A 144,179-nucleotide genomic window follows, 5' to 3' on the forward strand; every position below is an offset into this window, starting at 1 on the left:
TGAGTAACCTTTTTAACGTTGTCCCTTTTTCTCTCCTCTCCAGGTGCTTTGTTCCAGTGCGAGCGCGATGTCCTGAAGATGCTGCCAACGGGATGGAAGACCATGAGCAGCTGGGAGCGAAGGATGGAAGACTTCAGGTAAGCTGGAACTGCTAATGATGTTCTTTTGTCTCCTCTGCAGGTCTGCGATTCCAGGAACGCCAGGTGCTGATCTCTGAACACAGTGAGCTTTACGCTGCTGGCTGCAGAATAACGCAAAGCACGTTCTTTAGCTTGGGTGTGGTTTATATAGCCTACCCTGTAAAGTAGTCCAGGTAAAGTAGTCCGGGCTACCACTCCCCAAAACACTGCACCGCACAGTCTGGTTCTTAGGGACTAGTCTGTGTGAGTGTCTCCATGTTGGCTGCAGGCCTCCACATAAAAAGTAGTCCCTTCAAGTCCCATTCCAAATATGAGCCTGGTGCCAAAGGTGCCAGGTTTGACTCCAGGAGAGTCCCCGGTGAAAATGCAAGGCCCTTGGGGCCCCCAAATGAACCCCAAGCCCTAACCCTACCTGGCATGTGACCATGCCAGTGGGGTTCTGGGTCACGGGTCGTGACACCATTACCAGAGAAGAACACTCCTCATGCTGCTTTCACCCTTGATGCTCAGTAAAGAAAAAGCCATGACACAGTAAGGAAATATGTCTAAACATGCCCACCAATTTAGCCCAGTACCACGTAAGGGCACTCACCATGCCACCTTCAATCTGGGTGCCCAGTACCCAGTAAAAAATACCATGCTACGGTAAAGAAATATGTCCAGACTGGCCCAACCAATGTGGGCCAGTACCGTGGGGCCAGTACAAAGAGGAGCACTCATCATACTGCCTTCACTCTTAGTGTCCAGTAAAAAATGCAATGTCACAGCAAAGAAATATGCCCATACTGGACCTACCAATGCGGCCCAGCACCACACAGAAACACTCATTATGCTACCTCCACCCTTGGTGCTCAGTAGACAATGCCATGCTACAGAAACGAAATATATACAGAATGGTCCCACCAATGTGGGCCAGTACCACAGAGAAACACTCATCATGCTACCTTCACCCTTGGAACCCATTAAAAAAGCCATTCCACAAAAAAGAAATATGTCCAGACTGGCCACAAATATGATCCAGTACCGAGTAGGAATCTGCATCATGCTCCCTTCACTCTTTATGCCCAGTAAGAAATGCCATACCACAGTAAAGAAATATGTCCAAACCTTCCCACCAATGTGGGGCAGTACCCCATAGGAACAGCCATCATGCTGCCTTCATGCTAGATACCCATTAACAAAATGCTATGTCCAGGCTGTCTCACATAGGCGAGCCAGTACCACACATGAACACACAGTATGCTGAATTCAACGTTGATGCCCAGTACAAAATACCAGGCATATTAAGGAAATATGTCCAGACTGTTTCACCAATGTTCCAGCACTCCCACATTACTACACTTTTTTGTCTTCTTTATTTGTTCTCCATTGTGTATTATTTTGATTTAAATTCCATTCATCCAGGTATCTATGTTAAGTTATAAGATTGTAGAGGAGCAGGTAGATGCTTTCTCACTAGTCCCCGTCCCATCACCACTGACATACTGAAACAGTCGGAGAAGAGCAGTAAACGGGACCCCCGTATTGTTCCCATACCTCATCGAGTGTATGAGAAACGCTATGCACTCAGACAGCCATACAGACTGTACCATCACACTGAAAGTGTGGAAGGATGCCGCATGGAAGGCTGTAGTGGAAGGATGCCATATGGAAGGATGGCGCATGCAGGGATGCCAAAATACACCTATGGACATCGTGGATGTACCTTAAATGAAATCTGACGTGGCCAGAGTGATGTCATAAAGAAGATATATGAACCTATGTTGAAACGATATGAAAATACTCAAGAATAACGATGTAACTGAAGCACTAAGAGAAACATGTACCTAAAGCTAAAGTAATCAAGGATATAAAAAAGATGAAATATGCAACAAGGTCAACTGCAAGTGGAAGACTTTGGCTTATTGTCCTACCGATGAGAGATGATGGACTAATTGGGAAAACGGGGAATAGTCTGACGGGGTCGCAACACCTACGTTTCGTTTCACATACATGCTACTAAAGACCAAAAGTCCAAGGTCGGGATAGCATGTCAACCAATCAGTGGGGTTGAGGGACAACCTAAAGTGCAATGCAGCATAGACCAATCCACTGTTGTTTTGTCCGATATAATCAGTACTATACACATTTAAAGGTAGTACAAGGCGTGCCCTACAGATAAGGGGTAGCCAATGATGTACTAATCCTTATATGTTCTATAAGTAGATATGTTCCCTTAACCAATCCCGTCCCTCAATAGATTTTGTATTTTGTCACGTAGAATGACGGCATAGATAACACATATTGGGGTATAAGACCTTCATGTAATCAAGCTGCTATGTGAGTGTGCAAGCATCAGTACGATGTCTGTGAGTTCTCCCTACTATATTACATGATAACAAAGTAGTGCTTTGCCATATTCCTTGTGTCTGTCCAATTATTTGGTCTGAGATCGTTATTTGTAATTCCATCTAGCACAAAAGACGCTTCAAGGTGCTAGAGTACAAGACATTCAGTACTTTGTATCTATATTATTGTTGTGTTTGTTTTCTTTTCGTCTTGTACCATGTTTCACAAATATTCATGTTATATAAATGAACATTGAACATTTGAATACATTTTTATGATCAAATGAGGCCCCAGGTCTGAGTTGTTAATTGATTTACTGACTCATTATTTTGATTGACCTTAACTCAAAGTCAGAATTGTTTATGACCAGTGGGAACCCCTTTTGTGTGTTGTTCCACCAATGTGGGCCAGTACCACGTAGGAACACTCATCATGCTACCTTCACCCTTGATGCCCAGTAAATAAATACTGGGCCACAATAAAAAAATGTTCCCCTGGTTGCTATCCCTCTCTAACCCCCTTCTCAACCAGAGGCCTGCGGCCCTGCCGAGCCCACGCGTATCACACACACACACACACACACACACACACACACACACACACACACACACACACTTACTTGCAAACACAAATCCTTGCATACATGCACACACATACCTACCTTTTTAAAGGTGCTTACCTGCAGCCCCATTCCAGTCGACTCAGCCTCACGTTGCCTGCTGCAATGAAGGCTGCCTGACTCCCGTGCAGAGAGTGCTTCCTGGGCCCTGCATATGGGAAGTGGAGCGGGAACGCCTCCTTCACAGCATCCCTCGGGCCTTGGATGTGTGGGGAGGTGCAAGAGCATCTGGTCACACATTCAGCTCTGCAGTTCCCCATATGGCATATCCAGTGGGCATGGAAGGCTGGTGAAGCAACACACCCGTGGCATTACATGGTTCATTGGGCATGCACACTGGGGTACTAGTGAACTGTGAGGATCACCATCCTCCCGGCCGCCCCGAGATGCTTGTTGCTGGGGGAGCGCTCAGTGTTTTCACTGGGCTCGCTTGATTCTGTTAATAAGCGGCGGGCTGACGCCCCATTGCTCATTATGTTCCCCCCTGAGGTTAACATTGCTGTCTGGCCACTTCCACTTTCCTCATTGCGATTGCTTTTGGAACACCTCCATTGTCCAGGGTGTCAGTGTTATCCACCACATTCATGGCTTCATCAAAGTGTAGGAACCATGATGCGGTTCTCACACATTTGTGCAAACATGGCAGTTGTTAGGACTGAATTGAGGTTATGGTGTAACCTGTTCCTTTCAGCCTGAAATTGACACATGGATCCCACCGGGCATGACTATGGATGCCTTCAGGATAGGTGCTAATTACTCTAAATGCCAGGCTTGCTCTTCTTTGGTTATTACCACTATCACCAGTGTCAATCCCTCTGTGAAATAGACTCCTGAGCCTGTGGAAACAGATGCGAGAGGAGCTGTAACAGACGCTATCATACTTCACCCTCGTTATGCACCCTCCGCTTTGCCTTACACCCATAACTCACATGTGGGCTGACAACACCGGTTATTGACTTGCCCTTTGCGGAAACAACACATTGAAAAAACAAGGGCCAGGCCTAGCCCTTTGCTCCCAGTAACTACTAAAAATACAGCAACCAGAATACCGCACAGTGGTTCCTTCTGATGTGCACTATGTATGGTGAATGTTCTCTCACTTCCAAAGCTTTGATAGCCGGCCTCAGGGGCACACACAGAATGGAAGGTTCATTACATTAAACACTAATGGTGTTTGTTTGTCAATATTTTATGACAAGCACGATGGGAGTGTGTAGACGTACAATTCTGTGGAGATGTGTTATGTCTTGTGTTTTCCTGCCGTGGTCCTGCATGAATGCATGCTTGATAGAATGCCTGGTCGAATGAATGCCTGTGGAATGTCGTGGTGTGAATGCCCCTGGAGATTCTGTGTATGTCAGTTGAAGAGAGCCTGGCCCAGAGTAAGGGGGCTGGTGGATGTTCTCCCTCTATGTAACTCCCCTGTACCTGTTATACTTAAACCTAAGTAAAGGTCTTACCTGCAGAGTGGCTCCTGACTCATCTGTCCCAGAGCAGATCTTATCAAGTTGCTTTGGTTGGTGATGGCTTTTTCAGTAAAAGTCATTATCAACCTTCTCAGGTGCATGGGATATTTCATCTGATCCAAATGCATACTTATGATGGTTCAGGGTAAATTGGAGTCAGAGATGGACTATGCATTGCACTGGATTGAACTGAATTCACAGCAATGAAGAAAGACCACATTTAGCCCACTGGACGGGGAACATTCTCCCCCTTCTTCAGAAATGGGGAAGGTAGGCGTGGTCGCAATATTCTTACTTAAGTTGGGGGAGGGGTGAAAATGAGGCCACAGACCTCATTATCATAGGATTGGATACTATGTGGCAGCAGTGGGAACAGTTAGACTGGCCCGGCAGCAGAAATCTTATTGGTGATAAACTACTTGATCCCACTCTGTAGAAACACACAGTCCCCGCAAATACGACAACATAATGTCAACACTCATCAAATCAAACTTCACTGGCTACCCCTGCAAGGTTGTGAAGTGGGAGAATGGAAGAACAGGCTCCCGCCCTTCCCCTCTCGCGCTTGGCCTAGAGGATCACAGCCTAGACACCCGCCACGAGAGGAGTTTGCCTATCTACCAGACGACCAAATACCCTGGTACAGGAACATACGGATGTGCCCACCTACCTGCCCAGCATCCCGCCCTGCCCATGCCGACACCTGCGGCATGGATCAACTCGACTAAATCTACACGTCGTTAGAGATGCCATGACGACCTAGCCAACGGTCAGCATACCTGTGCAAACATGCACACCGGACACTCCCACACCAATCCACACGAAGAACATACTCAGTGCTATGACGTAGGCGACAGACATACCCACGGACGTGCATCTTTATTATTTTCCACATAGGCTCTCAAAATGCAGAAACGCAAGGCGCATAATGAACTTATCTAAAAAGCTTGCTCACGCTTCTTCTAAAAACCATGTACCATAATGAAGAATATAACGGAGACACGATACTGGGGATAGAGCAATGTGATACCACAACCTAAAGCGCTCTGCATCAAACGGTTCCACCTATGCACCAGGCCCAAGTAGGCCGCAAGCAAAAGCTTTCATGAACATTGAATGAGCAAGAGCTTGGTTGCTGACCCTGCAGAATGAGCCCGGCGAAAGCACACAGCCAAGAGCACGATGTTGCAATCTCGCACGCCACAAGCCGACGTCAAGGTCGCACCTGCAAGATAAACAAGGCACACAGTGAGAAAAACAATATTAATTGTGCTGAATTCTGCCTCAAACACGGTCCCACCTCACGTGACAAAGCCAAACCTGACAGGATGCCAGGCCCAGGAGGAAGGAGATGCCTGAATCCCACGTTTTAAGACACAGGCAGATACAATTAAAAGACTCAATGGACATCTGCAGCAGTGGGAGTAGTCGACCTCCCAACATATGAATAAATCCTCACATTGTTTACACCTACCCATAGTAAAACATTGTTGCAAATAACAGGTGCACCGCGAGCTGGGAACAGCGATAGTCCCAGATTGGGAGGCTCGCGAGCGGACCAATCAGAACATGGGGCTCTTATCACTGACGCCATTAACATTGACCAATCCTCAGAGGTCTTCATGTAACAATTTTCATGTATCAAATTGAAGGGACAGCCCAAGTATATCACCTGACTAACCCTCAACCACTAACATCGTTCTCTATATGTATGCTATACTAACCCTACCACTCGAGTAACCAATCCAGAGTGGACATAGGTTTTTTGCTAAACTTTCTAAGGTGACGCAAGTAGCGCGTCATACTAAGGTAAAAAGGGCCTGCGAGCCCCACGATTGTGTGTGTGTCAGGACGGACGCGTACGATCCTTGACCCATCCCTGCCGTTTTGTCTAATAAACAGCAGAATCACCTTGCTTCTTGCGTGTGTCTCATACTCTATCTCTTTTGGGATATACGGGAGGAGTTGGGGCCTCCCTGCCCGAAGGTCTGCGGACAGCCCGGCCGACCCCGGCAGAATTTCCCCCCGACAAGTTGGAGGCACTGCTGAGATCTGTTTAAGATCTGCTTTTTTAAATTATTTTTATTTTTCCAGGTACTCCCGTTGCGAGGAGGCCCGGTGGCGCGGCCCCCTCTGCCGCTGCCCCCTTCTGAAGACTACAGGACCATCGCGGAACTGCGAGAAGACCGGACAGCGCAATCCGGATATTGGCCTTCGGGAGCCAGCTGAGAAGTATCCCGCCCGCGGTTGGCGAGTGTCCAGACGTAGTCCAGACGAGGGGAGGTGGCGAGCCGCTTGGAGGGGTGCACGCAGTCGAGCGACCCCGCATCAAGAGAACTTGGTGAGCATGCCACGCACAACAAGCAATGTGAAATTGTGAGGGAGGGGGGAGGAATTAAATACGGGAGGTGGGAGGTGTTGCACAGGTGCGCGGCGAATGTTTGACAATTTAGTGTTGGCAATGAAATGAATGGTAGCCGAACGAGTGCGAGAGCAGTCGGCTACGTTACGCGAGAGAGGGGGGTGGAGCACGAAAACATCACGTGCGGCCGCTCGTAGACACTGATTGGCCTAAGTCGCGACTACGTGTAAGGGTGTGTGTGTGGTTTCCTACGATTTGACATTTATTGATCAATGAGTAGAGGAGGATCCCTATTGTTCGAGCAAGAAACTCGATAGGTAGATGACGTTTCCCTATAGGCGGTAGCTAGTTAGTTGCCCAATACGGAAGATAATTGACTGGTTAAGCCCTCCTGTCAAGGGGCGTATCACACGCGAGGCGACGCAGCGTGCGCAGTCCGATTATATTATTGATTACCTTGTTCCAGGAGTGACAGGAAGACAGCTGTGAGGTTAACGGGGGTAGATTACAAGTGTATTTTGGACTTAAAGAATATATGAAGAATTTACCAGTAGTTCGAAGAGATTGGTGACGTCACCAGTAGGGCTTTCATAGGATATCCCGAGCACAAGGCATCTTTCTTTCTGAGAGTGGTGGGAAAGAGAATTGTGGTAAGGGAGTGGAAACGGAGATAAACGGTAATGAGTTGATCGGGGAAAGGCGAAACGGGGGACGTGGCTGCGCACGGAGAACGCCGGCCCCGGCAAGTGTAGAAGAAGGAGGAGGAGTAAATGAAAATAGGACGACTGTATAAGAACGTCACAAGGAGTACGCAGCCGCAGGGGGCTACGTGCGCCTCGGCCGCAGGGGGCCGTAAGGGTGTTCTGTAAAGGAAGAAAGAAAGAAGAGAATATACAAATGTAAATACCATATTTTAGTAATTTTCCTTAGCGGACTATCGCAAGTCCCCAAACTTACGGGGCCAGGTAAAGGTATAAGGCTGTGTATTGTAAGTGTTAGTAAGATAATAGCTACCAAATAGGGGAAGGATAACAAGTGGAGCGCTACTATGTCATACGGGACAGGATCGGGAGGGTGGGGGAACACCCTCACTACCCCACTACAACACATATGTACAACACTGTCACCCCATAGGGAGAAACTGATCAAGTATAGCATAGAATGGACACAAGGGACGGACAACAAAATGACAACACCATGGCCGCCTAATGGTAGCTTCGATCCATATACCCAACATTCACTATTAAACCATCTGCATAATACATACAAAGGGAAGAAGTTGACACACCACGTGGAGGTGTTTAACTTATGGAGGATGTTCCAAGGGTCCCGACCAGGACCAAACGGAATGTTCACCGTGGGGGAAATACCGGAAGAAAAAGAGATTAAGAAGGAAGGAGAGAATGGGGAAAAGGGGAGTGAAGATACAAAGAACACGGGGAACGGACAAGAGGGAGGAGAAAAGAATAATAACTCAAAAGAAAATGAAATAAAAAAGGAACAGAGCAACAATATACCCCTAGCAAAGGTAGTGAAAACAGAGGGAGGGGGGTTGTACCCTTTAAGAGAATTAGGAGAAGTAGAAAGAGGACAGTTAAGGGCGGCTGAGGGGTACTCGAACCCGGCATACAGCCCGCCACCATATGTGGCCCATAGGAAGATGCCAGCAGGGGAGGGGAGGACTGGAGGAGAACCAACTGTGGAAATAGGACATGATGAGTGGGTAGCTGCACAGATACTATTAAAATTACGAGGTTCACTAACAGGAGAAGAGAAGGAGGTAGTAAGGAAAATAGACGAGGATAATACCAGGGAGAGTGAAATGAAAGGGGAAGAGCTGTTACGACAAAAGGAAGAGATTTTGGAGGAACGACTAGCAGAGTTAAGGGATGAGCAGAATGAACTGATCAACCAGCTCGAGAGGGAGGAAAGAGAGAGAGCGAGGGAAAGGAAAGCAGGTAAGAACGAATTGGAAAAAATAAGGGAACGAACTGAGGAGCAAAGGAGAGAAGCCGAAAGGGTAAAAGCAGCAGCAGAAAGGGTATCAAGAGCAGTACTACGAGAGAGGAAAAAGGAAGAAGAAGAGAAAGAAAAAGAAATGGCAATGTGGAAGAAGAGATTACTATCAGAAACGACTAGGAAATACGAAGAAGGGAGGGTGATAGAGAGTATATTAGAACGGGAGAGGGTGAAATGGGAAAGGAAGAAAGAGGATGAAAGGATATTGGAAAAGATAAGCAGTGAAGTAATGGAGGAACTAAAAAGGAAAAGGGAGGAAATTGGTAGAGAAATGGAGGAGAGAAATGAAGGGGAAAGAGAAGATAGGAGAGGGGAGAGTGAAGTAAGGGGGTATGTATATAGAGACACAGAAGTAGCAACAACATCAGCGCAAAGGGGAGCGGTTGGTGAAGGAGAAAAGGGAGAACCGGACCTAATAGACTTAAAAACAGTAACAATCAAGGGGAAAAAGACAGAGTGGGGGCTGCCATTTACAAATGACTTTTGCAGTGAGGAAGAAGAAGGAATGGAGAAGGAAGGAAGAAATAGTGCAAGGGAACACCTAGATAAACTATACACCACCCGGACCAATACAGACTCACCATGGATCTGTAGGAGAAAGGATGAACTGGAGGGAAGAGAGGAGGAAGAGCAAGGAATAGCGGAAAGACAGACACATGAAGCCACACCGTCACCATCACACCCTCTCCCAACCCACCCTACATGCTCAACCACCTCACGCTCATTACGTACAATCAAACTTGCGCCCTTCACAAACGAACTGACACCCTATGCAGGTAGGCTTAGAGACCTCCCTAGACGCAGGCAGGAAGGACGAATACACACGCCCACATTAAATACAGGAAATGATGGAAGAAGGGGAAAAGATGGAGAAGAAAGAGTTACAAGCAGGGGAAATACGGACGAAATTGACGATGTAGGAGAGAGGGAAGAAGAGGAGGGGTGTGAGGACTCGATTTTATGGAACCCAAGGAGTAAAACGAGACACAACTTAATGCCTCTTCTGGAGAGGGGAGGGGTTAGACCACAATACGTCCCTTGGAAGCATACAGACAAAGGAAATATAAAGTGCAGGCTCCCATCATTAAGTGGAGGTGCAGGTAAATGGATATATGAAATGGAAAAATACACCGCAGGACAGAAACTGGCAGTGGGAGATGTAAAGGGCCTTCTAATATCCATATTAGGGGATGCAGCGGATGACATTTGGAAGAGAGCGGGATTCACTGGGGTAACAATAGCAAACACATCGCACGATGGGGCACCATTCGCAAAGTGCAGACAGCAACTATGGCAGGCACTGAGGGTACAGTACCCAGACACATCAGACAAAGGAGCAATTACCTCACGCAAGATGCGTGAGAACGAAGATCCTGTTGATTATATCCAGGAAATCCAAGAGAAGTGGCGCATGGAAACTAGAGAACAATGGGACAAAACACCAGCAATATTCTATCATATACTAGTACAAGGGCTCCCAGAAGGAGTTCAGAAACAACTGAAGAAAGTAGTGGGGATGGAAGCAAAAGCATGGCCAGAAATACAACTGACAATAGTGCATCATTGCAGGACATGGCAAGGAAAAATGAAACAAAAGGAAGAGGACAGGAAAACGGAAGAGGCTAAACTAGTACAGAAAAAACTTACTAAATACACAATGGAAGGGGCACTAATAACTACACCTACAACAATGACCCAAAGCCCCACACAAGTAGTGGCTGCACAAGATCCCTCCCATATACCACCCTCACAGACTATAACACAACAAGTGCCGCCACTCCAACCATACACGACCAACATGGGAGGAGGATACCCAATGCCAGGAGCTGGGTATTATAATTACAACAGGGGAAGAGGAGGAATTATGAGAGGGAGATGATACGGATATAACACACAACAGCAGGTGGGAGGATTTAGAAATTCCTACCCCACCGGGCAACCAGTATACCAGGACAACACAGGAAGCTTTCCATGGCAGAGTAGGGAACCACCGGTGTGTTGGAGTTGTGGATTAGTAGTACACATGTCACGCACGTGTAGAGTAAGACCAGGAACACCATCATGGAGCGAACAGGGACAACCAAGGCCCACACAGGAACAGCAGGGCATACAGCAACAGCAGATGTTGCAACAGGGAAATGAACGGCAACAACTAATAACACAACAACAGCCACAGACATATTCATTGCCGCAACAACAGGTAGTGATAACACAACAACCCCAAGCACAACAAACACAACTGGGTAGGGTGACGGTCCTGGGACACAACCCTTACACAGGAAATGGTCAATCGTTGTACCCTCAATAGGAGAGCCCACAGACGGCCTTGGTGTGTCCCATCCTGTCAGTAACACCTAATAGTGCGGAGGAACCACGCATAGAGGTAACGATAGGTGACAAAAAATTATCATTCCTTGTTGACACCGGGGCGACCCGGTCTTGCATAAGGGAAGGTAAATTTAAGATGTCAGGCGAAGCCATGAACACCCAAGGATTCTCTGGGGCTAGAGGGTTGGTTCCCTTTACTGATAACATTCCCTTATCAATAGGGGATTATGACATGTCAGTCCCACTTTTATATTATAGTGCCTCACCAGTAAATATACTGGGGAGAGACATCATGAATAGGTTGAATATGACGATCTCCTTTACGGAGGACGGCATAATTTGCTCTACTCCAGGAATTAACATGCTCACAGCACGACAGATTATGCAAGCATACTGCGGACAGACAGCGATTAGGGCTGAGCCAGTAGATGGCGAACTATTCCAGTATGGGACAGACATGGCATTTGCATGGATGCCAGGGATAGAGGGAAAGATCTGGAGGAGGCCAGCAGCCTTTTTGTTCAGACCAGAAACACCAGCCAATGAACCAGAAGGAAAGGTGGTTTCAGTGGACATTGAGAGAATTATAGCAACAGCTGATTACATTGCGGTACATGCCCAAGACAGAGAAGGAAGAGCATGGAGGGCAGTGATAGCACTAGCAGAAGGATGTAGACTCACCCAGGTGTCAGATGAGGAGCTGTTCTCAGAAGAAAAGGAGGAAGGTGAAATGGTGTTTATGATGAGTGTGGAAATATGGCTAAGAGTGGTGTACAAACAAGTGGCACAGAAAATTGCAATGGCACTTGAGGCACCCACATCCACCCCAGTTCCCTTCTTTGAGGAGGATATGACAAAAGTACCCACATCATTATGGACTACTAGCCCCTATGACGTGGGGTGCATAAAAAGTATAGAGGGAGTAAGGATAAAATTGAAAAAAGGTGCAATACTCCCCAGAGTGAAACAGTACCCACTATCAAAAGAGGCAGATGAGGGCATATATGAAACCATAACGGCCCTTATAAATAATGGCATATTGGTCCCCTCAGAATCACCATGTAACACAGCTGTATACCCAGTGCGCAAGGCTAGAGGGGGGTCTTGGCGCTTCATACAGGATCTCAGGACCTTGAACAACATAGTAGAAGCAGAATACCCCATAGCCGCAAACCCGGCCACAATATTGTGTGGCATTCCAGCAGAAGCATCACGATTTACGGTGATCAACCTTAAAAATGCTTTTTTCTCAATACCATTGCACCCAGACTCACAAGATCTGACAAGCTTTACTTACAGAAACACAAAGTGGAAACACACCAGATTGCCACAAGGGTACTGCGAATCACCCTCAATCTTCAACAGAGTAATACAGATGGATTTGGGTAACATTGAAGTGGAAAGCACAGTGTTGCAGTATGTCGACGACATAATAATTTGCAGTACAAACGAAAGAACATGCAGAGAGGACTCATTAAAAATGCTGACAATATTGGCTGAAAAAGGTTACAAGGTAGACATGGAAAAGTTACAGTACTGTCAAAAACAGGTACTTCACATTGGTCAGCTCATATCCCAACATGGAAGAAAGATTGCACCACAAAGAGCACAGGCCATTTCAAAAACACCAGTGCCACAAACAGTGAGGGAACTGCAGCAGTTCCTGGGTCTGTGCAACTACTGTAGAGCATGGGTATTTGATTACAGCTCATACATAGGACCCCTGCTTGAGGCGTTAAAGGAAGCTAATAAAGGGGAGAAAAAGTTGGGGTGGACAATGGAAATGAAAGAGGCTTTTGATGAACTGAAAGATGCGATATAAACTGCTCCGGTACTGGCAACCCCAGACTATGAGCGACAAGCCTTTATATTTTCACATTGTGACTCAGCAGTAATGAAAGCAGTGTTGGCTCAAAAAACAAGCATGGGCTACAAACCAGTAGCATTTTACAGCGGCCACTTAGATCCTGTGATGTTAGGTAATTTCCCTTGCGAACAAGGTCTCGCCGCAGCTGCTTTTGGGGTAGAGAAAGCATCAGCAATCACCATGGGGTGCCCAACCACACTGTTTGTGGAACATGCACTATTTGCAATATTGAATAAACCTAAGTCCACCCTAACCACGCAAAGGGCATCAGGTTATGAGATCATCTTATCCAGAGCTGAACTATCAATTGCTAGATGTAGCACGGTCAACCCTGCAAGGTTCCTAGCAGAAGTAATTGAGGAAGGAGATTATGCACACGATTGTACGCAAATCACGGAAATGTACTCATGTACTAGAAAGATTGAAGAGAATGCACTAGAGGGAGGTGAGCTCCTATTCATTGATGGGTCATCAACTATCGACCAAAGGGATGGTGTAAGGAGGACTGGGGCAGCAGTGGTAAAAATGATGGAGGTACCGGTATGTGTGGCAATGAAATGTGTACAACTACCACAGCATTACTCCGCTCAAGCAGCAGAGTTAATTGCACTGATCTTGGCGTTGAAGGAAAGCTTTGACAAACGAGTGACCATATATTCTGACAGCGCATATGTTACGTCCACTGTCCACTCAGGGCTGTCGAAATGGAGAAGAAGAGGGTTTAGGGGAGCTGATGGCACTCCAGTGCAACATGCCCTCCTATTGGCTGAACTAATTGAAGTAATAAATGACCCCCAAGAATTAGCCTTGGTCAAATGCACCGCACACACTAATGGTGAAGACCACATTTCAAAAGGGAATGCAGCAGCAGACGCACATGCGAAGTATGCTGCATATTTTGGTGAGATATGGAACCCCCCAGAGTCAAAGAGAGGGAGAGGGAGGGGAATGGCTAAGGAGATGTTGATAAGAGAAGGGTACACCCATCTCCCAGCCACACAGATAATGGAGCTACAAGCGGCTGCACCAATGGCAGAAAAAGAAATATGGGTAAAAAGAGGATGCACAATGTCACCAACTGACGCATTATGGCGCCAGGGTGACACTGGAAAGATTGTAATACCACTGGCACTATTGAACACCGCCCTGAGCCAACTACACCACCCAGCCCACACAGGCAAGGAAGTAATTGCAGCACGAATTAGGGAAGACTGGTTCTGCCCCGAGTTAAATTCTCATGTGTCAAATTTTATCAGCAATTGTCTCACATGTCAACAGTTTACCGCCGGTCACACTCTGAAGGTGATAAGAGGTACTATACCCCGGCCAGAGGGACCCTTCCGACATCTCCATATTGACTATGTTGATATGATCAACGTATGTCAAGGAAATAGGTATATGATTGTAGTAGTATGCCCATTCTCGAGGTGGATTGAAGCAGGACCCTGTTCACACCCAGATGCATTCAGAGCAGCTAAATTCCTAGTAAGGGAGGTCTTCCACAGGTGGGGAGTGTGCGAGGTACTGCGGTCAGATAATGGCCCACATTTCGCAAACGAAATGTTCCAGCACATCACATCCTTAATGAACATCAAGCATAAATTTGCATGTGCATACCACCCACAGGCCAACGGTGTATGTGAACGCCTGAATGGCCTATTAAAGGAGGCAATTGCAAAAATACAGCAAACAACAAAGAAGAGTTGGTTGTACTGCCTTCCACTAGCCCTATTTGAGCTAAGGAATAGACCAGGTTCCGACCACCACCTCACCCCTCACGAGGTGGTTACCGGACGTCAAATGCGCCTTCCCCTAACGCCAACATCAAGAGCATTCACCGATCACGAGAGTACTGCAAATGTCCTTGGTGATGAAATGTACCAATATGTGTCTTCTTTGATTACTAGTGTAGTGTTTGTGTCTCAACTGCTCCAGCGCATGCGGGGCTGATCTAACAGCGATCAACAAGAAGACGCGGATAAAGAATTGGAAAAGGAAAGACTGTGCAAAGTTGCTAAAGGTGACCTCGTACTACTTCACAATTTCAACAGAAAGTGGAACAGCCCACGCTTCACTGGCCCCCATCTGGTAGAGGAGGTATCAACGAGAGCAGTAAAGCTACAGGACAAACATGCCTGGAACCACCTACACGACGTAAAGATCTATAAACCCCAGACCCGCCCCAGCGCCACCGACAGGGCCACTGGAAGAACAACAACAGCGTCACTAACGGAGGAAGAGACTTCTACCACAACTAACGGCCTAAGTGTCCCCATACCCCGCCACCCCCCAGGTTCCCCAGAGACAACTACTAGAAAAGAAAGGGCTAATCCCCATACCGCCCACCCCATGGTCACACGATTAAAGAGTAAAGAGACTTCCGCCAGTTGAGCCCCAAACCCTCTGCCCATTAACCCCCTACCTACTGCAGTAATAACTGAACTGAAGGACATTGTCTTGCACCTATACACATGTAAACACCTGAATTTTCTCTTTCTTTTCTCTCGCACATGCAGGTACAGCGTATTATTGTACTGCTAAGTAAGTAGATAACTAACTAATTCACTGCCCAGGAGTAGATGGTACCCTCAGACGATAACTACCCGGAAGAATTGTCACACCAATTTGTATATGAAATAAAAAGGCCAACGTACCTGAAAAGCAGGAGGGTACGTATCTACTACACAGCATTCCTCTTGGCCATAGAACATTCAATGCCCCACCTCCAACTATACTTGCCTGCCCTAAGAGATAGATCGCTTAGATTGGCGTGGGAACAGCTCTTCGCCTGGGCACTGAATGACTACTTAATAGGGAGAGCTTAAAAAACGACAACTAACACTAATAACAAGCATATTAAGAATTTTCAGGCGGGCAACTGTAACGTCGCAAGAATAAGCTGCCGGACTGCAGCAAGGTAAGAGCAAAATGCCGGTGAAATTAGCCTCTGTAATAAAATTGATAGGGATTTTAATGATCACCGGGTTCTTGGCTGCCTCTGTATGGCAGTACAGCTATGCTATCAATATTATTGCTGTACCCAAACCTAATACACCCCCACCCTCAGCTGCAACAGGTGTTACGTCAGGTGATACTAGTAAAATTCCATACAAGGAAAATAGAGTTAAACACAGCACATACTCAGATAATAAAGGTATTGACAACTACATACAAGATTCTGCACACATCTCAAACAACATATGGTACCAACACATGACCCACATAGGTAAGCAGACAACAGAAGACAACTGCCATGTTTGCTCATTAATCCCATACGCCATGAGCGCTTCTCGAACATTCGTTGCCACGGAGATAGATGAAAAAATAGCACGATGTATAATATACCTGGCACTGTTCCAGACGAAAGGAAGATTTCAAGGGACAGTGGTGAAACTGGTGTGGAAAACACGAGATACATATCCATATGAAAACAACTTCCTCAAGACTTATTTGAGTTACCACAAAAGCAGCTTACATGCTGAAGCATTCAGATACATAACAAGTGGTCCTGAAAAAGGAGAAACAAAGAATGTAACACTACAGTACCTACCATGTGATTGGTACGCCACTGAAGTCCCTGGTAAAAAAGGATGTTGGGAAAGACCACTGGTGACAATAACAGGGAAGGTGTACATGAACAACAAATGGGACATAGGAGTGGTTGGCAGCAACATGGTAACAAGGGAAAATATTTCAACTATTGATGAACACAACCATAGATGTTGGATGACCTGGGTCAAGTACGTACCCATGCTCACGTGGATGGAGAAGGATGAAGACCCAATAACAATACTGCCGCTAACTGCGCCTAAGGTATGCTACCAACACAAAGGGGAGGTGGACGTAGGATACAACACCAACTGTGCAAGCGTGATGGAGTTACCTGAGGGGGGAGCAGGAACAGCAGTAGTAATGGACCATTACTGGGCCTGTGGAGAAAAGGCATACCACACACTGCCCCCTCTGTGGAATGGTATATGCACAATGGTGCACGTTAATGTGCCATCACTAGTGGTACCCCAGAAACACGTCAATGTGGCGAACTTCCCCAAAATGGATGAAGGGAACAAGAGGAAGAAGAGATTTGTACAACCGCAGAAGGGGCCAGAGAACAAATCCAATGGCAATAATACTGTCCTGAATAGAAAGAAAAGACAAGGAGAACCTCTGACAGGAAATTACCTCTGGGGAAGGTCGGAAACAGCACTCACTTCAATTCCACCAGAACACAGACTATTCAGCAGAGCAGCAATGTTCTTCTCCTCAATAATACATCCAGGACTACAGGCTTACGCAAACGCAAAATGGCTCCAGATAACTCGATGGGAACTAATGATGACTATTATTTCTACGGTAAATGGATTCAACGCAATAAAAGAGGAACTGCGAGCTGTGAGGATGGTAGCACTTCAAAACAGATATGTACTAGACCTCCTCACAGCAATGGAAGGAGGAGTTTGCGCTAAGATAGGACAATCATGCTGCACATTCATCCCTGCCAACGATGCTGACAATGGTACACTGACAGAAGCAGTTTCACAATTGGCCCAGATGCACTCTAAAATGATGGATGAAAGTAAAGGTGTGAAAAAGGATGAGAGCTGGTTTTCAATATTATGGTCATGGATGCCATCTTGGCTGTCAGATGGACTGAAGATTATAGTTGGATGTACTATTTTGGCTGGAGCTACACTGATCATAATAAGATTTTGGAAGGCCCGGAAGGCACGTACCACAGACCAGATGATCGAAATGGTTGGTATGCACCTTTTGATGCCAACAGATGACGGCCAACACACAGGCACAATCATAAAAGAGAGAGAGAAGTTGCACAACCAGATCATCACCAACCACCTGGACCCACCATCTGTGAAGCTCGAAAACCCAAGAAACCCAAGGAGCTACATAGGGAAATGGGTATACTGCACTCCTGGAGGAACCTGTGCATATATGTATTGGTCATTTGAAGACCATGTTAACCACTATGGACATTTGAGAGGAATAACTAAAATATGGAGAGTGAGAGGAGATAAAGAAAAGGATATGTTTGTGGTCGACAAGTCGACCAGAGGGGGGACTGAAGTGGGAGAATGGAAGAACAGGCTCCCGCCCTTCCCCTCTCGCGCTTGGCCTAGAGGATCACGGCCTAGACACCCGCCACGAGAGGAGTTTGCCTATCTACCAGACGACCAAATACCCTGGTACAGGAACATACGGATGTGCCCACCTACCTGCCCAGCAGCCCGCCCTGCCCATGCCGACACCTGCGGCATGGATCAACTCGACTAAATCTACACGTCGTTAGAGATGCCATGACGACCTAGCCAACGGTCAGCATACCTGTGCAAACATGCACACCGGACACTCCCACACCAATCCACACGAAGAACATACTCAGTGCTATGACGTAGGCGACAGACATACCCACGGACGTGCATCTTTATTATTTTCCACATAGGCTCTCAAAATGCAGAAACGCAAGGCGCATAATGAACTTATCTAAAAAGCTTGCTCACGCTTCTTCTAAAAACCTTGTACCATAATGAAGAATATAACGGAGACACGATACTGGGGATAGAGCAATATGATACCACAACCTAAAGCGCTCTGCATCAAACGGTTCCACCTATGCACCAGGCCCAAGTAGGCCGCAAGCAAAAGTTTTCATGAACATTGAATGAGCAAGAGCTCGGTTGCTGACCCTGCAGAATGAGCCTGGCGAAAGCACACAGCCAAGGGCACGATGTTGCAATCTCGCACGCCGCAAGCCGACGCCAAGGTCGCACCTGCAAGATAAACAAGGCACACAGTGAGAAAAACAATATTAATTGTGCTGAATTCTGCCTCAAACACGGTCCCACTTCACGTGACAAAGCCAAACCTGACAGGATGCCAGGCCCAGGAGGAAGGAGACGCCGGAATCCCACGTTTTAAGACACAGGCAGATACAATTAAAAGACTCAATGGACATCTGCAGCAGTGGGAGTAGTCGACCTCCCAACATATGAATAAATCCTCACATTGTTTACACCTACCCATAGTAAAACATTGTTGCAAATAACAGGTGCACCGCGAGCTGGGAACAGCGATAGTCCCAGATTGGGAGGCTCGCGAGCGGACCAATCAGAACATGGGGCTCTTATCACTGACGCCATTAACATTGACCAATCCTCAGAGGTCTTCATGTAACAATTTTTATGTATCAAATTGAAGGGACAGCCCAAGTATATCACCTGACTAACCCTCAACCACTAACACCGTTCTCTATATGTATGCTATACTAACCCTACCACTCGAGTAACCAATCCAGAGTGGACATAGGTTTTTTGCTAAACTTTCTAAGGTGACGCAAGTAGCGCGTCATACTAAGGTAAAAAGGGCCTGCGAGCCCCACGATTGTGTGTGTGTCAGGACGGACGCGTACGATCCTTGACCCATCCCTGCCGTTTTGTCTAATAAACAGCAGAATCACCTTGCTTCTTGCATGTGTCTCATACTCTATCTCTTTTGGGATATACAGGAGGAGTTGGGCCTCCCTGCCCGGAGGTCTGCGGACAGCCCAGCCGACCCCGGCAGAATTTCCCCCCGACAGTTGCATCACCTTCAAAGCCAGAGGCATCATACCTGAAGCTGTACACATGCACGTGTAAACCTACCTAGTAGATATAGTCACCATCCTTAGTGGTCACGGCACCAGGGTAGGAAATGGTCTGTAACAAGACACAGCAGCACTCTGGTAAAGATTGCCTTGCCGGAGCGCTACTCTGTCCCTAAGCCCAGGTGCTAGAGCAGAAAACTCCCAGATGCGTTCGAAGCAGAGTTCTCGCATGCCCGCGATACAACGAGCAGACCACTTTCCGAAGACTTGGTACGTACGGGAGACTGAATACAGAAACAGCCGAAGCCTCACACACTGTGTTGTAGCTGTCCAAACTGGTATATGTGACCTGAAATGTAAAACATATTTTTGTTAATGTGGGTATTGTGACCAATGAAAACAGCAGAGTCCAACTTCCATTATTTGCTCGAAAGGGTTTGTTATTGAATCACTATAAGTGTTTCAAATTAAAAATTGTAGCCATTCTTCTGTGCCCCTAATGCTCTTTGCTTCAATACAAATCGCCAGAATTGGGTTCTTTGAAGAGATACTTTGTTCTGTGACCTGGCCTAGGACCTGGCTTGGGGCCACACCACTTGGACCCGCCCTTTCCATGTTCAGCACTGCACAGCACTCCTGGAAGACAAGCCCTAACTAAACCAGAGCATTAGAAATGCAAAAACGAAAGAACCAGGAAGCAAGCATTCTCAGTCTGTGCTCCAAGACTGTGGAACAACATAGCCATCAACATCAAACTACCCCCATCCTCAGGCAATTCAGAAAAGAGACCAAGAAACTTCTGCTCAGGTACACACTGCCTAAGGTTCTCTGCCCAATCCCAGTAAAACATCCTGACACCCCTACTCTTCAGCGCGCCCACCTCTACACTTATCCACGCCTTCTCGCAGCACTGTTACATGTTCCCCACTATTGGTAAAAGTTAACTGGTACCTGCTGTCGCAAATAGTCTGCTGGGCATAAATACTATCAGCCTCATTACGAGTTTGGTGGTAACCCTTAAATGCGGCGGTAACGCTATTACCGCTGCATTTAAGAGTCTGCCAAATCATGGGTTTGGCAGCATTTACCCCAGCTCTGAGTTGGGGGTAAATGCGCCGGGAATATGCAGATTTTCGGTGCAATTACAGCACGGTAATAGCGGCAACAGTAATTCTAATTGGGTCCACTGGGGAATGGGGATTGCCCAATGAGGAATGGGGAATTACTGTTCCACCAAACGCATGATCCGGCGCGTATGGTGCCGGGGGGTTTTGGCAGTAACGCCATTAGCCCTGGCGCTATCCCAGCAGTAATACCACTGGGATACTGCCCAACTCGTGATGCGGCCCATGTATTGGAAGCACGTATTCCCCTTTACCATCTAAAATCTGTCTGTAGCCCATAGTGCTGTACAGAACTCCGTTGCTTCCTGAATCTAGGTTCATTGTCAATAAATGCATAAGGCCTTAATTTCAAGCAATCAAATACACTAACCTTTTTGGGCCTTAGTTTAAAGTTATTTTCTATAGTGTACTTTAGCACCACCTATGTGTACCCTATGTCACCCAGCTACCTTGCAGAGAAACTCAGCATCTCCAGCGGAAAGCACACCACCAGAAGTCAGGACATGTGCAGACTCGAAAGCCCCTTCTGCAAAAAAGGAACGAACTAGAAAACAAGCCTTCTCTGCCTGCGCCCCAAGACGACGCAGCCTTGTCGCCGTCAGCATCACACTCGCCCCCGCGCTCCTACAAACAGAAAAGAACTCAAGATCCACCTCTTCCAGGAATCTCTCTACCTCAACACCTAGGCCATGACATCGCCCCTCGTGCAACCTGACTTGCTAGACGCTGCCCACCCCTCTCCTCCCCGCCACCCAGTACAGCTGTACCCTTACTCTGGGCCCCTCTGTAACCCCCCCCCCACTGTATATCTGTTCTGTTGTTACCTTACAAAAGCTCTCCGTTATGTATGTGTTCTGTTGCACACCTCTGTAAAGTCCGTTATGTATCTGTATTGTTGTACACCTCTGTAAAGCACTGTGTTGGTTCTCGAAGCTAGGTCCGCACTCAATAAATACAATAATAATAATAATAGTACCATGCATCCCCAGGCCTTCAGAGAATGGTGTGAGAGTGCAGAGCAGCACAATCAGTTTGCCAATCGAGGAGTTGCTGAGTGCACATCAGTTTCACTTTTCAGCAGAGCGGAAGCTGCGCTCCAGCCGTTCACAGCTGTACCCGCGACACTGAATTGCTAATAGCGGAGGAAACCTGTTTTTGAAAACAGGACCACACCTGAGAAGACGGCACCTGTTGAATCCACATCCTGCTGAGGGAGGTGTAGTCCGTTTGTCCAGGGGGCTTGTCGACAGGGGCGAAAATATGTGCAAATGAGTGCATGTTGAAAACAAGTACTTTCTAAAAGGTAAACTCGTGCAGTTATACAGAAATTTCAATGTACCTGCAAGCAAATAATATTGACTCCTTTGCTTATTTGAGAAAGTAAAAAGAGGACTCGGATGAGTAGAAACTGACAAAGGAAAATACACCATTTGCATTAGCTGTAATACTAGAACGTTCGCAAATGCTGGACCCAAAACCAATATGCATGAAGTCCCTGATTCTGATTGGCTCTTACATTCTATGCAAAGTGCGGGAGGTTGCTGGCTTAGGGAGCCAAAGGATGCCCAGTCCTGAACCTCATGGGGTTTGGACGAGAAATTGTTTTAATGCTGACAGTGTGGCCTTCATAGCGCAGAGGTGGCCCAGCGACCATCGTAGGACATGAAAACGCGAAACACTGAAATGTACTTCCTACCTTTGGAAAGGTCACACAAAAAACCTTTGAAATTCGGTGTACAAGCTTTGCTAATGGAAAGTTATGGTTAAGCCTATGTCAATTCAGTGAAACACTTTTCTTCAGTTGCAACGCAACGTCTACAAATCATTGAAATCTGCCAGTTATGGTAAGCTAAGCACTAATAATTATGGTAAGCTAAGCACTCATTGAGTTAACTAAGACTTTTCAGAAATGAAAACCTTCAATTTTATTTTCCACCAATGAGAGACGTTCCCGCGAGTGTTCTTGCGAGAACGGGAAATCACAATGTCCATAAAATGATGTTAGGAAAATGGCATGAGTGCTTTGAAGACGGATGTGGGGAAGGTGAAACAGTGGCAATGGAGAAGCTTGAGAGATTGGGGTGGGATAGGAATACTATTTCTTTCCATTCTTTCTTGTCTTTTCACAAGAAAGGTGAAATTCTCGTGTGAATTTGGTTTATTTTTGAAGGGCAACACAGGAATAGGGACTGATATTCGGAGGGGTCCTTCAGGGTGTACGTAGGGTGTGCGTGAAAACAGTAGCATTATAGCACATATACAGGGTAATTCATAGAATTTCGCAGAAAAGTGTCGCAAGCGGCTGGCGCAGAGTGTCCGCGTGCGATTGTCTGCGCCAGGGGCGTGCGCTAAAACCGATTTCCGCGCACAGCGTATTCATGGATTTTAGGCTCCCAAACCAGCCGTGGCGCAGAGTATCGCAGCGACCCTGCAGCAGCGCCAGCAACGCCCCCAAGAACGCCCTTGCGCAAGGAAAAGCCATCCAAATCGCTAAATCATTGCAAAGGGCTGCGCTAACCCTGGACCAGTTTACAGGGCTGGCAAACAAGGAACGCAAAGCGGGTAACGTTTATATCAGGGGTACGCGGGAAGTTTTACATGCGATTAGCCAGGGTACGTGTATTACAGGGGTATGCGGGAAGTTTTACACGCGATTGGCCAGGGTACGTGTATTACAGGGGTACGCGGGAATTATCACACGCGATTTGGCTGGGTACGTGTATTACAGGGGTGTGCGGGAATTATCACACGCGATTTGGCTGGGTACGTATATTACAGGGGTGCGCGGGAAGTTACACACGCGATTAGGCTGGGTGGGTCCTCACAGGTGTTCCCTGTACACCCTCCACGGCCCCTGCAGGCAGCCCACAAAACAGGGGACTACCCTGCACACCTGCTCATGTCCCCCAGCACCCCCACCCCCCCAGCAGTGCAGGGGCAGCCTCCACCAGGCCCCCACTCATGTCCCCTATCACCCCCACCCCCCCAGCCACCATGGGCAGCCTCCACCAGGCCCCCACTCATGTCCCCTTGCACCCCCACCCCCCAGCAGTCATGGGGCAGCCTCCACCAGGCCCCCACTCATGTCCCCTTGCACCCCCACCCCCCAGCAGTCATGGGGCACCCTCCACCAGGCCCCCACTCATGTCCCCTATCACCCCCACCCCCCAGCCACCAGGGGCAGCCTCCACCAGGCACCCACTCATGTCCCCTATCACCCCCACCCCCCAGCAGTGCAGGGGCAGCCTCCACCAGGCCCCCACCCATGTCTCCCACCACCCCACCCCCCAGCACTGTGGGGCACCCTCCACCAGGCCCCCACCCATGTCTACCACCACCCCCACCCCCCAGCAGTGCAGGGGCAGCCTCCACCAGGCCCCCACTCATGTCCCCTATCACCCCCACCCCCAGCCACCATGGGCAGCCTCCACCAGGCCCCCACTCATGTCCCCTTGCACCCCCACCCCCCAGCAGTCATGGGGCAGCCTCCACCAGGCCCCCACTCATGTCCCCTTGCACCCCCACCCCCCAGCAGTCATGGGGCACCCTCCACCAGGCCCCCACTCATGTCCCCTATCACCCCCACCCCCCAGCCACCAGGGGCAGCCTCCACCAGGCACCCACTCATGTCCCCTATCACCCCCACCCCCCAGCAGTGCAGGGGCAGCCTCCACCAGGCCCCCACCCATGTCTCCCACCACCCCACCCCCCAGCCACCATGGGCATCCCCCACCAGGCCCCCACTCATGTCTCCCACCACCCCCACCCACCAGCAGTGCAGGGGCAGCCTCCAACAGGCCCCCACTCATGTCTCCCACCCCCCACCCCCCCAGCACTGAGGGGCACCCTCCACCTGGCCCCCACTCATGTCTCCCACCCACCCCACCCCCCAACACTGAGGGCCACCCTCCACCAGGCCCCCACTCATGTCCCCTATCACCCCCACCCCCCAGCAGTGCAGGGGCAGCCTCCACCAGGCCCCCACCCATGTCTCCCACCACCCCCACATCCCAGCAGTGCAAGGGCAGCCTCCACCAGGCCCCCACTCATGTCTCCCACCACCCCCACCCCCCAGCAGTGCAGGGGCAGCCTCCACCAGGCCCCCACTCATGTCTACCACCACCTCCACCCCCCAGCAGTGCAGGGGCAGCCTCCACCAGGCCCCCACTCATGTCCCCTATCACCCCCACCCCCCAGCCACCATGGGCAGCCTCCACCAGGCCCCCACTCATGTCCCCTTGCACCCCCACCCCCCAGCAGTCATGGGGCAGCCTCCACCAGGCCCCCACTCATGTCCCCTTGCACCCCCACCCCCCAGCAGTCATGGGGCACCCTCCACCAGGCCCCCACTCATGTCCCCTGTCACCCCACCCCCCAGCCACCAGGGGCAGCCTCCACCAGGCACCCACTCATGTCCCCTATCACCCCACCCCCCAGCAGTGCAGGGGCAGCCTCCATCAGGCCCCCACTCATGTCCCCTATCACCCCCACCCCCCAGCAGTGCAGGGGCAGCCTCCACCAGGCCCCCACTCATGTCTCCCACCACCCCCACCCCCCAGCCACCATGGGCAGCCTCCACCAGGCCCCCACTCATGTCCCCTATCACCCTCACCCCCCAGCAGTGCAGGGGCAGCCTCCACCAGGCCCCCACTCATGTCTCCCACCACCCCCACCCCCCAGCAGTGCAGGGACGGCCTCCACCAGGCCCCCACTCATGTCTACCACCACCACCACCCCCCAGCAGTGCAGGGGCAGCCTCCACCAGGCCCCCACTCATGTCCCCTATCACCCCCACCCCCAGCCACCATGGGCAGCCTCCACCAGGCCCCCACTCATGTCCCCTATCACCCCCACCCCCCAGCAGTGCAGGGGCAGCCTCCACCAGGCCCCCACTCATGTCTCCCACCACCCCCACCCCCCAGCAGTGCAGGGGCAGCCTCCACCAGGCCCCCACTCATGTCTCCCACCACCCCCACCCCCCAGCAGTGCAGGGGCAGCCTCCACCAGGCCCCCACTCATGTCTACCACCACCCCCACCCCCCAGCAGTTCAGGGGCAGCCTCCACCAGGCCCCCACTCATGTCTACCACCACCCCCACCCCCCAGCAGTGCAGGGGCAGCCTCCACCAGGCCCCCACTCATGTCCCCTATCCCCCCACCCCCCAGCCACCATGGGCAGCCTCCACCAGGCCCCCACTCATGTCCCCTTGCACCCCCATCCACCAGCAGTCATGGGGCAGCCTCCACCAGGCCCCCACTCATGTCCCCTTGCACCCCCACCCCCCAGCAGTCATGGGGCACCCTCCACCAGGCCCCCACTCATGTCCCCTATCACCCCCACCCCCCAGCCACCAGGGGCAGCCTCCACCAGGCACCCACTCATGTCCCCTATCACCCCCACCCCCCAGCAGTGCAGGGGCAGCCTCCACCAGGCCCCCACTCATGTCCCCTATCACCCCCACCCCCAGCAGTGCAGGGGCAGCCTCCACCAGGCCCCCACTCATGTCTCCCACCACCCCACCCCCCAGCCACCATGGGCAGCCTCCACCAGGCCCCCACTCATGTCTCCCACCACCCCCACCCCCCAGCAGTGCAGGGGCAGCCTCCATCAGGCCCCCACTCATGTCTCCCACCTCCCACCCCTCCCAGCACTGAGGGATACCCTCCACCAGGCCCCCACTCATGTCTCCCACCCCCCCACCCCCCCAGCACTGAGGGGCACCCTCCACCAGGCCCCCCCTCATGTCCCTATCACCCCCACCCCCCAGCCACCAGGGGCAGCCTCCACCAGGCACCCACTCATGTCCCCTATCACCCCCACCCCCCAGCAGTGCAGGGGCAGCCTCCACCAGGCCCCCACCCATGTCTACCACCACCCCACCCCCCAGCCACCATGGGCATCCCCCACCAGGCCCCCACTCATGTCTCCCACCCCCCACCACCCCCAGCACTGAGCGGCACCCTCCACCAGGCCCCCACTCATGTCTCCCACCCCCCACCACCCCCAGCACTGAGGGGCACCCTCCACCAGGCCCCCACTCATGTCCCCCACCCATCCCACCCCCCAGCACTGAGGGGCACCCTCCACCAGGCCCCCACTCATGTCCCCTATCACCCCCACCCCCCAGCAGTGCAGGGGCAGCCTCCACCAAGCCCACACCCATGTCTCCCACCACCCCCCCCAGCAGTGCAGGGGCAGCCTCCACCAGGCCCCCACTCATGTCTCCCACCACCCCCACCCCCCAGCAGTGCAGGGACGGCCTCCACCAGGCCCCCACTCATGTCTACCACCACCCCCACCCCCCAGCAGTGCAGGGGCAGCCTCCACCAGGCCCCCACTCATGTCCCCTATCACCCCCACCCCCAGCCACCATGGGCAGCCTCCACCAGGCCCCCACTCATGTCCACTTGCACCCCCACCCCCCCAGCAGTCACGGGGCACCCTCCACCAGGCCCCCACTCATGTCCCCTATCACCCCCACCCCCCAGCCACCAGGGGCAGCCTCCACCAGGCACCCACTCATGTCCCCTATCACCCCCACCCCCCAGCAGTGCAGGGGCAGCCTCCACCAGGCCCCCACTCATGTCCCCTATCACCCCCATCCCCCAGCAGTGCAGGGGCAGCCTCCACCAGGCTCCCACTCATGTCTCCCACCACCCGCACCCCCCAGCCACCATGGGCAGCCTCCACCAGGCCCCCACTCATGTCCCCTATCACCCCCACCCCCCAGCAGTGCAGGGGCAGCCTCCACCAGGCCCCCACTCATGTCTCCCACCACCCCCACCCCCCAGCAGTGCAGGGGCAGCCTCCACCAGGCCCCCACTCATGTCTCCCACCACCCCCACCCCCCAGCAGTGCAGGGGCAGCCTCCACCAGGCCCCCACTCATGTCTACCACCACCCCCACCCCCCAGCAGTTCAGGGGCAGCCTCCACCAGGCCCCCACTCATGTCTACCACCACCCCCACCCCCCAGCAGTGCAGGGGCAGCCTCCACCAGGCCCCCACTCATGTCCCCTATCCCCCCACCCCCCAGCCACCATGGGCAGCCTCCACCAGGCCCCCACTCATGTCCCCTTGCACCCCCATCCACCAGCAGTCATGGGGCAGCCTCCACCAGGCCCCCACTCATGTCCCCTTGCACCCCCACCCCCCAGCAGTCATGGGGCACCCTCCACCAGGCCCCCACTCATGTCCCCTATCACCCCCACCCCCCAGCCACCAGGGGCAGCCTCCACCAGGCACCCACTCATGCCCCCTATCACCCCCACCCCCCAGCAGTGCAGGGGCAGCCTCCACCAGGCCCCCACTCATGTCCCCTATCACCCCCACCCCCAGCAGTACAGGGGCAGCCTCCACCAGGCCCCCACTCATGTCTCCCACCACCCCACCCCCCAGCCACCATGGGCAGCCTCCACCAGGCCCCCACTCATGTCCCCTATCACCCCCACCCCCCAGCAGTGCAGGGGCAGCCTCCACCAGGCCCCCACTCATGTCTCCCACCAACCCCACCCCCCAGCAGTGCAGGGGCAGCCTCCACCAGGCCCCCACTCATGTCTCCCACCACCCCCACCCCCCAGCAGTGCAGGGGCAGCCTCCACCAGGCCCCCACTCATGTCTACCACCACCCCCACCCCCCAGCAGTGCAGGGGCAGCCTCCACCAGGCCCCCACTCATGTCTACCACCCCCCCCCCCACCCCCCAGCAGTGCAGGGGCAGCCTCCACCAGGCCCCCACTCATGTCTACCACCACCCCCACCCCCCAGCAGTGCAGGGGCAGCCTCCACCAGGCCCTCACTCATGTCTACCACCACCCCCACCCCCCAGCAGTGCAGGGGCAGCCTCCACCAGGCACCCACTCATGTCCCCTATCACCCCCACCCCCCAGCCACCATGGGCAGCCTCCACCAGGCACCCACTCATGTCCCCTATCACCCCCACCCCCCAGCAGTGCAGGGGCAGCCTCCACCAGGCCCCCACTCATGTCCCCTATCACCCCCACCCCCCAGCAGTGCAGGGGCAGCCTCCACCAGGCCCCCACTCATGTCTCCCACCACCCCCACCCCAGAGCAGTGCAGGGGCAGCCTCCACCAGGCCCCCACTCATGTCTCCCACCACCCCCACCCCCCAGCAGTGCAGGGGCAGCCTCCACCAGGCCCCCACTCATGTCTACCACCACCCCCACCCCCCAGCAGTGCAGGGGCAGCCTCCACCAGGCCCCCACTCATGTCTACCACCACCCCCACCTCCCAGCAGTGCAGGGGCAGCCTCCACCAGGCCCCCACTCATGTCCCCTATCACCCCCACCCCCCAGCCACCATGGGCAGCCTCCACCAGGCCCCCACTCATGTCCCCTTGCACCCCCACCCCCCAGCAGTCATGGGGCAGCCTCCACCAGGCCCCCACTCATGTCTCCCACCACCCCCACCCCCCAGCCACCATGGGCAGCCTCCACCAGGCTCCCACCCATGTCTACCACCACCCCCACCCCCCAGCAGTGCAGGGGCACCCTCCACCAGGCACCCACCCATGTCCCCCTGCCCACAGGCCCTGACAATCCTCAAGCATGGGCCTCATGGCCAGCCACCACAGCCCAAAGACACAAACAAGTATTACATGCACCCATGATACTACTCCAATGGAAACAATGTAAATCAACACATGTGTCTCACACACACACAATGGTTGCAAGTGAACCTGAAAACCCATATCATGACATGCATGAAAACAATGAGATGAAACCACACATTGAAGAATGAAAAAATCCAAATAATGTATTAATAACAACAGTAATGGCAATCAAAATGAAACAAAATACACAAGTAAAAAAAAAAACAAAATCAAGCTGCCTGTCCCTTTTCAAATTAAAATCAATAAATGATAATCCTAAAAAATTTCTTCCAAAGTTCTAGTCCATAAAAAGGAAATGAAGGGAAAAAAGAAAATGAAAACCATTGCTCCATGGAAAAAAATATCCATAGTAAAAAAAATATCCAAATCCAAAGTCCAACTATGTACAAAGTATTCAGGGTCCATCATCCCAACAGAAGAAATGAAACCTACCAAAAAACCTATCTAAAATGGAAATATATACAAAAGGTGGAGCAGTGTCCGTCGACTCCAAATAAAAATAAACTATAAAGGAAACCTATCACTAAATAACTATATACAATGGCGGCGGGCCAGTCCAGCGGCTCACTTAGTGGTGTTCCGGGCGAGGGCATCATCGAACTCCTCGTCTATGTCCCGGAGGCGGTCCTGTTCCATGGCCCCGAGGGTCCGCAGGGAGGCCGACATGTTCACCCCCAACTCCCTGAGGATTGCCTCGAGGCACTCGGCCCGCCTCAGGGCCCTCCGCATGGAGTTCTCCGCCCTGACCATCGTGAGCCGCGCCTCTTCCGCCCGCCGCCGCTCCGCACCTCTCTGCTGGCCCAACCGCTGCCACACGGAAGACACTTCCCGTCCAGGGTCCTCCTGCCCTCCGGCCGAAGCCTGCCCCTCCGATGTTGAAGGCCCAGAGCTATCGTGGCTCCCACCTACAGCCTCCTGCTGCTGCAGCTGCTGCTGTCCATGTGCCCTGTCCGATGGTGCCTGCACATCCTCCTCCTGTTGGGGTGCAGTCGTTGATGTGGCCACCCCTGCTGGACGTCCGACTCCCGACTGTGGCAGGGATCTGTTGTCCACCAGCCTGGCCGCACGGTCGGAGGCAGCTCCACAGGGCACCCAGGTGACACATGGGTGGGAAGATGGCATGGAGGACGACTGGGGCATAGGGGGTTCCGTGGAGGAGGGGGTCGGAACAAGGTCCAGGAAACAGAGGAATCCAGCCCTGGTGAGCTGACCCAGTGGGTCAACGCAGTCAACGAGCCATGCAAGATGACGTGCAGACTCATCATGAAAAGACTGCAGGTCAGCTCGCATGGCCCGTTGACGCAACGCCACCCAACCCTGGACAGGCTCAACCTGGTGCAGGATAGCCACATCCGCAGGGAGAGGAAGGCCAGGTGTTGTAAGCCAATCCCCTCCCTGAGAACGGGTCTGGAGGTAGGCATCCCCGCTGGTGCAAGATGATGCAGTGACAGGAGCAGGGACAGGATTGCACACAGGCACCTCCGCGGTGGCCTGTGCTGCCTCCTGTCCCAGATCGTGCACTGCACCACTGTCGCTTGCACGGCCTTCTCCTCCTCCAAACCCCCCACCAACCTGGATGACTCCGTGCCATCTTCCTCCGTTGGGCCCTGTGGGGTCCCAGCTGCCCCTTCTGCTGCCGAGGAGTCCAACTCCAACCTCCACCTCTTGGACCTCCCCTCGGCAGCTGCGGCCTGGGACACGGCACTGGACTCCTTACTCCCCGACGAGATCAGAACCTGGGAGGGGATCCGGGCCTTGCGTCTCCGGCTGGTGGTGCGACCCCTGCCGCTGTGCTCCACAGCACCTTCTCTGCCCTCTTCATCAGTTGACGCTGCAGACAGGGAGAAAGAAAACACAGGCATCAGGGCACTGTCCAATGGACTCATACACACATGACAATCATACATGAGTGGCATTGGTAAACCTCAGACATGGCATCAAAATACCCAACACACATGTCATTTCAACTTGCACACATGAGCCATACCACAGGCATATTGCAACAGCCAGCATCATCCATTCACATACAACAGCATAAGCAGCCAAAGGTCATCCACACATCACATGCAACATAGGGAGTACACTACACATGCACACACCCCACCAAACTTGCATTAATGTGTACACCTCCGCCAACTGTCGCAGTGTTCCGATCGACATCCATGTCACACCTGACAATCATTCCTCCACATCCTGTGCCATGCAAGCCCACACACACAAGCACCATCCATGTGTCACACATGAGACCCCTCGCATGTGTCACCCTCACGGCCCTGTACACCCCCCCTACTTGCCCACATAAAAATACATGTTCAACCTGCACACTCCTGGCACACCACACGCACAGCTTACAATCAGTATGCATGTACACTTACCGCTCGACTCCAGACGGGTCTGCCTCTCAAGGACCTGGACGTGGAGCGCTGGGGATATGTGTTCCAGGACCCTCATCTGATCTTCCGACAAGTGGGGGTCCTGGACCTGAAGTCCTCCCAGCGCTTCCTGACACGTTCGTAGTCGCGGACTTCCACCTCCTCCGCGTTGATGGCAGTCACGATGTCCATCCAGATCCGAGTCCGTCCTTCCTTGTCGGCGCGCAACCTTCCGAAGAGGGCTTCATACTGCCCCAGGACATGCTCCACCAGGACACCAACTTCGGTGGCAGTGAAGCTGGTGCCCCTCTGCCTCCTTGGCCGGGGGTTGCCACTGGTGCCAGATGTTGCAGTGCCCGACATGGCAACCCCAGAGGCAGGAGTGGGTGGGCAACTGGGTCCTGGGGCTGGGCTGTGGGGCGATGGAAAAGCAGTCGGGAGTCTTCGGTTCCAGCAGGGGTGGTCACAGCAACAGCACCCCTGGCTGATGTGCAGGCAGCAAATGGCAGGGCACGTGGGCAGCAGGCAGTCAGGCAGCAGCAGATGGCAGTTGGGAGCGTGCTCAGGGCTCTGGGGGGCAGTAATTCGGCCTTCTGGGCAGGAGCGTGGTCATCCGTGTGTGAACGCGTGGCCAGCTTGATACGGAGTGATTTTGCACGTGAAAATCCTGCACGTCTGCGTGTAATTCGAGGAAAGGCCCTTAGCGCGTAAGCGCGTCAGCACACGTCTGTACATTCATTGGCCCACAGGCCACCAGCCTATGCGGGTCTATGAAGTCACGTGCACGTTGAATATGGCACACGTTTGAAATGTTGCGTGTTAAAAAAATGAAAGACATGTCCCAGTGTCAAAGCGTGTAATTGGTGGAAATAGCGCGTACACGCGGAAGTGACAAAGCGTGTAAATGGTGGAAAAAGCGCATACACGCGGAAGTGACAAAGCGTGTAATTGGTGGAAATAGCGCGTACCCGCGGAAGTGACAAAGCGTGTAATTGGTGGATACAGCGGGTACACGCTGAAGTGACAAAGCTGTAATTGGTGGAAATGGCCCTAGCGCGTACACGCGGAAGTGACGCTGGACGTGTGGGCCTGCATGAAAGGTACGTGTAGAACACCATTTCCTTGTACGTGCTTTTCGTGTCGAGCGAGTGGGTGAATTCTGTACTTCTTGTCATTTCACACGTGATTTACTTCACAGCGTTTCAAGTTCGTACTCCCTGTTACCTCTGACAGCTTTTTCTCTTTTTTCTCTTTTTCTGGTTTTCCTGGGCCTGTTCCCTCAAACAGTGTTCCCTTCTACTGTTGTCCTGTCTCCTCAGACAGCGTACAAATCTTCTTTTGGCGGGGGTGTTGCCAACCAAACGCGCTTCTTTTTCACGCTCTTTTTCCTGGCAGACGGTGTGTCACGCACGTATCTAACATCTGTGCTTGCCCCGTGTGTAGCCTACCCCTTCAGAGGTCATTCTAGGCTGCGTGTGACACGCATACGTTCATTCTTGTGTTACTGGGTGCCACAGCGTAGTGCAGGTTTCTTTTTCCGCACAAGTGGTCTAGGAGGGGTTGCGTGCACGTCATCTCCCTTTTTTGGGCTTCCTGTGCGTTGCGTGACCCGTCATCTTTCCCCAGGGGTCACATTCAGCCTTGCTAGAGCACTAGGGTACAATTACCATCTGGTACCCAACCCCTTTGAACCCCAATTGCCCAGGACAATAGTTTACACCCACTCCCATACGCACATTAACATCAGTGCCATGGTTGGGAGGCGAGGATTCCGTAAGGGTGGCAAAGGTGGACGAGCCACAAGTGGTGGCCATGGTGGATCCGGTAGGGGACGTGGTTGTTACTTGCAGGGTGACACTGTCCCCCCATGTGTGGAGGACCAGTCAAGGGCACCCATAACCCCCCCCCCTGGTTGAGGCTGATGTGGCTGACACCATCCATGCTCAGCCCTTGTTGGACCAGCCCATTGTGGCACCAGACCTGGCTGACTCCATGGCTGACTTCCAGGTCAGCAGGCCTATGACACGTGAGCTGGTGCACGTTGATGTCATCAGGCCACGTGGATCAGGGGCAGCAAGGTCATCTGCTGCCCCAAGTAGGCAGGGTGGAGAGGCTGCAGGGGCAGCTGCGGCTCCATCCACCCCAGCTCTCACACACCCAGCCAGGACAGTGTCGGTCCTAGTCCATCCCACTGACATTCCCCCTGACACCATTACACTTGAGCCAATGCCTGCACCAACTCCCATGCTGAGTGTGCAATCCCACACTCCTGATACAGAGTCCACCAGGGCTCCTGCCCCTAGTGTCCAGAGTGGCGCAGGACACTCAGGATCACCACCACCTTCCAAGCGGAAGAGGAAGAGTGCTCGTCCGGCACAGGCTGATGCCCCAGACACGGCTACACAGTCCGGCCCGTCGAGGAAGCCCAGCTTCACGGATGCCGAACTGAATGCACTTGTCGAGTATGTGTCCGCACATGATAACGAGATGGTCATAGTTGCAGGATCCAAGACCACACCTGCACAACGCCAGGCACACTGGCAGACCGTTGCGGACATCGTAAGTGCCCTTGGAATCGTGAGGCGCACAGCCAATGATTGCTATAAGCGCTGGAATGACCTAAAGCGCAGGGCAAAGAATAAGCTGGCCTCAAGTCATGCCGCAACTCTAGTGACTGGAGGTGGGTCTCCAGTAGAAGACATGGAACTCACTCCACATGAGTCAGTCACTGGGACCTACGTCACGGAGGAACAGATCCAAGGCGTGGGAGATCTGCCTGATTATGAGGCATTGTCCGGTGAGTGCACATGCATGTGTGTGTCATCCATGTGCATGGTGTGTGTGTGAGGGCTTCTGTTTGTGTGCCAAGTGAGGGTGTGTGCGCCTGAGTCGTTTGTGTCACCCATGTGCTTCATGCAATACATTCTGCGCAGCAGCATTTGGTCATAGCAGTATCCCTTCTGCCAACAGTAGACATCTAGCCCAACAGCACGCCAGTTGCCCTTGAAGTGTCACCTTGCCACAACATTGTTGCTTATTTTTCTCTGTTCATTCAGGCAGATTGTTTGCATTCCACCACTTTTACTAGGCATTTCTCAGTCCTCTAGTCACATGTCTGACATGGCTATGGTAAAGTGGAGTGACTTTGTTACCTGGATATCATTTGTTCACACATGTCCCTGTGCAATCGGACCATTTTGGACTGGCAGCTCCAGGTGAAAAATCAGACCTATTTGAATTAGAAAAGCTATTACATGCGGGAACTGGAGTGAATGAATAAGTGCTGCCCTCCTCTCCATCTTCACTCAATAGCAATGGTACATGCCATCTGTGTGATGGCATGTGTATTTCACCTGGCAATCACAGGCCAATGTGTGATGCCACTGCCAGGCAGCATGCAGAAAATGTGTTCATCTTCCATCTTGGTGTCATCAGTGTGTGCCATTTGCCTGCCCTTCATACGCAGTGAGGGTGCATGCATGGGAGGGTTTTAGTCATGTGGGACATGTGTCAATCAAGTACTGGTTCTCTTGCTTCTCAGCCCTCATTGTGTGCCATGGTGCTAATGCCTGTTTCCATTTGTTTGCTTTTATGTCTTTGCAGGGGAAGACGCACCTGATACTGCTGGGGTTGTGGAGATGGTGCAGACCCAGGAGGGGTCCGAGGGCCGACCGACCACCAGTGAGGGACGTGGTGTGGTGGTGGGTGAGAACCCACAACTGCTGCAGGTCGTGCTCTCAAGGGGTGTCTCTGGCTGCACCTCCCCCGAGCTGTACTCAGGTGTTGATTCGGATGATGAGACCTACGTGCCGTCGCAGGTGAGTGTTCCTTGGAGGGATTCTGTTCTGTCCCACCCACCTGCACCAGGGTCAGAACCCTCAATGGGGATGTCAGTGTTGGCAGCTACGCCTTTGGTGGTTATGGATGCAGGGTCACACTCTGCGACATCTGATCCTGTTCCTGGGCCAGCAGATCAGAGGGGGAATGCAGTCCTGCAGCCTCAGGCAGTGCCGGCACAGCAAGGCACAGTTCGCCGTGCCCCAGACAGGTGTGGTGCCCGCCGACGTGGTGGCCGTACGCACCCTGGCAATACTGCATGGGAGCAATCCATTTACGGTATGGCAACCCAACAGGCAGCATCATCAGAGATGATGGCTCAGGCGATGGATAGGGTGGCCACTTCCATTGTCCCCCCCGAAAGGCTGATGGAGCGACTACAGCAGACAACCGACTCCATCTGCCAGTCACACAGGGAGGACATGTTGGCGTCCAACAGGGACAGGTGGGCGGCACTGTCGACTCTGCAGGAAGCCATCTCCATAGAGTCCCAGGGCCACAGGGAAGCCCTGAGGCAGGAGCTCCTTCACCTCAGGACGACTCTTGATGAGCTTGAGGCTTCAACAAACCGAAGGACAGAACAGCAGCTGGAGCGTCTCACCCGTACGATCTCAGCTGAGATGCAGGCAACTAGGATGGAGGTCCGGGCATCCCGTGAGTTGTTGCATGGGGACCTCCGCACACTCATCCTCCAGAACGAGACCTACCACACCCGCATGCTTGCAGCCATGGAGGAACAGACTAGGGCCTTGCGTGGGCTGCCTCCCATAGTGCAACCACCTCCGGATGCAGCTGCACAGGGTGATAATAGCGACAGCAGTGATGCTCCCACAATAGGGTAGCCGTGTGGGCCATGAGCCCAAGGAGGTTGTTTTTTTTTTCCCAAGATCCACACAGGTGGGTTTTGGTGTGCACCCTGTCCTCGGACCTCCTGGGTGGCCTCCCCAACCCTCCCGGGCCCATTAATGGCCATTTTTGATTTTTTTTTTTTCTTTTTTTTTTTTTTGGGACAATGTGTTGCCTTCTGTGGCTCCTGTGGGCATACGCTGCATTGTGGCTGGGCACATGCAGGCTTGTCATGTATTTGGTTCAGATGCTTGGATTTTTGTCACACACACCCCTCCTGCTTCCCGTTTCCATGGGCTTGCAAAGGGTGTGCCCAAGTGACATTGACGTACATGGTGACATTGGACTCCCACTACATGTGTGGGTAGTCTAGTCAATACTGTGTATACATTCCTAGTGCATATTGCTGTTGTGTTGTACACTGCATGTTGCATTGATGTGTAACTCATCATCCGTGTCTACCTCCTAATTTGCAGGTCCTTTCCTCATGTCTACACAAGGCCCTCTACTTTGGAGATGGGGTCCATGTTGGCAGCAGTGCACCTACAACTCTACATGGCGGCAACACTGTACAGTTGGAAGTGGTGGGAGTGCAGGCATTTCCAGGTGGTCAGACTACTAATTCCTCACATTCGTAATGTCATGTTAATGGTAGTTTTGAGGGTCAGTGGCTGATAAGTGTTATTGCTAAATACCTGCTCAAGTGTGTTGTTGGTCCTGCATTACTGTGAGCATTTCAGGTGTTGCGAGTTTCAATTAGGGACACTGTACATTGTGACACTTGTGTCATGTTGTGGGGATTACTTTGTTTACCTGCACATAGCATGACATGGCACGGTGTGTCGTGTGGCGGTGCTGGGGATGGGTTGGGTGACATGGCACTGTCCTCATGTTGCATTTTGCAAGTGGGTATTCATTTTAGCTGCATGAATGTGTTTTTTCACAATACTGCATTGGTGGTGTCTGTGTAGGTAGGGATGCACACATTGTAACACTTCCAGGTGAACAATCTCAGGCTGATATGGTTTCGACGGTTGATTCTCCAGACATTCAGGATCAGTGTCAGGTTGAGTCATCATTGATTGTCAGATGGTATGTGCCAGGGCAGTGTGCACTCCACAGGGGTGTGATTTCTATGTGAAGTAATTAGCCACTAGCTGTGTACGGGCTGCCTCCCCCCGTGCCCTTTCCCCTCCCATGCGCAGTGGACGTGCATGTGGTTGGGGATGTGGGGGCACCACCATGTCCACGGCCAGGCCCCGGCGTGTTGCAACGTTGTGCAGGACACATGCTGCCACTATGATCCTGCACACTACTGGGGGAGCGTATAACAGCTGCCCGCCAGAACGGTCAAGGGAGCGAAAGCGTGACTTAAGCACTCCGAATGTGCGCTCCACTATGCCCCGGGTTGCAATGTGGGCTGTGTTATATCTTACCTCGGGTGGCGTGGTGGGGTTCCGAATTGGCGTCATCATGTGGGGGCTGAGAGGGTAGGCACTGTCCCCTGTGGAGGGGTCATTGGTGGGGTTGTGACCTTGCTCAGTATCTGACATGCATGCATGTGCAGTGGCATTCATACTCACCAAGCAGCCATGTATCGCCATGCCGCCCAGCTTCTAGGTCCCGGCTTAGGGTGGACATTCGGTAAATGAAGCTGTTGTGGGTGGACCCGGGATAGTTGGCATATACTGAGGTGATGATTCCCTTGGCATTACATACTACCTGCACGTTGATGGAATGCCAGTGCTTGCGGTTTCTATAGATGTGCTCAGATGCCCTGGGGGGACGTAGAGCCACATGGGTGCAGTCGATGGCACCTAGCACTTTGGGGAATCGTGTCACACCGTAAAAATCCAGGGCGGCAGCATGCCTTTCTGCAGGTGTTCTGGGCAGGTATATGTGCCTGCGGACTGATGGGCGTGCAGTGATGATGTTCAAGACCTGGTGTAGGCAGCGTGACTGCGTGGCCTGTGACACCCCACCCACTATGGCACTTGTCCGCTGGAATGATCCAGTGGCTAAGAAGTGCAGTACATTGAGGACCTTCTCCAGGGGGCTGAGTGCTTGGGAGCACAGGGTGGGTGATGTGAGGTCATCCTCCCACTCACTCACCAGGTCCAGTATTATGTGTGGTGGAAACCTGTACCTCCCATACACCTGGTCATCAGGCATCCCGAAAAGGCTGGTTCTGGGTGTGAATATTCTGGCCCTGACTATCCTCCTCCTCCTCCTTTGGTAGCCCATGGCCACTGCTGCTAGGAACGGTATATTCATCCTGACGTCTGAGCTTGTTATTTTGTTTGCGTGCAAATTTATGCGTCGCGGGTCGACGTATGCCTGCTTCCTACTGGCGTACGTGTTTCTTTGCGCGTGTTGTAGGCGAGCGTGTGAAACTTCCCGCGCACCCCTGAAATCCAGTACCCAGGCCAATAGCGTGTGGAAATTCCCGCGCACCCCGGTATACACGTGCGCTGATGTACTTGCGTGTGAAACTTCCCGCGCACCCCTGAAATCCAGTACCCAGGCCAATAGCGTGTGGAAATTCCTGCACACCCCGGTATACACGTGCGCTGATGTACTCGCGTGTGTAAGTGCCCGCGCACCCCTGAAATACACGTACATAGGCCAATCACGTGTACGCGCACTTTTGTCCAATTACACGCGCTGACACTCTGACGTGCAGTCTTTCCACGTGTGCTCCGTCATCACGTGCTATGAGGGAAACACCCGTGCGGGTCACGTCACAGACGCGCTTACGTGCTGAGGGCCTTTGGTCCAATAGAATCGCGTACGCGTGCTGACGAGCTTACGCGCTAAGGGCCTTTCCTCGAATTTCACGCTGACGTGCAGGATTTTCACGTGCCAAATCACTCCGTATCAAGCTGGCCACGCGAAAACACACGGAAGACCACACTCCTGCCCAGAAGGCCGAATTACTGCCCCCAGTGCCCCGAGCAGCCTCCCACGTGCCATCTGCTGCTGCTGCCTGCCTGCCTGCCTGCTGCCACCGTGCCCTGCCATTTGGTGCCTGCACATCAGCCATCTGCAGGGGTCCAGTTGCTGTGTCCACCCCTGCTGGAACAGAAGACTCCCGACTGGGATAACATCGCTCCACAGCCCAGCCCCAGGACCCAGTTGCCCACCCACTCCTGCCTCTGGGGTTGCCATGTCGGGTACTTCCACATCTGGCACCAGTGGCAACCCCAGGCCAGAGGGGCAGAGGGGCACCAGCTTCACTGCCACCGAAGTTGGTGTCCTGGTGGAGCATGTCCTGGGGCAGTATGATGCCCTCTTTGGATCGTCCCGCGCCAGCAAGGAAGGACGGGAGAGGATCTGGGCCGACTGTGTGGTTGCCATCAACGCGGAGGGGGTGGCAACCCACGACGTCCAGAAGATCAAGAAGCGCTGGGAGGACTTGAGGTCCAGGACCCTCGTGAAGGCCCGGCGCCTCGTGGAGGGGGGCCGGGGCCGCATGAGTTCCATCCAGATGAGGGTCCTGGAGCGCGTACGCCCATCGCTCCACGCCCAGATCCTTGAGAGGGAGACCCGTCTGGAGTTGAGCGGTAAGTGTCCAAGCATTGCTGTGTGAGACAGGGCATGTTGCGGTGTGCTGGTTGTCTGATACTTGCCTGTATGTGTGACATAGGCCATGTATGCATGTATGTGTGCAGGGACATCATGGTAATGCATGTGCGACCAGTGATGTGTGAACCACATGGTTGTTGCATGTGTTTAAATGCCACATGGGGAGCCCTATGCAGATTTTACACATGAGAGCATGCCAGTCTCTGTTCCTGGACATGGGTGGGGGTGAGGGATGGGTGCTGATGCTAGGTACATATATGGTAGCCATGTCTGTGTGCCTGACCTGCGTGTCTGTGACTTGTGAATGCCATGGATGCATGACACATGTGTGTGACAATGCACAGATTCACTGATGCAGCCTAGTTACCCTTGTATCCGCTGTGTTTTGGGTGTATGAGGCCAGATGGATGTGACTGATGTGAAGTGTGTGCATGTGATAGGCATGACCCATGATGCATGTGAGTTCCATATCATTGAATGTTTCAAAAGTCCATTGGACATGTATGGAAATGTCCATGGCATGCACCATGCCTGTTACTGTGTGTGTTTTGCCTGGACTGACCCATGTGTTGTGGAGGGACATGATGGAAGTGTACTTTGACAGTGGTACTCATCTGCTATTGCTTCCTGTCTAGGGGACCATTGAACAGTACCCTGATGCTTGTGTTCTATGTCTCCCTCTACGCAGCGGCTAGTGAAGAAGAGGGTGGAGACGGCGCTGTGGAGCAAGGCGGCGGGGATGCCCCGACGGCTGCAGCGGAAGGGGTGGGTGAGCCCCCACAGGGGCCTGCTACGGCGGAAGACGGTGAGGAGCCATCCAGGTTGGTGGTTTCCACAGAGGAGGAGGAGGCCGTCTTTGAGGCACACATGGGGCCTGGTGGGGGCATCCCTGCTGGTGCAAGTGGTGCAGTCCAGGGGCGGGGGCAGGAGGCAGCACAGGTCACCGTGGAGGGGCCTGTGCATGTCGCTGTCCCTGACCCTGTGAGTGCACCACCATGCACCAGCAGGGATACCCCTTCCCAGGCCCGTCCGCAGGTAGAGGGGATGTCTATGTCACCTGACTCCCCTCCACCTGCGGACGAGGCGACCCGTGTCCGTATGGAGAAGGTCCTGATTGGGGTCGCGATGCGCGCGGGTGCAATTCGTGATGACGTGCGTGCTTCCTGGGAGGAGCACGCACATCATCACGAAGAGCACCGTGCGGACGTGGCCCAATTGGGATCTTCCATGTTCGGGGGTTTCCTGCATGTGTCGGCCAATCTGGCGGCCCTCTCCTCCTCTGTGGAGGTTATACGCCGGTCGTTCTCCTTGCCGTCTTCCGGCCCAGATGCCACCAGGGCCCCCTGTGGATCTGCCCTGACCAATGCAGCCAGCTCGGTGGGGATCCCATCCCTGCCACAGTCGGGAGTCGAAAGGTCCATCAGGGGTGGACACCACAGCAACTGTACCCCAGCAGATGGAGGATGTGCCGGCATCATCAGGCAGGGCACGTGCACGACAGCGTCGGTGGATTCCATCAGCCTGGATGCCGTCGTGCTGGCAGAGGCAGTTGCGTCGGAGGCAGCAGCAGAGTCAACGTGGGAGGCATCATGGCTCGGGGCCATCAACATCGGAGGGGCAGGCATCGGCCGGAGGGCCGGAGGACCCAGGACAGGAAGTGTCTTCTGTGTGGCTGCGGTTGGGCCAGCAGATAGGTGCGGAGTGGCGGCGGGCGGAAGAGGCGCGGCTCACGATGGTCAGGGCAGAGAACTCCATGCGGAGGGCCCTGAGGCGGGCCGAGTGCCTTGAGGCAATCCGCAGGGGGTTGGAGGAGCAGATGGCGTCGTCCCTGCGGACCCTCGGGGCCATGGAACAGGACCGCCTCCGGGACATAGACGAGGAGTTTGATGATGCCCTGGCCCGGAACACCACGGAGTGAGCTGCTGGACTTGCCCGCCGCCTTTGTATATAGTTCTTTAGTTTTAGGTTTCCTTTGTTTCTTCTTATGATTTGGAGTCGACGGACACTGCTCCACTTTTTGTATATAGTTGGATTTTAGTTAGGGTTTTTTGTAGGTTTCCTTTGTTCAGTTATGCTCATGGACCCTTGGATGTTTTGTACATAGTTCTTCATTGGATTGTTTTATTTTTTTATTTTTGATTTATTCTCCATGGCGCAAAGGTCTTTGCATTTATTTTTCTCTCTCGGATTGATTTTATTTTTAATGTGACTTTGAACAACATTTTTTTGGATTTGTAGTTTTGATTTTTTTGGACGGACATGCAGCTTATCTTTTTTTCATTGCCATTGTAGTTTGTTTCATTTCATTTGCATTCAATTTTTTTTAATACAATTTTGTTTTCATACTTCACTGTGTGGTATCATCTCATTGGTTTCATGCATGTCATGTTGGGTGTTTTCCCATTCATTTGCAACCATTGTGTGTGACGGACATGGGTTCATTTGCATTATGAACATTGGGGATGTAACATGTAATTTCCATTTCCATGTGGGTGAATGGGTTACTTGGTAGGGCCTTTTGGCTGTGGAGGCTGACCATAACGCACATGATTGGGGATTGTGAGGACCTGGGTGCAGGGGGACATGAGTGGGGGCCTGGTGGAGGGTGCCCCTGGATGCTGGGGAGGGTGGGGGTGGTGGGAGACATGAGTGGGGGCCTGGTGGGGGATGTCCATGGTGGCTGGTGGGTTGGGGGTGGTGGGAGACATGAGTTGGACATGAGTGGGGGCCTGATGGTGCTGCCTCTGCACTGCTGGGGGGTGGGGGTGGTGGGAGACATGAGTGGGGGCCTGGTGGGGGCTGCCCATGGTGGCTGGGGGGGTGGGGGTGGTGGGAGACATGAGTGGGGGCCTGGTGGTGCTGCCCCTGCACTGCTGGGAGGTGGGGGTGTTGGGAGACATGGGTGGTGGCCTGGTGGGGGATGCCCATGGTGGCTGGGGGGTGGGGGTGGTGGGAGACATGAGTGGGGGCCTGGTGGGGGCTGCCCATGGTGGCTGGGGGGTGGGGGTGGTGGGAGACATGGGTGGTGGCCTGGTGGGGGATGCCCATGGTGGCTGGGGGGTGGGGGTGGTGGGAGACATGAGTGGGGGCCTGGTGGAGGGTGCCCCTGGATGCTGGGGGGTGGGGGTGGTGGGAGACATGAGTGGGGGCCTGGTGGGGGCTGCCCATGGTGGCTGGGGGGGTGGGGGTGGTGGGAGACATGAGTGGGGGCCTGGTGGGGGCTGCCCATGGTGGCTGGGGGGTGGGGGTGGTGGGAGACATGAGTGGGGGCCTGGTGGGGGCTGCCCATGGTGGCTGGGGGGTGGGGGTGGTGGGAGACATGGGTGGTGGCCTGGTGGAGGGTGTCCCACACTGCTGGGGGGGTGGGGGTGGTGGGAGACATGAGTGGGGGCCTGGTGGGGGCTGCCCATGGTGGCTGGGGGGTGGGGGTGGTGGGAGACATGAGTGGGGTCCTGGTGGGGGATGCCCATGGTGGCTGGGGGGTGGGGGTGGTGGGAGACATGAGTGGGGCCTGGTGGGGGATGCCCATGGTGGCTGGGGGGTGGGGGTGGTGGGAGACATGAGTGGGGGCCTGGTGGAAGGTGCCCCTGGATGCTGGGGGGTGGGGGTGGTGGGAGACATGAGTGGGGGCCTGGTGGGGGCGGCCCATGGTGGCTGGGGGGGTGGGGGTGGTGGGAGACATGGGTGGTGGCCTGGTGGGGGCTGCCCATGGTGGCTGGGGGGTGGGGGTGGTGGGAGACATGGGTGGTGGCCTGGTGGGGGCTGCCCATGGTGGCTGGGGGGTGGGGGTGGTGGGAGACATGAGTGGGGGCCTGGTGGGGGATGCCCATGGTGGCTGGGGGGTGGTGGGAGACATGAGTGGGGGCCTGGTGGGGGATGCCCATGGTGGCTGGGGGGTGGGGGTGCTGGGTGACATGTGCAGGTGTGCAGGGTAGTCCCCTGTGGTGTCGGCTGCCTGCAGGGGCCGTGGAGGGTGTACAGGGAATACCTGGGAGCACACAGCCAAATCGCGTGTAGAATTTCCCGCGTACCCTGAAATACACGTACCCAGCCAAATCGCGTGTGTAAATTCCCACGCACGTACCCGGCCAAATCGCGTGTGGAACTTCCCGCGCACCCCTGAAATCCATGTACCCTGCCAAATCGCGTGTGGGACTTCCCGCGCACCCCTGAGATCCACATACCCAGCCAAGTCACGTGTGTAAATTCCCGCGCACGTACCCGGCCAAATCGCGTGTGGAACTTCCCGCGCACCCCTGAATTCCACGTACCCTGCCAAATCGCGTGTGAGACTTCCCGCGCACCCCTGAGATCCACGTACCCAGCCAAGTCACGTGTGTAAATTCCCACGCACGTACCCAGCCAAATCGCGTGTGGAACTTCCCGCGCACCCCTGAAATCCACGTACCCTGCCAAATCGCGTGTGAGACTTCCCGCGCATCCCTGAGATCCCGCGCACGTACCCGGCCAAATCGCGTGTGGAACTTCCCACGCAACCCTGAAATCCACGTACCCTGCCAAATCGCGTGTGGGACTTCCCGCGCACCCCTGAGATCCACGTACCCAGCCAAATCGCGTGTGGGACTTCCCGCGCACCCCTGAGATCCACGTACCCAGCCAAATTGCGTGTGAAAGTTCCCACGCACCCCGGAATACACGCACATGTTATTTTTCAGTCAGCGGGTGTCCGTGTTTGTGGGTACCCCTTTGTACGTCATTTGTCCTGGAGGGCCACAGTATAGGACATTCATCATGGCTGTATATAGGTGCTATTTGTTGGCGCACATTTATTACAGGCGCTGAGACGCTACCGCCTGCTTTCTTGTGGCGGTCGTGTTTGTGCCTGTGCGCTGGTTTGACCGTGCGCTTTTTTGCCCTATTTGATTCCATGAATACGTGTTGTAGGCGAGCGTGTGGGCGTTCCGCGCACTTGCACCCTGTACTTCCCCCGTGACGCCCACATTTTGGCAAGTTGTTCCCCATTCCGAGTGTTACGCCCGTGTTCCGCCTTGTTGTGTGCGCCGCGCTATGTGCGATTTTCGCTGTGGCCTGTGCGATTTTCGCTGTGACCTGGCGCACGCCGTTAGATGGCCTGTGCGCCAACCTGCGCCGCGCACTTTTTTAGCGCACATCGATGGTTTTCTCGCGCACGGCCTTCCATGAATCCATATGCGCTGCTTTTCGTGCGATTTTCGCACTTGCACTGCGATTTTCGCTATTCCACTGCGAATCGCACGTTTTTGGCCACTTGCGCCGCGCTAATTATTCCATGAATCGGCCTGATAGAGTTTGTGGGTGGGCTTAAAAATATTTTGTAATGCGTTTTCATCTTCTCACCAGTATCAATTATGTATTAGTGGAAATCGTGTGCACAAGCGATGTGGCATGTGTGGAGACCAGCCAAAAGGGCAAGAGTAAAACTGCAGAACCATCGTCCACAGCAGTCGAACACCAGACTCGAGAGGCGAAACAAGGAGGTCAACAATACCAGGAAGAACCAAGAGGGCCAACCAAGGGATGGAGACTTTGTCTTTTCGAAAGGTGGAGACATGGCTAAAAGAAGAATGGCACCAGAATCCCAGGGAGAAGACAACTCCAGAGGAGGGGAACCAGCAACGAGCTCCAGGACATAGTCCTGCCAACCTGACACTTTCTTAGACGAGGGGGCAGGAAGGCCCCTCCCAAGGTGATATCAACCATTTACGGGATATTTAATTACAGCAATGGTTCGTAGATAATGACTTCGAGGCAAGTGGAGAACAGATGAGCCAGATCCCATATTCCATCAGGGCAACTGGAGGTCCAGTGGAAGAGGTAGGTCCAGATTACAGCCATCTATCTGTAGATCTCGGGGAGAAGGAGAAACAATTGACACCAAAGAAAACAGGAAAACCCCCGAAGTGGCGTTTCCAATCCCAGTTGTTATAGACCATGGGTAACTTCTTGTAGGATGACTAACGTATACAGGTGGGTGAAGGTTCAGGGAAAGACCGTCTGGGCCCTACTAGATTCTGGTAGTGCTTATAACAGTATGCACCCAGAATTCTTACACCCAAACTACTTACCTGGTGGGAATCCTAGAGCAACCTGTTGCGTCTATGAAGTCTCAGTGTCATACTTTCCAGGTAGAGCCCCCATCCAATTTTGGGCGACCTTCTGGGAAATCAAGGTCCGTCTGGACCCGAATCTCCCGACAGACCTAATCATTGAATGTAAATGTCCAGGCTTTAACCAGCGGGTGGACTCCCTATGTCACCAATTCCAAATAAGTTTAAGTCTTGTTGGGTGTCATCAGCAGGCTGCAGCTGAGGTTCCATGTCTCTCTTGGCAAGCAAGGTAAAATGCTATTGTGTACCTTACCTAGTGGATATCATTCTATGGAACAACTTATTTGGCCTTGTTCCTTCTTAGTAGGCGATGGGGGTCACCCACATGTTTGCCAAACTATACACATAGGTGTTGGTAAATACGTTATACACTTTTATTAAGCACAATTCTGAGTTTCTGGGAAGCCCTTTTTTAGAGACTAACATAAATGCAATTTATTACACAAATTTAACAAGAGCGTTCTATGTGTTTAGAAGGACCACAGTTAGTTTGTGATCTGCTAGTTCGACTCCTGTAAATCAACAATATTTTGCTTTTGTTCTTAAATGGGGGGTTCCCCCATTCCCGTCCTATCCTTCCCTCTTCTTTATCTCCTATCCCATGCTACCCCTACACACAACACACACAGACACACACACACACACACACACACACACCGTGTCACTGTGAACATGGCGAGAAGAGACATATGTGCCTATGTTACTTATGTCAGCCATACAAAGCCATTATCACGTTTAATCGTTTTAAAATGCTGCACCCTTTTACTTTGATGTCACTACAGGGGTTATGGATTTCATAATCTACGTCTGTGATGTGATGCATGGGGATAACACATTTTCTTTCTCTACCTTCCCTGGGCACCCAGAGGGAAGCTGGAAACCATCTTTACCCTGCTCACATTATTACCCAGCTCCCTGGCAGTGAGGGAGCAACATGTCTGGCAGCTTGCGAGTCTTGTGAGCCCTGCAGAGTCAAATGATCTCTGCCCGTGGCATAGCTGGGAGACATGGCTGATGTGTCAGGGAGCTGCACTCAGAGGGAGGAGGCAGTGACTGTGAAGGAGGATGGAGGCATCACACCATTGGAATGTATCTGTGCAGTTGATAGATGCATATATATAATTCTATGCATCATGCATATTCTTATCTATAGAACACATATGACCTGTATTTGATTCTCAGATGTGTGTGCTTCCAGAGTGTATATATTTGGATCTACAGTCTGCCTATTTGTTGTAACATAAAATGTGGTCTCTTTACTTGTGCATCTCAAATGCCAGTTGTGTGGTTTTCATCATATCATGCTTACCAGCACCAAACCCACACCTCAGAGGTGGTCAAAATGTCCACATGGGGATGAGCATTGGTTTGTACCAGGGAATATTTCTATACCACATGCAAGGATCTGGTTAGAGTAGGATCTCTGTGCTTATCACAAGAGAAACCTCTACCATTGAGCCCCTGGCATGGTTACTGTTAGACACCAAATGTGCTGTGGGCCTACCCCCAGAACATCTAGGAAACAATTTCGATCACCATTGTATAAGTGATGGTCATTAGATCTCATCAATAACTGCCCTAAAACGTTTTGTTAATACAACAAAAAGCCTTTACACTGGGAATGTACTGCCTTTTTATGCTCAAAAATATAAACACAAAAACTCTTTATTTAGCATGTATTTAAATGTATTCTCTTGTAGAAACAACATATGAGCATTGAAATAGTATAATCAAACAACAACAATCCCCAATATTCACAATAATGTGCTTGAATAAAGTCTTAGCATCCAACTCTTCTCTATTCACTTCTAGGAATTACAATCTACAGCCAACCCACAATGTTTGAAGCCAACTAAAATATGGCACAGTACAATTAAAGACAACCTCACATATGTGGTGTTACGATTGGTTATCCAATAGCCATGGGATGTTACCCCAACCACTCTATCTCGATTAGATTACATGGAGAAGGCTCCAAAGGGCAATGACCTGAAAACAATCTAAAGCCATAAATACATGCACAGGCATAACAAGCAATCTGCCTGTTGAATGTCTCCCTTAAATCCAAAAATGTCTATATGGGTTGACATGTCCTGGCCAGGAAGGGTTTGAGGGGATCAAATGTTTTGATCAGGTCAAACGTCTGCCACACCAGAGCACATTGAGTCTCAAACCATTAGTTGATAGTCAAGAGTTGTCAAGTGGGTGAGTGGGATTAACATAAAGTCTGAACCAATAGTCGTCATGTAACCAAACTGAAGTTTTAAATTGCTTTCTCCTTAACAGTTTAATGATCTAAAAGCTTCAGCATGTAAGTCACAATGGTTGGGGAATGTCCCCCAACTTCTCTTTCAAGATATCACTGGCCTGCAGCCAGGCATTGTTGGGTTTCCATGGCAAGCTGCAGGTAGCAGCAGAATATTCTTCTTGATTACCAGTCCTGGGCTTAAGGGATTCACACAGTCTTCTTTGATTAACATCTCAGGCTTTCCTTCTGGATAAGATGCTGATCCGAGGTTTAAGAGTTTGCTTCACCCTTTCTCTCTCTTGAGTTGAATGTATTGAAGGCCTATGTCGGCTCCTTCCCTCTGACCACCTCACTAAATATGTGCTGGGCCAGCTCCTTCGCACCTTCATGGCATGTGCCTGTTCCTACTCCTTCTGTGGGCTTGACCACTTTGCGTCAAGTTCATACCCTTCCTCCATGCCACGGGACAAGCTTGTCTCTCAAACATTCCTAATATGACTGGCTAGGTTCTCCTCCCATGTCTCCTGATTTTCTTTCATTGCCTCCTCCTCCTGATATTCCTCTACCGCCTCCTCCAAATTTCTCTCCACCTTGTCCTGATGTTCCTCTGCCACCTCTCCCAAGTGTCTCTCCACCTCCTCGTGACTTTTCTACCCATCCATTCTCTATGCCACTCCTCCAAACTCCTTCCTCTCTTTTCAACCTCCTACAAGCTCCTTCTGTGCACTCAACCCTCATCCAACAGCTTTTCACCAGCTCAACTCGAACTATCCACAGAGTTGGACTGGGAGCCTGGGTTTATACAACACTGCATCCCCTCTCAGGGGTTTTGCCTCTTGTGAGTGTCTAAACCTATGAAGTTGTAGGACTGAGGACCTGTGATTGGTAGTTCGTAAATGGTGTCTCATGTGATTTTTGGGATTTGCAGGTGGGACCACAACTTTATTAGGCTGGACATCCTTTTGGGATTTTACTTGCATGTCCTGTGTGCCGGGTTGCTCCCTACCATGCCCCTCCACTATGTATATATGCTGGGATCAGGCACATGGTTTTGGAGAGTTTAGCAGCCACACCCTTTCTCTGGGAGTGCTGTTGCTGCCAGAGAGTGAGTGCAGCATTCTCTGATCAAGTGGGCTCACTGTGTGAACACTGGCAGTGAATGCAATATAAATTTGTGTTTTGTTCCAGTTCAGGGAGTTGTATGCAAGAAAATATTTGTCCTATTTATTAGTTCTACACTGATTTTCTATGCAAGTCTTGTAGAAACTTTCAAACCATCTCTTAAGTCAGACTGGGGCCCATGTATTAGCATTGGAGATAGTGTGCCAAATGTTTATTTTGAGGCTCAGACCTGTGTGCTGTTAAAGGGACTGTGGCAATAACTGTGTCAGCTTCCTGAATAAATTGATGGTTTTCAGAAGAGGACAGGTGAAGCATTGTATCATTGTTCTCTTTCAGTATTACATTCCAGTGCAGAATCTGACTATCTTAAGGTGACAGTGCCCTTGGGTCTCATGTGACCATTCACTGCCATGAAAGGGGGACTAGGTAGGGGCGATCAGGGTATCCTCCCCATAACACCCAGGTCCATTATCCGATAGCTTAGGTGGCACCCGACCCTCTTCGTCACCCACTCTACCCAGAGCCAGACAACTGCATATTCCCAGAGCCAGACAGGATACCTTGTCACAGAGCTGATCTCACAAAAATATAATTTCCACATAGATTATATATACTGGGGAAAACAAAATATGATACTAAAAGTCAAATTTAAGCTTTAATGGTATAGAAATAAGAATACAAATTGAAATGTGCAACATTGTCAAACTGCCAATACTTTTAGAGCCAGGTTGTAGATTAAAACATCTATCTTGTCTGTCATCTTCCCAGAAGTCAGTAATCCAGTCCAGCTTTTCTATGCATGGACCGTGCTTGCCAGCAGTACAGGAAAATCTGTGCCACCATCCCCCATTTGAACTGCTTTCTATAGAGTGTAGTCAGGAATATTTACTTTGACTTTATTCAATTTATAATGCGCACCAAGGACCCTGAGGTTTACGGGCGCACCCAAAATAAAACATACAAAAACAGAAAGACATACATGGTGCATTTCCTAAGGAAAAAGAGGTATGCAATTAGATACAATCATCTGGGATCATCGATTCATAGCTGTCATCAGAAGAATAACAACGTTTTCATTTTCTTTCTCAAAACTCCTGTCGAATGCATTTCTCGAAGGTTTGGCGGAAGGGCATTCTATGCCCTGGGTGCAGCTATTGCAAACGCACAGTTCATAGTCTTGCTAGCTTTGTAGGCTGGCGTCTTCAGCTGATTGGTATTGTTAGACCTAATGAGTCTTGCACTGGGTTTCTCAAACAGCACCTCACTCAGGTAAACTGGCATAGATCTGGCACGCAATTTGTGGGTGAATAAAAGTAGACAGTTCTGAATCCTGGCCTCCAGTGGGAGCCAGTGTATACTACGTCTAGCATCAGAGATGTGGTGTTTCTGCTTGAGAACAGTGACCACTCTCACCACACTAATTTGGATAACTTGGAGATGGTTACATTCCAATTTAGGAATGCCAACTAGAAGACTGTGTTAAAGTATATTTCACATAATGCCGCTTAATAACAAACATTGGCCTAAGCGCATTCACATCACAGTGAGAAATCGCATTTGAATGAACCTGAATAAGGCTAACTACGCCGCCATTTTTTAATCATCCGCCATTTTGATTAACTCCTGTTTCTGCCTCATGTTAAACTTTGTGCTTTCAGCTCCAGCAGAAAAAAAGGAACTTTGCACTGTGTCAACACAGAAAAACATGTTGTGGCTGCTGAGAGTGGATTGTTTGTCCTGCACTAAGAAACCTTGGAGCTAAACTAGAGTTGTACTGAACAGTAATTTAGATGTTGTCTGTACCAATAGCGTCATACTTGATCAAACATGCGAACAGAATGTTGAATTGCTGAAACCATGTGCCTTTGCAGAAATCTGTGCGTACGTTCCCTGAAACTGGATTAAGTATAAGCTTGAAAACAAATGTTACCATTGTATCATATGTGCAGGGAAAACATGTCTAGTGTTTGTGGAAAACATTGAACAATGTATAGTTATTTGAATCTTTGAATCTGCATTAGTATGTGAACGGTCTGCGAACCCTAATGAATATGTAACTCGAAGATGGGTTGGACGATGTGTCCGGGATTGTGAGAGAAAAGTAAAAATATGCTTGCTTTGTAATGTCCAGCACTCTCTCATCTCACAGTGTCCGCTACCACACATTGGGAGGTGTTGAGAGACCAGACACCTGTTCTGTGAAATAAAAGTGTACTTGTACCATTGTACTCGTGACTGGCATATTTCTATTGAGTGGTATTTAGCCTCGATATTTCTTTAATCTTTCAGATGGCTCCCGAATAGGGACCTTCAGGATCGATGTCACACCGCTAAAATGAAGACGAGGCTGCCGGACCGGGATCGGAGAGTGAAGGGGGCCCCTGCAAAGTGACACGCAATTCCTCCACAGTACTGCACGCCTGATCCCTGGACGGTGAGCAGAGTTTAGTGAGACACCACAACGAGGGTCCCCGTATCAAGGCCTGTTTTGCAAAAATGCCAGCCACGACGAATTGTAATCCGATCGGACCCTTTGTATTTTGAAATCAGGTGAGTCGTACCCCGATTCCTAAGAATCCTGCTATTGATTGAAGATTTGTTTTTACAAAAAGAAACAACGCCAGGTAATACCAGTGATCTGATATGCCTGGGAAATTGTCATCCTGTTTCAGGGTATTATTCTGCAGAGATAGACAATCTTTGGAACAAGGCCAACCGGTGCCACCTAATGGGTTGCCAGCATTTTTAATGTACTGTAAGTATGGCCTAGGAACTATTGTATTTAATGAAATTTGGCACACACAGACCAGGCATGTTTCCGAACTTCAGTGGCCAGTTTATGGCAGTTTTGAAATTGCCCACCGAGAGCATTTAGAATCCGTATTGTTGAGGAAAAAAGCTAGGCCTGCAGCATTTGATGCAGTTAAAGATTGGAGAAAGGAAGCTATGCAGCAACTCAGAACTAAAGAAAAGCATGCACGTAGAGATATGACAAATGCTGAGAAAGCACTATTGCATGATCAGCAGAAACAGTCAGAATCTATTAGAGGTATGGATATGGCTTTCCAACTTGATGTGTAAAAGATATATCCATCTCAGGATTTTCATATATCAGATGAATTAATTAATAAATTGCTGAATGAACATAGAACTGTTTCTACCGCACCACTTCCTTATGTACCTCCTCCTGTTGTAGCTCCTCCTCTGCCCGTTGTTGTTCCTCTTCCTGTTGTTGTTCCTCCTCCTGCACCTCCACACTTACCGACAGGTACCGTCCCCATAATTCCGTCGGCACCGCTAGCGGTATTGCCTCCGCTACCTATTGACTCTTTACCAAGTAGTTCAGCTTCGCCTGCAGTGGTTGAAGGGGTGGGAGCTGATCCTAGAATAGTGACTCGTGGTACAGTATCTAAGGACAGAAATAGAGAATTATATGCATGTGCTAAAAAGTATATCGAAAAGGGTGATGAATCAGCTGTTCTAGTTTCCATTTCTGACCAGGGGGTATTCCTGAACAGCTTATTTTGATGGAACGGATGGGAACATATTTGTCGATATATGGAGTGATTTGACAGACATGAATGTCCCACAGGGGTTGAGGGACACTGCAGAGAAAGTATATGAGCATGTAGAGAGTGTATTTGAGTTTAAAAGGGAGCTAGATCGGTTACAGAAAGATTAAATGTAATGGATGGGAAGCTTCATATGTGCAGAAACGATTTCTTCCTCCATTGAAACCAATGCGCATTTGCACAAGAGACACTCTTAGATGGATTTCGGATGTTTCAATTTCTCCCACTGAAGTGCCTCACACGTTTGGTCAGTATGCTCCGGCAATTCAAAAGAAAGTGTTACAGGTGATTGCAGGGTATCTACAAGATGAGTTTATGAAGAGAAATGTTTGTTGTCCCACAGATTTCATGTCATTTATAAGAGAGCATTTTCGCCCGATACTGCTTTGACTACTTTGTCACTTGATTTAGCCTTACTGCTTAATAGACATTTAGATTTGCCTACTTTACAATTGCCAATGAGGGCAGTTCCTCTGACATTTGTTCTGAAAGTAGAAATTCCAGCTGATGCCGCAGCAGGAACACCTGCCACTACTATTGAAGCACATTATGTCTCACAGTTTGTTCATGTCCCGTTTTCTAGACAGGAAGTGAATACTATCAGACAAACAATTCCAGATGTTAGGAAGAATCCAACAGGATTTTATAAAGAAATTGAGTCTGTCTTGCATTCGTCAGTTTTCACGCTGGGTGATATAGATTTGTTTTTTCCCGTGATCCTTCCTGCTGATTTGTGGAAACAGATCAGAACTGTAGACGATCAGGCAGGGATCGGTGATACATGGGATGCTTTAGTACGAATAGATGAGGAATGGAATGCTGGTGAGAAACCGCCACAAGTGATACTAGTGTTGCCACGCAGAATAGTAGCTAAATTAAAAGCTCTGGTTCCTGAGAAAATAATTATATGGGATAAAACTACGTCTTGCATACAAATGAAGTCAGAGGGTGCAACAGAGTATTTTAATAGGTTCAAACAAGTGTTCTCAGATTTTAGTGGTCAAGACTTAAGTACAGAGTCAGGAAAAAGGCTGTAGACAAATTTGTGCGTGGATTGTTGCCTGAAATCCAATCACAAATTATGACTTCTGAGAGTGCTTGGCAAGCGAAATCACAGTCTGAAGTATTACATATGGCTCAGTACTATGAGAATAGGGTTAATACAGAGAAAGAGAAGGCGGAAAAGAAGAAGGGAGATTTGAAAACTAGAGTGTTATTGCAGCAAATAGCTAGTGGAGTCAGAGGTGGGAATACACAGCTTAGAGGCCAATAATTTACACCAGAGGGTAATGCACAACTTGGTCCTGTACACATGAACCAATGTGTATAGTGTAGACAGGAGGGTCATTGGCGCGCACAATGCCTGATCCTTCAGCAGAGATCGATTAGCACGTATGGTGCCATGGGTAGACGATCCAGAGGCCATCCTGGGATAGGGGGTCCTGGTAAAAGTCAGTTTGCACAGAATCAACAGCGCCTTCACAAGATAATCAGCAACAAGGTGTTAATAGTGGGAACATTTTCGATAACCCTTCGACTGTCTATTTTTCTGAGGGTCTTGCATTTGACGATATACTGTTCCGTTAGGACAGCCCGAAGCAGGGTGTGGAACCAGTACCTATTCCCGTCGATCAGAAAGGGCCCAGAGGAATGGGCACAGCCCGGCTCAGCTACAAAGAGAAATGTCACAAAGTTAAGTGGAGTCGATAGGCAGGCCTCAAGCAGGGCATTTGTGAATCTCGTTTCTATGTCACAAAGCCAAGTGGACTCAAACAGGGTGCAACACATGGGTTTGGTTTATAATGCTTTACTTGTCACCGGGCACAAAATTGGGCAACTGAAATGAGGGATCCAGAAGGCACACACAGGAAAAAAAAAAAAGTCACATTGCTTCAGAAAATGTGTGCCAAAAAAGGTCTCTCTAGGTCTCTCCCAGACGTCATTCCCACAAAAGGTCTCTCTAGGTCTCTCTCAGACGTCATTCCCACTTTCTTGTAAGCCACTTGGAGTAATGGAAAAACATCCACTCTTTACGTGTTGCAAGAGGGACAGTAGACTTCTTCAGGAGGAACCAGCACACTTGTGGAAGTTCCCATCTCTGTCTAAGGAGGTTCCACACTGCCTCCAAGAGGCGAGGTATTGCAAGGGAGTTCCCCGGTAAGGAGCAAGGTGCTACAGTGCCTCCTTGTACAATGGGCCTGATCTTACTTCTCAATCTCCTCTCACTTTTCTCCTCACCAAATGGTTGTCCACTTGTGGCTGGGGACCTGCCACTAGGCCTTAGCTCTGACCCTCGAGCAGACTGCTGGCTAACCTTCTCTGCATGCCACTACAAACTCATGCCTGCTCCCGCTACTCTGAGGCAAGTAGAAGTTTGATGTTGCGTTGCTGGTGAGGGACATTTTTGGATGCACCTTTCCAGTGGTACCTCCGCACCCTGAGTAGAAGTTGGATTGAAAAGGTATGATAGTTTATTGGTTGTGAATTGAATACGTATTTAGATCATACGTCCCATTAGGGTAAGCTGCTACGGAGACATCGAGACCCTCCACTCTGTTTGTTACAATAAGTTCTGGTTTTGGTGAGCTTACACCTGACAATGCGCCGAAAAATAACAAGATGGACAAGTAGTTTCAATTGGAGTTGTGTGTTCCTTTAATTTAATTTTAGTTCATAGCCTTTTGGTATGACACGTGTTTCGGCAGAGATTGCCTCTTTCAAATCCAGGCCTTATATTTTTTGGATTAATTAACCGCATTGTCTGGTGTAAGCTCACCAAAACCAGAACGTAGTTTGATATTGTCTTGCTGTCTGGCTAGTAATGGTTCTGTACCTCCAGGGTACCCTTCACCACCCACCTGTCCTTGCTCCTCCTCCCTTCATCAAACTTCTCTCCCAATCTTTGATGGTCCCTCCTCCACTCTCTGTGTCCCCACCTTGATCTTTTCTAACATCATTCTCTTGTTGGTGTCATCTTCTCGATCCTCTCTTATTCTACCATCTTTACTCTACCCTCTGTCACCCTGGCTGGTTTTAGACCTTCACCCCCCTTCTGCTCCCTCAGCTTCTTCCACTCCTCCACCTCCTCTGGCTCTCTCTGCACCTATGCTACACTCTACACCTTCAGCTCTCCCCCTTCCACTCCCTCTCGTCTCCTCCTCCATCACCTGACTCCTTCTTACACCCTCCACCACCCGCACCTTCAGCTGTCTCTGCGACTCCTCTTCCTGCACCTTTCCCTCTGACCTTGCCACTGCGCTACTCCAAACACCCACACTCAGTACCATCCTTCCGCTGTCATAGTCCTGCACCATGGGGCTAGGGATTGCTCTGGGCTTGGGAGTTGGCTGTGAAGCATCAGGAGTTTTCTCTCTATTATCTGCTGTTTGTCCCATCTTGCAGACCGAACCTTTGATAGGTTGGACTACCATCTTGGTTTCTTTCTTTCACACATGTGTATTAAACTGCATTTGCAGAACCGTATATGGAGCATTGGAAAGCTGGCAACTGTATCATAGTCTACTTGCAAGCTGCGGAGGCCATGGGAGTAAACACCCGATTCCCATTGACTTCCTCTTTCCTCCATGTAAATGCCAGTGGCTCTGCTGAGGAACAAGCTATACAGACTGTCTCTGGCATAGCTTTGGTGAGATTTCAAGGGCCAATATCAGGACTAGCATCACTGTGGCAATGCCTTGCCCCAGGCCCCCGTATTGTGGTGGGCCAGGGGTCTTTACCAGACCACACATCAAGAAGCAGGTAGTGATACCTGGCCACCTTATGAAATAAAATGAAGGTGGGGAATAGGGAGCATCTATTCTTGATAGATACAGGAGCACAGAAGTGTTCTATTGATCATTCACGGGTTCCAGATATTCCACTGAGAGGGCAGAACAACATTTCTGTAGGGTTCTCTGGTATGCCAGTGGTTAGTCCGGTCTCTTGGCCAGTACCGATTTCACTGGGACCATTCACTGATTCATGTCCATTTCTGTTGACGACAAATTGTGGTGGAAAATTAGTTGGGTTTAAATTTATTGAAGAAATTGAATGCTGTGATCTACTGTTCTCCGGATGGAGTGCATTTAACGATTTCACCTCAACAAACAGCCGCTCACAATTTTTGTCTAGGCCTTTACCAAATTAATTGAATAAGGTTCTGACATGTCTATGGGCAATTAATGATAATGACGTTAGCATTTACAAATTGAACCAGTTAAAATTGTGTTGAAACCGGGTGTTAAATTGCAACGTATTCCGCAGTATAAAATTTCGGTTGAAGGTGAACAGGCTTTGAAGAGTATTATTTCTGATTTTGTACACATAGGTGTGATTAAGGAAATTGCAGGGAGCATGTGTAATAGTCCGATTCTACCAGTTTATAGGAAAGGGGATAATGGGATTCCTTTTCGTTTCATTATTGACTTGCGTGCCATTAATAAGGTTGTTGCTCCACAGGTTCCAATTGTACCTGATGTTACTACAATATTGACTATGATTCCAGCTACAGCTACACATTTTAGTGTTGTGGATTTGAAAAACGCTTTTTTCAGTATTCCTGTACATGTTGAAAGCAGATATTTGTTAGTGTTCACCCTACGGGGACACTCGTTTACGTTCACTCGTGTGCCACAGGGGTACACTGATAGTCCTAGCATTTATAGTAGAGCATTGAAGGAACAGCTTGATACGCTTGAGTTGCCTTCCACCTGCACATAAGTATGTCAATGATCTACTTCTAGCTGCTGATTCTGAAGTTGCTTGCTAAGAGGGCACCGTGTTGCTGCTTATTCATTTAGCAGAACATGGGCATAAGTTTTATGTGAAAAAATTTCAGTATTGTCAACATGAGATCGCCTATTTAGGCTATCTCCTGTCGAAGGAGGGAAGAAGACTGACACCTGAACTGACACAAAGCATCTCTGGTATGTCTGTCCCAAACACACAGAAAGAGGTCAGGGCTTTAATAGGCATGGCCTCATATTGTAGACAGTGGAACCCAACTTTTTCCTTGATAATAAGACCTATGTTGGCACTGACAAAGAAGGGTATTTCTTTGCCTTTACCGTGGAACATGGATTGCCAGAATGCTTTTCATTTGCTCAAGCTACGTTGTGTTCAGCACCGGTTTTGGGCACACCAAATTACGAAAAGATCTTTGTGTTGTATGTGCATGAATGTGATGGATGTGCTTTGGCTGTTTTGACACAGGATCATGGGGTTAAGAATAGACTGTGCGGTTATTTTTCCTCCACGTTAGACCCTGTTGCATGTGCTTTGCTGAGATGTTTGAGAGCTGTAGCTGCTGCTGGTGCATCCGTGAAACAAAGTGAGGGTATGGTTTTAGGTAATTTTTTAACCGTGATGGTACCCCACTCCGTAGACGTTACATTAAACAGAACGCAAATGCAACATCTCACATCGGCTCGGCTAACAAGGTACGAGCTGATTCTATTTACTCCGCATATCCAAATTAAGAGATGTTGCTCATTAAATCCGGCGGAACTATTGCCTCTTCCGCAAGAAACAGACTGTGTGACAAGATGTCACATTATTGCCTCTATACCACAGAACAGGAAACTAAGGGCAGAATTGATTTAAGTGATACACCCTTAAAGAATCACAAGGGGAGCAGTTTTGCGATGGCTCCTGCTTTAAACTTCCAGTTGGTACATCCACTGCTGCTTATGCAATCACCACATTAAGTCCTATTGTGGAAACCAAACAAATTCTGCATAATTCTGCGCAGGCCGCAGAGATTATTGCATTAAGCAGAGCCTGTGAACTTTCTGAAGGGCTTAGTGTGAATATATACACAGATAGGCAATATGCATTCAAGGTGGTTCACAACTTTGGTCGACGTTGGGCTGAGAGAGGTTTCTTGACCTTGCAGGGAACAAAGATTCAGCATGGTACCTTAATAGTTCGGTTACTTTCAGCACTTGCACTTCCTATACAGCTAGCAATAATGAAGTGTGCCGCACACTAGAAAGTGACGAATGAAGTAGGAAAAGGAAACACTTTTGCTGACAGAGTAGCTAAACAAACTGCCACTGATTTGCATTCAAAGATGTATGTGTTAGATCCAACAAAGGGAGTCACTGACACTTGTATGAATAAAAGAAATTCAGGGTTAAGCTACTCCAGAAGAAATGAAACAGTGGACTGAGGGTTCAGCAAGTTTAGATGATGAGGGTTGTTGGGTGGATAGTGGAAAACAAAGATGAATGCCACACAATGCCTGTGTTACTGCTATGGTGACTATGGCTCATGGTCCAACACATATATGTGCTAAAAGGATTTGCAAACAGTTAGATCCTGTCTAGTATAATACCAATATTCAGAAAACAGCTGAACGTTTTGTCCAAAGTTGGATGATATGCTTGCAACATAACATTGGGAAGGGAACACCGACACCAAAGGGCAGTTTTGGTCCTCCCTCCATGCCTTTTGAGGTGATTAATTTTGATTTTATTGAGATGGAACTTTGTCAAAACTACAAATATGTTTTAGTCGTAATTTGTGCTTTCAGTAAATGGGTTGAGGCTTTTCCTCTAAAAGATGCCACAGCAATGTCAACAGCAAAAAGCATGGTGAAGGAATATTTTCCTAGGTTTGGCTTGCCGAGGGTAATGTGGTCTGATAATGGTCCATATTTCATCACTGCTGTCATCCTGAAACTCTGTGCGGAATTACAGATTGATAAACGGTTCCACTCGGCCAGACACGCTCAGAATGCCGGTCTTGTGGAACGCCATAACGGAATTCTAAAGAACAAAATCGCAAAGGTGTGTGCACATAGCAATTTAAAATGGCCTGATGCTTTGCCAATAGCCTTATTATCAATGCGGACGACCGCACAGTCTAAAACAGGGCTCTCCCCCTATGAAATTATAATGGGAAGACCAGCAAATATATGGAATGTTTCAAAACCCAAGCAGTTGAAAGAAATCTAGTATCCCCTTTTTTACCGATTATTGTGACCAGTTGACTCAAAACTTGTATTTGATTCATCAACAGGTGCGAGCAGCCCTTCCTGTAAAATATGAGGGTCCAGGTCATTGAATCCAACCTGGCCAGTGGGTCCTTATGAAGAACTTTGAGAGGGGTTCCTGTCTTGCACCTCATTGTAGGGGACCACATCAAATCCTTTTGGCCACATAAACCACTGTACGAGTGGCTGGGAAGAAGCATTGGATCCACGTGACACATGTGAAGAGGATTCCTTTTCCTCTGCCCTACTGTTACGCACACCTGGTATCCACGGGGACAGCACTCAGCCCTGGCTGGAAAACGTGCACTCTTGAACCCTCTCCCTTGGTCCCATGGTAATGTTTCAGATGAGGATTGGGCCTGCAACACAGGAGAACTGTATTCAAGCCTTAACTGTCTCTTGTAGGTTGACTCACACCTCCCTTGAACTCAAAACCTTCCCTTAGGCATTCTCCTCCCCTTAATTCTTTGTGTGGTGCGCTCTCCGTCCTGCTTCTCGGTGCAGGGGCGTGTAGCTGGTGCGGGCCTGCTGCAACCTAGTTGCTTCACTGGTGCGGGCCCTGTTTGAGTCCATACCTGCTGTGACTCCGACTCTGATAAGGTAATACAGTCTTGATATTCTGCTCTTTCTTTCTTTCCTGTCCCCCTTTGTTTGTTATTAATGTCTCTGCCTCTTTCATATAGGTGTGCAAAAAGATTAAGGCATTGCCATGCTGATTGGAGATGAGCACGAATCGGTAAGTGAATGGCGTGGTGAGTAGCGCTATTCCGTAAGTAAATGCACAGTGCGCGGCACTATCTTGTCTTTTCTTGTGCTAATCTGTGTCTTTCCCTTTTCTTGTAGGCCTCTGTGATGTTCCGGAATGGATGCTGACCGAGGGATGACTGAACCAGGTAAGAGTCTTGTGGTTTTCATTGTTCTGAGTAGAAGTGAGTAAGCGCTCACTAATGCTATCTCACGCTCCTCTTTCCAGGTTGCGGTGTTCTGGAGAAGGATGTGGAGCCAAGATGCTGGTGTTCTCTGAATCGAGTATACTCAAGTGGGTGGAACTGCAGCTTGCAATGGATCTAAGACAGGATGCTACTCACAGTTAAGTGCTGTATTAATGATGTTCTTCTTCTTTCAGGTGCACGGTTTCAGGATAAGGCAGGCAACAAGGAACTCTGGAGACCGAGCTGGACACGGTGAGCGTCACGCTGCAAACCGCAGAATAACACAAAGCGTGTTCCTCTGCTTTGTTGTGGCTTATATAGCCCCAGGTGTCTCAAGGCCCAACCACACCCAAAACTCTAGACAGCATAGCACAGTTCTTGGAACTGAGCTATGTGGGTGCCTCCATGTTGAAGAAAAGTCTATAAGAAGTCCAAACCCTAATGTTATCTTCACATTAAGTATGAGCCTGGCGCCAAAGGCACCAGGACAGACTCCAAGAGAGTCTTTGACGAGATGTCAAGACCTTTGAGGCCACAGTGGAAGGCCATACTCTGGCTCCAGTTAGGAGGCTGGCTTGCCTATGAGGGTTAGGGGTAGGGATCATGACACCTATGACCAGAGGCGTTGCTAGGGGGGGCTGAAGGGGCTATATCCCCAGGTCTTTTGGTTTTAACCCCAGATAGAAGCTCAGGGGCTACAACCAAAGGGCTATAGCTAGCCCTGAGTCCCGCCAGTCCCGACATTAGCTTAACCTCTGATCTTTTCCAGAGCTACCAACACCCCTGCCTACGAAAAAGGGGAGGTGAAGGTAATTGGTGATTTTGATGTTCACAACGAGCCTGCTCTGATCGACACCAAGGGTGTCACGGAAATACTTCCTGAGCCCGTGGGGCCTGGGGAGACTGCTATTTCTTCTATGAAAGTCGTCCTTCCTGAGCCTGTGGGGCCTGGGGAAATTGTTGCTTCTTCTTCAAATCTTTCTTCACCATCGATCGACCTTGCTTCTGCTTCTTCAATTTCTTCAGGAAACAATGACTCTTTATTCACCGACCATTCCATACGTGGAGTCTCAAGGTATGATCTGCGACCACGAAATCGGATTTAGATTTAGAGTGGCTGACATTACATTAATGTAAATAGGATAGGAAAGTGCAGCTAGGCTGTGCCCACAAGAAACACACGAGAAACCACTGTTGAGCCAGTCCCTCGTCATTCCTCTGCTGCATATCACTAGGAGGCAGGGGCCGGCAAAGTTACCTTCAATCAACATAGGCCACATGGTCAGGTGCCACCCTTGGATGAACTAAAAAAGCCTAGCAGTGAGGCTTCGTAACAAACACTGAGAAACTATGCCTATTTTACAGGCGACTCGTGCAAAAAGGGATGTTGGTCACTTTTCTGATGATAAATCTGCCTGTCAAGGGTCATGGTCCCCTAGGACCAAATGGACACTGGTCACAATAATAGCTTGTTTTATAATTATAATGACATTGGGATTTTGGGATTTGGAAAATGCACATCCGTTTGATGTCTTCTAACTGACTGCAAGTATTCCCGCTGTGTCTCCACCTTATGTGTATTTGCACTCTCTTCATCCTCGAGACCTCCGACACAGAGGTGGTTATCATAATAACACTCTTTTAATGATTATGAATGCCACCCATGCCATTCTGAATAAAACAAATTGCTGGGTGTGTTCGCATTTGCCACAACATGGGGAAAAGGGACTGGGCTGGTATATACATCCTCTGCCTTTAACTACTGCTTGCTATGCTTTACTTAGGGCATTATTCTTTGGCTGATGGAACAATAGTGTCACACAGAATTTTGATGGGACTAATCTGAACGAATTTGAAAAGGTGAGTTTTAACACCTTTAGGATGTTCTTTGTTTGCGAATAGGAGCAAGCTGAATGTTCCTTCTTATAGGCCTTCTGACAGACTCTCTAGACCTTGTCAGTCGTTGATTACCTTCAAAATGGATCCCATAGGTAATAGGGATGCCATGCCTCCTTCCTATACCATCAACCATAGTCCAAACCCTGTTCTATTCTGTATACAAAGAGAGGTTTCCCAACGAATGGGTACATTTGAGGGATATACGAATACTACAGTACTAACCAGTGAGGATAGACCTCTGTACATAGGAGATCCTGTTTACTTCATTTGCAGTGATGAGGCATATCCATGATTACCCAGAGATTGGAAGGGTACTTGTTATTTGGGCATATTGTTGCCAGGAGTATATGTCGCCACCACTGCTGAAGTCTCTAAAACTCGTCCCAGGCAGGATGAGAATGATGACACTTCTTCACAAATTCTGGGTGATGTTGCCAAATCCTTCGCGCCGTTCTGGGGACAAATAATACATTCCCAAGACATTAGAAATTGGCAAGAGTGTTAGAGAAAACCATCAATGAGACCACTGACATCCTGTATAATATGACGCTAAAGCAAATGGCTATTAGATTAGTGGCGCTCCACAATAGGATGGTGCCAGACAACAATCTAGCTGAGCGTGGTAGGGTATGCAAAATGGTGGGATCTGCATGTTGTGTCTTTGTACCTGATTCCTCCCCCACCATATTTAAGGCGATTAAGAATGTACATTTCTTAAGTACTGAAGTACATGTTCCAGAGGGAAACTGGGATATTAGTAAATGGTTCTGGGACGTGTTGCGATCTTGGGGTTGGAAAATCTTTGCAGTCTTAATGGTAATTCTTGGCATTATACTATTTTGCTGTTGTTGCATACAATGTCTGCCTGTCATGTGTTCTATGATAGGAGGAAGTTGTGCACAGGCAATAGGTAGACTAGAACCTAAGACACACATGCCCGGGAAAATTTCAAATGCCTTAGTAATGCAGGATATTACCATCAAGGAGTTAATGGCGATTGATGTTTTAGAAGACAGCGATTCAGGATGTTCTGACAATGATACATGGTTTTTCGATAATGCTGATGTTTGAGTGAATGCTCTTGGCTTAGGCCAAAAGGAGGGTTTGTTAAAGTATATTTCACATAATACCGCTTTATACCGAACATTGGCCTAAGTGCATTCGCATCGCACTGAGAAATCGCATTTGAATGAACCTGAATAAGGCTAACTACGCCGCCATTTTACAATCATCCGCCATTTTGATTAACTCCTGTCTCTCCCTCATGTTAAACCTTGTACTTTCTGCTCCAGTAGAGAAAAATTAACTTTGCACTATGTCAACGCAGAAAAACATGTTGTGGCTGCTGAAAGTGGATTGTTTGTCCTGCGCTAAGAAACCTTGGAGCTAAACTAGAGTTGAACTGAACAGTAATTTAGATGTTGTCTGTACCAATAGTGTCATCCTCGTTCAAACAGTGGAACAGAATGTTGAATAGCTGAAACCGTGTGCCTTTGCAGAAATCTGTGTGCACGTTCCTTGAAAGTGGATTAACTATAGGCTTCAAAACAAATGTTACCATTGTATCATATGTGCAGGGAAAACATGTCTAGTGTTTGTGGAAAACATTGAAGAATGTATAGTTATTTGAATCTGCATTGGTATGCGAACGGGCAGCGAACCCTAATGAATATGTAACTCCAAGATGGGCTGGACAATGCGTCCGGGATTGTGAGAGAAAAGTATAAATATGCTTGCTTTGTAATGTCCAGCACTCTCTCATCTCACGGTGTCCGCTACCACACATTGGGAGGTGTTGAGAGACCAGACAGCTGTTCTGTGAAATAAAAGTGTACTTGTACCAATGTACTCGTGACTGGGGTATTTCTATTGAGTGGTATTTAGCCTCGATATGTCTTTAATCTTTCAACTGCCGCAGTAATCTATTTTAGACCCCACGATGGCCCTTGAAATTACTTCAGAGTTCTTTTGAGAAATAAATGGCTGTAGGTGAGCTAGCAGCTTTATATAGTAAGCTTAAGGGGAGACTGGGCTGCTCACCTGAGCTTCCAAATTCAGGTTGTGCTCAAATACGATACCTAATGTTTTCACTTTCTTTTTAGTCACAATATCACACCCTGGTAGTCTGGCCCTAATCTCCTTATTTTATTTGCGGCCTCTACTACCATAAGCTCTGTTTTTTCTTAGTTCAATGCTAGCCCATTCTGTATCATCCAGGTCTGTATAAGGTCATACACCTTGTTGATGGTGCTTTCATCCTGTGAATGTATACCTGTTAGCGGGATGACACATTGAGTGTTTTGTTTTGAAAGGTTAATTTAATTAGCCAACCAAAATAAAAAAAAAATAAAAAAAAAAAAATAAAAAAAAAATATATATATATAATTGAGTGTCATCCGCGTAGTTCATAAAAACCATGGCATTTTTCTCAAGAAGGTTAAAGAAGGTACCGTAAAGACATTATGTAGAGATGGTGACAAGCACGCTCCATGTTGCACACCATATCCTAACGACACTGGTATAGCTTCAGGGTCCATACTGCACACCCTACACTGTCTATCACTCAAAAAAGAAGTGATCCAGAGAGCAGCGCTATCTGCGAAATTAGCCACTTTCTTCAACATGATGACCAATAGTGCATGTTCCACCAGGTTCAAAGCTGTGGACGGATCCAGCAGCATGTGTAAAGAGGCTTGACCTTTATCCATGGAATCTAGTAACCTGGACTTAAGGTCCAGTAACGCTGTTTCCATACCATGGCCCTGCCTAAAACCTGAATTGTCATTTGTTTAAAATCATATTTACATTCAAATTAGTGGATATCTGGATGTAAGTCATGCAATCTACATTTTTTAAAAGAAATGGTCTGTTGGTGATTGACTGATAATTGGCTAGCGTGTTCAGACACAGTCCAGGTTTCTTTAATAATGGGGTAATCCATGCATTCCTAAGCCTCACTGGCACATGGTTTTTGGCAAAGGATGCATTAACAAATGTACACAAGGCACTGATCAAGATAATGAAGCAGGACTGTATGATCATTGCCAGGTAATGATCACCCTTACAGCTAGTAGACTTAAGGTGATCAATAATGTTTGCTAGTTCGACGTCAGAAATGGAATTGACGTTAAATAAATTGACAATATGATGGTTTTTGCACAGGCATCCCCAGATCATATTGATATTTATCTTTTTAGCTTGGGCCTCATTACACGGTAGGCGGTGAGCCATGGCGCTATTAGCGCCATGGCTCATGCCGGTAAAATACCGGCACCGCCTTGGCGGAAAGGGGATTTACCGCCCCATTCCAAGGTTGGAGGGGCGGTAAATCCCCTTTCCGCCATTGCCCTTCCCCATTCCCATTTCTGCCCCATAGGGCTCTATGGAAATGGGGAAGGCGCTAATTACGCCACCGCAATTTTGCGGTGCCGTAATTAGCTCCGAGGTCCCTTAGCGGGTTGGATTTTAACGCCTGCAAGAAGCAGGCGTTAAATCCTCCAACCCGCAAAGGGGCCTCGTAGTACGGCGGTAAGGGTTAACGGTCACCGTTGCCATTAACGGTGACCGTTAACCCTTACCGCCGTCCGTGTAATGGGGCCCAATGTCTTTCTTAATCCGATCTAGCTTTCCGTGCATGGCATCTTGAATCAATGTACACCACGCGGCATCTTTCACCAGTATGTTAGTGCTCTTCTGGTAAGAGGTTTCCAGCTCTCTCAATAGTTTAAAGAGTTCCTTGGCCTCTAATTGGGATTGAATTATCCTATCATTAAACATGTGTTTCTTCGCAGCTATGACTAGCTATCTTGTACTCCTTCACTTGTTTTAAATTCCTCCTTGCTTGGAGTGTCCTGAGATAATCTCCAGGCATAAAAATATTTGGTTTTAATCGCTTTCAATTTATGAAATTTGGGGGTGAACCAGTCATTACTTTTTTTTTTAAGCTATCTGTTTGGTTTTGAGAGGTGCCAGGCTATCAGTAATTTCCTGTAGGGATTGCGTGTAGAGATTATCAACATATTCTGCCGTCTCTAGTTTAGCAATCTCAGGAACCAAAGATAGTAGCCATAGTTTCAGGGCCTCTGGGGTTAGTTTCTTTAAGTTCCTTACCAAGACATTATTTTTCTCTTTTACTTTGGCCTTTTAAGATTTATCACCAACTATTGTAAAATGAAAAAAACAAATGATCTGACCAGGGCTGGGTAGGACATCTAGATCTGTTGGTTTAATGTTGTGGGTGTTCCCCTTGCTATGAGTTGGGATTCTGACAAGTTGCTCGAATTCTATGTTACTCAGTGAGTCTTCAAGCATCGTGGCTGAAATATCAGTATTGCAGCCCGGCCAATAGTTAAAGTCACGCATTCATACTATCATAATTTTTCTAACAGCCAATCCTTTCTTGTAAATTGGACCTGAACCAGCTGCTGGGATCCCCAACCTAAACAAGTGAAAGAAAACAATATTGGTTGACATTTGTTAGCATCATTTCATCGCAAATGTATACCTCACTTGAACAGTAACCATCATCCTTTATCGTCATATGCAAATGGATTTGCAATAGTGAAAAAGCAGAAGGAATGTAATTATAATGTTTTTTTTTATAACGCGCGAAATACCATAGAGTTTTCTAAGTGTAACCCGGGATTCGAACCTGTGTTGCTGTGTTGTGCGTTGCCACTGAGCTATACATTCCATGCCTTCATAAAACGGTGTAATAATTGATCAAGCTAAATTCTGCTTTATTCCTCACTGTTTTCAATGGAAGGTTAGAACTTATCATGCTTACAAATTACCTGTATCATCATGTTTATACCACAATCTGTCCTGCACTCTCAAAAGTGAACAACATTTTTATTCATTGCAACTTTAATGCAAAATGATAGCTGACCATTGAACTTTGATGAGTTGTAATACTGAATGCTTGCAAAATGTGCACTTCTGAATGCTTTGCTGTTTAAGAAAAAAATAACATTTTAGAAGAATCTCTGCCTGATTAAGTGCTGCTAATGTAAGGGAGCTGCTTTCAGTGCTAGGCCGTGTTTCACGTTGCGGGCTGTAACAGCACTTGCCTGTGCATAACTGGACGTTCCAATGTAAAACAGAGACAGTGAAAGCAAGCTGCAGAGTCTTCTGAATGCATCTCTTGCAGAAAATGAAATAACACATTGACATCAGTGTGCCAACCTTCTCTGCTCCACTGTGTGTTTAACATGTAGCTCTTTAATTAGCTTGTAAGCAGTGGTGGACTAGCCTACAGGGAACTCTGGAGATTGCTCGGTGGGCCTCTGCGCTCTGGGCCTCCTTTGTGATGGTCCCCTGGTTTTCTACTCCTCTTTTCTCCTCTGCTATGTTCCCCGCCACCCCTTTCATCTAACCACACCCCACCCATCCCCTTGAAGTAATGCATTTGTTAAAAATGCTTCTAGTTTTCCCTAACTTTTAACTAATGTTACTAGCTTTTTCTTATGTTTGGCTAATTTTAATCTGTATATTGGTATGCAAATGTGCATTGAAATCCACTATTTGCACCATAAATTTACAAATGTTCCTGTGGGAGAACCCCTAAATCCTGTATATAGTCGTAGGGCTTTCTCAAATGGTATAATGTGGGGCCACATTGAAAAACCTTTTTAGCATCACTTTTGGTTCCTAGTCAACCCCTGTTTGTAAGCTAGTCAACACACTGGGCTTCATTATGAGTCCGGCGGTAACCGTGCCTGAAATTCCGGCAGGTTACCGCCGGACTCGTATTACCATTCCGCCTCTGTAATTCCCGGAAATACCAGGGCATTACGATCCCGGTGACCTGGGAATTCCGGAGGCGGAATTCAGTAAATCCCCATTCCCATTGAGTCCCAATAGGACTGAATGGGAATGGAGAAGTGTAAACACTGGCACCATCTCGTGATGGTGCCGGTGTTTCCACGTCCACCTGCAGGCGGGTGGTGTTAAACCTGCCAGGTCAGACCGGGCGGGAATGACACCTCCGCCTGCAGGACTCGAGATCACCCGGTATGGACACAACGGTGGCGGCGGGTTTACCGCCACCATTATTTCCATACCGGGTGACTTGTAATGAGGCCCACTGTGTTCATACAATATGTGATTCAAGAGTTTTGGTGATGCAGTTGGCATATAAATACAGAGCTGCAATAGCTTTAATGCCATCTTCTGCCCCTCAAAGGTTGCTAATGATGACACACCCTGCCACAAGGAAAGGTTTGTGGCATAACGCAAACAGTGAAAGTCAATATAAATTCATCTATGTGCCCTATTGCTGATCCCTTAAGATCACAATGGACCATCAAAGTGGGCCAACACTGATCAGAGAGGAGATCCAAACCGGGCCGAAATTGACAACCCAATTGAAATGATATACTAGCGAGGGATGGTGTGGAACTGAAGTCCCAGTAAATGGAAAAGACTGCAGACTTGCCTTTCAATTATATGTAGGGCAGATGGTGGCACTTCACTACAGTATCCAAGAACTCTCCTTGCCATGCTTAAGAAATGAACTAGCCACTCATTCCATGCGGGCTCTGCAATTTCAGACATGAGCCAGAATATTGTGCCAACGAGCCATGCTTTGTGATATCCATGTGAGTGATCCACATGACGCACACAACGGCGCCATGGCATTGTTCCATTGAGCCATTAAATAGCTGGCAAGGGAGCAATGAGGCTTTCTCGAGTAGTGATAATATTGTTGGAATTAATCATTTTTAAAACATAGATTTATATTCACTGAGCAAGAAGGTCAGTGTTTCGATTAGAAACTCTGAACCGGGGGACACTGAGAGAGCAGATCAATCCCTCTGCAGGGGGCTTTACAAGAAGTCAAAGGGCCTCATTACGACCCTGGCGGAGTGGGTTTACGCCAGCGTTATTCGCGGCGGACCCGTCCGCCCTACTACGAGTTCCCGTAGCGCCACGGAACGTTTTCCGCCTGGTTTTACCGGGCGGAGAAATCCATGGCGCTACGGGACCTTGTTGTTAAATACGCCACCGTACTTTACGGTGGCGTAATTAACGCCTTCCCCACTCCCATTATACCCTATGGGGCAAAAATGGGAATGGGGAAGGGTAAAATGGGGATTGGGGATTTACCGCCCCGCCAAGGTCGGAATGGGGCGGAAAATCCGCCAACCCCCATGGCGCTATCGGCAGCTTTCCGCCGTGCTCCGCGGTGCATTTAGCACCGCGATTTCCGCCAGGGTCGTAATGAGGGCCAAAGTGATAATTGAGAAGGTAATGATCCAGACGATGGGGTGGGGGAGATTCTAGTGCAACATAGACGAGGGACAACACAGACTGACGACACAGGTTATGTACACTGTGGGCAGGCATGGTATCAAGAGAGACACAGACTCAAAGGTGTTCATTTTAAAACCTTTATTTACTAAGGTTCCTGTGTTGGTGTAACGTGGTAGTTGCCTTAACTGATGTTTCTAAAAGCTGTCAATGTCTATTAGTACAAAATAAAAGTCTGTCTGTGTCTAAACCTATGCTTTCCCTTCCTCTTTACAAACACGTGATAGGACTTTGAGGCCCCCTCCATGCTTGTGCTGCCCTGACATCATCATCTAAAGGCACAGGAGCACTTTGAAAGACCTGCTGCACCCAGGTGGACCTTTAGACAGCATTGCCTATATAGTGCAATTTATAAGGACTTCAGATATATAGATATTTTTTATAAGGCCATTTACATTTTTTAGATGCAACTGCTTAGAAATAACCGGTATGTGTAGTGTGTTCCCCCTTCTATAGAAAAATACTAAACTGTAAGTGTACTGGGACTGATTCAAGATATGTATATGTATATTCAATGAAAAAACTTTGTTAAAGTGACGTTATGGTTAAGTTGCACTAATAAAAACCTATGAAATTCAAAGAAAAAACTTTGTTAAAGGGACTCTGTGGTTACAAGTAAAACCAAAAACCCCCAGATATTCACCAGTTATGGTAAGCTAAGCAACCATGACTTGCACCACCACCGTGCACTGCTAAGACTAACACCCATGACATCAAAGATGACATCACAAATGTTATTGATGACATCACTGATGACATCACATATCTGGCCCACTTGCCTGGTGGTTTTGTTCACTGACAGTCCGAATATTAAAATTGAAAAGGTGCCATATATATAGACGTTAACCTTGTCATATGTTCTTAAAATACTTTCCTTAGGGTTTGGTCTCAGCATGCATGTGGAAATGAGCAGGCCTCAAACACACAATTCATTTGTATACATAAAGATAAACTTTAATGTTATTAACATTTTCTGATGATGCTGTTTCTTTCTTCCTTACTTTAGTTTCCCTGTATGTGCCTCGGATTTGTATGCATTGTGGTTCTTCATTTGTATTGTTTGTACTAGCACAAGTGTTGTAAGTCTTGAATTGTTAGCTATTTATTTAATGTTTAGTATTACTCAAAACTCTGATAAGGTAGCATTCGTTATCGTACTATCCAAAATTACAAGATTATAAATATTGTACTTCTATGGTGCATGCTGCAGTCATTGGGCCTCATTACGAGGTACGCGGTAACCATGGTGCTATTAGCTATTAGCACCATGGCTACCCCCTTACCGCATTCCGGGTGCGGGTTGACGAAATAGGGACTTACCAGGTCATTCCAACCTTGGAGGACCTGGTAAATCCCCATTCTGAGAACCATTCCCCATTCCCATTCGAGCCCACATAGGGCTCAATGGGAATGGGGATAGAGCTAATAACGGGCCCGCTAACAGCGGGCCGGTTATTAGATCCCTAGTCCCTTAGCGGCTCCCGCTAAGGGACCTCAGAATAGGGCGGTAAGGGTTTACCGGCACCGGTCTCCTTACCGGTGCCCGTTAACCCTTACCGCCCACCTCGGTAATGAGGCCCATTGCCTATGTTTATATGTTATTAGGTTTCTGTATTAACAACAACTCTCCAATACAATGATTTTAGATGAGTACATTCTTTAATAGATTAAGTAGTTCATGATAGGTCTCCCGATCACCCCTGCCATCTTGTTACCAACAACAGAAACACAACCCCTTGTAGGGACTTTTAATCAAAATGTATTTCACATGTGATGTCATCAATGACATTTGTGATGTCCTTTTTGATGTCATGGGTGTTAGTCTTCGCAGTGCACGGTGGTGGCGCGAGTTATGGTTTCTTAGCTTAACATAACTGGCAAATTTCTGGCGTTTTTCAGGTTTACTTGTAACTATAATGTCCCTTTAACAAAGTTTATTCATTGAATTTCATAGGTTTTCATTAGTGCAACTTAACCATAACACCCCTTTAACAAAGTTTTTTCATTTAATTTTATTGGTTTTTATTAGTGAAACTTAACCATAATGTCCCTTCAACAAAGTTTGTTCATTGAATGTCATGGGCTTTTACCAATGCATGCTATTTTTCTTCAACTTACTAATATCATACTTACCCAATATAGCAATATTTGTGTGCAAATTACCTTTTGTCACCTTAAAACTCTGCCATTTCTCACCTTCTAGAATCATTTTTAACACTTCTATACACTTTTTGCAACTATTTCAACTGATTTTGCATCTGTAGATGTCTACGAACATCTGACTTCATTGCGGACCTTCCGGACAGTGCCACAAGACCATACGGTGGTGCACGGCATGATGATGTGTGCGAGAACCGTCCGCACGTCACAATAAGATCTGTGCTTTGTGGACAGTTTGGAACTGCATTTTCTACTCATCTAGGAACTTTCAACTTCAAAATTTCCCTTGCACAGCTTCTACACCTATTCCTACTCATTATCAATTAACAATCTAGTACACAGTACATAATTTTAGCAAAACTGCTATTTATCTTAAAATGGCATCAGCTAATGCCATCCCTCCTCCCCAAGAGCCACCACCACTGCTGTAATCAAGGAGCATGAGAAACACTTCCCCCTACGTTAGCGCAAAATGTTCCCCTGTCCATCTGCCCCTCCATATTAGTGCTTGGTGCCTCTTCCTTCATTTCCCTCCCCACCTTTCGTTCTAAGTTCTCCTGCCAAAAAAAAAAAATACATCCGAAAACAACAAAAGAAATGTTCCTTTAAGAACCACCTTTCACAGTTACAAACTAGAACTAAAATAAACATATAGACTCCATCTACTTTACATTTCTCAGTAAAGTACATAGACTCAATAAGGTTTTCCAACATTTCTATTTGCATTGTGTGTTATGGTAATAGGAATATTGTGGCGTTCATCCCCCGTTGCAGGAACTGGAACATTGGATACCGGTCCGGCAGCCCAAGGTATCGTCCCAAGCGAAGCAAGGGTGGATAACGAGGTGTCCGGACCATTATCCCCCCATTCCAGCCCCTGTAATGGGGGATGAAGGCCATTAGCACCCTAGGTTCCCAAAGCATGAACCCGGGGTGCTAAAAAAGAGGGTTTTTCATCCTAAACCGGGACGCCTGGGACGTCCCGGTGTAGGAAGGAAAATCCTTTTCTAAGATGGCCACCATGGAAAGGGAAGGTGGGGTTGCATACAGGGCCCCTCTTTGCTTTCCATAGCAGCTTGCAGAAGGCGAAAAGAGAATCCTATCACCATATTACCATGAGCACATTTTTCTTCCCTTTTAAACCTATCCCAATTTCGAATAACTTTACCACAAAGCCAGTCCCAGGTAGACGTGGCAACTTTAACCCCATGTGCTGTCCCTCATGGTCATGGCCAGTAGCCAGGTTTTCTGGATCATGACCTTATTCCATGACCCGGACAATCTGGCCACTGCCTATGGCCACAGGCTACACCTCAGTCACCAAAGGTATATCACTAATTTTTGTACCTACTTTATGACACTTGTCAAAAAATAAAACACAGGCACATTTGCAAAACCATGCTTTCAGGTCCTTGCCAATGCTCCTTACACATGTTTGCTGGAAATCCACCCATGTTTTAGTTTTTCAAAAGTGTCAAATGTATGCACATGCAATAATCATATAACCTAGCCCCCACTTGACAAAATCCATTCAGACTTTACAAAAACATTTACATCTAGATCTGTAATCTTTTTGTAAACCTTTGTGTAGATTCGTCAAATGGCACCACATTTATAAGCCTTTGCAATATTTCGGGAACCTCCTCTGATTTTGCCCCCTCTTGACAAAATCCCACCATACTTCGCAAAGACATTTATATCTAGATCTATTATCATTTTGCAAACTTAAGTGTAGAGTTGTCCAATGGCAACTATTTATAAGCCTTTACATTATTTTGGGACCCCCTCTCTAATTGTGGCCCCTCTTGACCGACTTCCACCAAACCTTGCAAACTCATTTGGAATCGGGTCAAGAATATAATTGCAAAATTCCATGCATTATCATTAAGTGGTGCCAAAGTTATGAGCCATCCAAGAACTGCTTTTCACCAACCCTGTAATGCAGAGGTATCCACGAACTTCAGAGGACTGTTCGTGAACGTCCGGACTGTTTGCAGACTTTTGCGGTGAAAAACACCCACCATTTTGCTTCTTGCAGGCATATCCCATCCCATCCTCATCACCCCTCACCTCCCCAGAGATTATTTGATAAGTTTGACAAGTGCAACGTTGTGTTTTTTAATATGTTTTTACTGCAATGACCGCAGACAACAGCCGCTGTCTGAGAATCCAAGATGGCGGGTGTTTCCAAAAATTTTACTCACTTCATTCTTTTCACCATCCAATCAGTGGGCGTGTCCGATGTACACGGACCCCACGTTGCCTTCTAAGCCAATCGGAGTCTTGTCCGCGGACTGGACCCAGATATCACTCATTATTTTGGACCTACATTTTGGTCGTTTAAAAAAAAAACTACTGGACAGATTTCCACTAAGTTTAGAAAAGCGCGCTTTTGGGACCAAGCCACTGCTCCTGCCCCAAATTTGTTGAAATTCCGTCCAGCGGTTTGGGCTGTAGGCGTGAGCAAAGTTTTTCTCCATTCAGTCTATGGAAAATAAGAAATTTTGGGACCCCCCTATAATTTTGCCCCCCCTTGACGAAACCTCACCAAACTTTGCCAAAAAATTCAGAGCGGCCATATATTACATTGAAAAGTTTGGTGATGATTCGTCCAGGGGGAGTAAAGTTATAAGCTGCCCAAAAAGTGCTCTTCCTATGGTTTTAGTAACTTAACCATAACTACACGGTCGTTACCGCAGGCCGTATCAAATATATATATATATATATATATATATATATATATATATATATATATATATATATATATATATATATATATATATTCACTGAGAAAACATTGTTAAAGGGACGTTATGGTTAAGTTGCACTAAAAAAAACCATGAAATTCAATGAAAAAACTTTGTTAAAAAGGCATTATGGTTACAAATAAAACCCAAAAACCCTTGAAATTCGCCAGTTATGGTAAGCTAAGCAACCACAAATCGCACCACCTCTGTCCACTGCTAAGACTAACACCCAGGACATCTAGGATGACATCACAAACATCATTGATGACATCAACGATGACATCACATATCTGGGCCAATTCTTTTTGTTCACCTAGGGACTTTAATTCCATCTATAATGCCCATAATGAAACTAGACAGGGGCCTTGCTTCAATTTTGCCAAACAAGAATGGCTAAGTCTACAAGAACCCAACCAAGATCCAGCTACTGTGATTAACAAGCTGATAAGGGGGGCGGCGTAGTAGTATTGGACTCAGACCAATATAATGATGAAGTTATGCGCCGAATTAACAACTCAGAATTTTACTGTAAATTGAGAGGTGATCCCACTGACAGCATAAGAAATGAAATGTTGTCAGTTGCACTATGTGCTTGTGATGCGGGGGCTATCAATGAGAAGGAGTTCCTATTTTTGACGGCAAAGGGTACTAGAACTCCACTCATGTATATCCTACCCAAAATCCATAAAGATCTACTAAATCCACCTGGATGCCCCATTGTGTCCCTCTGTAGTTCTGTGTTGGAACCCATCGGCCAATTATGGGATTTTCTCCTCAAACCCTTGGCAGCATCCACAGATACATATCTTTCTGATAATACGGATGCCATTACGCACCTAGAAGGTCTACCCTTTGACTCTAATACAGATATTCTATTTACACTTGATGCTGAATCTCTTTATTCGGATATACCTCAGCTTGAATCTCTCCATGTCATCAAAGAATTCTTAGATCTTAGACCTGGGGTTCAGCATATTCCAAGTGAATTGTTAATAGAACTTTTGGAAATAGCTCTATCTAAGAACCATTTCTGGTTCAAATCCCCTTGTTATCTACAGGTTAAGGGGACGGCGATGGGGGCTGCCTTTGCTCCTAACTATGCCCTCTCTACATGTGGCATTTTGAAAAGATGTTCATCCTGACTGATAACAACCCTTTTAGACCTGCCATCAGACTCTACAAGTGATACATTGATGACATCATCATTGTATGGGATTTATCTAAAGGTGATCACCTTATGTTCCTTACATGGTTGAATACTTTGAATACTAACACGGTACGGAGACAGCTCTTATCGACCAAAAAACCCAGATCAATGAAATCAATGAAATCAATGACAAAGGTAAAACCGCCATGTTACTCCTCCTCGACCTGTCGGCAGCTTTCGACCTGGTGGATCACACAGTCCTGTGTGAACACCTGGCCTCAGCAGCCCACTTCTCGAAAGAGGCCATAAACTGGATACAATAATTCCTAGACGACAGCACTATGAGAGTCTTCTCCTCAATACCCTCAGCAGACCCCATCAGCATATCTTGCGGTGTGCCTCAGGGATCCTGCGTCTCCCCTACCCTCTTCAACATCTTTACCAAGCCCCTATTTGACTAGTTGAACAGGCTGGGTGTCTCATACACTAACTAAACAGACGACACCCAGATCCTCATAACCCTTTCGGGCAACTTTGACTCGGACACGGCCTTGGTAAACAAAATATATCTCATCATTCAGGCATTAATGGCCACACACGGCCTATGCCTGAACGATGAGAAAACTGAAATCCTGCTCCTTGTCTCCAACGCTATCCTAAAAAAACTCTGCCCCAGCTACAAAGTGTTCAACATCGATGGTAATTTCATTCCAGCCGCCAAAACAGTGAAAACCCTAGCCTTTCACCTAGACTCAGCCTTGTCACTAAATAAACAAGTAAATTAACTAGCTTCCTCCACCGTTTACACCTGTAAGTTAATCAGAGCATGTAGAGCATTCCGTTCCCAAGCCAGTTGCATCATCATAGCTAATGCCCTAATACTCTCCAAACTTGATTATTGTAACGCCATGTATCTAGGAGCCAACAAACACACAATTAACAAACTCTAAACACTGCAAAATAATGCACTTAGAACAGCCCTCAACCTACCCTCCAAAAAACACATCTCCAACAAAAGAAGAGAACACAAATGGCTCAAAACAGCATCACTTACCTTCAAATGCTTAAACAATGCAGCCACCTCCTACCTCGCTGCCAGAATTATAAAAAAGACCTCCACCCGCCCCACCAGAACGATGAACTCCTTCCACCTCCAGGTCCGCAAATTCAGACAAAACAAAACGGGCGGCAGTAGCTTCCCTATCATGGCAGCACTACATTGGAACGCCCTCGCCCTCAACACCAGAGCCGACCAATCCTACCACAGCTACAGGTGTAACATTCTCACCTGGTTACGCTCCAATGATCCCCTCAGACTAAAGCCTATCTGAATGTATATATGCATATGCTGACTTGTAATCACTGTATGTTAAGCTGTAAATATGTGCCTATCCTGTAACCAAGTTTTTATGTTACCTTATCTTCCTGCCCTCTGTTGCGCCCTGTTACCTCTGGGTTTTGCGCACCAAAGCAAATAAACAAACAAACAAACAAACAAACAAACAAACTAACCTTAAATTCACCATGTCTGCCAGTAACTCATCTTTACCATTCTTAGATCTTCTGATTAAAGATGGAGGCGGCCACATCATTGTGGATTTGTACTGTAAAGAAACTGACCTTAATACTATTCTGAGGTTTGATAGCTTCCACCCTCAATCGTTGCGTGAAAGCATCCCTTATGGTCAGTTCCTTAGAGTTAGGCGTAATTTTTCAAGGATTGAAGATTACACGACACAGTCAGATATCATCCAAGATAGGCTTCATGGACATGGTTATCCCTCCCATTTACTTAGACAATCACGTAAAAGGGCTAAGTATCAACACCGGGATACCCTTTTGACTAACCGTGACAACATTACCAAGGAGCGAATAGTATGTGCCATGACCTTCAACACTTACCACCATAACATCAAGAAGATAATTTGCGAAACATTGGCACCTCCTCCAAATAAATATTCCCAATTTGCAGTGGCCACTGTATGCATTCAAAAAGGGTAAACATTTGAAAAATCGGCTCACTAAATCAGATAGCGCACTACCTGTCACTAAACAGAATACTCTCACGAGCCTATGGGGGGCCAAGGCCATTACTGACCATTTTCCTTGTGGTTTCTGCAACCAATGTACATATACCACTGCCTGTTCAGCAGTTACGATTAATGGCAAAATTTGGCTTATCAAGCAACATACGACATGTAACACTAAAAATGTCATTTATGTGATATTTTGCCCATGCCTCAAAACATATATTGGGAAACATCCAGACCTATTAAGCTGAGGATTGGAGAACATAAATCTAAAATATGTACTAAGACTCTTACAGCTCCCTTAGTGTCTTATTTCTTGGACAATAATCATAGATGTAACGATCTGAAATGGTGGGTTCTCGAGAAAGTATTAGGTGTAGATGCCAATAACATAGTATCCAGATTGGCACAACGTGAACAATGGTTGATGTATAAAACACATAACTATGATTTAGGCCTTAATCGTCAAGAAGAGTGGCTACATTGTATTCCATGAGACATTCCCTGGCTATTCCCAGACAAGCTAGGATGTCAGGCTAGTTAATCTGCCCTTTTTGGGTTACTTAACCTTAGCAGCTATTTTTTCTTATTTCCTTCATCTTTACCTGTTTTATATAATTTTTTTCATTTGCTGTGTTATTGACTCCTTGGTCCAATTAAATGTTTTGGTTGTTCCATGTAGTCTTCCCATTTGATGGACATTAACACAAGCATTTTTGTTTATTTTTTATATATATTAATCTTTGCACCTTTTACTTTTTTATTAGTGTGTAGTTCCTATTTCTTTCGCATTCTGTGCAAGCAGCGATTAAACATCCACATGCTACGAGCTTTGGCTTACTGCTGGATGCCCTGCAGTTCCTTGTTTACCTTTACTTTTCCGAACTGACGTCTTGTCCTCTTTCTTTTTCCATTATCTTGTGTCTATCGGGACAGAGCACATTCACATTGCGAGTTCCAGTCCCTGTAACACACGATTGAGGATGGGAGAGCGTTACTTACCTGAATTCTTAAAAAACTCTTCCTTTGGGCTTCCCGCTATCGATCTTGATAGTGCATCTGCCCTTCAACACGGTAAGCATTTGCGGTTGTGTCTCGGTGCTCTTCCTATTCAGGATGACTCACCGCTCTAACTTGCCTTGTATTACTTTGTTTTTACGGGCTAGCCTTTGCGAGTTACATTAGTCGTGCTGATTGGCTCTAGTAACCTAGCTTTGGCATAAGGGAGTTATATTTATGCGGTGGGTCCTCAGCTAATTTATTTACTACAGCTAGGTACTTTTCTCCCTTCCTATACTATCTAGCCCTATCAATATAGCAGTGCTTTACTGCAGCGATTTGTGCATGATTTGAGTAGTGCTCTCTCGCCTTATAGCATTCAGACCCATTGTCTTGATAGTGCATAATTGGTACACCGATTTCACTTGCTAAAAATATTAGACGTGGCTATTTTTTGGCATGAGATGGCTGCTATTTGCTATACTAACTGTTTAGCTTTTCTTAGCTTTTATCTGCCTTATATTCTGGTCATGTTTACACACACCCTTCTTTCGGCTTAGGGGTGTTATCTATTGGCGTATTTCAACACTCTACTTTGGTCAAGTGCCTCACTGGTGCGCTGCAGTGTTTTCTAATTTGGCACATCCTGAATACCAGATGGCCTTGTCTCTCACCGGTTGATTTATGGATATGCTTTTACTGGTTGACTTTGTAAGGTCAGTATGCTTTCACACATGCAGTCCACTACACGTTTCCAGTCGGTCTCTTTGTACAATTAGGTCAGAACTTGCGATTATGGTTAAAATCCCATCTGTTCTTTTTCTGTCTCCACAGATGAATAATTATTATCATCTGTGTTTCAATGGGCGGCGTGAATGAAGCAATCGTTTTCTGTGCCCTTTATGGACCCATCAAGGTGAACTTGGTCCACTTGATTTTAGCAGTCCTCTAAATTGAATTCAAATTGGTGTTGGGTGTTTTTGATTCACAGTCAGGTTCAATTTCAGTTTTTTAACAGTTTCTTTTCTGTTCTTTGCTTATTTTTATTGTGTGTTGGCGTTCTACTAGAGGTCCAGATCTCTAATCAAGTTTGGAATACAGTATATGCTCTACTATGGGACCTACTGGTGTATTCATATTTTGTATGCCAAAAATGTTGCAGGCTTCCTAATATTAGTTGTCACGTTATTTGTGTGCCCTGACGAAGTTGAACATCAGTTTCTATGACTGAACTAGATCTATTTTGTCGTGGAAACTACGTTCATAATGATACCTTGCAATGATGTACTCGTAGTAGGCACTAAGCTCTTTTTGACACCACCTTTATATTGACTACTGTACACTGCTTTAGATATACAGATGGATATGAATTACATCTAGCAGTGTTTTACAGGTTGCTTTTAGATTTTTTTCTAGATTTTTTCTATGATTATATACATTTATATACATTTTATGATGTTATTGTGTGAATGATATTTTTTATTCTATTGTGAGTTTGTTCAAATAATAAAATATGTTGATTCAATTGTTTACCTGACTGAGCCTCTCATCCCCCTTACACCTACTAGAGTCAATTATTAATTGAATAATTGTTGTATTGATCTGTGTGACCCCTTGCCTTGTTCACTGACAAATCTAATGGCTTTGTTCAATGATAGAGACTATTTTAAAAATTAAAAGATGTTACATATATAGACATTAACCTTGTTGTATGTTGTTAAGACACTTTCCTTGGCCTCAGTTCATGGTGCACATATATAGGAAAATAACCAAGCCTCAAACACACAATTCATTTGTGTACTTCATTATAAAGTCTAATGTCACCATACATTTTTGCTGGTGTTGTTTCTTTCCTCCTTACTGAAGTTTCCCTGTATGTGCCTCAGATTTGTATGCATTGTGGGTCTTCATATGTATTGTTTGTACTAACACATGTATTTAGTAAGTCTTGAATTATTAGCTATTAGCTATTCATTCTATGTTTATCATTACTCCAAACTCTGATAAGGGACCATTCATTACTTTACTATCCCAAATTACAAGATGAAAAATATTCTACTTTTATAGTGCATTTTTATTTAATTGTTTTTTTTTAAACAAGCCTAATATAGTCTTTGAGTTCGGTTTCTAAGCGCAGCTCTGGGATTCAAACTTCTGTTGCTCTGCGTGGTCTTGCTTCCAAGAACACTGCATTGCCCCTGTGCTATCCTCCATTCATGCTGCAGCCATTGCCTATGTATGTATAATTAGGTTCCTGTATTAACAACAACACTCCAATATCATGTTTTGTTCAGATGAGTACATTCATTAATACATTAAGTAGTTCATGATAGGTCTCCCGATCACCCCTGACATCTTGTTACTAACATTATAAACACAATCCCTTTTAGAGACTTTTTATCAAAATTAATTTCTTTTGTGATGTCATCGGTGATGTCATCAATGACATCTGTGATGTAATCTTTGATGTCCTGGGTGTTAGTCTTAGCAATGCACAGAGGTGGCGCGAGTTATGGTTGCTTAGCTTACCATATAACCGGCGAACTTCAAGGGTTTTTTTCAGTTTTACTTGTAACAATAACGTCCCTTTAACAATGTTTTTTTCATTGAATTTCATAGGTTTTTGTTGGTGCAACTGAACCATAGCATCCCTTTAACAAAGTTTCTTCAGTGAATTTCATAGGTTTTTATTTGTACTACTTAACCATAACGTTCCTTTAACAATGTTTTTCTGTGAATGTTATAGGTTTTAACTAGTGCATCCTTAATCTCCTACAAGTTCTTTATATTATACTCACCCCCAAAGTGGCAGATATGGAGTCTGCAGACAGTGCGGTAGTCCAAGGACGTCGGACCGCATTCACAAAGCGCAGAATGAAAGGGGAGACCAATAAGTTGTACCCATCAACCAATAAACAGAGGTACATAACATCATTACTAATGTTTATGGCACGCAAATGTACCTTTTTGTACAAACAATTACTTAAAAAAATATTCATTATTTTTTCATTTAGCACACATTATAATGGAATGCACCACTCAAAAATCATAATGGAACACTTCATATAATCTGCTCAGTAGAACTCTGCATACTGTGAGAAACCAGAAGGTGTCTCACCCACTGGTCCTCAGGGATTTGTCATCCAGGTGGCCATCGCCATCGCTTTTGGATCCAATTCCTGGGGTGGAGCAGTGCAGAAGGATCAAGTGAGTGAAGGGTCTTCGGGAAGTGGGAGTGGGACACCGGACAGTGAGACGCGGTATCCCCTTCTTTATAATACCTTTTCCCCATCCTACCAAGTAGGATATTTAGGAACTCCAACCCACCCTTTACAACATAAACACTTTCTCATAGACAGCCCACTATGAGAGACAACGAACTAACAACCGAGCCGTATACCTGACGTGTCCCAATACAATGGTCGGGCAAGGTCAGGCAATTACTGACCATCAAACCCACCTGGCTTCCATTACATGTCGCACACGGATAAAAGGCAGAGCATGAGAGCACAATCTGAGTGAGGCAAAGCACACAAGGAAACAGCAGTTCCAAGATGGCAGTTTAACAAGAGGAGAAAAAATGCAAAACAGAAGGTTATTGCAGGGAGGTTAGTTCCCTTGACCTTTTTGACAAGGTGCTGTTGCTTTCATGAGCCCTCGAGATTGGAACACTTAAGACCAGGCAAACAGGCTGAAAAATCCTGCATTCTGTGTCAGAGATTCCTGGGGACCTACCGCATCAAGCATCAAGGCAGGGAGAATCATCTGCCGTGGTACTGTCCTTGGCTCCAAGAACAAAGCAGCATCAGTGAAATTAACACAGCCGGTGAGTTGGAGAGACTGATACAAGACCAGTATGTGTTGAAACCAAGATTGCAAGCAGCAACATTGCATGGCGAGCGCTGGATCGAACATTGTTTGAAATACGTGTGCTAAAAAGATGCAAGTAAAGTTGAACTGGTCATGAGTGATTGAACTTTGAAAGGAAGATCCAATACCTTAGACAGAGTGGTCCGGCACCATGTAGGTGCTCAATCGAAGGTCTCTGTAAGGTATCCAGCTGAAAAGTGAAAGTAGAGAATTGTGAATCGAAGTGGTCCTGCGCACAATCGAAAGTCTTTGATGTTGATACATTAAAGAACATTTGTGGTAACGTTGATAAAGTGGGTCTGATCCTGACATAGGGGCATCCGGGGTGAAGCAAAAATCACCAGAGAATTTTTATGTGTGAAATCCTAGGAAAGTGGGTCTGAGCACAATGGAGGGGGATCCGGGGTGAAATGAAAATAACCTGAGAATTTGTACGTATGAAACACTAAGGAGAAAGGAACTTTGTTGTTTGTCACATTGCATCAGGCCCTCTGGAAAAGAGAATTTGAATGGCACAGAGACTTTGCAACAGAAGGACATGATGTTGAAGTTTTGAACTCCACCCTCGTTCTAGAGAAGCCAGAGACTGTGCTAAACTCGAGTGTGCCACCTTGTCCTGTGCTGAAAACGTGGGAAAGGGAAGCCAATGGCTTGAATATCCTGACATTTAATTTCTTGGACACTTTTCTTTTGCATAACATTGTTTCCCACACTATTTGTAGTAAGGGTGGGCAATAGGTTTATTAGTATAGGACCTTTTATTTGACAAGACACCACTAATATTGTTTTATTTTTATTTGATGGTCGTATCTTGTTCCCATCTTTGGATTTAGGTTTAGATAGGCGTTTTTCAAACCCAATTGAAGTTAAATAAACACCCTTGAACTGCAATCACTTGTGTCTGTCTTACTATTTGATACCATGACTTCTTTACATATGGTGTCAGAGTGGGATGCAACTCAATTGAGACAAATTGGGTAACCCTACAATTTCAGAAGCTTAGTCATAGAACCTCAGATCCCCCTATCACCATGAAAGAATCCATAGGCTTTGATATTTGTAGCAGCAGAGAAGCTACTATTCCAGCAGGGAAAAGAGGAATGATTCCCACAGACTTAGTCTTGATACCCCCTCCTGGGTGTTATATGAGATTGGCTCCAAAATCTGGCCTGGCTTGGAAGCTCGGTCTGGATGTCCTAGCGGGCATCATAGATCTCGACTTCCTTGGAGACATAAAGGTTCTCCTACAGAACCAGGGTGAAATTCCATTTGAAGTACATAGTGGGGAAAAAATTGCACAGGGAATTCATGAAAGGGCTCTATTTCCCCTTTTACAGAGAGTGAACCTGAAGATACTGAGAAAGGGGCCTTAGGCTTTGGGGAAGCTGATGAACCATCTACCACTGAGGCAAAAAGGGAAGAAGAACCTATCATCCTTCCTGACCTAGCCTTCGCCCAGCAAAATGATCCAGCATTTGCAGATGCTTTCTTGCAGGTGATTCTTGAAGAGGAAGGATTAGAGAAGAGAAGTCCCTTTTTCTTCCTAGGGCAAGGATTACTGTACAGAAAAGAAACGTCCACAGAAGGCCTAAGTAAAATTCAGTTAGTAATCCCCAAAACCCAATGGAAGATCGTGCTAGAGATTGCATATTCACATTTCACAGGGGTACACTTAGGACAATCTAAGAACCAGGAGCACATCAGTGGGTAGTTTTACTGGCCATGTATCCATGCTGTTATGAAGAACTTAATTCAGGCATGTGAAATATGTCAGAAAACCAGCATGCATATTCCCTTGCCTGCCCCTCTGAACCCTTTATCAATAATAGTAGTCTCTTTCTCTCAGATTGTGATGGATATCATTGGACAATCGGATGCCTCTAGACTGGGTAACAAATATGTCCTCGTAATCATTGATTATGCTACTAGATATCCTGAGGCATTCCCCATGTGGAACAAAACAACCAAGCAGATTTTAAAACATCTGTTGCCATATTTTTCCAGGGTTGGTTTTCCCAAGGAAATACACCTGACGTGTCCCAATACACAGGTCAGGCAAGGACAGGCAATTACTGACCATCTCACACACCTGACTTCCATTAAAAATCCCCACGCGGATATAAGGCAGAGCACATTCTGAGCGAGGCAAAGCACACGAGGAAACATCAGTTCCAAGATGGCAGTTTAACAAGAGGAGAAAAACGGCAAAACAGACGAGGATTGCAAGGAGAGAAGTTTCCTTGACCTTTTCGACTAGGCACCATTGCTTTCATGAGCTCTTAAGATTGTAAAGCATAATACCAGGAAAAAAGGTTGAAGAATCCTGCATTGTGGTTTGGAAATACCCAGGGCCCTCGTGTCCAGAATGAAGGCAGAGAGAATTATCCGCTGTGGTACTGTCCTTGGCTCCAAGAACAAAGCAGCATCAGTGAAATCAACACAGCCGGTGAGTTGAGGAGACCGATACAAGACCAGTCCGTGTTGAGACCAAGGTTGTTTGAAATACGCTTAATAAAAAGACGCAAGTAAAGTTAAACTGCTGATCCCTCGATGTACACACCTAACTAAAATAATTTTCTTTTTCTTACAGTATATAGTTTTCATGCAGTTTTCATGCAGAAACCACACCCCAATTGAATCATACACAAAGAGAAGCCCTATCCCCAACTGTACATAATCAATTTATGATCTTGTCTACAAAATTGGATGAACTAAGTAATGATTTTACAGAACTTTTACAATATGTAAAAAATCATGTCATTAAACATTTTCCCTATCACTGTCCTTCTTGCACCTGTCACCCTTGTCCCCAGCAATCATCCCCATCAAAGTTTTAAAATTTAAATGAAAGACACTTTGATGAAACCTCACTCCCTTCCCCCCCTCATGATTATTGTACAGAAATTCGTAATTCTCCCATTTATGTTTCCCATTCTGATACCCCATCTCTTTCTTAAATAAATGTATGTTTAATACTGTAAATATCTGTGTATACTGCTCGGTCACCCTTTTTTAAAAATAAAAAATGTTTGGGTCCACGGACACTACATCTGTCTGGGGTGGCCACACACAAAATGGAGATGCCCCTGGACAGGCACAATGTTCGGACATGTCCATTTTCGTGTGACACACTTTCAATTAGTCAGCGGACACTGCACCTGTTCTAAAGACACCCAAACCCATTTGCGCTGTGACTCCTGCCCAATGGGTGTCTGTGGAAGACATCTCTGGATGTTATCATGTGACCAAACCCATGCAGAGTGATGGGGGTGTCTGCAAACGGCGTCCGTGACAGTGGACGGTTTAAAACTGAATTTTCCGCCAATCTAGGATGTTTCAAGCTGAACGTTTACCGTTCTAGAGCTTCTAGACCCATTGTTAGTTGATCTGGCAACCTTTCCAATGCCTATTTTTGACTCGGTAGTCTGCGGACAGTCACGCGGACAGATCCTCTGCAGGATACACCCATTACTTTTCAGCATTCTCAATCTGGCTATTCAGGAGAGAGCACCTGCTTGCAGTTCCTGAGTTCTTGCTTTGCAGATCTGTTTTGTGGAGAACATCATGGCATCTGCTATGGCCACTTCTCCCCAAACAGTATGTACTGCGATGCACTGATCTGTAGGGTGGAGCGGTTTTAGAGTGCTTTCGAGGCTGAGGTCAAGGAGCACAAAAAACACTGCAACCTACCCGATTAAGGCCCGCCCAACTTCTTTCTCTCTCCATCTGCCCATTCGTCGCTGTGGTTGGTGCCCCTTCCCTTTCCTTCCTTCCCTCCCCTACCCTAACGTGACTCTCCTGCAACAAGAAAAAAATAATTTACAAAACCAAAAAACACAAAAAAAGGTTCTTAGGATCCACCTTTCACATTTGAAAAATAGAACTGAGAAAAAAAGTCAGTAGCCCCTGTGCAGCTAGCATAGCCTGCAGACAGCACGGTGGTCTGCCGATATCAGAAAAATTCCAGGCATGGGGTGGGGGCATGAAAATCATTTTAATTGTTTTGAATTAAAAAATAAACAAACTTTTTTTGTGTTTTTGGTATTAATATTTTTTTAAAATTTTTGGTGTTTATAAACTGAACTAAGAAACGTTTTACTGAACTTAATTATTTATTCTAACTTTCGCAAAAACTGCTTCAAAGCATGAATGTTCTCCAGAAAAATCTGGTTACCCACATCAGTTAGATAGACTCTATCTCTCAAAAATGTTTTGCCAATATCCAATTTAATGTTCTCATTATGAAAAGATGTCATGCCAACATATCACAGAAAAGCACACACAGCTGTATTGACGTTGCGCCTAGCTTTTTCCATTTGTGGACCAAATAAACTCAAACACATCCACATCTGTCTCTGAGAAATGCGAGAAAAAATAACTTTAAAATTTGGGAACATTTCTTTCAAATTTACCAATGTCTCCTTCATTGCAAACACATACCCAAACTGTTCCCTCCACAAAGAAGAAGAATAATATCCAGATTTTTCAATTCAACCACATTTGCACAAAATTAGAGCAAGTCCACCCACTTCATCTCTCGCACTCCATACCATGACACTTCAAATTCATGTAATCCAAGATTTCCCACCAATCCACACTGCTCAGCATAGACCTTCAACCAGTACACCCGAGCGTCCCCCACAAGCCACACACTCTTCCTTCTCAAAGACATAGCCATAGCAATTGTAACTGCTCTCACAACTCCTGCTAACAAAACTCCTGCTGCCCTTTCTTCCTTTACACCAAACCTGATTAGCTGATCCCCCGATGTCCACAGACATTCGTGACTGTCCGTTGTCTCCCCAGTCCCCTTTCCATGACAGGTATCCTTGAAAGGCACGGATGTAGCACATGCTGTCTGCGGACTACCGCCGTGTCCACGTATGTTGTGGCAAATCAAATGGGTGGGTGGGAGTGTAAACTCAATGGCCCTCATTACAACCTTGGCGGAGGACCATGGTGCTACTAGCACCATGGTCCATGCCGCTAAGGTTGCAATTCCGCCATGGTGGATGGCGGAATTACCGCCCCATTCCAAGGTGAGTGGGGCGGTAATTCCCCATTCACCAATGGCCCCTTCCCCATTCCCATTTTTGCCCCATAGGGCATAATGGGAATGGGGAAAGGCGATAATTACGGCACCGTAAATTACGGTGCCGTAATTATCGCCAAGGTCCCTTTGCGGCATGGCTTTTAACGGCTGCAAAAAGCAGCCGTTAGACAGCCATCCCGCAAAGGGAACCTTGTAATCAGGCGTTAAGGGTCGGCGCCATTTACGGCGCCATTAACCCCTTAACGCCTGACTCATAATGAGGCCCAATTTCAGTTATTTATTATTTAGTGGTGGCTCTGAAAAGAACCTTTTGTTTTCTTTTTGGAACTTTTTCAATGCATTCCGAACACTGTAGAGAGAAATTGCATTTCCAAAATGTTTTAAATGAACTCCATCTTCACAAAAACAATTCACACCATCAGACCTTATATTGTCATTCTCAAAAGATGACATGCCTGCAGCATATACAAAAGCAGGTATAGCTTTATTGACAAGCTGCCTTGATGCTTCCATTTGTGGACTGAAATTGTCTGTTGTACATCTCCATGGCTGCCTCTGATTTATTTCAGAAAAAAATATCTTTGCAGCAAGAAACAGTTCCATTAGTCTTTTAAAGAAATCCTTCAGGGCAACCTGCAAATACAGTCACATACCCCAAATGGTCCCCTCCACAATGCACAATTACAGTGTCTGGACATTTAAAGTGAGGCATGCTCTCACAGAATGAAAACAAGTTTGCCTAGTTTAAGCCACAAACTACATGCCACAAAACGTCCCCTTCTGCCAATCCAATACTTCCAAAAATGCCATGATTTTCAGCATACACCTTCAGTGAGTGAATTGAAGAGTCTCCCAAAATCTACACACTGCCCTCTCAAACACATAGCCATAGCCATATTCAGTGCTCTCACAACTCCTGCAAACACAACTCCTGCTACCCTCTCTTCCTGTACACCACACCCAGCAAACGTAACTGGCTGATCCCCACAGTCCCCTTTCCATGCCAGGCATCCTCAAAAGGTCCAGATGTGGCACGTGCCATCTGCGGACTACCACGGTGTCCATGGACCTCGTAATACAGGGACAGTCTTTATACTCTTTCCACTTTCATGTTATCAACACTGCCCCATTGGCTGCTTTCAAAAAGCCACCCATCCATCCACCAATCACATCCAAAACCTTTACAGCTTACTGTGACATCTCAGTTAAAAACTTCAGATGTACACTTATACTCTGAAAATACATATCTCCTGTTAATCAAAGGCATCTGCATCAAAATCTACTGTGAAACTGTCCAATATTTCTATTTCCAGATTCAACAAGATCTCCATCTAACAAGACATAGTACAGGTATGCTTATATTTTAAAAAATATTTTCTTCAACTCTTTCACAAATATATATATATATATATATATATATATATATATATATATATATATATATATATATATTCAGTGAAAAAACTGTGTTAAAGGGACGTTATGGTTAAGTTGTGCTGCTAAAAACCTTTCAAATTCAGTGAAAAAACTTTGTTAAAGGAACGTTATGGTTCCAAGTAAAACCGAAACACCATTGAAATTCGCCAGTTATGGTAAGCTAAGCAACCATAACTCGCGGCACCACTGTGCACTGCTAAGCCTAACACCCAGGACATCAAAGATGACATCACAAATGTCATTGATGACATCACTGATGACATCACATGTCTGACTCCCCCTTTTTTCCTTTCCTGACATAACTAGGCCACATGATTTTCTTCAGTAACAGTCAGGAACTAAACATTGTAAATGTACTATATTCGTAGACTTATCCTTCAAGTATGTTCTTACAATAATTCCCTTATGGTCCAGTCATATCATATGAAACATATACATAGGGGAAGACACAACCTTGAAAGACAGCAATCCTTTTTGTGCATTAAAATTAGCAGTAGATTTATCAGCACTTTCTGCTAGTTTTGATGTTTTTTATTACTGTACTTTCCCTGTATATACTCATATTTTTAAATGTTGTACTCACACTATTTTCCTTAGGGTCCAGACACATCATGTGATATATATAGATAGGGTAAGTAACAGCTTTGAAACAGAGCAATCATTTCTCTGCATAAAGGTAATCAGTTAGGTTATGAACACTTTCTGCTACTATTGCTGTTTTTTTCTTACTTCAATTCCCTTGTATATATTCATATTTGTATGTGGTGTTGTCTCTTTGTGATTTGTCTATAATAATGCAATTATGTAGTAAGTGGGTTTTATTACCTACTTATCACAAGTTTCACTGTACGCAAAACTGTAATATCAAAACAGTTATCATTTCACTATTCAACATGGCAAGCTTATGAATATTGCACCTCCATCGTGTATGCTGCACACAATGCCTATGTTTCTACATGAGTACCTTAGTATACTGGATGGAACTTCATAATAGAATGCTATTTATATCAATGCATTGCTTAATACACTAATTAGCACTTGATATTTATTCCAATAATCTTTGACACTTTTTTATTAACATTACACTAAGAATCCCTTGTACAGACTTTTCATGAAAGGTAAATGAACATGTGATGTCATCAGTGATGTCATCAATGACATTTGTGATGTCATCTTTGATGTCCTGGGTGTTAGGCTTAGCAGTGCACGGTGGTGGCGCGAGTTATGGTTGCTTAGCTTACCATAACTGGCGAATTTCAATGGTTTTTCGGTTTTACTTGGAACCATAACGTTCCTTTAACAAAGTTTTCTCACTGAATTTGTAAGGTTTTTAGCAGCGCAACTTAACCATAACGTCCCTTTAACAAAGTTTTTTCACTGAATTTGAAAGGTTTTTAGCAGCGCAACTTAATCATAACGTCCCTTTAACAAAGTTTTTTCACTGAATTTCATAGGTTTTTAGCAGCGCAACTTAACCATAACGTCCCTTTAACAAAGTTTTTTCACTGAATTTCTTAGGTTTTTAGTAGTGCAACTTAACCATAACGTCCCTTTAACAAAGTTTTTTCACTGAATTTCATACGTTTTTAGTAGTGCAACTTAACAATAATGACTTTGACTTTATATACATGTCATATGGAACTGACTGAATTTCTTCTACTGTACTTGATGTCCGCAAACTCATTTAATGTTCGCGGACATGTTCGAAGAACAGTACCACTACCTAAAAACTCTGGGGGGGTATGTTTGATTGTTATATCATAACATAGGAACATTTAACAAATTCAAAAAGGAGCACACAAACACATTATATGTACTAATACATAAGAAATGTAACCCATATATACAACACACTAACCAGTCATTTAAATGCACTATGTTCTAAAATGGAATATACCACAAGAAGATAAATTGGCTTCCAACATAATTACCTCACAAACACAACAGAACTGAGAACAAGAGCAGACCCACTGAGTACATAGGCCATATCTTACCTGAAATTGTAAGTGTACTTAATTGTATTCATATATTTATAAACTTTCTGTATTAGATAAAAAAATATATTATCTTTTTTTTCTCATAGAAATGTCTAGTACTCTGGAATGGCTAGAGAAACATTTCCCACATGAAGAAATGTCACAAGATAGTGAAACTAATGGTAAACACTTTATAATATAAACCATTTAATTATTATAATTTTGTATACATTTAACATATATATATATTTTTTTGTACAGAGCATACCAAAATAGAAAATACTTCAGAAAAACCTGTTATGGATAACACTTTTCACAGTATAGAAGAAAAAATTGATTTATTGTTGACTCATTTTAATAATTTGAAAACTTTTGTGGAAGATCATTTTAAACCAAAAACCTCGTACCATTGCCCCACATGTACTTGTCCCTCCTCACCATATCCCAGTCAATTATCCCCAAACCCTCTCCATAACCCAAAACGTTTTGATCAGACTTCCATCCCTTCTTCACCTAATAACAATCATGCTGAAACCCCTAATTCTCCTGTTTTTGTTTCTGTTTCTGCCTCATATTCTCTGTCATAAATTATTAATATATGTTAAATAAAGTATAATTTTTATATTGTGTTGTAAATAGTTTTTTTTTTTTTTTTAAAACAATGTAGGTGTCCGCAGACAGTGCAGGTGTTCTGAAATGTTCGTAAATAAACGAAAATGGAAGTGTCCTGAAGAACACTATACCTGTTTGTACTGTTCGCTAGCAAGTTCAAACTGTTCTAAGAACACACGCAGTGTCCTGAAATGCTCGTAAAAAAAAAAATTAAAGTGTCCTAAAGAACACTATATCTGTCCGTATTGTTCGCTATCAAGTTTAAACTCTTCTAAGAACACAATTGGTGTCCTGAAATGTTCGTACGTAAATGAAAACGGAGTTGTCCTGAAGAACACTATACCTGTTCGTAGTGTTCGCTAGCAAGTTCAAACTGTTCTAAGAACACACGCGGTGTCCTGAATTGTTTGTAATTAAACGAAAATGGAGGTGTCTTAAAGAACACTATACCTGTCCTTACTGTTCACTAGCAAGTTTAAACTGTTCTAAGAACACACGCAATGTCCTGAAATGTTCGTTTCACGTGTGACGCATTTTTAATTACTTCAGGACCCGAACAGTGTCCGTAGAACATCAACGCGCATGCGCTAACCAATCTCTGTGCATTTGGTGTCCTGCGGACATGCGCTTCCTTTGCGGACTTGTTCGTGAACGGATCATATGACCGCGCCCATGCTGATCGTGTGTTCTGAATGCGGACGCTGTTCGTGTCCCGCACAATTTAAAAGTACATTTTCAATTAATCCATAATATTTTTCAATAAAATCTCACCATGGCACAAGTCCCACATAGTAATCCTGAGTTTCTACATACCTTTTGAAACTTTTTGAACTTTTTTTGTGTTCGATCTGTCCGCGGACAGCGCGCATGTCCGCGGACCGCGCACAAGCACCCCTATAAAAGACCACGCCCTAGAGCTTATTCTCATTGTGTTTCTGGCTATTCTTCAGAACACAGCGATTTTTGCTGCCCCCTGCAAATTACACCATCATCGAGATGGCATCCATGGCTGAACTACTGCCACTTGGTGCTGCACCTGCTTCAGCACCGCCCCACCCCCTCCACCACCACCACCTTCCCAAAGGCCTGAAGAGGGGAACAGGAGTGAGGATGCAGAGGAGGACGAAGAGGATGATGAGAATGAGGTATAGGAAATCCCTACTACCCGCACTAGGCGTGAGTCTTGGGTTTGGCGGTTATTTACCATTCATGGGAATGGTCCTAAGGCTCGTGCGAACCGTGTTACCTGCAATGAGTGCAAAATGATACTCAGTCACGGGAAGCACAGTAAGTACAGCTTTGGGACCACTACTATGAAGCGACACCTGAGGTCATTTCACTCTGGGGCTATTCGCAGGGTTGTACCTTGCGAAGAAAGTAGCAGGTTGATTTCCTCTACTTCATCCTCTGTTTCTGATCCTGTCACCACAAGGACCACCTCTGTGGGACAGCGTCTTCCTCACGCTGCCTCACAGGCCATACAGAATGCTGATGACCCTTACCTTTCGAGGGTCACAGTTGTATGTATGTACTGTGACACAGTACTCTGTAGGGGGGAGCGACTTCATAGTGCTTTTGAGACTATCGTCTCAGAGCACGAGAAGATCTGCTCACTACCCAAATAAAACCCCCTCTACATCTTCCTCTCTCAGCTCGCCCTTTCTTATCCCTGTGGTTGGTGTCCCCCCCTTTACCTTCCTTTCCTCTCCTCTCCTAGTGTGTCGTGTATAAAAAAACCTAAAAAAATACAAAATATCAAAAATAAAAAAAAATAAGGCTTTTTTCAGAGCCGCCTTTCACAGTTAAAAAATAGAAGTGAAAATAAATGAAGCAGGGCCCTTTGTATTTTTTAGAAGTCCACGGACAGTTCGCGAACATTTAAAAAATTGGGTTGCTACCCTATCACAAACATTGAAATTTTCTCTGGGAGGAAGTGGTGGCTCTGAAAAGAGCCTTGGGGAGGTGTTTGTAAGTCAAAAATTATAAATGCTTAACACCTACTTCAAAATGGATGTTGTAATTCCAAAAAAGGTTGCAATGCATTTTGTACATTTCTCAGAAAAATCTGATTGCCACCATAAGTAAGATGGACTCCATCTCTGCGAAAAATGTTTGTACTACGAAACAGAATATTTTAATTGTGAAAAGAAGACATGCCAAAATCTTTTAGAAAGGCACAAACAGCTTTATTAACATTGCGTCTTGCTTTTTCCATTTGTGGACCAAATGAAGAAGAATTAAGCCACATTTGTCTCTGCACAATCCGTGAAAATATCACTTGAGAATTAGGAAACATGTCCATAACCTTCCCAAGTCTTTATTTCATAGCAAATTGCAAAAAAATTCCAGTCACATGTCCTAAACTGTTCCCTCCACAATGAATTACAATTATGTCTGGATGTTGCTCTGTCTCCAAAGTAGCACAGAGAGGTAGCAAGTCCAACCACTTCATTCCACGTACTCCATGCCAGTGTACTTCCACATGTGGAAATCCAAGATCTACAGCTACTCCACAGCTTTCTGCATGCACCTTCAACCAATATATCCAAGAATCTCCCAAAATCCATACAATCTTTTTCCTAAAACACACAGACATAGCTATCTGTTGTTCTCTCAGCAAAAACAATATATGAGAAACTCTCTTCTGGCACAAACACCCACTAAACTTTCCTGACCAATCCCTTTCAGTACTCATTCTCATTTGCATGAATTCTGAACCCAAAAATCCCCGGATGTAACTCCCGATGTCCGCGAACTACTGCCATGTCCGCGGACATATCGTAACATGAACAGCCCTTCTACCATTTCCACTTCACTCTCTCTGCCATTCCCTCATTGGATGTAGCTAAGAAGTCACATGACCATGCACCAATCACATTCAAGACCTCTACATCTAACTGCATCATCATAGATCAGCACTGCAAATGTACTGTGAATCTCTCTGAGTACAAGTGTCATATCATTGGCAAGCACCATCTACCAGAAATACTGTACAAGTCTCCAAGATTTCTACTTGCAGCTCCATGCATATCCATATGCATGAACACAATCTTCAGGTATGCATATTTTCTGTACAGTAGATGAACACATTTTCAAACAGACTTTTAGCTTGTGTAATCTGTAAAATGAATTTACTGTATTTTTTTCAATTTCCTAAAATCAACTATCACTTATAAACCTTTATAGTATTTACTTTCTTTATACACACACACTCAAATCATGTTAAACTAACATTTTTTAAATTAAATATATAGACTACATATATTCAAACAAAATTGCATGCAAGCACAATCTATGTTTAAATCTTTAAAAAAATACTTATACAATTTCATATTTTTTTGTTTTTATTTATTTATTTATTTAATTACTTTAATTTAGACATGACATTGAGGCGCTATTACCTAGAACAGCTTAGTTGCAGAAATAGTGGTATTCACTGGTATATTATAAATTTCACAAGACATAGTAAAGATATTTTTTTGCTACAGTTAGTCATTCAATACAATTTGTTCATTAAGAACATATCATATGTACTGAACTGATGCAATGTATCTTATGTAAATAAATTAGTTTAATGGTTTTGAAGAAGGCGCTGAGGATTTCAATTAAAAAAATCAATATCTAAATTAAAACCAGCGCTATATACAAACAAAGTTACTAATTTGAATCTTTTACAATTGCAGTGAAGACCAGTCTCCTGAAAAGAAGCGGCCGAATTCGAAGAACAAAGAAGAACTAAGAAGTTACCTGTTAATTTAAGAAATAAAGTAAGTAGAATATCACCATATTATTTGTATTATTACTCAAACATACTGTAAAGTTAATACAGGCTATTTCTGTGCCTATAAATAGAGGTTGTGTCCCATTTTGTCCAAAAATCTCCATGTCTTAAACAGCGATTTACAGCCAGAATGGCCCACAAATTCCTATTTTTGGACACACAAATTACCCAACTGAATCACTACAATTTTCATATTATAGAACAAACAACTGTTTTAATTGTATACATTAGATTTACTATTTGTACTTTTCCACACCACTAGCTTACTTTTTTTTGTCATCTGAACCCCAGTTTAGTAACACATAAATTCAAGAATACCTATCCCTACTAGTTGTAGTTCCCAATGCACAATCACACACCATTACAACATCTTTATTATCTTACTCAAACACTCATGCACACAGCACACAAACATTGCAGAACACCCCACCCCATACCTTCTTTATTTTTTTCAACAGACCCTAAAGAATGCCTACCAAAAGTCAAGTCCGTAGAAAGCAACGCAGAAGTAGAGCAAATGAAAATAAAAGTGTCCAACATAAGCATCCATCTCTAGCAGAATTTGTAAAAAAAAGTTGAAACAAAACAGCTAATACAGTCATTTAGTGAAACACAAGAAGTTTCAAGTACAAAAACGTTGCCTCCTCTATCAAAATGTAAAACAAACCAAAAAACAATTAACAGAAAGTCAGCTATCACTACAGATAAAACTACTTCTTTAAATTTTAATATAGTGCAAAGTAAGCATATCAAGAAAAGTATTTTAGCCAAAATGTACCGTCACAAAGTCCTTCAAAATCTTATAAAAACAGGAGAGAAATCAGGTTCAATACTTAAAACCTATCGTAGGAAATTAATCTTAGAAGCGTTGATGGACAGTGCAATTCTTCTCAAAAGAAAGTTATTTATTTTACGGTTAAACAAAATGAAACCACTAACAAAACTAATAACTAAATTACAAAAAAGAATTCTCAATAAGCGAAATGTCAACAGAAAGAACTTCTTAAGTATCTGCGGAGGTGAATGAAATCACACTACGAGCACAGAACCATATTTTAATGAAGACGCGTACAAACAAAAGCAAACAAATACAATTTCCATACATAGCAGTGGTCGAGGTTATGAAAAAGTGAATAATACCATAATGGAACAAGAAGTACTCCTTACAAAAATATGCCCTGAAAACTTAAAATTACCCTGCCATTCAACTGAATCAGAACGTCTAGTGTACAAATGGCCATGCACGTCAATGTGTAACATTCCCAAACAATGTTTCAAATCTTTATGCCAATTCCTCAATAAATATGTAAAAAGCAAAGACAAAATCAAAATTAAATTACTGCAAAATATGGATACCTGTCCAGTGCGCAAGTACACAGGACTACAAGGACATTCATTGGCCTGCATTACAGGACCTACTTGTAAAACCACTTTCCATGATATCAAAAGAATATCAACACATCATTCAACTATAAGAAATCTAGTCTATAAACTGTACTATGCTAAAAGTCCTGCTTTAGCACTAGCAAATTTAAATAACATCCTTCTACATGGTACAGCAAAAGACCTACTTGAAGAAATTGACTATATCCAGAAAAAATATTTTGGAAGTGAAAGCCATTTACAGACTGAAATAGCTTTAAACCAATTAAGCAACAATTCTACACATGGCAACCTTTTGCTAAACACATACAAAAAAGAAATACTAACATTTAAAAGTACATCGGCTGAAGTACCAAACCATGTATGTGTATGTTGCCGTAGAACCTTTTATAAAAGGAACACAAAAACTGTAGACCTATCATACAAAATAGAAGACAATGAAGATTCTAAATGGTTTGAATTAGCTCTCTACCTTGTAGCAGAAAACAAATACGAACTAACTGAGCCCTTAATACTTTGCAGTTACTGCACTACAAAACTTGACAACAACCAAACTCCTTCACGTGCTATCACAAATAATTTGGAATTATACCCAGTACCAAAACCCCTACAACAACTTAATTTATATGAGAGCATCTTAATTCAAACAGTACACCCATTTCAAGCAATAATACGCCTTCAACCAAAAACAGCAAAATTACCTCCCTCTGAATTGTTAAAAGGCATTTGTGGAAAAGTAGTTTAGTTACCATTAGATCTAAAAGAAAATGTGCATACTCTAGGAGTGCAACGTCCAATGCAGCAATCTTTAATTATCTTAGTAAATGGAGTACCTACAAAAGACAAAAAAATATGGCAACAGCTGGTAGATTTACATAAAGTTAGACAAGCCTTCCAATATCTTAAAGAGAATAATGAATATTACAAAGAAATTAATATTGAAGAAAACTTGAAAGATACAACTGAAATAATTCAAGAAACACAAGAAGCTGGTCAATTTGATCTACTAGATCCTGCTACAATATCAAATACTTTAGACCATTATACAATTCATCCTTTGCACTCTAATGACACCATAGAAGATGTTCTGGAAACGTACCAAATGCGTCATACAAAAGGATCGCCAATCAGCATATGGGAAAAAGGATAGAAGCACATGCTTTTCCTCTACTCTTTCCTACTGGCAAAGGAGGAAGGTATGATGATAGACCTATTCAAATATCAGCTTCAGAATACCGCTCATTACGGATGTATTCTGAAGATCCCAGATTTAGACAAAATGTGGAATACATATTCCACCTACTCTTTGAAAGTGAACTAGCAATTTTATGTTACGGAGTTGCACACATATTAAAATCAGGATCACACTTTCAAAATATGACAGCTACACAATTATTAGAAAAAGTGCAACAAAAGGATGAGGTTTTACAATCAAATATTACAAATCTATTAGCAAATATGCGTGGTACTAAAGAGTACTGGTTTCAACGTCATGGAGATGTACGTTGTATGATCAGAAACCTTGGCCCACCCACTTGGTTTGTTACATTAAGTTGTGCAGAATATTCATGGGAAGATTTACATGATTTCCTACGCATATCAAATAAAAACAAAACAAACATAGATATACTAACACCTGGAGAACTTCGTTCTTTGGATCCTGTTAATGTTTCAAGATATTTTCACCATCGCTTCATTGCTATGCTACATTTTATTTGTAATAAAACTGTTCCTCCCCTTGGAGAAGTGCAACACTTCTTTTTGAGAAAAGAATACCGAGCCAGAGGAGCACCACATATCCACATGCTTTTATGGATTAAAGATGCTCCTAAATTTGTCACTTGTGAAATTCCATCAGAAGCCACAAATAGTGATCTTCATGCACACATTTTACAATTTCAAAGACACAAATGTGGAAAATATTGTCGTCGCAAATACAAAAGCAAAGGGAAATACTACACCAAATGCTGATTTGGTTTCCCTAGACCAGTTACAAATACAGGTCAAGTGAACAACCTCATGTTTTCAGTTAGACATAGTGTTAAAGGTAAGTCACCTAAAAATACATATTGCATAAAAAGAAAAGAAGAAGAAAAATATCTCAATGATTATAATGCAATCATTGCCCACTTATGGAATGCAAACATAGATGTGCAGTACATTGCAGACAATTCTACTGCAGTTGTACGATATGTCACAGCATACTTAACTAAAGCAGAACAGACAGAGCTCCAAGACCTCTGGAATGACCTGTCATCAGATAAAACAGTGTCTCAGAAATTATACAGCTTGGGCATAAAAATGCTCACCCATAGAGAATGTGGATCATATGAAGCAGCTGATCGTTTAACTGGTACTGCATTGTATGGTAAATCTGAAAATATAGTATGGCTAAGTCTTGGTCCAGCTAAATCTAGAAAAAGAGTTCTAAAATCATATGAAGATATAGAAACAATAGCCAAATGTGATCCCAACAGCCAAGACATTTTAAAAAACAATTTATTGGACACATACTACCCAAACAGAAGTAATACTTTGGAAAACATGTGTCTATACCACATAGCCCAAAACTACACATACAAAAATAATATGAAACCTGATGAAAAAAAAGGTAAATATAGAGTGATAAACTGTGAAGGCAGCTTAGTTAAACTCACTAAACGAAATTTAATTAATCATATCAAATTGTCATTAAAGACTCCTCAACATAAAGAAGTATATTACATCTCCCTGCTACAACTTTTCAAACCATGGAGAAAAGAAAAACAAATACTAGATAACTATGACTCATATGAGGATGCTTTCAAAGCAAATGAAAGCACTATAACTGATGTAAACTTTACACAGTACAAAACAATGTTGCACAATGAACAGCAACACGAAGAAGAACTCCAAGCCCAATTAGATAAGGAAACTCCTGACAGTAGTCAACCTTCTGTAACAGGAAGCCAAGAACCACTGGGAGAACCACTAATAATAGATGAGGCAGAATTAGCTATGATATAAGTAGAAAACACCATGTGTCAGTATGAAGATAAAGAAGACTTAACTATACTACAATCAAAACTAAACAATGAGCAACGTAGCATTTTTCAAGAAGTAACAAAACAAATTGCACATGGTGTAAAACACGAAAATAAAGAATGTTCCTGCCATAATTATAAACCTATACTACTGTACGTCAGTGGTGAAGCTGGTTCTGGCAAAACATTCCTAATCAAAATCATTAGTAAGTTCCTTCAACAATTGACAAACAACAAACTGTCAGCTGTCGTCACTGCCCCCACAGGTTTAGCTGCCTACAACATAGGTGGTGTTACATTACACCAATTACTACTATTACCAGTGGAACACCAGAACTAATTAGACTATTACAAATTTCCTGCAGAAGCTGCAATGGAACTAGGCAGAGTATTGAAAGAAATGAAAATGCTACTAATAGATGAAGTGAGCATGGTCTGCAACCTGATGTTAGCTTTGATTCACCTCAGATTACAAGAAGTACTCAAAACAGACTATGAAGAGCTCTTTGCAGGAAAACACATTATTGTTTTTGGAGATCTGCTTCAATTAACACTAGTAAAAGGTAAGCCTATTTTTAAAACATTAGGACACAAACTCTGCCGTAAAACTGTTGGCAGCATTGGAAATGTCAACCTTTGGCAACATTTCCAATACAGAGAATTAACAGAAAACATGCGGCAATCTGCAGATCTCACTTATGCCAACATTTTAAAAAGTATCAGAGTTGGTATACTTTCTAAAGAAGCAGAAGCAATATTGAAAACCCGGCACATTAATGCACTTTATGGCCATAATGCATGTGCTACAGATGTTATGGAACAATTAGCCCACAAAAATGTCAATTGTATGGCCTTAATGCCAACTCTTGCAAGCTGTTTCAAATTCAATGAAATCATGCTAAGTAAAGAAATGCAACCAATCATGGAAATTAGCGCCACAGACAAACTAGATGTACATGGTATGACACTACCCATGTGTGACCAAGCCACAACAAGACTAAATAGTTTAGAAAAATCAATCTCAAACACAGCAGGCTTAGAAAAGATATTAAAATTATCCTTAAATTGCAGAGTAATGCTTAAACGTAACCTTGACGTGAACCAAGGACTAGTTAATGGAGCACTGGGTACAGTTGTTGGCTTTCAAACATAACCACGCGACAACAAAATTCAGTTTGTCAATATACTCTTTGACAAACTTTCAGAAGTAAAAAGGATAGGACGCTCAACAGCTAGATTCCTTCTCTTCAAAGATATGTATGTACGCAGAGAACAATTTTCTCTAATTCTTGCATACGCAGTCACGATTCATAAATCACAAGGTCTTACCCTAGACAAAGCAATGATAGATATTGGTAACACAGTCTTTAAAGAAGGCATGAGCTACATAGCACTATCACGCTTACGTACACTTGACGGTCTATTTCTAATCAACTTTGATGCAAGTGAAATAAACGCTGATATTCCTTGCATTTTAGAATACAATAGACTTCGCTCAGTATACACCCCCCACCTAAACACATATTCTGTTCCACAAAAAGTAAAACGTTATAAACGAAAAATAAATCAAACAGAAATGCAACAGGATGTCACTGCAAATCCTCCAAAGAGAGTAAAAGAAAGTAATACTTCATCAAGTACCACAAGCAAAAAAGAAGAACCAGGTACTTCTTTAAAGAAGGAAGACAAACTCCAAAAAAAGCAGTTAGATACAGAACTACCTGGACCATTTAAATTCTCAAATATAGTTGGTGTAAATTGCTATGCAAATGTAGCAATGAATATTCTATTTCAATTACCACCAATTGTTCACAACATTTACTTACACAGTACAGACCCATTGTGTTTGCAAATGTTAGTACTTCACAAAAATGCAGCAAACAATCCGGACAACACGTATAGTGTTCATGGAATAAGACAACAACTGGACAAATGTGCTGGAATGGTGAAATTCACTATAAACTCACAGGAAGATCCACAAGAATTTCTAATGTACTTACTACAAGTACTGGAAAACAAAACATACCTATAAATGAAATCTTTCAGATTTCATACATGTGGAAACAGACATGCACTCTCTGCAACAATGTGACACAAAAAGAAATCCCCAATGAACGCTTCATATATATATCAATACCAAATTGTGAATCCATTCCATTTCAGCGACTTGTACAAAATGCAAACCATGGTAGATTATGCTCTACGTGCAATTCAGATAATCGCTCCACGTTAGTAATACAAACACATAGTAAATACATAATACTAATGCTTCTACGTTACAATGCAGATGGTACCAAAAACAACTGCAAGCTGACTGGATTCACACATGGTCAAATATCACTTGGTAAGAAAACCTTCACAACAATAGGTATAATCTACCACGCAGGAGCCACAACCAATTCAGGGCACTACACTGCATATATAAAAAAGAAATGTGGATGGTTTGAATTTAATGATAGTACCATTACTCTAAAGCAGAGATTACCAGCAAATCTTACAAATGCTTATTTGATGTTCTTAAAACCAAAATTTGATAACTAGACTGTTTTTAAACCCTAAGTAAACTTGTGTTAAAAAAATATAAACTGTTAGAATACTCCAAAAGCTATCTAACTGCTCAAAGATTATACAACAACTAATCAGATAAATGAATACCACTAAATTAGACCAGAAAATACACAGTTAGAATACGCCAATTGGTATCTAACTGTCCCAAAATGTAACAATATCCATATAGATAAATCAATACCACTAAAATATATCAAAAAAATAGACAGAATACACCAATTGGTATCTAACTGCTCCAAAATGTTATAATATCCAAACAAATAAATAATATGTTACTGCTCCAAAAAAATGCAACAAGCCAAAGTATAAAGCATTAGCCAGAAACAACAAGTGAACACTGAATACAAACAAACAAATAAACTGTAGCATAACAGAAAAAGGTTTTTTTTAATCCAACATGGATTTTTTTTTCTCCCACAGACCCAATGATTTTAGCAACAAATACAGAAACTGAGCAAATTGCACAGTACTCTGATTTGTAATCTACTAAATATGAGGGTCCAAAAAAAAAGTATGTTGATTATACAATGTAATAAGTCATTACAAAATACTAATACTAACATGCTATTTTCTTTTATCACAGAAATTAACAAGAAATACATGTACTTCAGTTACTAGACCAAACAGTAAATATACAATAATAAGGAGAACCATTGCAGCATATCACATCCATAGTATCTAATACCTTTGTTCCTTATACATTTGTTTTTCACCCAAAGTTATAAGCAAATATGAATGTGATATGCTGCGGTGGTTGTGGCCAGGGCATAGAGTCTTGGGTGCATGGCCAAATGGCCATGCACCCAAGACTCTATGCCCTGGCCACAACCACCGCAGCATATCACATCCATAGAGTCAAACATTTCAACTATGGTCTATGGAAACTTTTAATGTCCGCGGACATTATGAGTGTTCTTAGAACACTTTCAACTTGCCAGTGAACAATACGGACAGCATTTTTAGGACACCCCCTACGAACATTTCAGAACAACGCGATAGTTCTTAGAACACTTTCAACTTGACAACGAACAATATGGACAGTGTCGTCAGAACACCTCCATTTCATTTATTTGCGAACATTTCAGGACACCACGAGTGTTCTAAGAACACATCCAACTTGCCATCAAACAATACGAACAGCATCTTCAGGACACCCCCTACGAACATTTCAGAACAACTCGAGAGTTCTTAGAACACATTCAACTTGACAAAGAACAATACAGACAGCGTCCTCAGGACACCCCCATTTTGTTTATTTGTGAACATTTCAGGGCACCGCAAGTGTTCTTAGAACACATTCAACTTGCCAGTGAACAATACGGATTACGCCTACGCCTTCAGGACACACCCTACGAACATTCCAGGACATTGCAAGTGTTTTTAGAAACGTCTTCAGAACACCCCCATTTTGTTTATTTGCGAACATTTCAGGACACCGCGAGTGTTCTTAGAAGGCATTCAACTTGACAGAGAACAATACGGACAGCGTCCTCAGGACACCCCCATTTTGTTTATTTCCGAACATTTCAGGACACCGCGAGTGTTCTTATAAGCGTCTTCAGAACACCACCATCTTGTTTATTTGCAAACATTTCAGGACACCGCGAGTGTTCTTAGAACACATTCAACTTGACAGAGAACAATACGGACAGCGTCCTCAGGACACCCCCATTTTGTTTATTTGCGAACATTTCAAGACACCGCGAGTGTTCTTAGAACACATTCAACTTGCCTGCCACAACCCCCATTCATATTTGCGAACATTTCAGGACACAGCGAGTGTTCGACAACGTCTTCAGAACACCCCCATTTTGTGTATTTGCGAACATTTCAGGACACCGCGAGTGTTCTTAGAACACATTCAACTTGACAGAGAACAATATGGACAGCGTCCTCAGGACACCCCCTACGAACATTCCCCGGACACCGTGAGTGTTCTCAGAAACGTCTTCAGAACACCCCCATTTTGTTTATTTGCAAACATTTCAGGACACTGCGAGTGTTCTTAGAACAGTTTCAGCTTGCTTGCGAACAAAATGGACACATATTGAGTCCTCAGAACACCCCCCATTCAGTTTATTTAGAACATTTCAGAACACCCGTGATGTCCGCAGACAAATCGAACACAAAAAGAACATCTAACACATAAAAAAACACAACTTTCATCCTATCTCATACACTCCCACCCTCCCCAAACACTCCTACACACCAACACACTCTACTAAATACAAATTTTGAACAAAGTTTCACCGCGCTGTCTGCGGACATCCGCGAATCCAAGATGGTGGGCGCTACCAAAAATCAGACGCGCTTCACGCACCACGCCGTCCAATCAGCGAACACGTTGCATGTCCGTGGACATCACGCAAGCCGATTGGCCAATCAGGACACTGTCCGCGGAGCGAACAGGAAGTGTGTCCGCGGACCGAACACAGATATCACAAATTTTTTTTGACCTACTTTTTGGTCATTTTAAAAAAAACTACTGGACGGATTTTCAGATTTGCAAAAGCACGCTTTCGGGACCAAGCCGCTGCTCCTGGTCCAACTTTGGTGAAAATCCGTCCAGCGGTTTGGGCTGTTGACGCGAGCAAAATCTTTTTCCCATTCAGTCTATGGGAAAAAAAAAGTTTTGGGACCCCCCCTATAACTTTGCCCCCTCTAGACGAATCCTCACCAAACTTCGCAAAAAAATTCAGAGTGACCCAAATGCTTTTTTTTGCAAAGTTTGGTGAGGATTCGTCCAGGGAGAGCGAAGTTATAAGCCACCCAAAAAGTGCTCTTCCTATGGAAACACCAACTTAACCATAACTACATGGCCACTATCGTGGCCATGTAATATATACATATATATTTATATAGAGGGTTCCTGCTACTTACCTACCTTGTAATAAGCTTCTCAATAAGCATATACTTTTTTTTTACCACTCTAGCAAATGCCTTGCATTGCAGCATTCATCACCTGCTCACATGAAGCAGCAAACAATTAGAATGCTCTGCGTTTCAAAATGTTTCTTTTTAGAAGTATTTTGATGAAAGTTTAAAAATGCATATGTGCATTTGTAGCAGCACTGTGTCGCTTTTTTCATAAAAGAAAGGAAAAGAAGATAAAATAGATGTGTAGATCATTTTTAAGTGGCACTTTGTGTGTGACAGTTTAATATGTTGACAGTACATGCATACATCTCAACATCACCCATTCCAATCCATAGGTGCTTATGTATGCAGTCCTAATTTTTTCTCACAATCTGGGACTTGTACTCCAACCTTTATAATGGGAAAAGTGGAACTAAAAGTCCCAGAACGCAAACAAAAAATATAGGACTAAATAAACAACTAAAGATTAGAAAGCATCATTTTGGCAAGTATGCATATACTCCTAACATATTAAACGTCCACACACCAACTGCCATTTAAAAGTGTACTACAAAACTTTTCCATCAACTTTTCTTCTCTTTTTCAAAATGATACACAGAGAGCTTCTATAAATGCACATACACATTTCTTAACTTTCATGAAAATGCTTCTAAAAACAAACATTTTTAAACATCCAGCAATTTCATTAACTGTTTTCCCAACAACTCCTCCTTCCTTCATAAATAACAACCTTGCTTACTAAAAGTACTTTACCATTACCACATATCCCCACAAACGTTCTTTTACAATTGCAGGAAAGAAGCACATTGCCGAAGACAAGAACCGAAAAAAGAATACCCTTCACATCCTACAAAATAAGCACATTAATGTACAATGTATTTGTATTTAATTACAACAGCACAGTTGCACCATATATTACCCTAGACTACTCTTTTTTTTCGGAAACAACATTTCTTTCACTCTAACTCATTATATTGCACCATTCATACTCTTCCTATTCCCATATAAACAGCACCATTGCAACACCCACTTTTGTCCTGAAAACAGCACAATGTCCCTGCTGATTCAATCACACCACCACTCCTTTACTCACTAACCCAACGCCATCACACCTCTACAGACTCTTACTCTCACAACCTTCCCAACCACTCCTGATATGCCACCTCACAAACAGCACTGTATTAAGCTCTCCAATCACACCCATACACCCATTAACAATACATGCATATACATTGCGCAACTTTCAAACCCAAGCCTTCTCTTTTCCCAATAGACCAAACAAAATGCCTACAAAAAAGCAACTCTGTAGTAAAGAAAGGAAAAATAGAGCAGATACAAATAAAACCAACCCATATTGTCATCCACCTCTAAAACAATGTATAGAAATCATTAAAACAAAAGACCTAGTAACCTCACCCAACAAAAATAAACCAGCCACAACTAAAAAAGGTAAGGGTCCTCTTGCAAAACTAAAAGTAAAAAAATATGTACAAAAAAAGCAGACCTACTAATGAACCTAACACTGTATCTACCAGTGTTAATATAGTCACAGTAAAGCAATCCCAAAAATGTATGTTACAAAAAACGTTCCACAATAGAGTGTTCACAATCTTATAAAAACAGCTGAAAAGTCACAATCTACCCTTAACAACAACCGCAGGAGACTAATCCTCAAAGCTCTAATTGACTGCACTTTTCTACTAAAGAGAAAACATTTTATATTGATTTTAAACAGAATGAAACCACTAACTAAATGAATCAATAAATTACCAAAAGTACTTCTAAACATGCTCAATGTCAATATGGAGAGCTTTTCAAACTTCTGTGATGGTGAATGGATTCACACAAGCAGCACAAAACCATATTTCAAAGAAGAAGCTTATAAACAAGAACAACAAAAAAACAATTGCCATAGACAATAATGGTTAAGGGTATGAAATAGTAGAAGACACCATTATGGCAAAAGAAACCCTTATAGAAAAAACCTCCCCGACAAACTTTCAACCAAATGCTCCTTTGACCCAAACAAATCGGCCAGTGTACAAATGCACATGCAGCTCAATGTGTAACATACGCTAACAATACTTTAAATCTTTAAAACAAGGTCTCAATCACTATTGCGAAACTAACAGACACAAGTAAAATTAAAACTTTACAAACCAGGGAGTCTTGTCCAGTGCGTAGCCACACTGGACTTCGAGGACATTCATTAGCCTGCATTTTTAGAACTGCTTTCAAAAGCACCTTCCACCACATCAAAATGTTAGCAACACACCATTCTGCTACAGGGAATGCTATGCAAAAAGTCCTGATCTAGAACTGCACAATTTAAATAACATTCTCCTGGAACAGCCAAAGAACTGCTTCAAGAAATAGAGCATATCTAAAATAACTACTTTGGAACTGAAGTTGATTTAGAACATTCTGTAACTTCAGAAAACATTACCAAAAACCTCATAAACACCAACGTTCTAACAAAGACATAAAAAATAGCTAAGTTTCAAAACACATCTGCTGAGATACCAGACCAAGTAGTTGTCTGTTACAGCAGATCTTTTTTTAAATAAAAAAAAAGAAGCACGAAAATAGTAGATGTAGCCTACAAAATAGAGTTCAATGAGGAAACCCAATGGTTCCAATTAGCTTGATATCTAACAGCAGAAACTAAATACAAAATAACGGACCACTCAATAGTTTGCACGTACTGCAACACAAAGCTTGACAATAACCAAATGCCATCACGTGCTGTCACTAATAACTTAGAAATATTCCCACTTCCAAAAGCTTTCCAACAACCTAACTTGTATGAGAGCATTATGATCCAAACAGTACACCCATTAAAAGCTATAATGCACCTTCAACCAAAATCAGCCAAATTACCTTCATCCGAGTTACTAAGGGCATCCATGACAAAGTAGTATATTTGGCATTAGAGCTCAAAGAACATGGTGAAACTCTTGGAGTACAGCGACCAATAGATTAATCTTTGATTGTACTAGTTAATGGTGTACCAACAAAAGACAAACACATTTGGCAACAACTAGTCGACTTAAACAAAGATAGATAAGCCCTACAATATCTAAAAGAAAACAATGATTATTACAAAATACGAAGATATAAACATAGAGGAAAACTGAAGTGAAACCACACAAATAATTCAAGACTCACCAGAAACTAACCAATTTGAACGTGTAGCTCCTGTTACTGCAGCCAACATTTTAGACCAGTATAAAATTCACTCACTACACTCCAAAGATACCATTGATGATGCATTAGAAACATATCAAAAGCATTAAGCCAAAGGATCCCCAATGAGCATATGAGAAAAAAATGTAGAAGCACGTTCCTTTCCTCTACTCTTTCCTACAGGAAAGGAGGAAGATATGATGAAAGGCCCACACAAATGAATGCATCAGAATATTTAATAATGCATTCTGAATCTCCCAGAACATTTTCCACATCTTCTTCAAAAGTAAACTATCAACTCTATGTTATGGAGTTGCACACACATAGAAAACCGACTCTAACTTTTTAAGCATGTCCTCTACCCAACTGCTTCAAAAGATAAAAGACAAAGATGAAGTTTTGCAGTCAAGTATCACAAATCTCTTGGCAAACATGCATGGTACAAAAGAATACTGACTCTGACGTCACGCTCATGTACGTTGCATGCTAGGGAACCTAGGCCCACCCACATGGTTTGTTACTTTAAGTTGTACAGAGTAAGCATGGGATGACTTGGATTACTTCTTACGCACTGCAAACCAAGATAAAGATGGAATCGATATAAAAACACCAGGAGAACTCTGTTCTCTTGACCCTGTCAATATATCAAGGTACTTTTTACCATTGCTTCATTGCCAAACTGCACTTTATCTGCAATAAAACTACCCCTCCGCTTGGAGAAGTGCAAAACTTCTTTTGGGGTAAAGAATATCAATCCAGAGGAGCACCACACATGCACATGCTTTTTTTTGTGGACAAATGATGCTCCTAAATTTGACCATGATAGTGATGCCACTGTTTTAGAGCTTATTGGAAAAACCATTACTTTTGACATCCCTTCAGAAACCACAGATAGTAACCTACATACACAAATCTTACACTTCCAAAAACATAAGTGTGGCAACTACTGTCGTTGTAACTATAAAAACAAAGGCAACTACTATACCAAATGTTGCAGTAAATAGCTTGATGTCTTCAGTTAAACACTGTGTAAAAAACAAATCCCCTAAAAAAACATACTATATTAAAAGGGACGAAGCATCAAAGTACATCAATGATTACAATGCAATCATTGCCCTCTTGTGGAATGCAAAAATATACATACAATACATTGTAGACCATTCCACTGCAATTGTAAGCTATGCCACAGCCTATCCCATCAAAGATGAGAAAACAGAGCTAAAAGTCTTCTGGGATGACATATCTGACAAAACACTATCACAAAAATTGCACAGCTTCAGTATAAAAATGCTCTCCCATAGAGAATGGGTGCTACAAAGCTGCAGACCTTTTAACAGGTACAGCCTTATATGGCAAATCTGAACACATTGTCTGGCTGAACCTTGGTCCAGCTTCATCCCGAAAAAAAGTATTAAAATCCTACCAAGAGATAGAAACCATAGCCACAAATGATCTCAACAGCCAGGACATTTTAAAAACAATTCAATTGACACACACTACCCAAACAGAAGTACTGCTTTGGAAAACATCTGTCTGTGCGACAATTCCCAAAACTACACCTTCAAAAACAATGTCACACCAAATGAGACAAATGGCAAATATTCAGTCTCAACTTGTGAAGGAAGCCTAGTGAAACTCACCAAACCCTTTCTCATGAATCATATAAAGTTATCATTTACATCTCCACAACATAGAGAACTGTATTATATGGCCCTACTCAAACCTTTTAAACCTTGGAGAAAATAAGAAGAATTTTTAGCTGACTAATACTCATTGGAAGCTGCATTCAAAGCAAATGACAATTTAAAACAATACAAAGAAATGTTGGACAATGAACGCCAACAAAAGGAAGAAATTGAAGCTCAACTAGATAAAGACACTCCAGAGGGCAGTCAATCTTCCCTTACAAGAAGCCAAGAACCACTTGGAGAACAACCCATTTTAAATGAAGCAGAAATAGCTATGACTGAAGTACAAAATACCATGTATACCAAAACAGTCTGAGGAAGACTTGTCAGTGCTCTAATCACAGCTAAATGATGAACAACTCACCATTTATCTAGAAGTCACTCAAGAAGTTGGACATGGTTTTAAACATGAAACTAACAAGTGTATCTGTAAACATGATGAACCTCTGCTCCTGTATGTAAGCGATGAAGCTGGTTCTTGTAAAACATTCTTAATTAAAATAATCAGCACATTTCTACAAAATTTAACAAACAACAATCTTTCGGCTGTAGTAACAGCGCACACAGGTTTAGCTACTTACAACATAGGAGTTGTAACTTTACACCGACTAGTGCTCCTACCCATAGAACACCAAAACAAATTAGACTACTACAAAGTATCAGCAGAAGCTGCTACTGAAGTATGCAGAATTCTGAAACAAATGAAAGTGCTCCTGATAGATGAAGTAAGCATGGCTTCCAACCTCATGTTGGCTTTAATTCATCTCAGAATGCAAGAAGTCCAAAAAACCAACTATGAAGAATCGTTTGTAAAACATGTTATTGTTTTTGGAGACCTCCTACAATTAACATCAGTAAAAGGTCAACCTATTTTCAAAACATTAGGACACAAACAATACAGCAATACGCACAGGAGAATTGGAAATGTAAATGTCTAGCAACATTTTCACCACAGAGAGCTAACTCAAAACATGCTACTGTTTGCAGACCTCACCTATGCTAACATTGCTTTTGTTGTAAATTGCTTTTTATTAATTTTGAGGTAACAAGGAAAGATACAAACCAACCGAGGGGTGATTGCCCTCGGCACATGCTTCGTTCTTATTCCCCCCAAGTACTCTCCCCCGCAACACCTTCCAAACATATCCCATGTGCGTGAGGTTTCCAGACAAAAATAAACAACTTCAACATAGAGAGGTTGAGTAAACATAACTATCATATGGTGTACACCCTACACCTACACCTGCATTGGCCGGCACCGAGCGAGACCATAAAATACATGCCCCTTGCTGTGTCGGACCATTCCTCTAAGCTCAGGAGTTCCCTTCTTTTCCAATGTCTTTCAATGCATGCCATTGCGGCCAATAGCAGAAAATGAGTCATATGACGCAAGGTGTGGCATTGTCCCTCTTGTTTGTCCAGACTAAAAAGTACCAATATGGGTTCTGATGCACATTCCCTCCCTTCCATTTCCTTGATCCATCCCAGGACCTCAGCCCAATAGACCTGAACCTTCGGGCATCTCCACCACATGTGCCAGTAATCTGCTCTGTCCCCCAGCCATGCCAGTAACAGGGGGTTCACTGTAGGGAACATCATAAAAAGCTGCATCGGGTCATATTGCCACTGGTGCAGTAACTTTAGACCACAGAGTTTGTACAGACAAGCTATTGACATTGTAAAAACACTCCTACACACTAGCTGCCAGAGGTGTTCATTTAGGACCAGACCCAGGTCCCTTTCCCACCTTTGCCGGAGTCTCTCAACTGAGTCCCTTGAGGTTTCTAGCAACACCCCATAAAGTAGCGAAATGAGACAATTCATCTCAGTGCATCTATCAAGCACCTTCTCTACGGGAATGAGGTCCCTTTGAATCCAATCCCTCCACTTCTCTGCAGTGAAAAAGCCTTTCAGCCTGAGGTAAAGAAATAGAGGTAACCTTACAGTGTCCAAGCTGGTCTTGAGCTCCTGTATCCCCATGAATCACTGCTGCACCCACAATTGGCCAATTTTGGATAACCCTGCCTCAAGCTGTTCCTTATTTCTCTCCAGCTCGGGTATCTCATCCCGCACTGAGGGGGGGGGGGCAAATATGACTCATGGGTGAGGGCCATCTAATGACTCCTCGCATTCCAGGTCCCTTTCTCCACACCTCCCAGTAAACCACAAGGAATGTGTGTTCTCTAATTCTCCTCGAGGGTCACCTCCTTGGAACCGAGAGCCACTTCCCAACTGTTGCCAAGTGCATGTGGTAGTTTTCAAGGTAGACCCATTGTTTGTTAAGGTCCTCCCACAGGTGTGGTACTATTGCTCTCAACTGTGTGGCTTTGTAGTATAACATCAAGTCCAGGAGCCCTACACACACCCCATCTTTGGGCAGTATCAATGTATCATATCCCACCCTCAGTTTATGGTTTTGCCAAAGGAACCGTATCATCCAGGTCTTGGCATCCCGCAGCAGGTACTCCAGAGCCCCTACAGGTAGCATCTGGAACATGTACAGTACCCTCAGAGAAAGTTCATTTTCAGGGCGTTCAACCTCCTTATCCATGAAATATGCCCTTTACCCCAGCTCGCCATGTCACTAAACAGTTTGTTGAACAACAAAGGGTAATTGGTCCTGCCCAGGTCCCCCCGGTCTAACAATGGTGACTCCCAGGTACTGTGTGCTCTCTAATTGGATTTCCAACCCCAGGAACCAGAGAGTCTCCATATCCCTCTGGCCACTCCCTGCATAGGGAAATATGACAGACCTTCCCTTGTTCACCTTGAAACCTGAGTAAGTCCCAGAATCCTCAATTATTTCTAGGGCTGCGAGGGTCGAACTCGATGGGTTCACCAAATGCAGCAAGATATCATCTGCGTAAAGTCCCACCATGAATTCCCTCTCCCCAATAATCCCCTCTACTCGAGGAGCCCTCCTCAGCCTCTGAGCGAGCAGCTGCATTGATAGCGTGAACAGGAGTGGCGAGAGGGGGCATCCCTGTCTCGTGTTCCTCCTCAGGTTGATGGGCTGTGACAGTCTCCCATTAGCTGCCACCCGTGCCACCCGGGATGAGTATAAAGCCTGTATTCCCTTCAAAAACCGTTCCCCGAACCCATATTTACGCAAGACCCCATAGAGAAAACCCCAGTCCACCCGATTGAACGCTTTTTCAGCGTCGAGGGCAACCAGCAATGGGTTGCCTTCTCTAGTCACTGCGGCTTCCATCAGATGTCTAGCATCTTACGCAACATATCAGCCCCCTGCCTCCACCGAATAAAAACCACCTGGTCAGAGTGAAGTAGCCTTGGCATGACCCTCTCCATTCTCATGACAAGCACCCTGGTGAAAATCTTGGCATCCACATTTAGGAGGGATATGGGGTGATATGACTTACAGGTCTTAGGGTCCCTCCCCGCCTTGGGTATAACCATTATCAGCGCTTGACCAAATGACAGGGGTGCCCTTCCTGTGGCCAAGATGTCATTGAACAACTGTGCCATGTGCCAGGCTAGGCAGCCCGAGAACGCCTTGTAAAACCCAGCCGTATACCCATCATCCCCAGGAACCTTCCCCACCTTCAACTCCCGAATCACCATCAATACCTCCTCCTGAGTGATCGGCATCTCTAGGTCTTGCATCTCACTCTCACGCAGGGTTGGTAGGGGTACCCCAATCATGTACTTTTCCAACTACCCCTCCTCGACGACCCTTCCTTCCCCATACAGCCGCTCATAGAATGTGTCGAATTTTTGCAGGACTTCCCTCATGGTCGAGCGTAAGGAGCCCTCTGAGTCCTCAACTGCGGTTAACCAATGGTCCGCTCTCTGCCCCCGCAGCCTCCATGCCAGCAGGATGTCTGATTTGTCCCCTTTCTCATAGTATCACTGTCTGAGGAACTGTAGGCCAGAGACCACCTTCACTACCTCCAGTTCCTTCAACTCCCATTGTTTTTCCCTTGACAACTGCAGTTTATCCTCACCCATCTCCCCCTTATCCAACCCCTCATCCTCCAGCCCCTGGATCTCGCTCCTCAGCCTCTCTATCAGGAGGGTCCTAATCCTCTTCTTAGCAGAACCCCCTTGGTGGCCTTCCAGAGCGTTCCACATTCCACCGCCCCAATATCGTTGAGAGTAAAGTACTCATCTATCGCTGCCCTCATTTTCCCGGCAAACATCACATCCTTTAAAAGCATGTTATTGTAGCGCCATAGGGATTCCCCGGTTCTAAGGCCCGTTATTGAAATGTTCATGTCCACCATGTCGTGCTCTGACCAACTCATGGGGACAATTTCACTAGCTTAGACCCTCTGAACATGATGTTGTTGTGTGAACCAGTAGTCAATCTGCGTACTGGACCATTGGGCTGGGGAAAAGAAGGTATAGCCCCTATCAGCCAGATAGTTTTCCCTCCATACATCAACCAGGCCCTGCTCAATCATATAACCAAGGAAGTCCCCTCTCCTGTGGTCCCCTGCCTACCAGTTGGCTGTTGACCCCAGTATAGTCCATGCACCTGTCTGCACAGTATTTCCCCCATGACTTCCCGAAGGAACTGGTCACCTGTACTCCCTCCTGGGTGCCGGACACTATCAGGGCCCTCCCATCTGCCTTCTTCCACACCAGCGGTTCTCCTAGGCATATTCTCTGCTTAAGGAGGATGTCCACTCCACCCTTCTTGGTTGGTCCTGATGCCCAGAAGATCTGCCCAATTTGAGACCCCGGGATGCGCCTTTCCTCCCCCCACACCAACTTTGTCTCCTGCACCACCAGCACATCCAGCCCCTTGTTGCGAAATTCTCTACCCATCAGCGATCGCTTGGTGGGTGAATTCAGCCCCTTGACATTTAAGGTCCCTACCTTGAGTGCATCGGCCCAGCCCCCTCCATCAGTGTGTGCCATTCAGAGTATCAAACCAATATCCCAAGCCCTCTATTCTAAAGAAAGGACAGAAAGTGAACTGCTCATGAACTTTCCCCAACAACCCTGAACCACCATGCCTCCAACTCACCCCCTACCCCCTGAGGCTCCTCCCCTCCCTTGTGAGCCCAAATAACCTGCACAACTGCTTAGAACTCCCCCCTGTCCCCTTCCCTCAGTCTTGACCCCACCCTCCTTCCCTCAACGCCCTGCTCGCCCTGGGACCACCTCATCCCTTCCGAGGCATCCACCTAGTGATGGGCCACCAAGGGCGACTAGTGCCTCGCCACCCATCTCACCTAACCCCTCCCTTCACCGGGTACACCCATACCCATTACAAGCCACGTGTGCCCACACTTGCATCAGCAGTAATGTTTGCCCTCGCAGCCTCTTTATTTAGCTGGTGAGGGAGTGCTGAGCTTCTATTTTCTGCCCCCTGGCATTGTTTTCTTCGTATGGAAGCCACCCTTCTGACTTGATCCCAACACTTCCCAACCAGCATCTTCACTGGGGTCTGAGTTTGGGATCTCCCCCTTCAAGACGTGTAAAACCTGTTGCGCCTCCTGGCCACTGGTAACCCGGTAATACACTTCACCTCTCTCAAATGACAGTGCAAACAGAAAGGACCAATGGTACCTGATGTTCTTCTCTGTCAACCATTGGGTCAGGGGGTGACAGTCTCTATGCCGGGACAAAGTGAGGCCGACAGATCCTGAAAAACCTTGACTGTGTCCCCCTTCTGCCTGTATCTGAGGGAGCGGACCAATATCGACCTCGAGTCTCTACCCCTTCCTCTTCTACATTTGTGGGCTCTTTCCAGTTGAACTTCCTCTCCACCATGCACTAGGAAGAGGGTGTTTATCAGGCTTTGCACCGTCCTCCCCACGTCTTCCGCAGTCTCACCTTTTTGCCCTCTTACACCCAGAATGCGCAGGTTGTTCCGGCGATCTCTGTTTTTGAGATTGTACAGTTTCAATAGAGTGTCCTCCTCCCGGGAGTGCAGATCTGTTACCCAAGCCTCGTACTTCATGTCCAAGACGTAAACCTGTAGATCAGGCCTGTCCAACCTTTTTGAATGTGGGGCCGAAGTATTAACTTTTTGTCACCCGGTGGGCCGGCGAGCCAAAAGTGAACACCCTCACCCAAAGCAGTATATTCAAAAGCGATGGTGTGTGACCTTTGACACAATAGCAGCACAGGCATAGCCATGCAGTCCCAAAGATAGTTTTTGGTGTCGGGGCAGTGATCAAAGGTTAATTTCTTGTGATTTCTTCCAGTGTGTGTGTGTGTTGATATTTCTCTGAAATAGTGGGGGCGACCGAGCGTAGTGAGGGAGCTGTAACGATCTAGGGAGAGTTTGGCGTGGTCACCCCCCTCCCCCCAAAGATCTTTTTTCCAAATATGGGGCCGAAATTGTGCATTTTACAGGAGGAAAAGTGACCAAAAAGCCATAAATTTACAATCAGTTCTAAAGGGGAACATGTACATTCCATGTCACCAACAGCATACAAGAACATTGTAGAACACAACACATTTTAATGATCAATGTGTCCACAGTGTAAGACAGCACTGTCACTGATGTAACAAATTGGCATGCTGGTTGTGCCCAAAATATGCCTCTGTAGCAACATGTCTATGCTGGCTGTTCCCAATTTAGGCCAGCATTGTCCTAATCTGCTAATCTGCAAGGAACTGGCCAATCCAGCCGCAGTCTCTACCTCTCCTGTTCCTTCCCAGGCCCACTGTGGGGCACTGGCCTCTCATTTCGTCTCAAAAACTCAGGACATCCTGTCCGCACTCTCCTCCTATCCTCTCCCTCCCCCTACTCCCTGCTCCTCCTCTGGCCCTTCTGCAGCTACCCCTCCTCCCCCCTTCTCTTCCTTTCCCCTTTTCTCCACAGACAAGGTTTCTAGACAAGTCCGATCTATGAAAGTCTCATCGAAACAGGTTTACCCCTGTTCTTCCAAAACTATCAAGGACCACATTGACTCCCTGGCTCCAGCCCTGGCTGATTTCTGCAACCACTCCTTCGCCACTGGAGTCTTCCCATCCCTGCTGAAGCACTCCCTTGGGCACCTCCTTCTTAAGAAACCCTTTGCTGACCCCACTTGCCCGGCTAACAACCCAAAATGGCAGAGGCAGTAACAGTCCTCCACCACGGACCAGTTTATTTATTTATTTGTTCAATGTTTGCCGGGTCCGTGGACCTGATTAATTTATTTATTTCTGCAATGTTGTTTCGACCACCATTGCAGAAATAAATAAATTAATCGGGTCCACGGACACGACAAACATTGGGCAAATAAATAAATAAACCGGGCCGTGGCATGTTACTGCCTCTGGTGCCCCCCCCCCTTATAGGGGGCACCAGAGGCAGTAACAGTCCTCCGCAACAGCCCGGTTTATTCCTTTATTTGTTCAATGTTCAATGTACAGCCTCGCAGGCCACATGAAATGGCTTGGAGGGCCGCATTGTGACCCACGGGCCGTATGTTGGACAACCTTGCTGTAGATGATTATTTTCCATCCCTTCCATTTTATCCTCCAATTTGTCCACACGTCCCTTAAGGTCACAGATGGACGCCTGAATATCAGTTCGAATGACCTTGATCTCTTGTAGGATCTCTTTCATATCATCTCTGGTCAGGGAAGGCGTGCCCCGCCTTTAGCCATTATGTCCTTCTTGCTCTGTGTGCCGCTTAGGTCCTTGTCTGACTTCCTCCTAAAGTGCTGTATGGACACGATCCCTGACCGCACACCCCCTGCAGCCGAACTGGGCTCAGGGCCCTCTCCGAGGTGCCTAAGTGCCACAGGACTACTTCAAATCAGCTCCAAAAACTGCCACAAACAAACCTTTCCTGTCTATTCACCATACTCCATGTCTCCTCCGTGCCTCCCTTTATTCCACGCCACTCAGTTTTGGCCGTATCTCATGGTACCAGGCACTTGACCCCCTCTCCGGTCAGTGTTACCAGCTAGCCCCACGGGCCTCATCAGCACGGGCTACTCGTGCTTCCTTGCCCCTGTCACCGTCAAGGAACTGCCCCATGCTTCTCCCTCGGGGGGAACACAGCCCTCCAGGACCACTGCTTACCTCCCCGCCAGCTTCATAGCAGTGCTGGCTGCAATGTACAGCCTGCTCCATCTGGGGGGGACGGCCCTCCTCGTTATGCCCCTCTGTGTGCCGAAGTCCAGCCTCCTCACCTGGAGCTCACCACTGCTGCTCCCGGGTCAGTCCTGGAGCGGTCTGTTGTTCTGTTGGCCTAACACCGCCAGATCGGAGCGCTGGAGGCACTCGGCCCCAGCTTCTTCTCAGCCCCCACCCCGAGGGTCTGCTCACTTCGAAGGGCCCACAGCAAGGCCTGGGTTGTCTTCGGCATGGGAGGGCGCTACCAACCGGCTTCAGTCTTTCACCGGTCCTGGACCAATCACATGCAAGCCAACTGTGCTCTTATCAGGCCGCCACACTTTCCAGGCACAGGTGGCACCCAACTCCAGGTCCTCCTCTCACTCTTTGGCCCGGGGCCACTCAGTGCACCTGGTGGTCAGCCCAACCCGGGCCGCCCTAGCACAAATGGGGGGCAGTGGCCATCCCTGATTTTTAGCCACTCCCAGGCAACTTACCTGCAAGTGCATTGGATCCAGCCCAGGCGGTCACATGATCAGGGCACAGGCGGCACGTGGCTCTCATACCAACTTCATCCCATGCACCTTCTCCGACCTGGGGTCCCCTGCCGCACTGTTTGCTCAGCGTGGGCCAGCCCACCTCCACTCCTGCGGGGGACGCCAATCCGCCCTGTCACCTACCTCCCGCTATGCACCACTGCTTCACTCACCAAAACTGCTCCCACAGCAACCGGGTGGAAGCAAAAGCCACTACTTGAGGACGGTGTGGCCATGATATGATAATAATATATGATATGGCATTTGTAACGCGTTTATACACAAGTGTTTCAAGGCGCGACGAGACAAGGAAGGTGGAACAGAGGGAGGACAGAGACAACAATCTTACTAGGCCAAGTGACATTGAGATTGTACAAGTGCTGGTTAGGGGGGAGGGGATAAGTGCCAGGGGAAATTGGAGTAGGCAGTACTGTACATGGGATCTAAACAATAACAAGAAGTGGCAGGTGCAAGTGTAAGTGCAGACAGCTGGTGTCCAAAAGTGCAGGGACTGTAGGGTTACTGATACAGACCCAAGTGCAAGGGTTGCGGGAGCAGTGCTGGTGTGCAACTGGGTGGGTAGGGGCCTGGGCCAGAAATCAGAGGGTAGCCGGTGATTAGTGCAGTATCAGGCAGGAAATCAGCAGGGGAGAGGAAGAGAGAAGGCAGAAGCAAAGAGGAAGGTCTTGAGGTGCTTCGGGAACTGGAGATGGTTCTCCTCGAGTTTCACAGAGGCAGGGAGGCTGTTCCAGAGGGAGACCTCAGTCGACAAAAGAGGTCTACCACCATTTTGTTGCTTGGAGAAGCGACTGACCCTGAGGGAGTTGGAGGTGGAGGAGTGAAGAGCTTGAGTAGGAAGGTATTTACGAAGAGAGAGTTGGAGGTATTGAGGTCCCAGGCCCCAGAAGGCCTTGTGGACAATGCAGAGGGTCTTGAACTTAATCCTTGCAGCCACTGGGAGCCAATGCAGAGATGTCAGTGCTGGAGAGATATGATTGCTAGGCTTGAGGCCAAGGACAAGTCTTGCAGTCCTGTTCTTGATGAGTTGCAGAGGGCAGAGGGCAGAGAGTAGAAGCAGGAAGATTTAGAAAGAGGCTGTTGCAGTAGTCCAGCTTAGAGAGAACCAGACCTCTGGAGACAGTGGGCTTCTGGGGGAAGGAGAGGAAAGGAAGAATACCTCTGAGGAGATGCATTTGGTAGTTTGACTTCTTAGAGACGTCAGAGTTGTGAGGAGACCCCCTGGTGGTCTCTGTATGTTAACATTTTAAAAAGCATTAGTACTGGTCTGCTTACTAAAGATGCAAAATCCATCTTAAATAGTAGACTAATCTATGGGATATATGGACGAAACACATCTGCTCCTGACGTCATGGAACAATTAACTCAACAAAATATAAAATGCATGTTCTTCATGCCAACCCTAGCAAGCTGTAGTCAATTCAACAGGACAATGTTGAAAAAAGAAATGAAACCCATACTGCATATCAGCTCCACAGATGAACTACAAGTGCAAGGCATGACACTTCTTATGTGTCAACAAGCAACAGCACGACTAAATAGCTTTGAAAATGTATCTCCAACACAGCTGGATTGGAGAAAATATTGACTTTGGGCCTGATCACGAGTTAGGCGGTAGCCCTTAAATGCATCAGTAACAGTGTTACTAGCGCATTTACTGCACCGCCCAATCTCGAGTCTGGTGCGTTTACCCCCAGCTGGGGGTAAACACGCTGGAAAAATGCCAATTTTGGTGCAACTACCGCTGGTGGTATTACCGTGCTGTAATTGTGCCAAAAAATCCCCCATTGGGTCCAGTGGATCCATCGGGGAATGGGTAATAACATTTAGCACCCAACCTGGTAATACCACCAGATGGGTGGGTGCTAACGCAAATAAAGTTGGGCGGTATCCCATTTGGGATACTGTCCAACTCGCGATGAGGCCCTTTTTGTCAAAACTGCAGAGTAAATCTAAAATGTAACCTTGACGTAGAACACGGTTTAGCCAATGGAGCAATTGGTACAGTTTTTGCCTTCCAAACATATCCACAAGATAACAACATTCAGTTTGTCAACATCCACTTGCAGAAGTATTAAAAAATTGGCAGCACAATAGCAGAGTTCCTTCTTTTCAAAGACATGTATGTACACAGAGAACAAATGCCTCTATCTCTTGTATATGCTGTCACTATTCGCAAATCACAAGGTCTAACCCTAGATCGAGCATTGATTGACATTGGCAGCACAGTCTTCAAAGAAGGTATGAATTACGTAGCACTTTCACGTCTGCGTCTGCGTACACTCAATGGTCTATTCCTAGTTAACTTTGATGCAAAGTCAACACTGACATTCTTTGCATCCTGGAATACAATAGGCTACGTGTACTACACCCCCCATCTAGCTATGTACCCTGCACCTCAAAAAAGGAAACCTTTAAAAAGAAAATGAATTCAAACAGAATTCATAAAAGATCTCCCAACAATACAACTAAAGAAACAACAACCAACTCCTTCTGCATCAAAGAATACAAAGGCAAAGCTGTCTAGTACAAAGTCAACTGCATGTTCATAAGAAAACAAAGACACAAAAGTATCTTATCCATAAAAATCTGCAGGCCCATGAAACGATACACAAACATAACTGATCCATTTAAATTCAGCAACCCAACTGCTAAAGTAACAATCAATCACCTCTTCCTATTGTCACCAATTGTTCACAACATTTTTTAAACAGCTTAAACCAGTTGTGTTTGCAAATGCTCATCCTTCATAAAAATGCCACAAATAATCCTGACAACACTCACAGTGTCTCTGGTATAAGGCAAGAATTGGAAACTGTGCTGGAATCGTAAAATGTATCATAAACACACAGGAAGATCCACAAGAATTCCTAATGTACGTACTACAAGTACTGGAAACCAAAAACATGTTTATAAATGAAATCTTCTAGATTTCATACACGTGGAAACATACATGCACTCTCTGAAAACATGTTTCACAAGAGTACATCCCTAATGAACGAGTTGTATGAGTATTCATACCAAATTCTGAATCCATTGAATTTTACCAGCTTCTGCAGAATGCAGATCATTGCATATTATGCCCATTTTGCAATTCAGGAAATCGTTCCACCATACAAATGAACTCACTTAGCCAATATGTCATACTAATGTTTCTAAGGTACAATGCAGATGGTACCAAAAAGAACTGTAAGCTTACAGGGTTCACACATGGCCGAGTATCTCTTGGAAAAAAAACTTCACAACAGTAGGTATAATATACCACACTGGGGCCACAACCACTTGAGGGCACTACACTGCATATGTCAAAACAATAAGTGGTTGGTTTGAATGTAACCACATCTCTGTTACTCCAGCACATCGAACAAATGCCTATTTAATATTCCTTCAACTCAAATTTAGTCCCTAAACTAACACAATTAACAATTAGAATACACCAACAGGTATCTAGCTACATTGATAATACTACAATAGTACTTTTAAAAGTCAATATAGTTAGAATACACCAATAGATATCTAACTACTTCAAAAATACCCTTCATTGCAAAACACTTCAAATACACCATCACACTTCTTACACGACAAAACATCTTCTAAACTCTAATGTAGTTAGAATACGCAAACAGGTATCTAACTACTTCAAACATTCCCTTAATCACAGCATACTTCAAACAAACATACTATCATACTTACGCTCACATGATTGTAATCAGGTTTTTTTAAATCCAGTATGGATTTTTTTCCCAATGATTCAATGATTATTTAATGTCGATACAACAGCAGTGCGTCATACACTAATGTTGTACCAAACATAGTACTTAGAATGTACTGCTCATGAGAGTCTACAAAATGAATCAAAATCAAAGTAAAACCAGGCGTCCTGAGCGGGTCCCACGAGCGGACCTCGTATGAGGCGGTATGGGGTTAATGGCACCGGCAGCTCTACCGGCACCGTTAACCTCATACCGCCAGGGTCGTAATGAGGCCCAAAGTCTCACCTCATGGAGTGCGGGGCTACGCCAGGTGTTCAGGATGTCATGGAAACACAACATTATAGTAATGCATAACCTGGTACTCACCTCATGGTGCGGGGGGCTATGTCAGGTGTGCAGGATGACATGGAAAAACAACATTAGAGTGATGCGCAAACTGGCACTCACCTCATGGTGTGGGGTTTACATCAGGTGTGTAGGTGCCTGGTGCACAGCAGGAAGCCTGACACCCATACAGAGAAGCAGCATTAAGGAGACCTGCTCCGATGACTAAGCAACCATGTTGCGCTTCATAGTGGCTAGATTGGGAGGTGTAGGAGTCAGCAACTTGTACATGAATTTGCTGGGGGGCACTGCAGAAGAGGAGTCCTAAAGATGTGCTGCCCTTTCTCTAGGAAAGAGCTGTGCTTTGGCTTCACCGAAGGGTTAGCGACAGTAGGGCGGGTGGTGATGTCCTTGATGAGCAGGTAGTGAGGTGTTCCCAGGAGAAGCAGGATGGTACAGTCCATGAAGAGACTCGGAATTCACCTAAGGGATACGGTCCATTTACCTGGCTGCTTCCTGTTATGATGAGAGGCATGAGGGGTCAGGTGAGACAAGCAATCATATGTCTGTTTGAGGAACACTGCAATAAAAGAAGGACCGGAAAAGCACCTCCCAAATCACTCTCTGCATTTGAGGAACTACTTAGTAGCAGCAGGAAAGGGACCAGAGCATGAACTATTGAGGATTATTGCCTCAGTGTAATAACCCCGCACCAAGATGCCTTCACTGTCCCCAGCTCACACTTGCTTTGTACGTGTAATTGCTTTTATGTGCCTGAACAAATTATAATTGTTTAATTTTATCTTAGCACTCTTCCGTTGGTTCGTTTTTCCATTCCAGTAGTTAGGGACTATGACAGAAAATGTAGTTTAGTACGTCAATGCCACTTTTGTGAGAGGTTGGCAGTTGTGTTTTGAGTAATTATATTGTTAGCAACTCAAAGGGCATTTTTTATCGTGGTCTTAAGACCACAATGACGAACATCACTATCGTTTGCTGTAAGTGAGGGAGCTTTGGCACTAGAGAAGCATCGAACAACCTGTTATTTTCATGGGCAATTAATCAGCCCTCCCATGCTTCCAAGGTCAAATCAGCGATTGCCGTTAAATTTGGTGCTAGCTGCAGCACTTGGAAATGGGAGAAGAGTTCATTCCATGCAGATGGAGAAAATACACACACTAAACGCGTTTCTAATTCACCTAAAATACCCATATATTTTTAAAAGGCACCATTTTATAATCAAACACATTGATGAAAAAAAAACATCTCCTTCAGAAAGCATGTCAATGAAGCACACATTATCAAAGTTCATTGCCCATAATGCACAAACACACAGACACCACACTGCCATTTCACATGTATACAAAAGGCAGAACTCCTAGCTTGACAATGCTTGCTTTCCATGGCACTGAAATTAGAAATCGTCCATGCATGTTTGCTTGAGACAGATGTGTACTTGTAAGAACTGTTACATGGCCCAGTAATGCCGGCTGGTGGTCTCAATTCTCTAGCTTATTACCCCCCCCCCCCCCACACACACACACACACACACACAAATCCACTGAATGTGGCACGGAGGGAGATAATATTTTGGAAACTGTAAGAAAGTAAATCGTCCTCCTTCTATAAGAAACATAGCAACGGTGGTCAATGACAGCAACAGTAAATACATCTAGCAACAGCAAACTGCCAGGACCACCAGGGGAAGGGGGGCATTGCATCTTCTACTCTGGATACACCAATAGTTAGGGGAGCAGGAGGAGCCGTAGCAAAAATGTCTTTTTGTAGTTTCAATCTTGGTCTCCGTTAGTTTCTTGCCCCAGCTGCCGAAGATCCCCCACCCTCAGAAACCAATTCTGGTTGAATATTGTTGACCATGTGGGCTCCATACTATAAGCCCAAGCACAGCATTTAAGCTCTTGCCATTGGAGTTGGGGTATCCTCTGTAGATGTCTTTGGTAGGAAAGCAAAAAAAGAAAGAAAAATATGTAAATGTTTAGGAGCATGTTTCATCATTTTAAATCGATATATTTGTTGCAGAATCTATGAAATGTATGCAAAGCAGGCACTGAGAAGCTGGGGAATGCTTTAATAGCTAAAACATGAAAACATGAGCTATAGCTCTTGTGGGATCTGAAATTGGCTTGTAATGAATAAGATACTGGGGAGCTGCTTGGGCAGAATTTCTTCTGCTAGTCAGCAGCCGATTTTCTTTTCCTGAGAGGGAGGGAGGGGGGGAGTATTGAGCATGGGGATGAGATGAAGAGCAGCCCTCCGAGTAACATGTTCACAGGTTATTTGAGCAGCAAAAATACCGAGCAAAACCGGCTTTGTCCAGACACATTTATTAAGATGCTGTTCTCAAAACTGCTTGTTCAGCCCCCCCAGGCACATATTTTCACTTTTTTTCTGATGACCTTTGCTTATTGATGCTGTCTGCAGTAAGCGAGAAGGCAGAATGATTGTAAGCGCAGACACTCTTATGATTTACAGCTCGCTGCTTTGTTGAGTCCATGATGCCCTAGGGCTGCTGTGCACTTTAAAAATATGAATAAATAAATAAATAAATAAATACACACATACATAAAATGAGCTTGTGATATAGCTCTGTGGGATATTTACGTTTTTTAGGGACCAGAGCTTCCCTCAATTCGGGAGCTCCTACTGGATATACTTGCGGATGATTCTCTCTACCCCCCAATCATTGGAATTCAGACACCTTTGAGCAAGTCGGGTGTACTTATGATTTCTTAAAAACCTCCCCGATGCCCATCCAACTCGTACGAATGGTATTTTTCGAAGACCACTGGCAGTGCCAAGAAGCCACACACATGGCAAAGTTTGCACTATATAAAATGGCCCAGCATAAGATCAGTGTGCCTGAAGCAGTGGAGAAATGTAAGTGGAAATAGAAGCAAGGTAGCTCACCGAGTTAAGCAGTGGCCCCAAGACATCTGGTCTGAGCCTTCCAAGCTGGATACGTCAAGCACTGTTAAATTGGGAAATAATAACATGTATTTTTAAAGAGCTTAGAAGTGGGAGGCATGTGGCATCAACAAACAAGCTCATTGGCCCTCGACGGGTTGTTACTAGCTGGACAACAAGGCCTTTGTCAGGCCAGTCGCAGCCTCATACTGGCCTGGCCACCATGGAAAGGGAGAAGGGACTACATGTAGTCCCGTCTCCTCATTTCCTGACGGCCATCTTTTATTTTTTTTCAAATTTCAATGGCTGCCATGGAAAGGGAGAAGGGCCTATGTATCCTTCTCGCCATTCCATGCTGGCCATCTTCTTTTTTTTTTGTTTTTTTCTTTTTGAATGGTGGCCATGGAAAGGGAGAAAGGACTACATATAGTCCCTTCATCCCGTTCCATGGCCGCCATCTTTATTTTTTCTTTTTTTCAGTCGGCGTCTCGCAACTTAAAAAAGGCAATATTAGTACTTGAGTCTTACGGACCAGGTTACTAATAGCAATAAGCCCCCGCTGGGGGGGGGATATTACCTCTTTAGGTAATGCCTCAGGCCCTGCGTTAAGGCCTGAGCAAAGAGAGGGCCTGTATCTTTACTTTACTTTACTTTTACTTTATTTTATTTCTAACGTGCATCGGGGCACCCAAAGGCTTAGGGGCGCACATAAAACAGAAAGGACAGGACAGTAACAGTACTACATTGTCCACGATATTACAATGGTGTCACCTGACGTTCGGCCTCTTCATTATTTTGGAGACTAATAGAATAGCAGAGTTTTTCCTTTCTTTTTGCAGGTATCCGTGGACTCTGTTTCTCTTAAGTGATGTGGCATAGAATTCCATGCTATGGGTGCTGCAAAGATAAAAGCTCCCCTAAGTGTTTTACTAGATTTGCATCACTGCGTTTTCAATAGATGAGTATTGCTGGATCTCAGAGTCCTCTGGCTCTGTTTCTCTACCACACATTCCAACAGGTAGGTTGGCATTCGGCCTATCCGACATTTATGAACAATCAGAATCAATCTGAATTGGATTCTTGCCTTAACAGGTAGCCAGTGCAGGCTTCTCCTATCGTCAGATACATGGTCTCTCCATTGAGACCTTTGACTATCCTCACTGCACTATTTTTGGATAACTTGTAGCCGATTAATTTCTGTTTGTGTGGCCCCTATAAGTAGGCTGCAGAAATAATCGATCTTAGCACCGATTATAGCTCTGGCAATTGCTTTAGCATTATTTTGTTATATTAGAGGCCGAAGGTGCGTCAATAACTTCAGATAGTAAGTGGATGACGATATGAGATTGCTTACTTGGATAGAGCAATGCTGGATAGAGTTTGATCCAGCGTTATGCCCAGGGTTTTAACCTTCATTCTCGATATGACAATCTGCGATTTTAAAGTTGTTAAACGATGTTCCCAGTTTGGCAAGCTTGCTATTTGTTCCCACCACCATTAGCTCAGTCTTATCGTTGTTTAAAGCTAAGCCATTGATTACCATCCATAGCTGGATGGTATCATGAATCTTATTGATTTCCAATTCATAAATATTGTGTACTCCTGTGAGTGGAATACCACATTGTGTATAATCAGCATAGTTAGAAAATATGATGTCGTTGTGTTCCAACATATCGAAGAATGGTACCATAAAAATGTTGTACATGTATGGAGATAAACATGAATCTTGAGGTACTCCATAGACTAAGCTTACTGGATCTGACTCTGCCTCCCCACTGGCTACCCTACCCTGCCAGTCGCTTAGAAATGATACAATCCACTGATCTGCTTTCTCTCTCGGAGGTGCTGTGTCCCTCAAGCTGGTGACCAGAATGGAACGGTCCACCAGGTTAAACGCTGCTGAGCGATCAAGAATCATCAGCAACAAAGTTTGTCCTAAGTCCATTGCTTCCAGTAGTTTGGATTTCAGGTTGAGAAGGACTGTCCCTGTGCCATGGTATTTTCTGAAACCCAATTGGTGTTTATTTAGTATGTGATGGTTATTAAGGTATGTTGAAATTTTATTTTAGCCAACCCTGTCTCGAATCTTTAGGAGGAATGGTGTTTTTGTGATTAGTCAGTAATTAGTTGGAGAGAATGGGCATAGAGTTGGTTTTTATAAGGAGTGGTGTTATCCATGTTTCCCGTAGATCTTTTGGCACATAGTTTTGAGCGAGCAAAGTGTTTACAAATTTAGTCAATGCTGGTAATAAGGTAGCTGCACATTCTTTAATGATCAGTGCCGAGCAGGGATCCCCTTTACAGCTGGTCGTTTTTAGTTGTCTGATAACTCCTGCTAATTCTAACTGTGTGATTGGTAGGAAGTTATATTCCTGTTGTGTATTACATTGACTAGCAACCTCCTTGATATTTAGTTCAGGTAAGTTGTTGAGCGTGGTTTTTTCCTCATCAATGCCTTTTTGATGTTTTGTGATTTGTTTGTCATGGCTTCCTGAGTTAGTGAGCACTATGCCTTATCTTTCACGAGTGGTATTTTGTTGGGTCCATTAGGGCATTCCTGCTCTTTTAGAACCTCAAGCAATTCTCTGCTCGCCAAGGTAGCCTTTGTTATTCTGTCATTGAATGTATCTTTTTCAGCCTGAATAATTGTGCTTTTATAAGTTCTGACCACATCTTAATATAATTCCAAGCTTGAAGCATCTAGTCTCTTTCTCCAGTCAAGAAAGTGTTTAGTTTTTTTTGTTTTGAAATTCTTGTATGTCTGCATTGGACCATTTGTTATTTTTTCATTCTATGGGACAATAGTTTTTCTTTAGTGGTGCTTTTGTTTCTGTAATTTCATTAACAGAGGCGATGAATAATGTAGTAATTTCCTGTTGGGTGTCTGCCGCCATAATTTCTGAGTTGATTATGGAAGCCCAATGTTGTAATTTATCAGCTGTCAGGTTCTTCAGGTTTCATTCCAAAACGGGGGCCTTTGTGTACATGGTTTTTTAGGCAAAGCTTTCTATTTTAATCTGGAAGTAGATGCAGTGGTGGTACGACCACGGGCATGATTTGACTCCACTGACCTCAATGTTACCATTGTGGGCAGCAACCCAATCCGAGGTGTGCCCTTTGTCATGAGCAGGGGTTAGAACAGCTTGGTGGAAACCCAGAGTGTTGAGTGCAGCCTCTAAGGCACTTGCTGCCGTTGGTATTAGGTTTAAGCAGTGGAAGAATGCAATTGCATAATTGATCAGGAAAAGTGGGTGCTGTTGTTGCAGCTCTATAAATCAATATGATGTTAAGGGTGGTTTCAGCGCTCATTGCTATTTTTACTAGCAAGATTTTGGAGTCTGGTATATCCTCTATCCTTAGTTCTATGATTTTTAGTACTGATTTAAACATAAGTGCCAACTCTCGTCCTCGGCTCTCTTTCCTATCGCTGCGCAAAATGGAGTAGCCCCTGGGAATAGCCAGCCCTAAAGAGGGGACAGCTGCGGCATGACTCCATGTTTCTGTTAAAGCGCATACATCCAGGTTTAATTCCTGGATATGTGCTGCAACCTTTATTCCATGTTTGATGAGAGATCTAGTATTCAATAACATGATTTTAATTGTACATGTAAGTTGTTTACCTTTGTCCTCTTGAATGTCCCTTGGCATGATCCCTCCGGTCAGTTTAATCTTACTATCGGATATACCGCTTGTGTTGCCCCTTATGCTATGAAAGGTTAAGTGCTGAGGTCTGATATATCTATGGGCTCGGGGGCATTACCTGAAGGGGTAATGCCCCCTCAGCTCAGGGTTTATTGCTTAAGAGTCCAACAATATTCCTTATTGTGTTTAATGCATGCAAGGCAGTGAGTGACTGATCATCAATGTTAAGAGGCAACATTGCATTTCTTTTTTAAAATATTATTTATTTATTTTATTAAGGGATGCCACTACAAAAGGTGGTCTTATACATTGGTCTTTGCCACATGTTTTCATGGCTGGCACATGCAAGCATAAAGTGTGGCTGGTAGACTGGGACTGTTTTGGAGAGTAATGTATTCTTCACGTTTAGTGCTGTATCTAGAATAATTACCACTGTAGTAGAGAGCATTTACTTGACCCCTCACAAGGAGGGTGTGAATTTTTTTTTCTTCCAGCCGCCAGTCCTGTACATTTGGCTAGCTTCTACTTTTTACCATGGTCTAGAAACAATTTGATTTCCAGTGACCAGAAAAGGAATGTCAAGTCCTCCAAAAGATAAACTAGGATCTTCTTGCTACTGAGATAAATCAGTGGGTTACCAGAACCAGTCCCCCAAAAGAGGAAATGGAATAATTTTACTGCTAGGAAGATCAGTGGGTCCATGCACACAATCCTTCAAAAGTGAAAATAGCATCTTTTTACTGCTGACATAGATCAGTTGGTTAATGCATTCAACACCACAGAAGAGAAAACAGGGCCTACTTACTGCAGAGGTAGGTCAGTGGGTTAATGTATCCCGTCCTCCAAAAGTGAAAATGGGATCTTCTTATTGCTGAGAGAGATCAGAAGGTTAATGCAACCAGTCCTCCAAAAGAGAAAATGGGATCTTCTCACTGCTGAAAAAGATCAGTGGGTTAATGCAGAAAATCCTCCAACAGAGAAAATAGCATATTTTTTACTGATGCCATAGATCAGTGGGTCAATGCGTTCAATGCCACAAAAGAGAAAACAAGGTCTACTTGCTGCTGAGATAGATCAATGGGTTAATGTATCGAGTTATTCAAAAGAGAAAATTAGGTCTTCAAACTGTTGAGCTAGATCAGTCGGTAAATGCATTGCGTTCCCCAAAAAAGAAAAAAAAGTCTTCTTACTGCTGAAATTGATCAGTTCCATTGCAATGCCGGAGAAAATGGGGTCCTCTTACTGTTCACATAGATCAGTGGGTTAATGTACCCAGTCCAAAACAGAAAAAGGGGTCTTCTTCCTGCTAAAAAAGATCAGGATATTGATTAATGCACCCAACATAGAAATACGCTGTCACCCAAAGTTCACAGGTCCAAGTGCCTTTCATACAATTTCAGGTCAGCTTTCATGACATGGGTGCGTAGTAGGTCAAGCAGTCAAGCAAATGTTGGAGACTGTTGCATTGAGGAATTTGAATCACGACTATTAAAAAGAAACAGACATTTGATGAGATGCCAGAGAATTGGCTTGATCATCAAGACTGGGTAACAGTGGCACGATGAAGATCTCTTGCATTGGCAAACTAAGATGGATCAGGGGTGGGGGAATGCCAGGTTCTTGAGATTATATAACCACCAACCTCTTGACCATGTTCACTAAAGCAAACCCGAAGGTGCTGCCTAGCTGCAGGCACTATACATGGAAAATGGAGGACAATGGAGCGCTCACTTGTATTTGTGATGTGAAACACTTTGGTGATCTGATATATAAGGATATGAAAGCACAACGAGGTGTAAACCTATACGGAATGTGAACACATCAAGGATTTTCCAAGAGACACAGGCCCTACATTAAAAGTGTGGAGGTAACAGTAAACCATGATGTCTGTACATATTTCTCCTTTTTTCACTGCTCTGCCTGACTATGGGCCTCATTACGTCTTTGGAGGTAGCCATGGCGCTATTGGCGCCATGGCTGCCTCCAAAATCGGGTCCAGGTTCCCTGAATGGGGAATTACCGGGTCATTCCGAGTTCGGAGGGCCCGGTAATTCCTCCTTCAGGGAACTCGGGCCTGGACCTTCCCCATTCCCATTCGAGCGCCCATAGGGCTCAATGGGAATTGGTGCGGGAGCTAACAATGGGCCGATTACGACCGGCCCGTTGTTAGCTCTCTGGTCCCCTCGTGGGACCCGCTCTGGACGTCTGGTAAAACCGGTTAAACGGCATCGGCACCATTACCGGCGCTGTTAAACCCATTCCGCACATCTTGTAATGAGGCCCCATGGGTTTTGGAATCCATGGACAAAAAAGCCTGCTTGTGAGTAGAGGTCTGCGAAGACTCAAAATGGCAGTAATTGTGCAGGTAGTGTTATCTCACATAGAAATAGAGCCACTTCCCAATGAGTGTCTACAGGCAGCCAGAGAAATCAAAACCCATAACAAGATGGTGAATTCCCATTGCGAATGATGGTGAATGATGGTGACTGCAATTCCGTCTGGTATTAGCACTGGTAATGCCGCCAAACTCCTAATGAGGATCATGGTGTTATCTACTGCAGTGTAAGGGGAAGCAGCTCTCTATTCATAACCAGGTTGCATTAGGGAAGCTTTGCATTGTTACAGGGAAAAGAACAGGAAAATTTCAAATCAAATGAAATGTGTTTGCGTTCATACGACAAGGTATGCAGCAGCGAGACCCATTTTGTGTAAAAATAATGTAGTACATTTTTTAAGGCTGGTGAAATAGCTTAGTGGACAAACACATTCACTGCATCGATCTGTGCTTACCTTGAAGATCTTCAGTCCAAATTGCAACCGGTGCACCCAGTCTCCCATTCTTCCTAGATCTAAAAAACGAGTACCTTTGAGTTGGGCAATAATAGCACTTACTCTTAGCACCTGGAGATGAGTAAAATCATACAATGTGTTATAAAATACAGCCTTATAGACAGAGGGAGGGGTCATTATCGTGGTACAATGACTTAACACCAAGTTATGGGCCATACGTTGGGGGAAAGGTCATTATCCCAAGCAATAATGACCCCACCAAGGTCTAGAAGGCTATTAGCACATGGTGATAGTAGTAATACATGTTTTGGAGTTTTGGTGGTAAAGTACCAAGTGTTATTTTAAGAGTGAGTAAAGTAAACAGACGCACTGGGCCTCATTACAAGTCTGGCGGTAGCTGTGCCGGAAAAACCGGCAGGCTGCCGCCGGACCCGTAATACCATTCCGCCTCTGTGATTCCTGGAATCACTGGGGCATTACAACCCTGGTGACCCGGCAATTCCAGAGGCGGAATTCTGTAAATCCCCATTCCCATGAAGTCCCATAGGACTCCATGGGGATGGGGACCATGGAAAACCAGTTCTGTCTATGACAGAGACAGTGTTTCCTTGTCCGCCTGCAGGCAGGTGGTGTTACTTCCGCTAGGTCAGACCTGGCAGGAGAGACACCTCCTGCTTGCAGGACTCTGAATCAGCCGGTCCGAAAACAACGGTGGCAGCGGTTTTACCACCACCATTGTTTCCGGACCGACAGAGTCGTAATGACACCCACTGTGTTTGTAAATTAAATGTGTTTTTTATTTTGTAATATTTAAATAACAGTTGTCTTCATAAGATAAGCATTTTCATTTCAACTTGCTTGAACTGGCACAGGTTTAACATGGGCATGCATTAGGTGCCATGCAAAGGTAACCGGTTTCTCTACAAGAAAGTGAAAGCAGTTTGACTGTTTAAGCTTTCTTTTTCGTGTGTTATATAGCATGATGCAGACCAAAAAAATGTCCTCCCAAAGAAGAGTGTCTTGTTGAAAAAGTATTGCCCGGAAATGACATTGCTGTTTCCTTGTCTGCTTCTCAAGATAGATGTATTCAATACCAGTAGTTATTGACTGCAATCTAAATATTCTGATTGGCTGAGAAGAAGTCAATAACGATCACCATGTGCTAATAGTAGTCATTACTTATAGTGAAGAAATAGGAAACAAACTGTTCATTGTTTGTGGACTTTGTCATTTATGTATGCAGGGCAAACATCCTACAAAGGTTTTTTTAAAAAATATTGTATTTAGAGCACTAGATGCACCTTTGATCATAAATGCAGATTTTTATTTAACTGGTCTGTGAGACAGTAAATTGAGCCATCCCAGTGTTTTGGACTGCAATTGCTATCCAGGAAGATCTTCAAGAGAACTCATGCTTCTCACCAGGGCAGGTTAACGAGAACAGTTCAATGAACCCACAGTGCTTTGTCTGTTGCAAAATTCACCAAGCAGCAGAACTTTGCGAGATGTCATGGGCATCACCCTGGCACCCAGCTCTTCTGGCGATGGATGATTTAGGAACCCTGTCTTCAAACTCCTCAAGGCTCTGATGCCTCGATAGAAACTCACACCCTCCTTCAAGATCAGAAAGCTGGGCGTAGTCTGTATCCATGCCAGGTATTCTGTCAAACAATTCTGTGAAAGAAAATCAAACGATTCTTCTGGGAAAATGCATTTTCAGGAACAGGTTCATTCATATTACATACTATTATTATTTTTTTTTTATTTACTTGTTTGTAGCCAAGTTTTGGCTTTTACAAGAAACGTTGAAAGATGAACATGAAGAGAAGGCAAAAAGAAAGTGCTGTGCCTGGTGTTTGTCCTTCCTATTTACATTTATATTTATAGTGCTTCGATTTTCTCAAATGCTAAGTTTAAAATCTTTGTCGTCGCAATAGTCCATCTAGTGTTTTCTCTGCTAATTAAGCGGGCCCACCATGTTTCCTCTTCACACAAGTCTTGCTCAGGCAACAATGGGGACAGGTATGCGGCTCTTGCGTCACGTGTTGCTGAACAAGACATCAATTAGTGCCGTATAGTTTCCAGGTGATGTTTCTCGGGACATAGCCGGCATTCGTTTGAGGCCGACAAAGATCTTATTTTCAGTATTTCATCAGTTGGATGAAGATTTAATCAAGCTCTCATGAAAGTCCCTCTAATTTTTGGTCTGGGAATTTAGTAATGTAGGCCACAGTTTCTTTGGCTTTTCTGGTCGTCGGAGGTAGGTGGCGCAGGAGTTTGTTGGTTGCTATCTGAACTTGGGTGGTGATCCAGTCCTGATCTTCCATTTCTTGTTTCACTCTTTGCGGGTTTCGAATAAGGTCGTCTTCTGTGCAGGTTACAAGTTGGAGTGTCTGCTTTTTTGAGTCTGCCCAGGTGTTCAGCATGCTGCAACTTCCATTTTTGATTTCCTCGTTGATCAGTTTGTAAACTGAAAGGGTCTCTGGTAATATGGTCTTTCGGTAAAGTTGCATGCTGTTAAGATCGACCATTGCTTTTAAGGAAAGCAAGCCAAGTTCATGACAGATCGTGGCTGTAGATGTTGATTTTGGTATGTTCAGCACAGATCTCCACAAGGGACCCTTTAATTTCGTCCAGATGGTTGCCGGGATGGCAGGGCATGCATCCATTCCATAAACTATAGCTGGTATCACTTTTGTTTTATAGAATTGGATAGCCGGCAGTAGAGAGATCTTCCAAATTTCTTGTCGATTGCTCTTGTTTGAGCTGTTAAGTTGTGCGTTTTGGCTCAAAGGGCTTGTTGCATTCGCACATCCGCTTTAGAGCAATCGAGCGCAATTCGCTAGTACTTGAAATAGTCGACCGACTAATCTTGGACCCACTTAGAAACCAACTTTGGTTTGCACATTTTTTTGGAAATGTTTCCAGTGTCAAGATTTTCATTTTGATCTTATTAATCTCCAAGTTGTTTTCTTCAGTGTAGGTCACCAAATTGTCCAGTTGCCTTTGCAGGCCGATCGTGTTTGATCTAGCAGGATCAGGTCTTCGGCATAGAGGAGACGGGGGACACTGGAGTTTCTGATTTTTGGTAGAAATGAATGCATAGTGGTTGTTGAGTTTTTATAGTCTCCAAGAAACGCTATAAACAGGGCAGGTGCAAAGGGCAGCCATTATTCTTTTAGCCATTGGTTTGCCTACTTTTTGAATGATTAATCATTGATACAAAAATATATATTAATATGTGTTCTATTTGGCATTGGCTGGAGAACAAACTAGATTGGGACTACGTTGCCCATGAACCCTTACATCATTGGATTTGTCTGTGTGGTGTTTTAGATTTCTATGAAGACCACTCTCTCTTGCTCTTGCGTGCCTGCAAAAAGAGGTGTGCTGCTCAGCCACATCACATGCGTGTACCTTCATTTACAGAACATTTGAAGAGAGTTGGTGACCCAAAACGTTTAATTTCTGTGTCTTGTGGCATCCTGGGATGCCACCATGCCATCTACCTTGTTCTACTCCACTATTTAGAACATGCAGTACCCACCTGGCGTTGCCCAGGTCTGTAGCTGACATGCATGTGGGGGTTCTGCTATAGCCTTGTGTATGTTATATTGTGTTCTACGTTCCTATTTTTGAATAAGTCGCAAAATCGTCAATCTCCAAATATGTCCTATGTTGATAGCACAGTGCGCGACCCCACCCTGTGCAGGACGAATGGGTGGGGTTGGCCTGATTTCACTATCCCGAGAACACCCCAGATTGGTATCCCAACCTCGGGCCAAAACTTCAGCCCACCAACTGTTGTGAGGCTGGAACCAACAATCGCAAAATCGTCATTCTCTCAAAATCGCCCATGCTGGTAGCACAGGACCGAACCCCGGCCTGTGCATGGTGAATGGGTGGTGTTGGTTACATTTCACTGTCCCCAGTCTCTCCAGATTGGTATGCTGACCTCGGGCCAAAACTTCAGTACACCAACTGTTGTGGGGCTGGAGCCAACAATCGCAAACTCGTCAATCTCCCGAAATCGCCCATACTGATAGCACAGTCCGGCTGTGTCTGCAGGGCGTATAGGTGGGGTTGGTCACATTTCACTATTGCCAGTACACCCCAGACTTATACGCTGACCGTGGGTCAAAACATCAGACCACCAACTGTTATAGGGCTGGAGCAACCCTGAACATAGAAACAAGCTTTCACAAATTACACAGCCTGCGGTAGCGTCCGTGTAGTTGTGGTTAAGTTGCTCAACTCATAGGAAGAGCACTTTTTGGGCGGCTTTTAACTTTGCCCCCCGCCTTATATGGGCCGCTCTGAATTGGTTTGGTAAGTTTAGTGAGGTCAAAGGGGGGCAAAGTTATAGGGGGGTCCCAAAATGTTTTTTTTTCCATAGACGCAATGGGAAAAGAATTTTGCTCATGCTTACAGCCCAAACCACTTGACAGATTTTTCACCAAATTTGCAGCAGGAGCAGCGGCTTGATCCCGAAAGCGTGCTATTATAAATCTGGTGTAAATCCATTCAGTAGTTTTCTTTAAAACAGGCAAAATGTAGGTCCCAAAAAATGTGTGATATCTGGGTCTGCTCTGCAGACCTACTTCCCAGTTCGCTCTACGGACGGAACTCTAATTGGTCGGGAGGGCGGCGTATTGTCCGTGGACACCCAACGCGCCCGCTGATTGGCTGGTGAAAAGTGTGATGTGCGTCATATTTTTCAGTAACGCCTGACATGTTGTATCCGTGGACAGCTACTGCTGTCCGCAGATAGCGTTGTGGGGAACAGGGCTGGGAAACATGGTTTGGGGCATCTGCTGTTGGGAAGAGGGACAGTAGTCTGTGGACAGGGCCTTGGGTGGGCAACTTATCTGGTGACTGTAGGCAGGCTTCATTAGGGTAGGGGAGTGGAATGTAGATGATATGTGGATGTTTGAATAGGTCAAAAATAGGGCATGCACCAAAGAATATAGGTCCTGCCACAACTACTTCAGTATCATGCGGCCATGCAACCAAGCATTTGCCTACAACTATTGCAGTAGGTAGTATTTGGTGACTGCATGAGGGCTTCTTACAGTAGGGGAGTGGAGTCTGGATGATACGGTGATATTGCCATTGGGGACAAATAGGGTTGGCAGTCTACTTTAATATGTGCAGATGGTGTTCAAATTGGTACGGTAAGGGCAAATTGTGTGTGGGTTGTGGCCACTGGCCAGAGATTTTTGGGTGCATGGCCATAGGCCATGGTCCATGCACCCTAGAATCTAGGGACTGGCCACAACCACCACAGCATAATACGGCCATGCACCCAAGAATGTGCCCACTGTCCAGGCACTGTATACATTTTGGAACACAGTGGCACAATACCATTGAAGTGGAAATGGTACTTTTGATTGATGTGCCATTGCGGGCACACATTCTGTTTCTTGCACATGGTAATGCAGGAGAAATCTTTTCTTCTTTGTCTGTGAAAGAAACAACATAATATGTTAGGTAAGGTACTTCATAATGTATGGTACACAATGTCACATATTCATGTACTTTGTAGACCCTCCTAATTAGTACACTACAAGGACTATGCTTCAGACAACATTACTGTGCAATGTGCACAGTTGCTGTGTTCGGTTGCATAATCATTGGGTCTGTGGGAAAAGAAATCCATGCAGAATAAAAGAAAATCTAATACATTTATTTGACTTTACGTGTCACACTATGTTTCCTTGAAGTGTGCAGTACTTACAGGAATGTTTAAGGTGCAAAAATACGTGCTTTTGCAGTTACAAGCACTGTTGCAGTAGGAGGAATTGAAATGGTGTATGTGTTTTGCTTTTTGGAAGTGGTGCTGCTATGATTGTACTCAAATACCACTTGGCGTATTCTAACTGTTGATGCAGCGTGATTCCTGTTAGTGCATACCAAGTACTTTACTATTGAAAACTAATATTGCAGTATTGTCAGGGCAGTTAGATACCAGTTGGCGTATTATAACTGTTCACAGTTTCACAGTTTTACAGGGTATGTGTCGAAGCGCTGTCATTCCTGTTGGTGAATTTCAGGTTTTTCACTATTGCCAAGTGATATTGCAGTATTATGGGTGCAGTTAGATGACAGTTGCTGTATTTATTGCAGTGGTATGGGCACAGTTAGACAGCAGTTGCCATATTCTAACAGTTGCTCGTGTTACAGGTTAGTGACTAGAGTTTGTAGACCGTCATAATCAGTACATTTTAAGTACCATATGTGAAACTATATCAGTGCGTGTTTTCCACAGTTGCTGTTTCTGTGTGTATAATCATTGGGGAAAAAACTGTATAGCATTAGAAAAAAATTACAACATGCACATTTGTTGTCATATTGAAACTGTTTTCTATTTCAGAAACTGCAGTGTAGCACTATGGATGTACTCACATACTTGTTGGTGTATGCTAAATTGTTATACTTTTACAGGTCATAAGGGTATTTTTCTTTTGCACTTACATACCTGTTGGTGTCTATCGGGCAGTAGCTTATGCTACTTTTACTGGTCAGTGAGTACATTTAGGTTTCAAAAATATTAAGAAAACATTTGTTAAATTTGCTTGTAATCTCTGTTTTAGAGTAACAGAAGTATCATTGCATTCAAACCACCCACATTTATTTTTAATGTTTGCAGTATAGTGACCTGCACTGGTTGTGGCACCCGTGTGGTAGATTATGCCTACTGTTGTGAAGGTTTTCTTGCCAAGTGATACTTGCTTATGTGTGAAGCTAGTAAGCTTGCAGTTGTTTTTGGTACCATCTGTGTTGTATCTTAAAAGCATTAGTATTACGTATTGGCTATGTGAGTTTATGTGTAAGGTGGAACGATTGTCTGAATTGCAAACAGTACATAATATGCCATGATTTGCATTTTGCACCAGCTGCTGAAATGGAATGAATTCACAATTAGGTATAGATACATACACAAAGCGCTTATTAGGGACTTGCTCCTGCGCAACATGGTTACAGAGAGTGCATGTATGTTTCCACAGATATGAAATCTAGAAAATGATTTCATTTATAGATATATTTTTGCTTTCTAGCACTTGCAGTAAGTACATTACAAATTCTTGTGGATCTTCCTGTTTGTTTATTGTGAATCTCAGCATTACCACATAGTATTCCAAGTCCTGCCTTATTCCTAAGACACTGTAAGTGTTGTCAGGATTGTTTGTTGCATTTCTATGCAGGAGGAGCATTTGCAAACACAACTGGTCTGCGCTGTTCAAGTAAATGTTTTGAAAAATTGGTGGCAATTGCAACAGAACATTGATTGCTACATTTGCATAGCAATTTACACCAGTTGTGTTGGAAAATGTAAATGGACCTGAGCGGTCTGTGTCTGTTTTATTTGCTGGAGCTCCACTTGTTTTTTTTAAGACATATTTCCCTTTGTTTGTGCTGTTGGATGTTTCTTGCGTTTGCACTACACACTTTTGTGGTTGTGCTACTTGATGGAGTAGCAGCTGCTTTCACTTTCTTTGGTGGTACCGTTAGGAGAGCTCTTATAAGTTCTGTTTGCATTACTTTTCTTTAAACAAGTTTTCCTTTTTGAGGAACTGGGTAGATATCAAGATGGGGTTTGTAGAGAGCATGTAGCCTGTTGTACTCCACGATGCAAGGAATTTCAGCATCAAAATTGACTAGAAATAGTCCTTCAAGTGTACATAGACGTGACAGTGCTACATAACTCATACCTTCTTTAAAGACTCTGCTGCCAATGTCAATCAATGCCTGATTTAGTGTTAGACTTTACGATTTATGAATAGTGACTGCATATGCAAGAGACAGAGAGAACTGTTCTCTGCGTACATACATGTCTTTAAAAAGAAGGAATTGTGCTGTTGAGCGTCCGATCCTTTTAACTTCTGAAAGTTTGTCAAAGTGTATGTTGACAAAATGAATGTTGTTGTCAGGTGGATATGTCTGGAACCCACAAACTGTACCAAGCGCTCCATTAACTAAACCTTGCTTCACGTCAAGGTTACGTTTCAGAATTATTCTACAGTTAAAACACAATGTTAAGATTTTCTCCAAACCAGCTGTGTTTGAGATACAGTTTTCTAAGCTATTGCTGTTGCTTGTTGACACATAGGGAGTGTCATGCTGTGCACTCTAGTTTTCTGTGGAGTTAATTTGCACTATTGGTTGCATTTCTTTTTTTAACATTGTCTCATTGAATTCTGTACAGCTTGCTAGGGTTGGCATTAAGGACATACATTTCACATTCTTGTGTGCTAATCGTTCCATGACATCAGGAGCAGATGTGTTATGTGCATATAGCTCATGGATGAGTCTACTATTTCAGATAGATTGTGCATCCTTAGAAAGAAAACCAATCTGAATACTTTTTTAAAATGTTAGCATAGGTGAGGTCTGCAGACTGGCGCATGTTTTGAGTTAGTTCTCTGCATTGGAAATGTTGCCAGAGATTTATATTTCCTATGCTGCCCAGTGTGTTATGGCACAGTTTGTGTCCTATGGTTTTAAAAATAGGTTCACCTTTCACTGGTGTTAATTTTAGGCGATCTCTGAAAACAATAATGTGTTTTCCTGACAGGAAAGTATACCAGGAAGCCATCTGTAATAATTACAATATAGAGAAGACCTTTTGCCATCTTTTAAAACACCACTGTGTTGGGAAAAGAGACACTTAGCCATCCTCAAAACGTCATATTATGTAGAATAAATGTTCTCATCCTCCTTAGGAAACTATTGGATGAAAGAGACATTTCTACTATTCCTGGAGAACCATTGTTTAAACTGAACATTTCAACTGTCTACGTAAATAGTCCAGGTGAAGGGAGTTAACATCTTTAGACAGGGATTGTTTTGTAAAACTTAAACATTTAGGTTTTGTAACTTTTTAATGGATTTGAGACAAAGATCTTTACCTTGCACCTTTTGTCATGATTTATTTCTAGTTTGAGGGTGAGATACGTTTTGGACACAAGGACAATTTGTTTTTGGACGACATGACACAGACTGATCCCTAGTTTTGATTTAATGCGTAGAAAAACTCTCCTTAGGATAGGGGCAAAGAGGCCTTTATCGAAACCGTTTTTATGTTAATAAAATGTCTAATGTTAAGAATATTACCACTTTGTGTTCGTCTCTCATTCTAACCCATCACAACTTCCCCCTCTCAAACTCTCTGCCCATCATCTTTTCGCAACTTCATCCCTTTGCCCTCCTGTTCCGCCTCCCACTTTTCCTCCTTTTGCCTACTTTCCCCACTCCACTGAAATGCTCAACCCCCATTCGTCACATCCATCTGTTCAGTGGTACTCTTCAAAACACTACTCAAGCTCCACTTGCTTGCCATGGAAGGAGACCCTAAACCCCATACCTTGCTATGCAAACTGACCAGCAAACCCACCTTTCCTGCATTCTGCCTCCAGGACTACACTAGCAAATGTGCAAATATGTAAATGATGGCTTCAGGCCCTAAATGTTAAAATTGATGTAATGCACTCCAGTCTGTGTCCTTAACATATGTCCTTTCATATAACCCTTCAATACCCAGTGTACATCATCTAATACAACAATGCTCTTAGTTGACCGAGAGCTACTCCTGCTCTCTGTAATTGCATACAGAGTAAGTCATTTCTGTTCAAAATGATGCCTTTTTCTTAAATAAATACAAAATACAAATACTAGTAAAAAAGAAAAGTGCCGTATTCACCTTTACACAAAGGTTAGATGGAAGGGTGCTATTTTCTTGTCCAACTTCAACATGTGCTTTGACCAAAGTTGTTTTTGTTGTATAAAAGAAACAAATATTACATTTCAGGTATGCTTTACACAATTATATAATCACTGAACTACACTCATGGCATAATTGTGCAAATAACATGAAATGTAAACGTTTTAATATAACAAAAAGATGATAGCATAAAAGACGATTGGTGTTGCACAATTAATCTGTCCATAATTTGTTACAAATAACTTTTAACAAAAAAATAAAAAGTACTGGTTTTAAGCTAGTATTAAAAAATGATTCAGCCGTCAGTACACCTTGATTAGTAGGGTTAAAAAATAGCATCAATTCAAAGTGAGGTTGCTCAATTATTGTATGCCATGCATTCAGGTGCATGGCAAATCAATGATTTGGGTGATCCCTCTCTGTGAACGTGAACAGTGTTCTCCAACATTATAAATGTGAATAGAGGTAACAACAGAGCAGTCCTTCAATTTTAAAAAGGGGTCAGGCAATACAGTGGCCACTTTCCTCTTCTCCTAAAAATACTACTATGCAACTATTCTTTAAAATACTCACTAGATTGTGCGGTAAATCTTTACAATTAACATTGTAAAAACGCAATGCACATTGTAGTTGGAAAGTTCACAGTTAAGGCAGGTGTATCATGCCCTCTTTGCACTTCTCCAATTTCCTTGTTGAATGCAACAGGACGATTGGATCATGGAGTGCTCTTCCAATTGGTCAGGTGCTTGGATCGGGTGCTGTACGTTTCCTCGCAGCAATTAGCTTGAGGCCCATTTCATCGAATTCTTTTTGACACATATCACCGCAAATAAATGCGGAGAGAGGCCCTCCCCCTTTTCCGCCACATCCCCATACCATAATGTATACATAAACCCAACCTCTATCTATATGGTGATGAAATGTGTTAAAAAAAAGAAAAACAACAAATGGGCCTTGAACAAATAGAGCTGCAAGGAAAAGGGGGATACCCTCGGATCCACCATCAAGAGCTAATGATGGCAATCTGGTAATGCCCGGACGTTTGTAGGCCTTACATAAAATGAAATGAGGGTTTAATGAACAGCAATAAGGAAGTTGCCATTGGTGGCTAGCGTGTACTGCTTCTAGCTGCTTGGAAAAGTACATGAGTAAAGATGGAATTTCTAATCCATAACTCATAGGGGACATGGCAACCGTGTGCAAAAAACCTTTTACCAATGAACTCAAACACAGTGCACTTTACTAATCCGTTATGTAATGAAGCAGCATTTTGCAATTCCAGGGACGTTCTTTTAGTAAAGAAATCTAAACCTGTTAAAACTAGAAAGCCCCCCAAGGGGCCCGATCAGTGGTGCAACAAAGTGGAATGGTCCAACAGGACTGAAAGGCGGAAAGCCTGCATTGATTGTGTCATGTCATGTCATGAGGGAGAAATGTAGCATGTGCCTCAATATGTGGCATGAACTCGTCCTGCAAGTATAGACAGCCTATCCATGGAGCGTCTGACGTAAACACTGATGCCAGACGCTCTATTCTAGAATGGTGGACTTCGCCGGACCGATTAAAGTACTATATGTACACGCTACAAACAAATGACTACAAATGAATAAACTGAAACTGAAACAGCTACATGCGCCAT

The sequence above is a fragment of the Ambystoma mexicanum genome, chromosome 8 (assembly GCF_040938575.1).
Source record: "Ambystoma mexicanum isolate Mex_15411 chromosome 8, UKY_AmexF1_1, whole genome shotgun sequence".
NCBI classification, from domain to species: Eukaryota; Metazoa; Chordata; class Amphibia; order Caudata; family Ambystomatidae; genus Ambystoma; species Ambystoma mexicanum.